The 128,432-nt window shown below is 52.1% G+C and overlaps 1 protein-coding gene across 1 annotated transcript; it reads right to left on the bottom strand.

Annotated features, from left to right (window-relative positions):
- Positions 1-6,750: 6,750 nt before the first annotated feature.
- Positions 6,751-65,670, bottom strand: LOC147090596 (actin-like protein 6B). The gene is made up of 12 exons (XM_085977078.1): positions 65,574-65,670; positions 65,378-65,454; positions 53,887-54,052; positions 50,163-50,263; positions 43,902-43,999; positions 41,996-42,090; positions 38,739-38,845; positions 37,020-37,109; positions 33,847-33,908; positions 15,065-15,179; positions 11,848-11,928; positions 6,751-6,981 (listed from the first exon to the last, which is right to left on the bottom strand). Exons 1-12 carry the CDS (start codon positions 65,668-65,670, stop codon positions 6,751-6,753), a joined length of 1,320 nt encoding a protein of 439 aa, XP_085833204.1.
- Positions 65,671-128,432: the final 62,762 nt, after the last annotated feature.

The raw sequence follows: 128,432 nt of genomic DNA, 5'->3' as shown, positions 1-128,432 counted from the left end.
GCGTAAGCTTTCTTTGGAGGTAACGCGCGCGTAGGTACGCCCTGTAACTTTCGAGTGCATACCCACAATGCACACGCGATGACAGACAGACAGACAGATAGACAGAATGACAGAAGTACCGATTTATATATATAGATAGAAGAAGATAGATAGAAGATAGATAGATAGATACTTGCTGCTATTGTGCCCTGCTATTCAGTCCTCCCACCACTGGTGTCGCTGTGGAGTGGGTGCATCCAGGAGATCATAGTGCCCTGCTATTCAGTCATAGAATCATAGAATGGTTCCAGCAGGGAAGGAGGCCATTCGGCCCATCGAGCCCATGCTGGCTCTCTGCAAGAGCACTTCAGCTAGTCCCACTCCCTCTTTCCTCGTAGCCCTGAAAATGTTTTCCTCTCAGGTACTTACCCAGCGCCCGTTTGAAAGCCGCGATTGAGTCTGCCTCCACCACCCTTTCAGGCAGTGCATTCCAGATCCTAACCACTCGCTGAGTAAAAAAGTATTTTCTTACGTTGCCTTTGGTTCTTTTGCCAATCACCTTAAGTCTGTGTCCTCTGGTTCTCGGCCCTTCTGCCAATGGGAACAGTTTCTCTCTATCTACTCTGTCCAGACCCCTCATGATTTTGAACACCTCTATCAAATCTCCTCTCAACCTTCTCTGCTCCAAGGAGAACAACCCCAGCTTCTCCAGTCTATCCACGTAACTGAAGTCCCTCATTCCTGGAACCATTCTTGTAAATCTTTTCTGCACCCTCTCTAAGGCCTTCACAGCCTTCCTAAAGTGCGGTGCCCAGAATTGGGGCCGAACCAGTGTTTTCTACAGGTTCATCATAATTTCCACACTTTTGTACTCTATACCTCTATTTATGAAGCCCAAGATCCCGTAAGCCTTTTTAACCGCTTTCTCAACCTGCCCTGCCACCTTCAATGATTTGTGCACATATACCCCCAGGTCTCTTTGTTCGTGCACCCCCTTCAGGATTGTACCCTTTAGTTTCAATGTCCTCTCATTCTTTCTACCAAAATGTATCACTTCGCACTTTTCTGCATTAAATTTCATCTGCCACGTGTCCGCCCATTCCACCAGCCTGTCTATGTCCTCCTGAAGTCTATCACTGTCCTCCTCACTGTTCACTATACTTCCAAGTTTTGTGTCATCTGCAAATTTTGAAATTGTGCCCTGTACACCCACATCCAAGTCATTAATATATATATCAAGAAAAGCAGTGGTCCTAGTACCGACCCCTGGGGAACACCACTGTATAACTTCCTCCAGTCCGAAATACAACCGTTCACCACTACTCTCTGCTTCCTGTCACTTCGTCAACTCCCTATCCATGCTGCCACTGTCCCGTTTATTCCATGGGCTTCAACTTTGCTGGCAAGCCTATTATGTGGCACTTTGTCGAACGCCTTTTGGAAATCCATGTACACTACGTCAAATTCATTACCCTCATCAACCCTCTCTGTTACCTCATCAAAGAATTCAATCAAGTTAGTTAAACATGATTTGCCTTTAACAAATCTGTGCTGGCTTTCCTTAATTAATCCAAGGGACTGTTAATTTTTTCCCTGATTACTGTTTCTAAAAGCTTCCCCACTACCGAGGTCAAACTGACTGGCCTGTAGTTGCTGGGTTTATCTTTACACCCTTTTTTGAACAATGGTGTAACATCTGTAATTCTCCAGTCCTCTGGCACCACCCCCGTATCTAAGGAGGATTGGAAAATTATGGCCAGTACCTCCACAATTTCCTCCCTCAATATCCTAGGATGCATCCCATCTGCTCCTGGTGATTTATCTACTTTACCAGCCTTTCTAATACCTCCTCTTTATCAATTTTTATCCTATCATGTATCCCCACTACCTCCTCCTTCACTATGTCTATGGCAGCATCCTCTTCCTTGGTGAAGACAGATACAAAGTACTCATTTAGTACCCCAGCCATACCCTCTGCCTCCATGCATAGGTCTCTTTTTGGGTCCCTAATCGACCCCACACCTCCTCTTACTACCCTTTTACTATTTATATGCCTATAGAAGACTTTTGGATTACCTTTTATGTTGGCTGCCATTCTGTTCTCATACCCTCTCTTTGCCCCTCTTATTTTCTTTTTCACTTCTCCTCTGACCTTTCTATATATAGTCTGATTCTCAGATGTATTTGCAACCTGACATCTGTCTTTTTCTGCTTCATCATATTCTCTATCTCTTTTGTCATCCAGGGAGCCCTGACTGTAGTTGCCCTGCCTTTCCCCCTAGTGCGAATGTACCTGAACTATTTCCTCTTTAAAGGCAGCCCATTGTTCCACTACAGTTTTGTCTGCCAATCTTTGATTCCAGTTTACCCGGGCCAGACCTGTTCTCATCCCACTGAAATTGGCCTTCCTCCAGTTAAACATTTTTACTCTAGATTGCTCCCTGTCCTTTTCCATAGCTAGTCTAAACCTTATGATACTATGATCACTGTTCCCTAAATATTCCCCTACTGACGCTTGCTCCACTTGACCCACCTCATTCCCCAGAACCAGATCCAGCAATGCCTCCTCCCTCGTCAGGCCAGAAACATACTGATCAAAAAAGTTCTCCTGAACACATTTCAGAAATTCTTCCCCCTCTCTGCCCTGTACACTATTACAATCCCAGTCTATATTAGGACAGTTGAAGTCCCCCATTATCACTACTCTATAGTTCTTGCACCTCTCTGTAATTTCTCAGCAACTTTGCTCCTCCATATCTTTCCCACTATTTGCTGGTCTATAGAATACACCTAGTACTGTAATGGCACCTCTATTATTTCTTAACTCTAACCATATAAATTCTGTCCTTGACCCCTCCAGGACATCCTCCCTCTCCAGCACTGTAACATTCTCCTTAACCAAAACTGCCAAACCACCTCCTATCTTTCCTTCCCTATCTTTCCTGAACACTTTATAACCAGGAATATTTAATACCCAATCCTGCCCTTTTTTGAGCCCAGTCTCAGTTATTGCCACATCATATTCCCATGTGGCTATCTGTGCCTGTAGCTCACTTACCTTGTTTACTACGCTTTGTGCGTTCACATACATACACAGTAAACCCATCTTAGACCATCCTGTATTCTCTCTTAGTTTGACCCCACCTAATACCTTACCATTTCTTACTTGAGTGCTCTCTGCCTCTCCCAATCCTTTGAGCACTTCATTTCCCCTTTCTAATGTTACATCCTGGTGCCCAACCCCCTGCCAAATTAGTTTAAACCCTCCCCAACAGCACCAGCAAACCTCGCCGCGAGGACATTGGTCGCAGCTCTGATGAGGTGCAACCCGCCTGGCCTGTACAGGTCCCACCTCCCCCAGAACCGGTCTCAATGTCCCAGGAACCTAAAGCCCTCCCTCCTGCACCATCTCTCCAGCCACGCATTCATCTGGTCTATCCTCCTATTTCTGTACTTACTAGCTCATGGCAACGGGAGTTTGAGGTCCTGCTTTTTAACCTCTTTCCTAGCTCCCTGAAATCTGCCTGCAGGGCCTCGTCCCTCTTTCTACCTATGTCGTTGGTACCGATATGGACCACGACCTCTGGCTGTTCACCCTCTCCCCCCAGAATGTTCTGTAGCCGCTCAGTTACATTCTTGACCCTGGCACCGGGGAGGCAACATACCATCCTGGAGTCACGTCTGCGGCCGCAGAAACACCTGTCTGCTCCCCTAACTATCGAATCGCCTACCACTATTGCTCTTCCACTCTTCTTCATCCCCCCTGTACAGCTGAGCCACCCGTGGTGCCGCGGACTTGGCTCTGGCTGCACTCCCCAGAGGAACCATCGCCCTCACCAGTACTGAGAACAGAATACTGGTTGGAGAGTGAGATGCACTCAGGGGACTCCTGTACTACCTGCCTGATCCTCCCCTTCTGTCTGGCGGTCACTCATTCCCTCTCTGCCTGCGCATTCCTTAGCTGCGGAGTTACCACCTCCTGAAACGTGCTGTCCTCGAAGCTCTCTGCCTCACGGATGCACCGCAGTGACGCCAGCTGCTGCTCAAGCACTGAAATCTGGAGCTCGAGCTCCTCCAGCTGACGACACCTCCTGCACACGTGGTTATCCAGGACACGGGAAGCATCCTGGAGTCCCCACACGGCACAGGATGTGCATTCCACGAGACTGAGCTGCCCTGCCATGTCTCTAGTTAAGACTATTAACTAGAAACACTTACCAGCTACTCACCAATCAGCTCCTTCCCTGGTTGTGACATCACTTTCACTGTTTTGCAGTTGTTGCTTTTTGTTGTTGTTTTCGCTGCAGGTCCTCCGCCTCCTCGCTGCAGTCGCTGCTCCGGTCTGCGCTCTCTCTGGGCCTCCCGCTCGGTTTATCCTCCGCTTCCTCGCTGCCGTCACTGCTCCGGTCTGTGCTTTCTCTGGGCCTCCCACTCGGTTTATCCTCCGCCTCCTCGCTGCCGTCGCTGCTCCGGTCTGCGCTCTCTCTGGGCCTCCCGCTCGGTTTATACTCCGCCTCCTCGCTGCAGTCGCTGCTCCGGTCTGCGCTCTCTCTGGGCCTCCCGCTCGGTTTATCCTCCGCTTCCTCGCTGCCGTCACTGCTCCGGTCTGTGCTTTCTCTGGGCCTCCCACTCGGTTTATCCTCCGCCTCCTCGCTGCCGTCGCTGCTCCGGTCTGCGCTCTCTCTGGGCCTCCCGCTCGATTTATCCTCCTCGCTGCCGTCACTGCTCCGGTCTGTGCTTTCTCTGGGCCTCCCACTCGGTTTATCCTCCGCCTCCTCGCTGCCGTCGCTGCTCCGGTCTGCGCTCTCTCTGGGCCTCCCGCTCGATTTATCCTCCGCCTCCTCGCTGCCGTCGCTGCTCCGGTCTGCGCTCTCTCTGGGCCTCCCGCTCGATTTATCCTCCTCGCTGCCGTCACTGCTCCGGTCTGTGCTTTCTCTGGGCCTCCCACTCGGTTTATCCTCCGCCTCCTCGCTGCAGTCGCTGCTCCGGTCTGCGCTCTCTCTGGGCCTCCCGCTCGGTTTATACTCCGCCTCCTCGCTGCCGTCGCTGCTCCGGTCTGCGCTCTCTCTGGGCCTCCCGCTCGGTTTATACTCCGCCTCCTCGCTGCCGTCACTGCTCCGGTCTGCGCTCTCTCTGGGCCTCCCGCTCGATTTATCCTCCTCGCTGCCGTCGCTGCTCCGGTCTGTGCTTTCTCTGGGCCTCCCACTCAGTTTATCCTCCGCCTCCTCGCTGCAGTTGCTGCTCCGGTCTGCGCTCTCTCTGGGCCTCCCGCTCGGTTTATCCTCCTCGCTGCCGTCGCTGCCCCGGTCTGTGCTTTCTCTGGGCCTCCCACTCAGTGTATCCTCCGCCTCCTCGCTGCCGTCGCTGCCCCGGTCTGCGCTCTCTCTGGGCCTCCCGCTCGATTTATCCTCCTCGCTGCCGTCGCTGCTCCGGTCTGCGCTCTCTCTGGGCCTCCCGCTCGATTTATCCTCCTCGCTGCCGTCGCTGCTCCGGTCTGCGCTCTCTCTGGGCCTCCCGCTCGATTTATCCTCCTCGCTGCCGTCGCTGCTCCGGTCTGTGCTTTCTCTGGGCCTCCCACTCAGTTTATCCTCCGCCTCCTCGCTGCAGTTGCTGCTCCGGTCTGCGCTCTCTCTGGGCCTCCCGCTCGGTTTATCCTCCTCGCTGCCGTCGCTGCCCCGGTCTGTGCTTTCTCTGGGCCTCCCACTCAGTTTATCCTCCGCCTCCTCGCTGCCGTCGCTGCTCCGGTCTGCGCTCTCTCTGGGCCTCCCGCTCGGTTTATCCTCCGCCTCCTCGCTGCAGCCGCTGCTCCAGTCTGCGCTCTCTCTGGGCCTCCTGCTCGGTTTATCCTCCGCCTCCTGCTGTCCTGTGACGTCACTCCTTGTTTTTCTGAGATTTTTTTAAGCCGCCACCTCCGCCCCCGCTCAGGTTCACTGGGGCCGCTGTGGTGCGGGGTTTGCCCAGGAGATGATAGTGCCTTGCTATTCAGTCCTCCCACCACTGGGGTCGCTGTGGTGCGGCGTACTCCTGGGAGACGATAGTGCCCTGCTATTCAGTCCTCCCACCACTGGGGTCGCTGTGGTGCGGCGTACTCCCGGGAGACGATAGTGTCCTGCTATTCGGTCCTCCCACCACTGGGGTCGCTGTGGTGCGGGGTACACCCAGGAGATGATAGTGCCCTACTATTCAGTCCTCCCACCACTGGGGTCGCTGTGGTGCGGGGTACGCCCGGGAGATGATAGTGCCCTGCTATTCAATCCTCCCACCACTGGGGTCGCTGTGGTGCTGGGTTTGCCCGGGAGACGATAGTGCCCTGCTATTCAATCCTCCCACCACTGGGGTCGCTGTGGTTTGCCCGCTATTTTGGCCTGACGATGAGCAAGGCCACGGCAGGTTGACGCAGCGATGCAAAACCTTTGAGTCGGCCGCACTTCAAAACGTCGAAAATACTTCGACAGAAAATTAGGAAGGAGGCCAATCACCGGCTGCTGGGCCCATTTACAGCAAACAGGCCTTGTGACCTGAAAACCTTAAACGCGGCCCACCTCCCGACTGCGCGAAGCTCCTTTATGAAATGCAGCGTCGCCGCACTAACCGTGAACAATGCCAGCGGGAGATGTGCGACGAAAAGAGGCTGACTTCGGTGAAATCGGGTGGAATCGCCCCACCCTTTAAACATTGTCAGAAGAAACCGAAAAATTTCCGGACAGATTAAACGGCGCCGATTCGCGACGAGTGGCTGCCATTTTACGTCGGCGAATGCAGCTTGGGGGGTCACGTGTTCTTTTTAAACCCCACCCACTCCCCACTGATTGGCCGCTTTCCACCATTCGACGAGATCTGGCCTCCGGCACACGGTGAAGCCGCGGGTCCTGTAAAAGGCTTAATTCCACCCGCCAGCGTACTCACGGGAGGGGTTTTCTGCGAGAGTTCTCGGTTGAGCCGGTCCGTGAAGCCTTGAAGCAAGGTGTTCCCCCCGGTGACAATCACACTGCCGTACAGGCCCTGCCGGAAGACAACAGCGACAGGTTACCCAGGCAACCACTCCATCTCTCACAAACCCCTTTCTCGGTTTGACAAGAGGGGCTAAATAGCTTGGCAACACTCAAAGTTGCCCGGTCCGGATGGGATGCATCCTAGGTTGCTGAGGGAAGCTTGGGGTGGAAATAGCAGAAGCTCTGGCTACAATCTTTCAATCCTCCTTGGATACGGGAGCGATGCCAGAGGACTAGAGGATTGGAAATGTTACACCCCTGTTCAAAAAAGGGGGAGAGGGATAAACCTGGTAACTACAGGCCAGTGAGTCTAACGTCAGTGGTGGGAAACCTACTGGAGACCATTGTCAAACACAAAATTAATTCTCACTTGGAGAAGCATGGGTTAATACGGGACAGCCGGCATGGATTTGTTAAAGGCAAATTGTGTCTGACTAACCTGACTTAAGTTCTTTGATGAAGTAACAGAGAGTTGATGAAGGTAGTGCAGTAGATGTTGTGTATATGGACTCCAAAATACATTTGATAAAGTACCTCATGACAGACTTATTCGGAAAATAGAAGCACAAGGTATTAAAGGATCGGAGGTAACTTGGGTGCGATATTGGCTAAGGGACAGGAGGCAGAGAGTTGTGGTGACGGATGTTTTTCTGACTGGAGGGAAGTATGCAGTGGAGTCCCCCAAGGGTTAGTATTAGGACCACTGCTTTTCTTGTTATATATAAATTACCTGGACCTGGGTATAGGCAGTACAATTTCAAAGTTTGCAGATGATACAAAACTTGGCACTGCAGTAAATAGTGAGCATGATAGTAGCTCCCTCTACACTTTCCCATCAAACACTCCCAGGGCAGGAAGAGCACAGGTAAGATACAGTGTAAAGCTCCCTCTACACTGTCCCATCAAACACTCCTAGGGCAGGTACAGTACAAGTTAGATACAGAGTAAAGCTCCCTCTACACTGTCCCATCAAACACTCCCAGGGCAGGTACAGCACGGGTTAGATACAGAGTAAAGCTCCCTCTACACTGTCCCATCAAACACTCCCAGGGCAGGTACAGCATGGGTTAGATACAGAGTAAAGCTCCCTCTACACTGTCCCATCAAACACTCCCAGGGCAGGTACAGCACGGGTTAGATACAGAGTAAAGCTCCCTCTACACTGTCCCATCAAACACTCCCAGGGCAGGTACAGCACGGGTTAGATACAGAGTAAAGCTCCCTCTACACTGTCCCATCAAACACTCCCGGGGCAGGTGCAGCACGGGTTAGATACAGAGTAAAGCTCCCTCTACAATGTCCCATCAAACACTCCCAGGGCAGGTACAGCACGAGTTAGATACAGAGTAAAGCTCCCTCTACACTGTCCCATCAAACACTCCTGGGGCAGGTACAGCACGGGTTAGATACAGAGTAAAGCTCCCTCTGCACTGTCCCATCAAACACTCCCACAGCAGGTACAGCACGGGTTAGATACAGAGTAAAGCTCCCTCTACACTGTCCCATCAAACACTCCCAGGGCAGGTACAGCACGGGTTAGATACAGAGTAAAGCTCGCTCCACACTGTCCCATCAAACACTTCCAGGGCAGGTACAGCACGGGTTAGATACAGAGTAAAGCTCCCTCTACACTGTCCCATCAAACACTCCCACAGCAGGTACAGCACGGGTTAGATACAGAGTAAAGCTCCCTCTACACTGTCCCATCAAACACTCCCAGGGCAGGTACAGCACGGGTTAGATACAGAGTAAAGCTCCCTCTGCACTGTCCCATCAAACACTCCCAGGGCAGGTACAGCACGGGTTAGATACAGAGTAAAGCTCCCTCTGCACTGTCCCATCATACACTCCCAGGGCAGGTACAGCACGGGTTAGATACAGAGTAAAGCTCCCTCTGCACTGTCCCATCAAACACTCCCAGGGCAGGTACAGCACGGGTTAGATACAGAGTAAAGCTCCCTCTGCACTGTCCCATCAAACACTCCCAGGGCAGGTACAGCACGGGTTAGATACAGAGTAAAGCGCCCTCTGCACTGTCCCATAAAAAAGTCCCAGGGCAGGTACAGCACGGGTTAGATACAGAGTAAAGCTCCCTCTACAATGTCCCATCAAACACTCCCAGGGCAGGTACAGCACGGGTTAGATACAGAGTAAAGCTCCCTCTGCACTGTCCCATAAAAAAGTCCCAGGGCAGGTGTCCTTGTTTCTGACTCTGTAGGTTAAGCACAGGCCAGGCTGAATCCTGGGCTTTCCTGCCCAGTATTTATTTCCCTGAGGAGTGGTGAGGAACCAAATGGTGGGGACTGCCTAAGACAGAATGATCGTAGACAGAGCATGGTTGAGGAGTCGATTGGCCTCCAGATTTTCTTATTTAGCCTTGCATTTACTTGGTGTTCATCACATCCCTTAGGACATCACAAAGCAAGTCACATTCAGTGAATTATGATGAAGTGAAGACACTGTTCGCATTCAGGTAAACTCAGTAGCCATTTTGCACACAGCAGGATGCCATGAAATCTAGTCTATCAGTTTATTGACGGTGCTGTTCGAGGGAGGTTAGCCCAGGACACCGGGGAGAACTCTCCTGCTCGTCTTCCAATAGGGCCATGGCATCGTCAAGATCCTCCTGCATCACCGGGCCTCGGATTAAGGTCTCGGCCGAAAGACGGTACCTCCGGCGGTGCAGCACTCCCTCGGTACTGGCACTGGGAGCGTCAGCCTGGGTGACGTGCTCCCGTGGGGGGCTTCAACCCGTGCCCTGCTGACTCAGAGGCCAGGGTGTGCTGCTAACTGAGCCAACCGTGGGGCTTTCTGAACTATAAGTGGGGCTGATCTAAATTACGGCCCACTCTCAAATATAAGACGGGGAGAGATGTGTATCTTGCTGGGCAGCGCCCATTACAGCGCTGAGCCAAAGGCAGACTATAGAAACATAGCAACGTAGAAACATAGAAGATAGGAGCAGCAGTAGGCCATTCGGCCCCTCGAGCCTGCTCCGCCATTCAATGAGATCATGGCTGATCATCCAAACTCAGTACCCGGTCCCTGCTTTCTCCCCACACCCCTTGATCCCTTTAGCCTTAAGAAATATATCCAACTCCTTCTTGAATATATTTAATGAACTGGCCTCTACTGCCTTCTGTGGTAGAGAATTCCACAGGTTCACCACTCTCTGGGTGAAGAAATTCCTCCTAATTTCTGTCCTAAATGGCTTACCCCTTATCCTTAGACTGTGACCCCTGGTTCTGGACTCCCCAACCATCCGGAACATCCTTCCTGCATCTAGTCTGTCCAGTCCTGCCAGAATTTTATAAGTTTCAATGAGATCTCCCCTCATTCTTCTAAACTCCAGCGAGTATAAGCACAATCGACCCAATCTCTCCTCATACGTCATTCCTGCCATCCCAGGTATCAGCCTGGTGAATCTTCGCTGCACTCCCTCCATGGCAAGAACATCCTTCCTCAGATAAGGCGACCAAAACTGCACACAATACTCAAGATGTGGTCTCACCAAGGCCCTGTACAGCTGTAGCAAGACATCCTTGTTCCTGTACTCGAATCCTCTCGCTACGAAGGCCAACATACCATTTGCCTTCTTAACCGCCTGCTGCACCTGCATGCTTACCTTCAGCGACTGGTGCACAAGGACACCCAGGACCAGATCAGACAATTTACTCTCTGCCCTGTAGACCTCTGGCTGCGGCTCACTGGCACAGCGAACAGGATACCACCTTTTTATTAAAATTTATTCACGGGATGTGGGCGTCGCTGGCAAGGCCAGCATTTATCACCCATCGCTACACAACCAAGTGGCTTGCTAGGCCATTTCAGAGGGGCAGTTAAGGGTCAATCACGTTGCTGTGGGTCTGGAGTCGCATATAGGCCAGACCGGGTAAGGGCAGTAGATTTCCTTCCCTGAAGGACATCAGTGAACTGGATGGGGTTTTTTAACGACAATCCGGTAGTTTCATGGTCAACATTATTTAATTAACTGCATTTAAACTGCAGAGCATTATTTAAATGGTGATAGATTGGGAAATGTTGATGTACAAAGGGACCTGGGTGTCCTCGTACACCAGTCACTGAAAGCAAACATGCAGGTGCAGCAGGCAGTTAGGAAGGCAAATGGTATGTTGGCCTTCATTGCAAGAGGATTTGAGTACAGGAGCAAGGATGTCTTACTACAGTTATACAGGGCCTTGGTGAGACCACACCTGGAGTACTGTGTGCAGTTTTGGTCTGCTTACCGAAGGAAGGATATACTTGCCATAGAGGGAGTGCAGCGAAGGTTCACCAGGCTGATTCCTGGGATGGCAGGACTGTCGTATAAGGAGAGATTGGGTTGACTAGGCCTGTATTCACTTGGGTTTAGAAGAATGAGAGGGGATCTCATTGAAACGTATAAAATTCTGACAGGGCTAGACAGACTGGATGCAGGGAGGATGTTTCCTCTGGCTGGGGGGTCTAAAACGAGGGGTCACAGTCTCAGGATATGGGGTAGGACATTTAGGACTGAGATGAGGAGAACTTTCTTCACTCAGAGGGTGGTGAACCTGTGGAATTCTCTACCACAGAAGGCTGTGGAGGCCAAGTCACTGAATATATTTAAGAAGGAGATCGATAGATTTCTAGACACAAAAGGCATCAAGGGGTATGGGGAGAGAGCGGGAATGTGGTATTGAGATAAGAGGATCAGCCATGATCATATTGAATGGCGGAGCAGGCTCGAAGGGCCGAATGGCCTACTCCTGCTCCTATTTTTCTATGTTTCTAAATTCCCCATTAGTCCAGGTTCTCATGGATTACTAGTCCAGCAATATGACTGCTACGCTACCAAAGCCCCCACGTCAGGGGAATGGCCAGCCAACGCACTCACCGGCCGGATGTCGATGTCACACATGCCGATGCTGGTGGTGACGACGTGACTGACTCCCAGCATCGTGTTCCCCGACAGGCCCTGGAAGCAAAGACACAGCCAGTTAAAATATGGAAGGAAATGCAGTCAACTGTCGCGGTGTGGGTGGGGGGGGCGGCGAGGGGAGAGATGGGGGTGGTATTGCTCTCCGAGTTCGTCCGCCGGGCGGTTTTTGTAGCCTCCTGTCCCGAGATCACTGCCTTGGTTCGGGGCACGGTCTCCACGGGCACGGGAGGCGGGGGGGCGCCACCTCTTGGTACCTCGCCTGCAGGGTCACGAACCTCACGGCCTCCCGCCGAGCTCCAGCGCGATGCACCGGGCAGTGATCAGGAGCCAGCACCCTTGGCTGAACCCTGGCACCCCCCCTCACCCCCTAATACCTAGGTACTGAGGTCACCTGTAGCAGGTACAGCAAGCAATTAGAGCAAATGGTACGCTAGCCTGTACTGCAAGGGGGTTGGAGTATAAGAGTGAGGAAGTCTTGCTGCAATTACATAGGGCTTTGGTGAGACCACACCTGGAGTATTGTGCACAGTTCTGGTCTCGTTACCTAAGGAAGGATATACTTGCCTTGGAGGGAGTGCAATGAAGGTTCACCAGATTGATTCCTGGGATGAGAGGGTTGTCCTATGAGGAGAGATTGAGTAGAATGGGCCTGTACTCTCTGGAGTCAGAATGCTGTTCATAGACTACAGCTCAGCATTCAACACTATCGTCCCCAACAAGCTGGCCACCAAACTCCAAACTCTTGGCCTGAACACTTCCCTCTGCAACTGGACCCTGGACTTCCTAACAAACAGACCCCAGTCTGTCAAATTAGGTAACCACACCTCCCCCCCCCCTGACCCTGAACACGGGGGCCCCCACAAGGATGTGTGCTGAGCCCCCTCCTCTACTCCCTCTTCACCCACGACTGTGTGGCTGTTCATGGTTCCAACACCATCATCAAGTTTGCGGATGACACCACGGTAGTAGGCCAGATCACCAACAACGATGAGTCAGCCTACAGGGAGGAGGTCCAGCATCTCGTGAAGTGGTGCGCCGATAACAACCTGGCCCTTAACACCAAGAAAACAAAAGAAATCATTGTGGACTTCAGGAAGTCCAAAGGCAGAAGTCACACCCCCATCCACATCAATGGGGCTGTGGTGGAAAGGGTGGTCAGCTTTAAGTTCCTCGGAGTCCACATCACGGAAGACCTCTCCTGGTCCCTCAACACCTCCTCTCTGGTGAAGAAGGCCCAGCAGCGCCTATATTTCTTAAGGAGGCTGAAGGGATGTAACCTGTCGCCCCTGATCCTCTCTAACTTTTACCGCTGCACTATAGTGAGCATCCTGACGAACTGTATCACAGTATGGTATGGCAGCTGTAGCTACTATGACCGGAAAGCCCTGCAGCGGGTAGTCAAAACTGCCCAACGCATTACCGGCATCCGGCTACCGACCATAGAGCACATATACCAGAAACGCTGTTTACAGAGGTCACGGTCCATCATCAAAGGCCCTACCCACCCCAGCCACAGTCTGTTCGCCCTCCTGCCATCTGGGAGACGCTACAGATGCATTCGCACCCGTACGACCAGATTTAGGAACAGCTTCTTTCCCAGGGCTGTCATCCTACTGAACTCCACAAATAAACTCTAAAGCCTGCACATCTGCCAATGCACTTTATTATGGTTATGTTTATGTTAATGTATTACAAGCCAAATGTATGTTGAATGTTTAAATGGCTTAATCCAAATGTACACTCTCGGGAGCCGCAAGCCTACATTTCGTTGTACGGCACTGTGCACTAACAATGACAATAAAAGTTGATTTGATTTGATTTGATTTGATTTGATTTGATTTGGAGTTTAGAAGAATGAGAGGTGATCTCATTGAAACATATAGGATTCTTAGAGGGCTTGACACGCTGACAGGTTGTTTCCCCTGGCTGGAGAGTCTAGAACCAGGGGTCTCAGGATAAGGGGTCGGCCATTTAGGACCGAGATGAGGAGCAATTTCTTCACTCAGAGGGTGGTGAATCTTTGGAATTCTCTACCCCAGAGGGCTGTGGAGGCTCAGTCGTTGAGTATATTCAGGACAGAGATCGATAGATTTTTGAATATTAAGGGAATCAAGCAATATGGGGATTGGGCGGGAAAGTGGAGTTGAGGTCGAAGATCAGCCATGATCTTATTGAATGGTGGAGCAGGCTCGAGGGGCCGAATGGCCTACTCCCGCTCCTAATTCTTGTGTTCTTATCCCAACTCCCACCCTGGCTGGGACCAGCACGGAGCAGGGCATGAACCCCACGACCTTCCTGAACCGAGACAGGTGCTTCTGTACTCCAGGATCATTCATCCACTCTTGTTTGAGAGTTCAATGTGCACAGAGAACGGACACCAGATGCTGGGTTTCTATACCATAATTACTAGACCACCATAATGTGGGCCAGGGGTTGGGGGGGGGGGCGGGGGGCAGGGGGCAGGATTACACTCCTGAACCCTGATTTCAGCCAGGCTGGATTTGTGGAGGTCAGATGAGGGCTGAATGTGATGCCTCCATAGTTGAATAGCCCGTTGTTTCGGGTTGCGTAGGGCTTTGGACTGAGTTACGATGGTGGGTGGGCCATCTGGAGAGGGGAAGCGAAAGAACTTGAGGAAATGTATTTGTTCACGTAAGGGTCTTGCATCTGGCGCCTTCAACACACTTGAAATTGTCATGCGTATATGTCACACTTGGCTCAAATGTCATATTCATAAAACAGCAACACACTGCCACTGAACAGCTGGGTGACCAACCAATGAACAAGTAGCATCTTAAAATAAATCCCCCAAAAAATCAGAAAGCAATTAGCCTCTAAATTACCTCAGAATGTGCCATACAGCAATTGGTCTCTAGGTGACCTCCGAGTGGGCCTTACAACAAATAGAATTTGTGGCCTTAAATGGACAAGCCAGGCACACACAGATGCACCTTAGCAGCAGAATAAGACGTTGAGTGTTACACGGTATAATGCTCCCCCATCCTTTTGAAACACTGTATCCTCTGGATATACCATGAGCAATGCCAGGGGAGATGTGCTGAAATAATTCTAAGCTTGTTGGGTTCCCGCCTCCTGCTCAGAGCCGTCGCCACGGCGTTGGGTCCTAGTATTTCAGTTAGCAATGTGGCACAGCTCAATCCTGTACCCATACCTTGACATTGGAGGGGTCGAACAGGCCCTCGGGGATCCGTAACCTCTCAGCACCATAATCGCAGTTGTAGCCATTGGGCATCTCGTAGTGGATGGTAGGCATTTGGGCAGCAACCCTGGGATGAAGGAAGGGAAGCAGAGACCAGGTTTAAGAGGCAGGAGATTGGCCAATTCACAGAGAAATGTTAACATCAACCCAGAGGAGAGGAACTTATCTCTCGAGCCCGATTCCCAGGCCTGTCTCCCAGGCCCGTCTCCCAGGCCCGACTCCCAGGCCCGACTCCCAGGCCCGTCTCCCAGGCCCGTCTCCCAGGCCCGTCTCCCAGGCCCGACTCCCAGGCCCGTCTCCCAGGCCCGACTCCCAGGCCCGTCTCCCAGGCCCGACTCCCAGGCCCGTCTCCCAGGCCCGACTCCCAGGCCCGTCTCCCAGGCTCGACTCTTAGGCCAGTCTCATAAGCCCATATCTCAAGCCACTGATAGGCCCGAAAGTTCCCAATTGTCAAACTGTCGCCTCCTATTTAACGCAGTACATTGGTTAAGGCAAAGCAAGCAAAAGCAATATTCCAATTGTCACTAATTCAACAAATTCATGGTACTCTAATTCGTAGCTCTGGCTCATCTCACTCAGGTCTGTCTCACAGGCCGGTCCTCCACGCCTATTTCCTAGGCCTCTCACAAGCCGGTTTCCCATACCCATCTCCCAGGCACATCACCCTGGCCTGTCTCATGCCCATATCCGAGGAACTTCCTCCAAGCCTGTCTCCCAGCTGCGTCACTGAGGCCTATCTCACAACTGCTTCCCATGGTCGTCTACCAGGCCGATCCCCATCTCCTGTTGTATTGCTCTGTCCCTCAGTACGGCCCCGTCCCTCAGTACGGCCCCGTCCCTCAGTACTGCCCCGTCCCTCAGTACGGCCCCGTCCCTCAGTACTGCCCCGTCCCTCAGTACGGCCCCATCCCTCAGTACTGCCCCGTCCCTCAGTACGGCCCCGTCCCTCAGTACTGCCTCGTCCCTCAGTACGGCCCCGTCCCTCAGTACGGCCCCGTCCCTCAGTACTGCCTCGTCCCTCAGTACGGCCCCGTCCCTCAGTATTGCCACGTCCCTCAGTACGGCCCCGTCCCTCAGTACTGCCCCGTCCTTCAGTACGGCCCCGTCCCTCAGTACGGCCCCGTCCCTCAGTACTGCCCCGTCCCTCAGTATGGCCCCGTCCCTCAGTACTGCCCCGTCCCTCAGTACGGCCCCGTCCTTCAGTACTGCCCCGTCCCTCAGTACGGCCCCGTCCCTCAATACGGCCCCGTCCCTCAGTACGGCCCTGTCATTCAGTACTGCCCCGTCCCTCAGTACGGCCCCGTCCCTCAGTACGGCCCCGTCCCTCAGTACGGCCCAGTCACTCAGTAGGGCCCAGTCACTCAGTAGGGCCCAGTCACTCAGTACTCAGTATGGCCCCGCCCCTCAGTATTGCCCCGTCCCTCAGTATTGCCCCGCCCCTCAGTATTGCCCCGCCCCTCAGTATTGCCCCGCCCCTCAGTATTGCCCTGCCCATCAGTGCGGCCCTGTCCATCAGAACGGCCCAGTGTTCAATAATGTCCACTCCCTCAGTACTGCCCCGTCCCTCAGTACTGCCCCGTCCCTCAGTACTGCCCCGTCCCTCAGTGCTGCCCCGTCCCTCAGTGCTGCCCCGTCCCTCAGTACGGCCCTGTCCCTCATAGAAACATAGAAGATAGGAGCAGGAGAAGGCCATTCGGCCCCTCGAGCCTGCTCCGCCATTCAATGAGATCATGGCTGATCATCCAAATTCAGTACCCTGTCCCTGCTTTCTCCCCATATCCCTTGATCCCTTTAGCCTTAAGAAATATATCTAATTCCTTCTTGAATATATTTAATGAATTGGCCTCAACTGCATTGTGCGGTAGAGAATTCCACAGGTTCACCACTCTCTGGGTGAAGAAATTCCTCCTCATCTCAGTCCTAAATGGTCTACCCCTTATCCTTAGACTGTGACCCCTGGTTCTGGACTCCCCGACCATCGGGAACATCCTTCCTGCATCTAGTCTGTCTAGTCCTGTTAGAATGTTCCGCAGGGGTCAGTGCTGGGTCCCCAACTCTTTACAATCTATATTAACGATTTGGAGGAGGGGACCGAGTGTAACATATCAAAGTTTGCAGATGATACTAAGATGGGAGGGAAAGTAGTGAGTGAGGAGGACATAAAAAACCTGCAAGGAGACATAGACAGGCTAAGTAAGTGGGCAGAGATTTGGCAGATGGAATACAATACTGCAAAGTGTGAGGTTATGCACTTTGGCAGGAAAAATCGTAGAGCAAGTTATTATCTTAATGGCAAGAAACTGGAAAGTACTGAAGTACAAAGGGATCTGGGGGTCCTGGTGCACGAAACTCAAAAGGTTAGTATGCAGGTGCAGCAAGTGATTAAGAAGGCCAATTGCTTTCATTGCTAGGGGGATAGAATATAAAAATAGGGAGGTATTGCTTCAGTTGTACAAGGTATTGGTGAGACCGCACCTGGAATACTGCATACAGTTTTGGTGTCCATACTTAAGAAAGGACATACTTGCTCTCGAGTCAGTACAAAGAAGGTTCACTCGGTTAATCCCGGGGATGAGGGAATGGACATATGAGGAGAGGTTGAGTAGATTGGGACTCTACTCATTGGAGTTCAGAAGAATGAGAGGCGATCTTATTGAAACATATAAGATTGTGAAGGGGTTGGATCGGGTGGATGCGGGGAGGATGTTCCCGATGATGGGTGAAACTAGAACTAGGGGGCATAGTCTTAGAATAAGGGGCTGCTATTTCAAAACTGAGATGAGGAGGAACTACTTCACTCAGAGGGTGGTAGGTCCATGGAATATGCTGCCCCAAAAAGCTGTAGAAGCTACATCATTACATAAATTTAAAACAGAAATAGACAGTTTCCTAGAAGTAAAGGGAATTAAGGGTTACGGGGAGCGGGCAGGAATTTGGACATGAGTCTAGGTCCGGATCGGTCATGGCCCTGTGGGTAGCGGAGCGGGCCCAGGGGCCGTGTAGCCTGATCCTGCTCCTATTTCGTGTGTCTAATTCTGTTAGATTCAGGAGATGGTTCTGTGATAGGGATTGGCGGTTAGGATCAGATCAGCCATGATCTTATTGAATGGCGGAGCAGGCTCGAGGGGCCGATTGGCCTACTCCTGCTCCTATTTCTTATGTTCTTATGTTCTAATTTTATAAGTTTCAATGAGATCCCCTCTCATTCTTCTAAACTCCAGCGAATATAAGCCTAATCGACCCAATCTCTCCTCATACGTCATTCCTGCCATCCCAGGTACTTTACCCCCAATCCCATGTGCCTTAACTTTACACGCTGATCTCTTATGCGGGACCTTATCGTAAGCCTTCCGAAAGTCCAAATACACCACATCCACCGGTTCTCCCTTATCTATTCTACCAGTTACATCCTCAAAAATTTCCAGTAGATTAGTCAAGCATGATTTATCTTTTGTAAATCCATGTTGACTTTGTCCGATCCTGTCACTGTTTTGCCCTGTACTGCCCTGTCCCTCAGTACTGCCCTGTCCCTCAGTACTGCCCTGTCCCTCAGTACCGCCCTCTCCCTCAGTACGGCCCCGTCCCTCAGTACGGCCCCGTCCCTCAGTACTGCCCTGTCCCTCAGTACGGCCCTGTCCCTCAGTACGACCCTCTCACTCAGTACGGCCCCTGTCACTCAGTACGGCCCTGTCCCTCAGTACCGCCCTCTCCCTAAGTACGACCCTCTCCCTCAGTACGGCCCCTGTCACTCAGTACTGCCCTGTCCCTCAGTACGACCCCTGTCCCTCAGTACGGCCCCTGTCCCTCAGTACGGCCCCTGTCCCTCAGTACGGCCCCGTCCCTCAGTACGGCCCCGTCCCTCAGTACGGCCCCGTCCCTCAGTACGGCCCCTGTCCCTCAGTACGGCCCCTGTCACTCAGTACGGCCCCTGTCCCTCAGTACGGCCCCTGTCCCTCAGTACGGCCCCTGTCACTCAGTACGGCCCCTGTCCCTCGGTACGGCCCCTGTCCCTCAGTACGGCCCCTGTCCCTCGGTACGGCCCCTGTCCCTCGGTACGGCCCCTGTCCCTCGGTACGGCCCCTGTCCCTCAGTACGGCCCCTGTCCCTCGGTACGGCCCTGTCCCTCGGTACGGCCCCTGTCCCTCGGTACGGCCCCTGTCCCTCGGTACGGCCCCTGTCCCTCGGTACGGCCCCTGTCCCTCGGTACGGCCCCGTCCCTCGGTACAGCCCTGTCTCTCGGTACGGCCCCGTCTCTCGGTACGGCCCCGTCCCTCAGTACTGCCCCGTCCCTCGGTATGGCCCTGTCCCTCAGTACGGCCCTGTCCATCAATAATGCCCTTTCCCGCAATACGGCCCTGTCCCTCAGTGCGGCGCAGTCTATAAATAATGTCCACTCCCCCAGTACGGCCCCTGTCCCTCAGTACGGCCCTGTCCCTCAGTACGGCCCCGTCCCTCGGTACAGCCCTGTCTCTCGGTACGGCCCTGTCCCTCAGTACGGCCCTGTCCCTCAGTACCGCCCTCTCCCTCAGTACGACCCTCGCCCTCAGTACGGCCCCTGTCACTCAGTACTGCCCTGTCCCTCAGTACGGCCCTGTCCCTCAGTACCGCCCTCTCCCTCAGTACGACCCTCGCCCTCAGTACGGCCCCTGTCACTCAGTACTGCCCTGTCCCTCAGTACGACCCCTGTCCCTCAGTACGGCCCCTGTCCCTCAGTACGGCCCTGTCCCTCAGTACGGCCCCGTCCCTCAGTACGACCCTCTCACTCAGTACGACCCTCTCACTCAGTACGGCCCCTGTCACTCAGTACTGCCCTGTCCCTCAGTACGGCCCTGTCCCTCAGTACCGCCCTCTCCCTCAGTACGACCCTCGCCCTCAGTACGGCCCCTGTCACTCAGTACTGCCCTGTCCCTCAGTACGACCCCTGTCCCTCAGTACGGCCCCTGTCCCTCAGTATGGCCCCGTCCCTCAGTACGGCCCCGTCCCTCAGTACGGCCCCGTCCCTCGGTACGGCCCCTGTCCCTCGGTACGGCCCCTGTCCCTCGGTACGGCCCCTGTCCCTCGGTACAGCCCTGTCTCTCGGTACGGCCCCGTCTCTCGGTACGGCCCCGTCCCTCAGTACTGCCCCGTCCCTCGGTATGGCCCTGTCCCTCAGTACGGCCCTGTCCATCAATAATGCCCTTTCCCGCAATACGGCCCTGTCCCTCAGTGCGGCGCAGTCTATAAATAATGTCCACTCCCCCAGTACGGCCCCTGTCCCTCAGTACGACCCTCTCACTCAGTACGGCCCCTGTCACTCAGTACTGCCCTGTCCCTCAGTACGGCCCTGTCCCTCAGTACCGCCCTCTCCCTCAGTACGACCCTCGCCCTCAGTACGGCCCCTGTCACTCAGTACTGCCCTGTCCCTCAGTACGGCCCTGTCCCTCAGTACCGCCCTCTCCCTCAGTACGACCCTCGCCCTCAGTACGGCCCCTGTCACTCAGTACTGCCCTGTCCCTCAGTACGGCCCTGTCCCTCAGTACGGCCCCGTCCCTCAGTACGACCCTCTCACTCAGTACGACCCTCTCACTCAGTACGGCCCCTGTCACTCAGTACTGCCCTGTCCCTCAGTACGGCCCTGTCCCTCAGTACCGCCCTCTCCCTCAGTACGACCCTCGCCCTCAGTACGGCCCCTGTCCCTCAGTACCGCCCTCTCCCTCAGTACGACCCTCTCCCTCAGTACGGCCCCTGTCACTCAGTACTGCCCTGTCCCTCAGTACGACCCCTGTCCCTCAGTACGGCCCCTGTCCCTCAGTACAGCCCCTGTCCCTCAGTACAGCCCCGTCCCTCAGTACGGCCCCGTCCCTCAGTACGGCCCCTGTCCCTCAGTACGGCCCCTGTCCCTCAGTACGGCCCCTGTCCCGCAGTACGGCCCCTGTCCCTCAGTACGGCCCCTGTCACTCAGTACGGCCCCTGTCCCTCGGTACGGCCCCTGTCCCTCGGTACGGCCGCTGTCCCTCGGTACGGCCCCTGTCACTCGGTACGGCCCCTGTCCCTCGGTACGGCCCCGTCCCTCGGTACGGCCCCTGTCCCTCGGTATGGCCCCTGTCCCTCGGTACGGCCCTGTCCCTCGGTACGGCCCTGTCCCTCGGTACGGCCCCTGTCCCTCGGTACGGCCCCTGTCCCTCGGTACGGCCCCGTCCCTCGGTACAGCCCTGTCTCTCGGTACGGCCCCCTCTCTCGGTACGGCCCCATCTCTCGGTACGGCCCCGTCCCTCAGTACTGCCCCGTCCCTCGGTATGGCCCTGTCCCTCAGTACGGCCCTGTCCATCAATAATGCCCTTTCCCGCAATACGGCCCTGTCCCTCAGTGCGGCGCAGTCTATAAATAATGTCCACTCCCCCAGTACGGCCCCTGTCCCTCGGTACGGCCCCGTCTCTCGGTACGGCCCCTGTCCCTCAGCACGACCCTCTCACTCAGTACGGCCCCGTCCCTCAGTACGGCCCCTCTCCCTCAGTACGGCCCCTGTCCCTCAGTACGGCCCCGTCCCTCAGTACGGCCCCGTCCCTCAGTACGGCCCCGTCCCTCAGTACGGCCCCGTCCCTCAGTACGGCCCCTGTCCCTCAGTACGGCCCCGTCCCTCAGTACGGCCCCGTCCCTCAGTACGGCCCCGTCCCTCAGTACGGCCCCGTCCCTCAGTACGGCCCCGTCCCTCAGTACGGCCCCTGTCCCTCAGTACGGCCCTGTCCCTCAGTACGGCCCCTGTCCCTCAGTACGGCCCCGTCCCTCAGTACGGCCCCGTCCCTCAGTACGGCCCCTGTCCCTCAGTACGGCCCCGTCCCTCAGTACGGCCCCGTCCCTCAGTACGGCCCCGTCCCTCAGTACGGCCCCTGTCCCTCAGTACGGCCCCGTCCCTCAGTACGGCCCCTGTCCCTCAGTACGGCCCTGTCCCTCAGTACGGCGCAGTCTCTAAATAATGTCCACTCCCTCAGTACCGCCCTGTCCCTCAGTACTGCCCCGGCCCTCAACAATGTCCACTCTCTCAGTACGGCCCCATCCCTCAGTGCGGCCCCGTCCCTCGGTGCGGCCCCATCCCTCAGTGTCGCCCTGTCCCTCAGTACTGCCCCGTCCCACATTACTGCCTCGTCCCTCAGTACGGCGCCGACCCTCAGTACGGCCCCGTCCCTCAGTACGGCCCCGACCCTCAGTACGGCGCCGACCGTCAGTACGGCCCCGTCCCTCAGTACGGCCCTGACCCTCAGTACGGCCCCGACCCTCAGTACGGCGCTGACCCTCAGTACGGCCCTGTCATTCAGTACGGCCACGTCCTTCAGTACTGCCCCGTCCCTCAGTACGGCCCAGTCACTCAGTGCGGCCCCTGTCCCTCAGTACGGCCCTGTCCCTCAGTACGGCCCCTGTCCCTCAGTACGGCCCCGTCCCTCAGTACGGCCCCTGTCCCTCAGTACGGCCCCTTCCCTCAGTACGGCCCCGTCCCTCAGTACGGCCCCGTCCCTCAGTACGGCCCCGTCCCTCAGTACGGCCCCGTCCCTCAGTACGGCCCCTGTCCCTCAGTACGGCCCCGTCCCGCAGTACGGCCCTGTCCCTCAGTACGGCCCCGTCCCTCAGTACGGCCCCTGTCCCTCAGTACGGCCCCTGTCCCTCAGTACGGCCCCGTCCCTAAGTACGGCCCCGTCCCTCAGTACGGCCCCGTCCCTCAGTACGGCCCCTGTCCCTCAGTACGGCCCCGTCCCTCAGTACGGCCCCTGTCCCTCAGTACGGCCCTGTCCCTCAGTACGGCCCTGTCCCTCAGTACGGCGCAGTCTCTAAATAATGTCCACTCCCTCAGTACCGCCCTGTCACTCAGTGCTGCCCTGTCCCTCAGTACTGCCCCGGCCCTCAACAATGTCCACTCTCTCAGTACGGCCCCATCCATCAGTGCGGCCCCGTCCCTCGGTGCAGCCCCATCCCTCAGTGTCGCCCTGTCCCTCAGTACTGCCCCGTCCCACAGTACTGCCTCGTCCCTCAGTACGGCGCCGACCCTCAGTACGGCCCCGACCCTCAGTACGGCCCCGACCCTCAGTACGGCGCTGACCCTCAGTACGGCCCTGTCATTCAGTACGGCCCCGTCCTTCAGTACTGCCCCGTCCCTCAGTACGGCCCAGTCACTCAGTGCGGCCCCTGTCACTCAGTACGGCCCTGTCCCTCAGTACGGCCCCTGTCCCTCAGTACGGCCCCGTCCCTCAGTACGGCCCCGTCCCTCAGTACGGCCCCGTCCCTCAGTACGGCCCCTGTCCCTCAGTACGGCCCCGTCCCTCAGTACGGCCCCGTCACTCAGTACGGCCCCTGTCCCTCAGTACGGCCCCGTCCCTCAGTACGGCCCCGTCCCTCAGTACGGCCCCTGTCCCTCAGTACGGCCCCTGTCCCTCAGTACGGCCCCGTCCCTCAGTACGGCCCCTGTCCCTCAGTACGGCCCCTGTCACTCAGTACGGCCCCGTCCCTCGGTACGGCCCCTGTCCCTCGGTACGGCCCCTGTCCCTCGGTACGGCCCTTTCTCTCGGTACGGCCCCTGTCCCTCGGTACGGCCCCTGTCCCTCGGTACGGCCCCTGTCCCTCGGTACGGCCCCTGTCCCTCGGTACGGCCCCTGTCCCTCGGTACGGCCCCGTCCCTCGGTACGGCCCTGTCTCTCGGTACGGCCCCGTCTCCCGGTACGGCCCCGTCCCTCAGTACTGCCCCGTCCCTCGGTATGGCCCTGTCCCTCAGTACGGCCCCGTCCATCAATAATGCCCTTTCCCGCAATACGGCCCTGTCCCTCAGTGCGGCGCAGTCTATAAATAATGTCCACTCCCCCAGTACGGCCCCTGTCCCTCGGTACGGCCCCGTCTCTCGGTACGGCCCCTGTCCCTCAGTACGGCCCCGTCCCTCAGTACGGCCCCTGTACCTCAGTACGGCCCCTGTCCCTCAGTACGGCCCCGTCCCTCAGTACGGCCCCTGTCCCTCAGTACGGCCCCGTCCCTCAGTAAGGCCCCGTCCCTCAGTACGGCCCCGTCCCTCAGTACAGCCCCGTCCCTCAGAACGGCCCCTGTCCCTCAGTACGGCCCCTGTCCCTCAGTACGGCCCCGTCCCTCAGTACGGCCCCGTCCCTCAGTACGGCGCCGTCCCTGAGTACGGCCCCGTCCCTCAGTACGGCCCCGTCCCTCAGTACGGCCCCGTCCCTCAGTACGGCCCCTGTCCCTCAATACGGCCCCGTCCCTCAGTACGGCGCCGTCCCTCAGTACGGCCCCTGTCCCTCAGTACGGCCCCTGTCCCTCAGTACGGCCCTGTCCCTCAGTACGGCCCTGTCCCTCAGTACGGCCCTGTCCCTCAGTACGGCCCTGTCCCTCAGTACGGCCCTGTCCCTCAGTACGGCCCTGTCCCTCAGTACGGCGCAGTCTCTAAATAATGTCCACTCCCTCAGTACCGCCCTGTCACTCAGTGCTGCCCTGTCCCTCAGTACTGCCCCGGCCCTCAACAATGTCCACTCTCTCAGTACGGCCCCGTCCCTCAGTGCGGCCCCGTCCCTCGGTGCGGCCCCGTCCCTCAGTGTCGCCCTGTCCCTCAGTACTGCCCCGTCCCACAGTACTGCCTCGTCCCTCAGTACGGCGCCGACCCTCAGTACGGCCCCGACCCTCAGTACGGCGCCGACCCTCAGTACGGCCCCGACCCTCAGTACGGCCCCGACCCTCAGTACGGCGCTGACCCTCAGTACGGCCCTGTCATTCAGTACGGCCCCGTCCTTCAGTATTGCCCCGCCCTTCAGTATTGCCTCGCCCTTCAGTATTGCCCCGCCCCTCAGTATTGCCCCGCCCCTCGGTATTGCCCCGCAACTTCGGTATTGCCCCGCCCTTCGGTATTGCCCCGCCCTTCAGTATTGCCCCGCCCCTCAGTATTGCCCTGCCCATCAGTGCGGCCCTGTCCATCAGAACGGCCCAGTGTTCAATAATGTCCACTCCCTCAGTACTGCCCCGTCCCTCAGTACTGCCCCGTCCCTCAGTGCTGCCCCGTCCCTCAGTACGGCCCTGTCCCTCAGTACTGCCCCGTCCCTCAGTGCTGCCCCGTCCCTCAGTACGGCCCTGTCCCTCAGTACGGCCCTGTCCCTCATAGAAACATAGAAGATAGGAGCAGGAGTCGGCCATTCGGCCCCTCGAGCCTGCTCCACCATTCAATGAGATCATGGCTGATCATCCAAATTCAGTACCCTGTCCCTGCTTTCTCCCCATATCCCTTGATCCCTTTAGCCTTAAAAAATATATCTAACTCCTTCTTGAATATATTTAATGAATTGGCCTCAACTGCCTTCTGTGGTAGAGAATTCCACAGGTTCACCACTCTCTGGGTGAAGAAATTCCTCCTCATCTCAGTCCTAAATGGCCTACCCCTTATCCTTAGACTGTGACCCCTGGTTCTGGACTCCCCCGCCATCGGGAACATCCTTCCTGCATCTAGTCTGTCTAGTCCTGTTAGAATTTTATAAGTTTCAATGAGATCCCCTCTCATTCTTCTAAACTCCAGCGAATATAAGCCCAATCGACCCAATCTCTCCTCATATGTCATTCCTGCCATCCCAGGTACCTTACCCCCAATCCCATGTGCCTTAACTTTACACGCTAATCTCTTATGCGGGACCTTATCGAAAGCCTTCTGAAAGTCCAAATACACCACATCCACCGGTTCTCCCTTGTCTATTCTACCAGTTACATCCTCAAAAATTTCCAGTAGATTAGTCAAGCATGATTTATCTTTTGTAAATCCATGTTGACTTTGTTCGATCCTGTCACTGTTTTGCCCTGTACTGCCCTGTCCCTCAGTACCGCCCTGTCCCTCAGTACCGCCCTCTCCCTCAGTACGGCCCCGTCCCTCAGTACTGCCCTGTCCTTCAGTACTGCCCTGTCCCTCAGTACTGCCCTGTCCCTCAGTACTGCCCTGTCCCTCAGTACTGCCCTGTCCCTCAGTACTGCCCTGTCCCTCAGTACGGCCCTGTCCCTCAGTACTGCCCTGTCCCTCAGTACCGCCCTCTCCCTCAGTACGGCCCCGTCCCTCAGTACTGCCCTGTCCCTCAGTACTGCCCTGTCCCTCAGTACTGCCCTGTCCCTGAGTACCGCCCTCTCCCTCAGTACGACCCACTCCCTCAATACTGCCCAGTCCCTCAATACTGCCCTGTCCCTCAGTACGGCCCCGTCCTTCAGTACGACCCTCTCCCTCAGTACTGCCCTGTCCCTCAGTACAGCCCCGTCCCTCAGTACGGCCCCGTCCCTCAGTACTGCCCCTGTCCCTTAGTACGGCCCTGTCCCTCAGTACTGCCCTGTCCCTCAGTACGGCCCTGTCCCTCAGTACTGCCCTGTCCCTCAGTACGGCCCTGTCCCTCAGTACTGCCCTGTCCCTCAGTACGACCCTCTCCCTCAGTACGTCTCAGTCCCGCAGTAACGACATGTCACTCAGTTTTGCACTGTCCCGCAGTAGGGCCCTTTCCCTCAGTACGACCCCTGTCACTCAGTACGGCCCCTGTCACTCAGTACGGCCCCTGTCACTCAGTACGGCCCCTGTCCCTCAGTACGGCCCCTGTCACTCAGTACGGCCCCTGTCACTCAGTACGGCCCCGTCCCTCAGTACGGCCCCGTCCCTCAGTACGGCCCCTGTCCCTCAGTACGGCCCCTGTCCCTCAGTACGGCCCCTGTCACTCAACTCAGTACGGCCCCTGTCCCTCAGTACGGCCCCGTCCCTCAGTACGGCCCAGTCCCTCAATAATGTCCACTCCCTCGGTACTGCCCTGTCCCTCGTTACTGCCCCGTCCCTCGGTACGGCCCCGTCCCTCGGTACGGCCCCGTCCCTCGGTGCGGCCCCGTCCCTCGGTACGGCCCCGTCCCTCGGTACGGCCCCGTCCCTCTGTGCTGCCCCGTCCCTCTGTGCTGCCCCGTCCCTCTGTGCTGCCCCGTCCCTCTGTGCTGCCCCGTCCCTCGGTGCTGCCCCGTCCCTCGGTGCTGCCCCGTCCCTCGGTGCTGCCCCGTCCCTCGGTGCTGCCCCGTCCCTCTGTACTGCCCCGTCCCTCAGTACGGCCCCGTCCCTCAGTACGGCCCCGTCCCTCAGTACGGCCCCGTCCCTCTGTACGGCCCCGTCCCTCTGTACGGCCCCGTCCCTCTGTACGGCCCCGTCCCTCTGTGCTGCCCCGTCCCTCTGTACGGCCCCGTCCCTCTGTACGGCCCCGTCCCTCTGTGCTGCCCCGTCCCTCGGTACTGCCCCGTCCCTCGTTACTGCCCCGTCCCTCGGTACGGCCCCGTCCCTCGGTACGGCCCCGTCCCTCAGTACGGCCCTGTCCCTCAGTACTGCCCTGTCCCTCAGTACGGCCCTGTCCCTCAGTACTGCCCTGTCCCTCAGTACGACCCTCTCCCTCAGTACGTCTCAGTCCCGCAGTAACGACATGTCACTCAGTTTTGCACTGTCCCGCAGTAGGGCCCTTTCCCTCAGTACGACCCTCTCCCTCAGTACTGCCCTGTCCCTCAGTATGGCTCAGTCCCTCAATAATGTCCACTCCCTCAATACTGCCCAGTCCCTCAGTACGGCCCCTGTCACTCAGTACGGCCCCGTCCCTCAGAACGGCCCCTGTCCCTCAGTACGGCCCCTGTCCCTCAGTACGGCCCCTGTCCCTCAGTACGGCCCCGTCCCTCAGTACGGCCCCTGTCCCTCAGTACGGCCCCTGTCCCTCAGTACGGCCCCTGTCCCTCAGTACGGCCCCTGTCCCTCAGTACGGCCCCGTCCCTCAGTACGGCCCCGTCCCTCAGTACGGCCCCCGTCCCTCAGTACGGCCCCTGTCCCTCAGTACGGCCCCTGTCCCTCAGTACGGCCCCTGTCCCTCAGTACGGCCCCGTCCCTCAGTACGGCCCCCGTCCCTCAGTACGGCCCCCGTCCCTCAGTACGGCCCCTGTCCCTCAGTACGGCCCCTGTCCCTCAGTACGGCCCCGTCCCTCAGTACGGCCCCGTCCCTCAGTACGGCCCCATCCCTCAGTACGGCCCCTGTCCCTCAGTACGGCCCCTGTCCCTCAGTACGGCCCCTGTCCCTCAGTGCGGCCCCTGTCCTTCAGTGCGGCCCCTGTCACTCAGTACGGCCCTGTCCCTCAGTACGGCCCCTGTCCCTCAGTACGGCCCCGTCCCTCAGTACGGCCCCGTCCCTCAGTACGGCCCCTGTCCCTCAGTACGGCCCCTGTCCCTCAGTACGGCCCCGTCCCTCAGTACGGCCCCGTCCCTCAGTACGGCCCCGTCCCTCAGTACGGCCCCTGTCCCTCAGTATGGCCCCGTCCCTCAGTACGGCCCCTGTCCCTCAGTACGGCCCCTGTCCCTCAGTACGGCCCGTCACTCAGTACGGCCCCTGTCCCTCAGTACGGCCCCTGTCCCTCAGTACGGCCCCGTCCCTCAGTACGGCCCCGTCCCTCAGTACGGCCCCTGTCACTCAGTACGGCCCCGTCCCTCAGTACGGCCCCGTCCCTCAGTACGGCCCCTGTCACTCAGTACGCCCCCTGTCACTCAGTACGGCCCCTGTCCCTCAGTACGGCCCCTGTCCCTCAGTACGGCCCCGTCCCTCAGTACGGCCCCGTCCCTCAGTACGGCCCCTGTCCCTCAGTACGGCCCCGTCCCTCAGTACGGCCCCTGTCCCTCAGTACGGCCCCTGTCCCTCAGTACGGCCCCTGTCCCTCAGTACGGCCCCTGTCACTCAACTTATTACGGCCCCTGTCACTCAGTACGGCCCCTGTCCCTCAGTACGGCCCCGTCCCTCAGTACGGCCCAGTCCCTCAATAATGTCCACTCCCTCGGTACTGCCCTGTCCCTCAGTACGGCCCCTGTCCCTCAGTACGGCCCCGTCCCTCAGTACGGCCCCTGTCCCTCGGTATGGCCCCTGTCCCTCGGTACGGCCCCTGTCCCTCGGTACGGCCCCTGTCCCTCGGTACGGCCCCTGTCCCTCGGTACGGCCCCGTCCCTCGGTACGGTCCCGTCCCTCGGTACAGCCCTGTCTCTCGGTACGGCCCCTGTCCCTCGGTACGGCCCCTGTCCCTCGGTACGGCCCCTGTCCCTCGGTACGGCCCCGTCCCTCGGTACGGCCCCGTCCCTCGGTACAGCCCTGTCCCTCGGTACGGCCCCTGTCCCTCGGTACGGCCCCGTCCCTTGGTACGGCCCCTGTCCCTCGGTACGGCCCCGTCCCTCGGTACGGCCCCGTCCCTCGGTACAGCCCTGTCTCTCGGTACGGCCCCGTCTCTCGGTACGGCCCCGTCCCTCAGTACTGCCCCGTCCCTCGGTATGGCCCTGTCCCTCAGTACGGCCCTGTCCATCAATAATGCCCTTTCCCGCAATACGGCCCTGTCCCTCAGTGCGGCGCAGTCTATAAATAATGTCCACTCCCCCAGTACGGCCCCTGTCCCTCGGTACGGCCCCGTCTCTCGGTACGGCCCCTGTCCCTCAGTACGGCCCCTGTCCCTCAGTACGGCCCTGTCCCTCAGTACGGCCCCTGTCCCTCAGTACGGCCCCTGTCCCTCAGTACGGCCCCGTCCCTCAGTACGGCCCCGTCCCTCAGTACGGCCCCGTCCCTCAGTACGGCGCCGTCCCTCAGTACGGCCCCGTCCCTCAGTATGGCCCCGTCCCTCAGTACGGGCCCTGTCCCTCAGTACGGCCCCGTCCCTCAGTACGGCCCCGTCCCTCAGTACGGCCCTGTCCCTCAGTACGGCCCTGTCCCTCAGTACGGCCCTGTCCCTCAGTACGGCGCAGTCTCTAAATAATGTCCACTCCCTCAGTACCGCCCTGTCACTCAGTGCTGCCCTGTCCCTCAGTACTGCCCCGGCCCTCAACAATGTCCACTCTCTCAGTACGGCCCCGTCCCTCAGTGCGGCCCCGTCCCTCGGTGCGGCCCCGTCCCTCAGTGTCGCCCTGTCCCTCAGTACTGCCCCGACCCTCAGTACGGCCCCGTCCCTCAGTACGGCCCCGACCCTCAGTACGGCGCCGGCCCTCAGTACGGCCCCGACCCTCAGTACGGCCCCGACCCTCAGTACGGCGCTGACCCTCAGTACGGCCCTGTCATTCAGTACGGCCCCGTCCTTCAGTACTGCCCCGTCCCTCAGTACGGCCCAGTCACTCAGTAGGGCCCAGTCACTCAGTACGGCCCCGCCCCTCAGTATTGCCCCGCCCTTCAGTATTGCCCCGCCCTTCAGTATTGCCCCGCCCCTCAGTATTGCCCCGCCCTTCGGTATTGCCCCGCCCTTCGGTATTGCCCCACCCTTCAGTATTGCCCCGCCCCTCAGTATTGCCCTGCCCATCAGTGCGGCCCTGTCCATCAGAACGGCCCAGTGTTCAATAATGTCCACTCCCTCAGTACTGCCCCGTCCCTCAGTGCTGCCCCGTCCCTCAGTGCTGCCCCGTCCCTCAGTACGGCCCTGTCCCTCAGTACTGCCCCGTCCCTCAGTGCTGCCCCGTCCCTCAGTACGGCCCTGTCCCTCAGTACGGCCCTGTCCCTCATAGAAACATAGAAGATAGGAGCAGGAGTAGGCCATTCGGCCCCTCGAGCCTGCTCCACCATTCAATGAGATCATGGCTGATCATCCAAATTCAGTACCCGGTCCCTGCTTTCTCCCCATATCCCTTGATCCCTTTAGCCTTAAAAAATATATCTAACTCCTTCTTGAATATATTTAATGAATTGGCCTCAACTGCCTTCTGTGGTAGAGAATTCCACAGGTTCACCACTCTCTGGGTGAAGAAATTCCTCCTCATCTCAGTCCTAAATGGCTTACCCCTTATCCTTAGACTGTGACCCCTGGTTCTGGACTCCCCGACCATCGGGAACATCCTTCCTGCATCTAGTCTGTCTAGTCCTGTTAGAATTTTATAAGTTTCAATGAGATCCCCTCTCATTCTTCTAAACTCCAGCGAATATAAGCCCAATCGACCCAATCTCTCCTCATATGTCATTCCTGCCATCCCAGGTACCTTACCCCCAATCCCATGTGCCTTAACTTTACACGCTAATCTCTTATGCGGGACCTTATCGAAAGCCTTCTGAAAGTCCAAATACACCACATCCACCGGTTCTCCCTTATCTATTCTACCAGTTACATCCTCAAAAATTTCCAGTAGATTAGTCAAGCATGATTTATATTTTGTAAATCCATGTTGACTTTGTTCGATCCTGTCACTGTTTTGCCCTGTACTGCCCTGTCCCTCAGTACCGCCCTGTCCCTCAGTACCCGCCCTCTCCCTCAGTACGGCCCCGTCCCTCAGTACTGCCCTGTCCTTCAGTACGGCCCTGTCCCTCAGTACGGCCCTGTCCCTGAGTACCGCCCTCTCCCTCAGTACGACCCACTCCCTCAATACTGCCCAGTCCCTCAGTACTGCCCTGTCCCTCAGTACGGCCCCGTCCCTCAGTACGACCCTCTCCCTCAGTACTGCCCTGTCCCTCAGTACGGCCCCGTCCCTCAGTACGGCCCCGTCCCTCAGTACTGCCCCTGTCCCTTAGTACGGCCCTGTCCCTCAGTACTGCCCTGTCCCTCAGTACGGCCCTGTCCCTCAGTACTGCCCTGTCCCTCAGTACGACCCTCTCCCTCAGTATGGCACTGTCCCTCAGTACGTCTCAGTCCCGCAGTAACGACATGTCCCTCAGTTTTGCACTGTCCCGCAGTAGGGCCCTTTCCCTCAGTACGACCCTCTCCCTCAGTACTGCCCTGTCCCTCAGTATGGCCCAGTCCCTCAATAATGTCCACTCCCTCAATACTGTCCAGTCCCTCAGTACGGCCCCTGTCACTCAGTACGGCCCCGTCCCTCAGTACGGCCCCTGTCCCTCAGTACGGCCCCTGTCCCTCAGTACGGCCCCGTCCCTCAGTACGGCCCCGTCCCTCAGTACGGCCCCTGTCCCTCAGTGCGGCCCCTGTCCCTCAGTGCGGCCCCTGTCCCTCAGTGCGGCCCCTGTCCCTCAGTGCGGCCCCTGTCACTCAGTACGGCCCTGTCCCTCAGTACGGCCCCTGTCCCTCAGTACGGCCCCGTCCCTCAGTACGGCCCCGTCCCTCAGTACGGCCCCGTCCCTCAGTACGGCCCCGTCCCTCAGTACGGCCCCCGTCCCTCAGTACGGCCCCGTCCCTCAGTACGGCCCCTGTCCCTCAGTACGGCCCCGTCCCTCAGTACGGCCCCGTCCCTCAGTACGGCCCCTGTCCCTCAGTACGGCCCCGTCCCTCAGTACGGCCCCTGTCCCTCAGTACGGCCCCTGTCCCTCAGTACGGCCCCGTCCCTCAGTACAGCCCCTGTCACTCAGTACGGCCCCGTCCCTCAGTACGGCCCCTGTCACTCAGTACGGCCCCTGTCACTCAGTACGGCCCCTGTCACTCAGTACGGCCCCTGTCACTCAGTACGGCCCCTGTCCCTCAGTACGGCCCCTGTCACTCAGTACGGCCCCTGTCACTCAGTACGGCCCCGTCCCTCAGTACGGCCCCGTCCCTCAGTACGGCCCCTGTCCCTCAGTACGGCCCCTGTCCCTCAGTACGGCCCCTGTCACTCAACTCAGTACGGCCCCTGTCCCTCAGTACGGCCCCGTCCCTCAGTACGGCCCAGTCCCTCAATAATGTCCACTCCCTCGGTACTGCCCTGTCCCTCGTTACTGCCCCGTCCCTCGGTACGGCCCCGTCCCTCGGTACGGCCCCGTCCCTCGGTGCGGCCCCGTCCCTCGGTACGGCCCCGTCCCTCGGTACGGCCCCGTCCCTCTGTGCTGCCCCGTCCCTCTGTGCTGCCCCGTCCCTCTGTGCTGCCCCGTCCCTCTGTGCTGCCCCGTCCCTCTGTGCTGCCCCGTCCCTCGGTGCTGCCCCGTCCCTCGGTGCTGCCCCGTCCCTCGGTGCTGCCCCGTCCCTCGGTGCTGCCCCGTCCCTCGGTGCTGCCCCGTCCCTCTGTACTGCCCCGTCCCTCAGTACGGCCCCGTCCCTCAGTACGGCCCCGTCCCTCTGTACGGCCCCGTCCCTCTGTACGGCCCCGTCCCTCTGTACGGCCCCGTCCCTCTGTGCTGCCCCGTCCCTCTGTACGGCCCCGTCCCTCTGTACGGCCCCGTCCCTCTGTGCTGCCCCGTCCCTCGGTACTGCCCCGTCCCTCGTTACTGCCCCGTCCCTCGGTACGGCCCCGTCCCTCGGTACGGCCCCGTCCCTCTGTGCTGCCCCGTCCCTCGGTACGGCCCCGTCCCTCTGTGCGGCCCCGTCCCTCTGTGCTGCCCCGTCCCTCTGTGCTGCCCCGTCCCTCTGTACGGCCCCGTCCCTCGGTACGGCCCCGTCCCTCTGTACGGCCCCGTCCCTCTGTACGGCCCCGTCCCTCTGTACGGCCCCGTCCCTCTGTACGGCCCCGTCCCGCTGTACGGCCCCGTCCCGCTGTACGGCCCCGTCCCTCTGTACGGCCCCGTCCCTCTGTACGGCCCTGTCCCTCAGTTCCTCTGTACCACTCTGGACTATCAGCCTGGTGTGTGGGACTGAAATCTCAAACCTGACTCAAGTGGCAGGAGTCCAACCAACAGAGCCACACTGGAAAGCAAAGAACAAGCGGAAATAATTTGTGATGAAATTGTTTTCTTTGACATGAAAGGAACATTCGGAACTGGAGGGAGCCATTCAGTCCCTCGAGCCTGTTCCTCCATTCAGTTAGATCATGGCTGATCTGTATCTTAACTCCATTTACCCGCCTTGGTTCCGTAACCCTTGTCTAACAAAAAAGTTCTACTCACTGTTCATCGTACGACGAGTCAGAGACTTGGAGAACAGAGGCTTGGAAATCTTGGATTACCTCCTGCCCGCCCAAAAGAAAGAAGATCGTTGTTAATCGTCTCACTCCCATCCGGCTGCACACGATTCAGAATTTCCCCTCCCGCTACTTCGGCTAGTTTTTGATCCCGCCAAAAATCCCTCGCGGAAATTTGCACCATATTATCGCAGTCCCTCCAGAACGCTCTGCATTACATTGTGGTCACACACACTTCCCCAGACTCTCACAGGGGTGAGGAGGCGGCTGGGTGCGTCTCACGGTAATGGAGGCCCTCCCTACCCACAATGCAGAGCAGCGGAGACAGTGCCCTATTCACAACACAGATAAATGTGAGGTCTTACATTTTAGTAGGAAGAATAGGGAGGTCACTTATCACTTGGAGGGTGCGAGTCTGGGTGGGGTAGAGGAACAAAGGGATCTCGGAGTACAAATACACAAATCACTAAAGGTTGCGACACAGGTTAGCAAGGCCATAAAAAAAGCAAACCAAACACTAGGGTTTATTTCTAGAGGGATAGAATTGAAATGTAGGGAAGTTATTCTAAACCTGTATCGAACCTTGGTTAGACCACACTTGGAGTACTGCGGACAGTTCTGGTCGCCATATTATAAAAAGGATATAGAGGCACTGGAGAGGGTGCAGAGAAGATTTACAAGGATGATACCGGAAACTCTTTGGTATCCGGCACCGACGGGACCGGTGTGTTGCCGGTTGATCAAAAATTCCGGATGACGGAGAGGGTTATCTACCGAGGCTATTTTTAACAAAGAAAAATAAAAAAATCAAGAAATGTGCAGTATACAGTAATTGGGTACTCACCTACAGAATGTGGTGTTAAATGGATGGTGGAAGATGCTTGATTAAGTACAGTACTGCCAGCTGAGGGTAATGCAATGCAATGACTACCGGCAACGTGGGAGACACACAGTACCCCTGTAAAATGGAGGATCAGAAGAGACTACCGGCAGCGCGGGAGAGTCAGACTCCTGTTACAGGGGTATTGAGGTGTTCCGACTCCCGACAGCGCCAAGAAGCCGAGTAGTGACAGTTTGGAGAACTACCCCCACTGACTAACTCGGCCACCGCGGGAGACTCGGACTCGGCAACATTGCCGGTTATTGAGGTGTTGTTTTCGGAGTGAGAATTTTGCCGGTTAATAGAGAATTCCGGATATTTAGGTGCCGTTTAAACAAGAGGTTCCTGTGCCAGAAATGCGAGGTATACATATCAGGAAAGGATGAACAGGCTGGGTCTCTTTTTTCTTGAAAAAAGAAGGCTGAGGGGTGACCTAGTCTTTAAAATTATGAAAGGTTTTGATAGAGTGGATACAGAATGTTTCCACTTGTGGGGAAGAGCAAAACTAGAGGCATCAATATAAGATAGTCACCAAGAAATCCAATAGGGAATTCAGGAGAAACTTCTTTACCCAGAGAGTGGTGAGAATGTGGAACTCGCTACCACCGGGAGTGGTTGAAATGAACAGTATAGATGCATTTAAGGGGAAGCTAGACAAGCATATGAGGGAGAAGGGAATAGAGGGTTACGCTGATAGATTTAAATGAGGAAAGACAGGAGGAGGCTCGAGTGGAGCCTAAACGCCGGTATGGACTGGTTGGGCCGAACGGCCTGTTTCTGTGACGTATATCCTGTGTAATCCTACATAACATACAGCGGCAGAGACTTGAGGAAATCTTTCTGCAGTCGGACACGCTTCCTCTTCCTCCGGCTCAGTGGCTGAAGCAATGGAGTCGGGAGGGCTATCCCAGCGTGCAAAGAGCCCGTGAACGCCCTCTATCCAATGTACAGGATCCGTAGCTTCCTCTCCTTCCCGTCTCCCGAGTCATGGCGAGCTACACGCCGCAGGTGGATGTGGGCCAGTGGACATGTTTTGGATGGGAGCCTAGACACGGGAGCGTCCGTGGGCTATTCAACCACCGGCTGAAGGTGCCACAGCCAGGTCGGGTTGCCAACCTTCCAGGATTGGGCCTCGAGTCACCAGGGATTGAAGATGTTTGAAATAACAACAGAAAATGCTGGAAAAACTCAGCAGGCCAGGCAACATCTGTGGAGAGAAAATAGAGTCAACGTTTCGGGTCAAAACCCTTTATCAAGACTAAAGAGGCACACAAATGAAATAGATTAAGAGGCAGGGCTGGGAGAGAACAAAAGAGAAGAGACATTAAGAGGTATTCAAAACCAGACGAGATGGTGATAGGACTAGTGGAGACAAAAGACGGCTCTAGATTAGGTGTGAAATGTGCTGGCAGAATGGGAGACAGCTGCCATGTGGGAGAGAGAAAAAGAAAGGAAAGGGAGGTGGGGGGAAACTAAAACAAAGGTGTGGATAAAAAATATAAGTAAAAATGTAATAGGGGCCGAGGTTATGATCTGAAATTGTTGAACTCGATATTGAGTCCGGAAGGCTGTAAAGTGCCTAATCAAAAGATGAGGTGCTGTTCCTTATTTTTACTTATATTTACTTATATTTTTTATCCACACCTTTGCTTTGGTTTCCCCCCCACCCCTTTCCTTTTTTTTCTCTCCCCCACATGGCAGCTGTCTCCCATTCTGCCAGAACATTTCACACCTAATCTAGAGCCGTCTTTTGTCTCCACTAGTCCGATCACCATCTCGTCTGGTTTTGAATACCTCTTAATGTCTCTTCTCTTTTCTTTTGTTCTCTCCCAGCCTGGCCTCTCAATCTATTTCATTCCCTGTGCCTCTTTAGTCTTGATAAAGGGTTTGACCCGAAACGTTGACTCTAATTTCTCTCCACGGATGTTGCCTGGCCTGCTGAGTTTTTCCAGCATTTTCTGTTGTTATTTCGGATTTCCAGCATCTGCAGTATTTTGCTATCGTTGAAGATGTTTGACTGGGGGGTCGAGAATCAGCCAATCACGGAACGAGGAGTCTGGCCATATCCCAATTGGCTGCGGGCAAGGCGGGTCAACGCGAGGTCGGACGTGTCGGGCGGCCAATGGCGGGGGAGATGGGCGGGGCAGTCGGAGGCCGGAGGTCATGTGTTGAAACCGCCAGGAAGACGCTTGACCGGAGTTGGCGCCACTACACCCTTCCCCCACCACCCCGACCCCCCCCCGACCCTTGACCCTTCCCGAGGGGCTGGTCCGACCTACATTGCACATGTAGTTGTGCCAGGACTTGGTGACGTGTGATATCTTCTCCTTTTTCTTCCAGTTCGGCGAGGCACCTTCCCGCACAGGCTCCTGCAGCAATAATAAAAAAAGAGACAGGGTCAGCCCCCTCCGCGACCCCTCGACCTCTGATCCTTCAGAACCGCCCCAACCCCTGCACTCAGGTCAACACTTCTTCAAGATATACCATTGCAATTTTTCAGTGCCAATCAGGATCGAGTGCATTCCGCAAGGCTCTAGCCTGTAAGTCAACAGGAGGAGGCCATTCGGCCCGTCAAGCCTGTTCCGCCGTCCAATCAGATCATGGCTGATCTGTGCCTCAACTCCATTTACCCACCTTTGCTCCGTATCCCTTACCCAAGAAAAAAAAGTCCATCGATCTCAGTCGTGAAAGCTCCAATTGACCCCCAGAATCCACGTCTTTTTCAGGGAGAGAGTTCCAGATTTTTGCCACCCGTTGTGTGAGTAACTCACTCCCGGGTATCTGTTATTCTATATATAAACCCCCCGAACCCTTCGATTAGATTCCAGCCTGTAACTCACTCCCGGGTATCTGTTATTCTATATATAAACCCCCCCGAACCCCTCGATTAGATTCCAGCCTGTAACTCACTCCCGGGTATCTGTTATTCTATATATAAACCCCCCGAACCCTTCGATTAGATTCCAGCCTGTAACTCACTCCCGGGTATCTGTTATTCTATATATAAACCCCCCGAACCCTTCGATTAGATTCCAGCCTGTAACTCACTCCCGGGTATCTGTTATTCTATATATAAACCCCCCCGAACCCCTCGATTAGATTCCAGCCTGTAACTCACTCCCGGGTATCTGTTATTCTATATATAAACCCCCCGAACCCTTCGATTAGATTCCAGCCTGTAACTCACTCCCGGGTATCTGTTATTCTATATATAAACCCCCCCGAACCCCTCGATTAGATTCCAGCCTGTAACTCACTCCCGGGTATCTGTTATTCTATATATAAACCTCCCCAAATCCCTCGATTAGATTCCAGCCTGTAACTCACTCCCGGGTATCTGTTATTCTATATATAAACCCCCCGAACCCTTCGATTAGATTCCAGCCTGTAACTCACTCCCGGGTATCTGTTATTCTATATATAAACCCCCCCGAACCCCTCGATTAGATTCCAGCCTGTAACTCACTCCCGGGTATCTGTTATTCTATATATAAACCCCCCGAACCCTTCGATTAGATTCCAGCCTGTAACTCACTCCCGGGTATCTGTTATTCTATATATAAACCCCCCCGAACCCCTCGATTAGATTCCAGCCTGTAACTCACTCCCGGGTATCTGTTATTCTATATATAAACCCCCCGAACTCCTCGATTAGATTCCAGCCTGTAACTCACTCCCGGGTATCAGTTATTCTATATATATAAACCCCCCGAATCCCTCGATTAGATTCCAGCCTGTAACTCACTCCCGGGTATCTGTTATTCTATATATAAACCCCCCGAACTCCTCGATTAGATTCCAGCCTGTAACTCACTCCCGGGTATCTGTTATTCTATATATAAACCCCCCAAACCCCTCGATTAGATTCCAGCCTGTAACTCACTCCCGGGTATCTGTTATTCTATATATAAACCCCTCGATTAGATTCCAGCCTGTAACTCACTCCCGGGTGCTGGTTATTCTCTATTCTGCACCTGGCACTCTTGTGCATTACGTACCTTCGAGGCGATGGTGTAAGGGGGAGTGATTTCCACGTTCAGCTCCTGAAACAGTTCCCGGCACTGCATGGAGATAAAGTCCCCGGCCAGGGGTGACTTCACGATGCCTGTTATATAAAATAAAGTGACAGGGGATAAGAAGCGCCTGGGTGACCAGGACCGAACCTTCGACAGGGAACGGCGATCCGTCAGCAACAAGAAACAGCCTTGGTTCTGTCCCCGGCACGTGTGGAGTTAACCGCCAGTGTGTCTGCGTGCGTGGCGGTAGGCCTGGTGCCACTGGCTTCAGCTAACCTCGACTAGGGTTGGGGTTTTTTTTTTTTCAAATCAGCCAGGATTCACGTTGACGATCAGCATCTGGAAGCCCGCAGCCAGCAATACAACCAACCAGAGTTGGCGACCCTACACTGTGCCTACCCTCTGACCCCTGACCCCCCCCAGCCCTGCCTGGGCCGCACATGTTGTTAGGAGCACCAACTTTGAGTTTCAGCACATTACCAACCCACCCTGCCGGAGCCACGTTGCAGCGCCGCTGATTGTTTCGGGAACCGGAAAAACGTGAACGGACCGTGAAATTTGTGTCAAGTTTATTCCTGTGGTGGCAGCATAGTAACTACAACAACAACAACTTGCATTTATACAGCGCCTTTAACACAGTAAAACGCCCCAAGGCGCTTCACAGGAGCGATTATCAGACAAAATTTGACACCGAGCCACATAAGGAGATATTAGGGCAGGTGACCAAAAGCTTGGTCAAAGAGGTAGGTTTTAAGGAGCCTCTTAAAGGAGGAGAGAGAGGTAGAGAGAGTCAGAGAGGTTTAGGGAGGGAATTCCAGAGCTTGGGGCCCAGGCAGCTGAAGGCACGGCCACCAATGGTGGAGCGATTAAAATCGGGGATGCTCAAGAAGCCAGAATTGGAGCAGCGTAGATATAATAGAAGAACATAAGAAATAGGAGCAGGCGTTGGCCATTTGGCCTCTCGAGCCTGCTCCGCCATTCAATAAGATCATGGCTGATCTGATCTTGGCCTCAACTGAGGGTTGTGGGGCTGGAGGAGATTACAGAGATAGGGAGGGGCTGAGGCCATGGAGGGATTTGAAAACAAGGATGAGAATTTTAAAATCAGAAAGGAGGTGTAAATTATTTATCCTGGGTTCGGCCCCAACTGGAGTATTGTGTCCAATTCTGGGCACCGCACTTTAGGAAGGACGTGAAGGCTTTGGAGAGGATGCAGAAGAGATTTACTAGAATGGTTCCAGGGATGAGGGGTTATAGTTACGTGGATAGACTGGAGAAGCTGGGGTTGTTCTCCTCGGAGCAGAGAAGGCTAAGAGGAGATTTGATAGAGGTTTTTAAAATCATGAAGGGTTTAGATAGAGTAAATAAAGAGAAGCTGTTTCCAATGGCTGAAGGGTTGATTACCAGAGGGCACAGATTTAAGGTGATTGGCAAAAGAACCGGAGGCGACAGGAGGAAAAGCTTTTTTACACAACGAGTGAACATAAGAACTTGGAGCAGGAGTAGCCCATACGGCCCCTCGAGCCTGCTCCGCCATTCAATGAGATCATGGCTGATCATCGACGTCAACTCGACTTTCCCGCCCGATCCCCATATCCCTCGATTCCCTAGAATCCAAAAATCTATCGATCTCTGTCTTGAATATACTCAACGACTGAGCCTCCACAGCCCTCTGGGGTAGAGAATTCCAAAGATTCACCGCCCTCCGAGTGAAGAAATTCCTCCTCATCTCAGTCTTAAATGGCCGACCCCTTATCCTGAGACTCTGCCCCCTGGTTCTAGACTCTCCAGCCAGGGGGAAACAACCTCTCCGCATCTACCCAGTCAATCCCCCTCAGAATCTTATATGTTTCAATGAGATCGCCTCTCATTCTTCTAAACTCCAGAGAATATCGGCCCAATCTACTCAATATTGGGCCAGAACTTCGGGTCCCCACGGGTGAGTACGCGCTGGGTATTCACGCGTAGACCCAACGGAAGTGCCGGATTCGTGCATGCACTGCGCGTGCGCGAGAAACCGGAACTTCCGTTCCCTTAAAGGAAGGGGTTCACAGGTCGAACGCGTGCGCCAGAGAGGCAGCGCGTTCGCCTGGAACTTCCGTTTTTTTCCAGGTTTTTCCGGGAGGGTAAGTCTCCAGCAACTACGCTTCTAAAAAGCGGTCGCAAGGCCTGTTTTTAACAAGGTAAGTGGTGAATTAAGTCAAATTAAAACATTTTTTCCACAGGTATATTATTTTTAAATACTTTAAAGAAAGGTAAGTTTATTTTTAGCCCCGTTAGAAACTAATTAATTTTTTTCAAAAATTTAAATTATTGTTTAAAATAGTTATTTTATGTAATTTATAGTTATTTTTAAAATGTGATGATTTTTTGAAAATTTATTTGAAGTTTTAGTTAGGTTTTGGGGCTGAATTGTATTCATAGATTTGACAGGTCTTCCTGTCAAATCTATGAATACAGATTCCCTGCTACCATTGGCTCTCCATGGCCCACGTGATCCCAGGGGACGCTTTGAACTAACTGCGCCCCTGGGACACACAAGCACTGCGCGCCGGCAGTTGGAGCAGGCCCAGGATCGGAATCCCACGCGGGCCCACAGCACAACAGCCGGCGCGCTAGGTAAGTGCAGGTCGGGGGCTTGCACCCGCGGGAAGCCCCCGACCCGAATTTCTGGGCCAATCTCTTCTCATAGGACAGCCCTCTCATCCCAGGAATCAATCTAGTGAACCTTCGTTGCACCGCCTCCAAGGCAATTATATCCTTCCTTAGATAAGGAGACCAGAACTGTGCACAGTACTCAGTCTACACTGTGCTCCCTGGGCCTGACATTGTGGCGAGCCGCTCTCCGCCGGGCCTGGTTAGGATTTGGAACGCACTGCCTGATAGGGTGGTGGATACAGATTCAATAGCAGCCTTCAAAAGGGAATTGGATAAATACTCGAAGGAGAAAAAATTGCAGGGCTATGGGGAAAGAGCGGGGGAGTGGGAACTAACTGGATTGCTTTTCCAAAGAGCCGGCACAGACTCGATGGGCTGAATGGCCGCCCTCTGTGCTGTACTATTCTATGATTTCGGGAGACTCCTGGGCAATCCGGGAGGGCTAGCAATCCTAACGCCCGAGGGCACAGCCAACGAGAGGCGACTCCTGTAAGCGAGGCAAGGACGGGAGGGGAGGGGAGAGACTGGGAGGGGAAAAAACGGACAGCAAAATGGTCGACGCCCAAAACTAAAGCTCTCACCTTGCTGAAGGACGTACCCATCATGCACTGGGATGGCGGTGGTGTGCGTCGCGCCACTGTCGAGGACGAGGCCCGTGGACCGTCCGTTAGCGAAGCTGCCGCGGGGGAGGGGAAGGGGTGCGGTCAAGGACGGATTCAGGAACGTATGCAGAAACAAGGGTCAGCGGGGCGGGCTCCACAAGTTCGCCAAGAGGCAGCCGAACCCCGCCACAGGAAAGAAAGAAGAAGCCTGCCTTTATACAGCGCCTTTCAGGACCTCGGGACGTCCCGACGCGCTTTGCAGATCAGGCCAATATTTATCTCTCAATCAACATCACGAAAACAGATTATCTGTCGTTTATCTCGCTGCTGCTTGTGGGTGCTTGCTGTGTGCAAGTTGGCTGCCATGTTTCCTACATTACAACAGTGACCACACTTCAAAAAGTATTTCATTGGCTGTAAAGCACTTTAAGTAAAAGAAAAAAAAGCACTTGCATTTCTAGAGCTATAACGTGGCTGCCAATTTGTGCACAGCAAGCTCCCACAAACAACAATGACCAGATAATCTGTTTTAGGGGTGTTGGTTGAAGGATAAATATTGGCTAGGACAGCAGGGAGAACGCCCCTGCTCTTCTTCGAGTACTTTACTGCCTCACCAACTGAGGGGGCAGAAGGGGCCTCAGTTTAACGTCTTCATCCAAAAGACGGCACCTCTGACGGTGCAGCACTCCCTCAGTAATGTCAGCCTGGATTTTTGTGCTCAAGTCTCTGGAGTGAGACTTGAACCCACGACCATTCTGACTCAGAGACGAGGGTGCTAACCACTGAGCCCCAGCTGACACCTACTAGAGGCGGGAAGAGACAAGGAGAAGCACCAAAGGGACTCGGCTATCCGCGGTGGTAATCAGCCAGCGAGACCCCCACCACCTAGAAGGACAAGGGCAGCAGGGGCATGGGGACACCACCACCTCCAAGTTCTCCTCCGAGTCACACACCATCCTGACTTGGAAATATATCGGCCGTTCCTTCATCGTCGCTGAGTCAAAATCCTGGAACTCCCTCCCTAACAGCACTGTGGGAGCGCCTTCACCACACGGACTGCAGCGGTTCAAGGCGGCTCACCACCACCTTCCCAAGGGCAACTAGGAATGGGCAATAAATGCTGGCCTTGCCAGCGACACCCACATCCCCAGAACGAACATTAACAAAACAAGCCCCCTGGTTTGAACCTCAGTTCGTTGGGCTCAAAGCCGGAGAGGGAAATTACTCTGTCCTACCCGGAGCCGGAAAAATTAACCCGTTTATTTTCAAGGAATAAACACCCCCGATTAAAACTAAAATATGGGGAGCTCCACACGAGCAGAGCCAGGCGCGCGCAGTTGGTCTCGCGTTCCAGTCAGGAGCGCGCGGTTGGTCTCGTGTTCCGGGTGGGAGCGCGCGGTCGGTCTCGCGTTCCGGGCGGGAGCGCGAGGTCGGTCTCGGGTTCCGGTCGGGAGCGCGCGGTCGGTCAGGTGTTCTGGTCGTGAGCACGCGGTCGGCCTTGCGTTCCGGCTGGGAGCGCGCGGTCGGCCTCGCGTTCCGGCCGGGAGTGCGCGGTCGGCCTCGCGTTCCGGCCGGGAGCGCGCGGTCGGCCTCGCATTCCGGCCGGGAGTGCGCGGTCGGCCTCGCCTTCCGGCCGGGAGTGCGCGGTCGGCCTCGCGTTCCGGCCGGGAGCGCGCGGTCGGCCTCGCGTTCCGGTCGGGAGCGCGCGGTTGGCTTCGCGTTCCTGTTGGGAGCTCGCGGTCGGTCTCGCATTCCAGTCAGGAGCTCGCAGTCGGTCTCGCGTTCCAGTCAGGAGCGCGCGGTCGGGCGCGCTGCCGGACTCGGGCCATGGGGGCCGCCATTCCGCCTGAGGGCGCGGCTCTCGTTTCTGTGGCTTGAAGGATACGCGGTGAGGACGGCGGTCTTGCAGAGGAAGAAGGCGGGAATGTTGTAGTGCTCGAACATCAGCTCCGTCAGCTTCTCGCGCTTGGCTCTCGTGTTCCACTGAAACAGGCAAGGAGAACCACTCGTGAGGCAAAGAAAAGGTCCCAACAAAACCAGCAACTGACAACAACAACGACTTGCATTGATATAGCGCCTTTGGCCTAGTAAAACATCCCAAGGCGCTTCACAGGAGCGATTATCAAACAAAATTTGACCCTGTCATAAATCGCAATTTCTACAAGAAGTAACTCAGGAAGTACTACTGAATGGCCAGCTGAGGGCACCGCCCGAGGAGTATAAATACTCGGGCGTGGGCCCAACTTGGCCAGAGACAATCTGGAAACAGGAAGCTAGTGACTACTAACTAGACCTCCATGTTTTGTTACAAGTCGATTAAAGTCTTGTTTTATGTACAACCAAGTGCGTAGTGAGTCTTTATTACATCAGACCCCGAGTCACATAACAAGATATTAGGGCAGGTGACCAAAAGCTTGGTCGAAGAGGCATGTTTTAAGGAGCATCTTAAAGGAGGAGAGAGAGGTAGAGAGGCGGAGAGGTTTAGGCAGGGAATTCCAGAGCCTAGGGCCCAGGCAGCAGAAGACACGACCACCAATGGTGGAGCGATTAAAATCGGAGATGCTGAAAAGGCCAGAATTGACGGAGCGCAGAGATCTCTGAGGGTTGTAGGGCGGGAGGAGGTTACAGAGATAGGGAGAGGGCGAGGCCATGGATGGATTTGAAAACAAGGATGAGAGTTTGAAAATCCAGGAGTTGCCGGACTGGGAGCCAATGTGGGTCAGCGAGCCTCGGGGGTGATGGGTGAACGGGCCTTGGTGCGAGTTAGAATCTGGGCAGCAGAGTTTTACATAGGATGTACGGCACAGAAACAGGCCATTCGGCCCAACCAGTCCCTGCCGGCGTTTATGCTCCACACGAGCTTCCTCCCGTCTTTCCTCATCTAAATCTATCAGCATAACCCTCTATTCCCTTCTCCCTCAGATGCTTGTCCAGCCTCCCCTTAAATACATCGACACTATTCGCTTCAACCACTCCCTGTGGCAGCGAGTTCCACATTCTCGCCACTCTCTGGGTAAAGAAGTTTCTTCTGAATTCCCTATTGGATTTCTTGGTGACTATCTTATATTGATGGCCTCTAGTTATGCTCTTCCCCACAAGTGGAAACACTCTCTCTGTATCCACTCTATCAAAACCTTTCATAATTTTAAAGACCTCTATTAGGTCACCCCTCAGCCCTCTCTTTTCAAGAGAAAAGGGACCCAGCCTGTTCATCCTTTCCTGATAGGTATACCCTCGCATTTCTGGTATCATCCTTGTAAATCTTCTCTGCACCCTCTCCAGTGCCTCGATATCCTTTTTATAATATGGCGACCAGAACTGTCCGTAGTACTCCAAGTGTGGTCTAACCAAGGTTCGATACAGGTTTAGCATAACTTCCCTACTTTTCAATTCTATCCCTCTAGAAATAAACCCTAGTGCTTGGTTTGCTATTTTTTATGGCCTTGCTAACCTGCGTCGCAACTTTTAGTGATTTAAGAACATACATAAGAACATAAGAAATAGGAGCAGGAGTAGGCCAATCGGCCCCTCGAGCCTGCTCCGCCATTCAATAAGATCATGGCTGATCTGATCCTAACCGCCAATCCACTATCACAGAACCATCTCCTGAATCTAACAGAATTAGACACACGAAAACAGGAGCAGGATCAGGCTACACGGCCCCTGGGCCCGCTCCGCTACCCACAGGGCCATGACCGATCCGAACCTAGACTCATGTCCAAATTCCTGCCCGCTCCCCGTAACCCTTAATTCCCTTTTCTACTAGGAAACTGTCTATTTCTGTTTTAAATTTATGTAATGATGTAGCTTCTACAGCTTTTTGGGGCAGTATATTCCATGGACCTACCACCCTCTGAGTGAAGTAGTTCCTCCTCATCTCAGTTTTGAAAGAGCAGCCCCTTATTCTAAGACTATGCCCCCTAGTTCTAGTTTCACCCATCATCGGGAACATCCTCCCTGCATCCACCCGATCCAACCCCTTCATAATCTTATATGTTTCAATATGTGTATTTGTACTCCGAGATCCCTTTGTTCCTCTACCCCACCTAGACTCGCACCCTCCAAGTGATAAGTGACCTCCCTATTCTTCCTACCAAAATGTAATACCTCACATTTATCTGTGTTGAACTTCATTTGCCAATTATATGCCCATTCTGCAAGTTTATTAATGTCCTCCTGTAATTTGTTGCAGTCCTCCTCAGTATTGGTTAATCCCCCCAATTTGATGTCATCCCCAAATTTAGCAATTGTGTTTTTGATTCCAAAGTCTAAATCGTTAATGTAAATTGTGAACAACGGTGGTCCCAGCACTGATCCTTGTGGAACACCACTACCCACCTTCTGCCACTGTGAATAGCTGCCCTTTACCCCTACTCTCTGCTTTCTGTCCTGAAGCCAGCCAGCAATCCATTCTGCTACTTGTCCCCTGACTCCGCATTCTCTGACCCTGTTCATCAGTCTATTATGGGGTACCTTATCGAAGGCCTTTTGAAAATCCTGATAAATGACATCTACTGCATTACCATTGTCTACTCTCTGTTACCTCTTCAAAAAATTCAATGAGGTTGGTCATGCAAGACTTTCCCTTTTGAAATCCATGCTGACTATTCATTGCTGTGTTTTTGGTTTCTAGATGTTCTTCTATTTTCTCCTTTAGTAGGGATTCCATTATTTTACCTACCACTGATGTTAAGCTGACTGGCCTATAGTTACCAGGGGACATATTCTATCCCCCTTCTTGAATTTTGGTTTCCATATTTAAGAAAAGATATACTTGCTCTCAAGGCAGTTCAGAGAAGGTTCACTCGGTTGATTCCGGAGATGAGGGGGTTGACGTATGAGGAAAGGTTGAGTAGGTTGGGACTCTACTCATTGGAGTTCAGAAGAATGAGAGGCGATCTTATCGAAACATATAGGCCTAGAAATTGGGTTCTGGTCTTGCCAGGGCTGTAGCGCCAGAAAGTTTGCGCCAGCGGTAATGCGGCAGCGCCCGACGAAAATTCGGGTGCGCCGGGCCCAGACGGCGGCGGGCGCTAAAACCCTCCTTTAGCGCCTCAAAACGGGCGTGAACTTGGGTTTCCCGGTGCTAATCCCCCGCTGCGGCACCCGATGCGGTGCGGCAGGCGGGGGAACTGCAGGCCTCCTCCTCCTGTTAAGGAGGAGCTGCCTGCAGCCGACAACTGTCCGGCGGATTGACCCGACATCTGAGCCTGGCACCTCGGGGAAGTGCCGGGCTCGCATGAGACACTGATCAGGGCCGCGGGGGGGGAATGCAGGAGTCCGGGAAGGGAGGTGCGGGCAGGCGACCGCCGGGAACGCGGCCGGCCGCCGCTCCACCTTTATGCGCCGGCGCACACTGGGGGAAGACTCTGTTGCCAGAGTCTTAGTTGCGCCTGCCACGGGCGAGGCGGGCGCAACTGAATTTCGGCTTGGGGCCGGGTTACCACGGCAACCGGGACGCTGCGCACACCGATGACGTCATCGGTGCCGGCGCAGCGCTACCGGTCTACCGCCACGGAAGGGCCCCAGGCAATTTAGGAACCGGCGCCAATTGCAGCGCTAGGCCCTCTAGCGCCGCAAAATCGGTGCGAAGGGCACTGAATTTCTAGGCCATAAGATTGTGAGGGGGCTTGATCGGGTGGATGCGGGGAGGATGTTTCCACTGATGGGTGAGACTAGAACTAGGGGGCATAATCTTAGAATAAGGGGCTGCCCTTTCAAAACTGAGATGAGGAGAAACTTCTTCACTCAGAGGGTAGTACATCTATGGAATTTGCTACCTCAGAGAGCTGTGGAAGCTGCGACATTAAATAAATTTAAAATGGAGATAGACATTTTCCTAGCAGATAAGGGAATTAGGGGTTACCGGGAGAGGGCAGGGAAGTGGACGTGAGTCTAGGTTCGGATCAGCCATGATCCTACTGAATGGCGGAGCAGGCCCGAGGGGCCGTATGGCCTACTCCTGCTCCTACTTCTTATGTTCTTGTGTTCTTATGTTGAATATAGGTTGTGGATGAGTGGAAGTTTACAGAGGGTGGAAGGCTGGCCAGGAGAGTGTGGGAATACTCGAGTCTAAACATCACCAGCGGACCCTGGGCTGACCCCCGGGGTGAAAAGCTAGAAACAATGGAGGTCCAAAGAGACTTAGAGGTCCAGGTACATCGATCATTAAAATATCATGAACACGTTCAGAAAATAGGACAGTGGAATGCTGGCCTTTATATCTAGAGGACGAGAATACAAGAGAGCAGAAGTTATGCTGCAGCTACACAAAACCCGGTTAGACCACAACCTGGAGCACTGTGAGCAGTTCTGGGCACCACACCTTAGGAAGGATATATTGGCCTTGGAGGGAGTGCAGCGTAGGTTTACCAGAATGATACCCGGACATCAAGGGTTAAGTTACGAGGAGAAGGTTAAGGAGTGATTTGATCAAAGTTTTTAAGATATTAAGGGGAACAGATAGGGTAGAGAGAGAGAAACTATTTCCGCTGGTTGGGGATTCTAGGACTAGGGGACGTAGTCTATAAATTAGAGCCAGACCTTTCAGGAGTGAAATTTGGAAACACTTCTACACACAAAGGGTGGTAGAAGTTTGGAACTCTCTTCCGCAAACGGCAATAGATACAGAGTAAAGCTCCCTCTACACTGTCCCATCAAACACTCCCAGGGCGGGTACAGCACGGGTTAGATACAGAGTAAAGCTCCCTCTACACTGCCCCATCAAACACTCCCAGGGCAGGTACAGCACGGGTTAGATACAGAGTAAAGCTCCCTCTACACTGTCCCATCAAACACTCCCAGGGCAGGTCCAGCACGGGTTAGATACAGAGTAAAGCTCCCTCTGCACTGTCCCATCAAACACTCCCAGGGCAGGAACAGCACGGGGTAGATACAGAGTAAAGCTCCCTCTACACTGTCCCATCAAACACTCCCAGGGCAGGAACAGCACGGGTTAGATACAGAGTAAAGCTCCCTCTACACTGTCCCATCAAACACTCCCAGGGCAGGTACAGCACGGGTTAGATACAGAGTAAAGCTCCCTCTACACTGCCCCATCAAACACTCCCAGGGCAGGTACAGCACGGGTTAGATACAGAGTAAAGCTCCCTCTACACTGTCCCATCAAACACTCCCAGGGCAGGTACAGCACGGGTTAGATACAGAGTAAAGCCCCCTCTATACTGTCCCATCAAACACTCCTGGGGCAAGTACAGCACGGGTTAGATACAGAGTAAAGCTCCCTCTACACTGTCCCATCAAACACTCCCAGGGCAGGTACAGCACGGGTTAGATACAGAGTAAAGCTCCCTCTACACTGTCCCATCAAACACTCCCAGGGCAGGTACAGCACGGGTTAGATACAGAGTAAAGCTCCCTCTACACTGTCCCATCAAACACTCCTAAGGCAGGTACAGCAGGGGTTAGATCCAGAGTAAAGCTCCCTCTACACTGTCCCATCAAACACTCCCAGGGCAGGTACAGCACGGGTTAGATACAGAGTAAAGCTCCCTCTACACTGTCCCATCAAACACTCCCAGGGCAGGTACAGCACGGGTTAGATACAGAGTAAAGCTCCCTCTACACTGTCCCATCAAACACTCCCAGGGCAGGTACAGCAGGGGTTAGATACAGAGTAAAGCTCCCTCTACACTGTCCCATCAAACACTCCCAGGGCAGGTACAGCAGGGGTTAGATACAGAGTAAAGCTCCCTCGACACTGTCCCATCAAACACTCCCAGGGCAGGTACAGCACGGGTTAGATACAGAGTAAAGCTCCCTCGACACTGTCCCATCAAACACTCCCAGGGCAGGTACAGCACGGGTTAGATACAGAGTAAAGCTCCCTCTACACTGTCCCATCAAACACTCCCAGGGCAGGCACAGCATGGGTTAGATACAGAGCAAAGCTCCCTCGACACTGTCCCATCAAACACTCCCAGGGCAGGTACAGCACGGGTTAGATACAGAGTAAAGCTGCCTCTACACTGTTCCATCATTGTGTCTCAGGCCACAATCTTGGAAGAGCGGCCACTAGTGCACCAACGTGATATTTTTCATGTTCTACACGAGCCGTCCTGTGGCCCGTGGGGTTGCCAATCGGTGCAATTCTCATTCCCCGAGTTTCAGCATGCGCACTGCTCACCGGTGCCTCCGACATGAGAGCGGGATGCAGGTTTGGCTCAGACTTGATGTGCTTGGTGTAGGTGTGATCCAGAATCGCCTGGAAGCAATCCCAGTCCTCAACTGTATGGGAATAACAGAGGAAAAAGGACAGCGTAAGCCCAGCAATGAGGACTGGAAAGAGAGAGAGAGAGAGAGAGAGAGAAGGAACGAGAGACAGAGAAAGAACGAGAGAAAGAAAGTGAGAGAGAAAAAAGAGAGAAAGAGAGAGCAAGGGAGAGAAAGAGGGAAAGAGAGAATGAATGAAAGAGTGAGAAAGAAATAGGAGAGAGAGAGAAAGAAAGAAAGCGAGAGCAAGAATGAAAGAGTGAGACAGAAAGAGAGGAGAAAGAGAGTGAAAGGGAGAAAGTGAAGGAAAGGGAGAAAGAGAAAGAGCAAAAAAGAGAAAGAGAATGAGATGGAGAGAGAGAAAGAAAGAAAGGGAGATAAAGAAAGGGAGAGGGAGAAAGAGAGCTAAAGAAACAAGGAAAGAAAGATCAAAGTAAGACATGAAGAAAGGAGAGAGAACAGAGAAATAGAGGAGAAAACCCCCCTGAAAAACACAGAAAGTGAGAGTAAGAACAGAGTTAGCAGAGACAGATAGAGTACCGAATGAGAAAGAAGGTTTGCAGAAAGCAAGCACACAGAAAGGCAATTAAACTCTGACTGGCCTCTGCCAGTATTTACTTAACAGCAATTAGCCATTGTGACCTTAAAGGGGCACAAGTCTGTCTTAGCAGCAGAATAATACATTGAGCATTACGTGCTGCACGGTTCCTGTCCTTGAAACCGCGAACACGCTGCCTGAAAGGGCGGTGGAAGCAGATTCAATAGCAACGTGCAGAAAGGGAATCGGATAAATACTTGGAAAGGAAAATAATTTGCAGGGCTACGGGGAGAGAGCAGGGAGGGAGTGGGGCTAATTGGAGAGCTCTTTCAAAGAGCCGGAACAGGCACGATGGGCCGAATGGCCTCCTTCTGTGCTGCTTGATTCTGTGTATCATCCAACTTACTATGAATAACACCAAGGGAAATCCGCTGGTGTCCTGTTATTAGGTGTACAGGAAACTTTGGTTTATCCGGAGGTTAACTGTCCGGAATGCTCGAGCCACCGGCAAAAATCAGGAGCCGTTTCGTTAGTTTTTTTTTCTTTTCGTTGCTTTTTTTTCCACCAGTCAGGCTCTGCAAGGTCTCGCTGAAGCTGTTGCTAAGCTACAGAGATGCTTGCAAGGTATAGCCGACTGTTTAGAAGCTGTTGCTAAGCAAAAATCTCCGTATGTTTCAACATTAGCGCTGGTTTGCCCGGCAGTTTTGATGGGACGGCAACAGCTCGGTCCCGTCGGTGCCGGATATCACAAAGTTTCCTGTACATTGGATGTGTACGTTGTCCATATTATGTATACGTTAAATGTCCGCAAACGAGTGCCGGGCCTGTTCCCAGCTGGGACGGAGATCACCGCGGATAAAAGGTAGGTGCAGCATCGAATGATATGGGCCAAAGTGATTTTTTGGACCAGTTTCGATCAGGTAGATAAGGTTGTTAAAAAGGCATATGGGATACTTGCCTTCATTAGCCGAGGCATAGAATATAAGAGCAGGGAGGTTATGATGGAGCTGTACAAAACGCTAGTTAGGCCACAGCTGGAATACTGTGTGCAGTTCTGGTCGCCACACTATAGGAAGGATGTGATTGCATTGGAGAGGGCGCAGAGGAGATTCATCAGGATGTTACCTGGGCTGGAGCGTTTCAGCTATGAAGAGAGACTGGACAGGCTGGGGTTGTTTTCCTCGGAGCAGAGAAGGCTGAGGGGGGACCTGATTGAGGTGTGCAAAATTATGAGGGGCATAGATAGGGTAGATAGAAAGGAACTTTTCCCCTTAGTAGAGGGGTCAATAACCAGGGGGCATTGTTTCTAGGTAAGGGGCAGGAGGTTTAGAAGGGATTTGAGGAAAAACTTTTTCACCCAGAGGGTGGTTGGAATCTGGAACTCACTGCCTGAAAGGGGGTAGAGGCAGGAACCCTCACAACATTCAAGAAGCATTTAGATGAGCACTTGAAACGCCATAGCATACAAGGCTACGGACCAAGTGCTGGAAAATGGGATTAGAATAGACGGGGCTTGATGGCCGGCGCGGACACGATGGGCCTCTTTCTGTGCTGTATAAATCTATGACTGCATGACCTCAGGGGGTCGGAGAAGGAGTTTCCCAAATATTTTCTTCCCCCAAATTGGCCTGGGGGTCTTTAATCTGGTTCTTGGCCTCTCCCAGGAGTTCACATGGCTGTCCGAGGCGGGTGGGGGAAGCAATGGTCCCTTTACATTACGCACCTCACAAGCTTTTCCATTTGAAATATGGGCAGAAAAGTGAAGGGACCGCGCATTGAAATAATAAAGACAATTCAGGGAGAACATTAGTGGGGTGTGTCTATACCATGAGGCGCAAGGCAGCACAGTTGTGTAGGACAAGCTGACTGGATCAGAAGGTCTTTTCCCGTCTGCCAGTGTTCGTTCATTAGGTAACACAGCAGCTATGGTATACCTAACGGTATTTTAATTGCTGGCACCTCACTGAGCTCAGAGTTAGCGAACCGCGTGCGGGCACTGGGCGGGGTTAGGGTCAAGCGGCGATGGCCCCCCAGAGGTGAGTAGCCGGCTGACACTCATCGTCTGGGCTCACCCCGCGGTGAATGACCTCTTGGGCCAGGCACTGGAGGCGGGGCCAGTGCCCAAGCAGCCCGTAGCCTATCAGGGACAGATTCAGGAGAGCAACTGCAAGATGGGTGGTGGAGGTGCCTACAGTGCAGTTAATAAAGCAGATCAGATCCTGGACTTTATAAATAGAAGCAGAGAGTACAAAAGCCAGGATGTTATGCTAAACCTATATTAAGCACTGGTTTTGACCCAGTCCAATTCTGGGCACCACACTTTAGAAAGGACGTGAAGGCTTTGGAGAGGGGACAGAAGAGATTGACTACAATGGTTCCAGGGATGAGGGATGAGAGAAGCTGTGTAACACTGGCGGCACACTATGTTACAGCTTGCCATGAACAGAGGGACAACCAGTAAACTAAGACAAGAGTATATATAAACAAGGCGAAAATATATTTATAAACTCAGGGATATACCTGTTTATACACTGTATGAATGGAACCGCGTTTATGTGTTCAACCATAAATGTATTTTGATGCTTTGGCAACATAAGATGTACCTTATCATGCCAATAAAGCGATTTGTATTGTATTGTATTGTATTGATTACAGTTATGTGGAAAGACTGGAGAAGCTGGGGTTGTGTCCTTGGAGCAGAGAAGGTCAAGAGGAGATTTGATAGAGGTGTTCAAAATCATGAAGGGTTTAGATAGAGTAAATAAAGAGAAACTGGCTCAAGGGTCGATAACCAGAGGGCACAGATTTAAGGTGACTGGCAAAAGGACTAGAGGAAAAACATTTTAACGCAATGAGTGGTTAGGATTCGGAATGCGCTGCCCGATGGGGTGGTGGATACAGATTCAATAGTAGCCTTCAAAAGGGGAATTGGATAAATACTTAAAGGAGAAAAAATTGCAGGGCTATGGGGAAAGAGCGAGGGAGTGGGACTAACTGGGTTGCTCTTCGAAAGAGCCGGCGCAGACTCGATGGGCCGAATGGCCTCCTTCAGTGCTGTACTATTCTATGGTTCTATGGCCCCCCTCAGTCAGTCACTCACTCATGGCATTCTTCAGGGGAGAGATGACCTCGACGCCCTCTCTGGGGACGTGGAGCGAGTTGGTGTCAATGTAATAGGTCTTCCCCGACTTCGCGTCCTTCTCCCCGTCGATCTCCATTGCCGCCTCGTCGAGGTTGAGGAGCCCCACCGAGGTCGGGAAATCTGCCTGAAGAACCGAAGATCGAAAGGGTGAGAGAACTCAACAAACGGTTTCTTTGAGGCTCACCTCTCAAGAGTGAAATCAGGAAGAAAAAGGAACAATGTATGTGTAGGCCCCCTTTAATGTAAAGAACATCCCATGACACATCAGTCAGCAAGGGAAGGATTGGGAAGGGGTGAGGGGTGAACAAAAGGCTTGATCGAACAGCTGGGTTTTTTCAAAAAAGGAGAGAAGGTGGAGAGCGTTAGAGAGGAAATTCCAGAGAGATACTCAGGCAGATACAGAGTAAAGCTCCCTCTACACTGCCCCATCAAACACTCCCAGGGCAGGTACAGCACAGGTTAGATACAGAGTAAAGCTCCCTCTACACTGTCCCATCAAACACTCCCATGGCAGGTACAGCATGGGTTAGATACAGAGTAAAGCTCCCTCTACACTGTCCCATCAAACACTCCCAGGGCAGGTACAGCACAGGTTAGATACAGAGTAAAGCTCCCTCTACACTGTCCCATCAAACACTCCCAGGGCAGGTACAGCACGGGTTAGATACAGAGTAAAGCTCCCTCTACACTGTCCCATCAAACACTCCCAGGGCAGGTACAGCACGGGTTAGATACAGAGTAAAGCTCCCTCTACACTGTCCCATCAAACACTCCCAGGGCAGGTACAGCACGGGGTAGATACAGAGTAAAGCTCCCTCTACACTGTCCCATCAAACACTCCCGGGGCAGGTACAGCAGGGGTTAGATACAGAGTAAAGCTCCCTCTACACTGTCCCATCAAACACTCCCAGGGCAGGTACAGCACGGGTTAGATACAGAGTAAAGCTCCCTCTACACTGTCCCATCAAACACCCCCAGGGCAGGTACAGCATGGGTTAGATACAGAGTAAAGCTCCCTCTACACTGTCCCATCAAACACTCCCAGGGCAGGTACAGCAGGGGTTAGATACAGAGTAAAGCTCCCTCTACACTGTCCCATCAAACACTCCCAGGGCAGGTACAGCACGGGTTAGATACAGAGTAAAGCTCCCTCTACACTGTCCCATCAAACACTCCCAGGGCAGGTACAGCATGGGTTAGATACAGAGTAAAGCTCCCTCTACACTGTCCCATCAAACACTCCCGGGGCAGGTACAGCACGGGTTAGATACAGAGTAAAGCTCCCTCTACACTGCCCCATCAAACACTCCCATGGCAGGTACAGCATGGGTTAGATACAGAGTAATGCTCCCTCTATACTGTCCCATCAAACACTCCAGGGCAGGTACAGCACGGGTTAGATACAGAGTAAAGCTCCCTCTACACTGTCCCATCAAACTCTCCCAGGACAGGTACAGCACGGGGTTAGATACAGAGGAAAGCTCCCTCTACACTGTCCCATCAAACGCTCCCAGGGCAGGTACAGCGCAGGTTAGATACAGAGTAAAGCTCCCTCTGTGAAGAGAAAAAGATTGGTGAAGTCAAGCGTCACAATCAGGGGAATTTATAATGGGGAACAAAGAAATGGCAAACCAATTATACACATACTTTGTTTCTGTCTTCACAAAGGAGGACACAAATAACCTCCCAGAGATGTCGGGTAACATAAGGTCAAATGAGTGGGAGGAATTCAATGAAATCAGTATTTGTAGGGAAATGGTGTTAGGGAAATTGACGGGATTGAAGGCTGATAAATCCCCAGAGCCTGATAATCTACATCCTAGGGTACTTAAGGAAGTGGCCCTAGAAATAGTAGATGTATTGTTGGTCATCTTCAAAAATTCGATAGACTCTGGAACTGTACCCATGGATTGGAGGGGAGCTAATGTTACCCCACTATTCAAAAAAGGTGGTAGAGAGAAAATGGGGAATTATAGACCGGTAAGCCTGACATCGGTAGTGGGGAAAATGCTAGAGTCCATTATAAAAGATGTAATAGCAGAGCACTTGGAAAACAGTGACAGGATCGGACAAAGTCAACATGGATTTACAAAAGGTAAATCATGCTTGACTAATCTACTGGAATTTTTTGAGGATGTAACTGGTAGAATAGATAAGGGAGAACCAGTGGATGTGGGGTATTTGGACTTTCAGAAGGCTTTCGATAAGGTCCTGCATGAGAGATTAGCATGCAAAGTTAAAGCACACAGGATTGGGGGTAAGGTACTGTCTTGGATAGAGAACTGGTTGGCAGACAAGAAGCAAAGAGTTGGAATAAACGGGTCTTTTTCCGAGTGGCAGGCAGTGACTAGTGGGGTACCGCAGGGATTGGTGCTAGGACCCCAGCTATTCACAATATATATAAATTATCTAGACGAGGGGACTAGATGTAATATCTCCAAGTTTGCAGACGACACAAAGCTGGGTGGGCATGTGTGCTGTGAGGAGGATGCAGAGAAACTCCAGTATGATTTGGACAGGTTGGGTGATTGGCAGATGCATGGCAAATGCACTATAATATGGATAAATGTGAGGTTATCCACTTCAGTGGCAAAAACAGGAAGACAGATTATTATCTGAACGGCAATAGATTGGGAAAAGGGGAAGTGCAAAGAGACCTGGGTGTCCTTGTGCACCAGTCGCTGAAGGTAAGCATGCAGGTGCAACAGGCGGTTAAGAAGGCAAATGGTATGTTGGCCTTCATAGCGAGAGGATTCGAGTACAGGTACAAGGATGTCTTGCTGCAGTTGTACAGGGCCTTGGTGAGACCACACCTTGAGTATTGTGTGCAGTTTTGGTCGCCTTATCTGAGGAAGGACGTTCTTGCCATGGAAGGAGTGCAGCGAAGATTCACCAGGCTGATACCTGGGATGGCAGGAATGACGTATGAGGAGAGATTGGGTCGATTAGGCTTATATTCGCTAGAGTTTAGAAGAATGAGAGGGGATCTCATTGAAACTTATAAAATTCTAACAGGACTAGACAGACTAGATGCAGGAAGGATGTTCCCAATGGTCGGGGAGTCCAGAACCAGGGGTCACAGTCTAAGAATAAGGGGTAAGCCATTTAGGACTGAGATGAGGAGGAATTTCTTCACCCAGAGAGTGGTGAACCTGTGGAATTCTCTACCACAGAAGGCAGTAGAGGCCAATTCATTAAATATATTCAAGAAGGAGTTAGATACAGTATATTTCTTTAGGCTAAAGGGATCAAGGGATATGGGGAGAAAGCAGGGACAGGGTACTGAATTTGGATGATCAGCCATGATCTCATTAAATGGCGGAACAGGCTCGAGCAGCCGAATGGCCTACTCCTGCTCCTATCTTCTATGTTTCTACACTGTCCCATCAAACACTCCCAGGGCAGGTATAGCACGGGTTAGATACAGAGTAAAGCTCCCTCTACACTGTCCCATCAAACACTCCCAGGGCAGGTATAGCACGGGTTAGATACAGGGTAAAGCTCCCTCTACACTGTCCCATCAAACACTCCCAGGGCAGGTACAGCGGGGGTTAGATACAGAGTAAAGCTCCCTCTACACTGTCCCATCAAACACTCCCAGGGCAGGTACAGCACGGGTTAGATACAGAGTAAAGCCCCCTCTACACTGTCCCATCAAACACTCCCAGGGCAGGTACAGCACGGGTTAGATACAGAGTAAAGCTCCCTCTACAATGTCCCATCAAACACTCCCAGGGCGGGTACAGCACGGGTTAGATACAGAGTAAAGCTCCCTCTACACTGTCCCATCAAACACTCCCAGGGCAGGTACAGCACGGGTTAGATACAGAGTAAAGCTCCCTCTACACTGTCCCATCAAACACTCCCAGGGCAGGTACAGCACGGGTTAGATACAGAGTAAAGCTCCCTCTACACTGCCCCATCAAACACTCCCAGGGCAGGTACAGCACGGGTTAGATACAGAGTAAAGCCCCCTCTACACTGCCCCATCAAACTCTCCCAGGGTAGGTACAGCACGGGTTAGATACAGAGTAAAGCTCCCTCTACACTGCCCCATCAAACACTCCCAGGGCAGGTACAGCACGGGTTAGATACAGAGTAAAGCTCCCTCCACACTGCCCCATCAAACACTCCCAGGGCAGGTACAGCACGGGTTAGATACAGAGTAAAGCTCCCTCTACACTGTCCCATCAAACACTCCCAGGGCAGGTACAGCGGGGGTTAGATACAGAGTAAAGCTCCCTCTACACTGTCCCATCAAACACTCCCAGGGCAGGTACAGCACGGGTTAGATACAGAGTAAAGCCCGCTCTACACTGTCCCATCAAACACTCCCAGGGCAGGTACAGCACGGGTTAGATACAGAGTAAAGCTCCCTCTACAATGTCCCATCAAACACTCCCAGGGCGGGTACAGCACGGGTTAGATACAGAGTAAAGCACCCTCTACACTGCCCCATCAAACACTCCCAGGGCAGGTACAGCACGGGTTAGATACAGAGTAAAGCTCCCTCTACACTGTCCCATCAAACACTCCCAGGGCAGGTACAGCACGGGTTAGATACAAAGTAAAGCTCCCTCTACACTGTCCCATCAAACATTCCCAGGGCGGGTACAGCACGGGTTAGATACAGAGTAAAGCTCCCTCTACACTGTCCCATCAAACTCTCCCAGGGCAGGTACAGCACGGGTTAGATACAAAGTAAAGCTCCCTCTACACTGTCCCATCAAACACTCCCAGGGCGGGTACAGCACGGGTTAGATACAGAGTAAAGCTCCCTCTACATTGTCCCATCAAACTCTCCCAGGGCAGGTACAGCACAGGTTAGTTGTGGATGTAAGGTCTCTCTGTCTGTCCTCACACTCCCAATCTCCGGGGCCTTCCCTCTCCTGCACCAATCTGAGCTTCCCTAATTCCTCACAGCAGTCGTCCCTTGTGCTGACCTAAGACCGAATCTGGCCAGTTCTGTGACACTGAACCCCTTCAACCAAGAGCGAGTTCCTTATCTCAGCCACGTGGACTGTCTACCCTGAACCGCCAATGGCTACTGGCTGACTTTCGGCGAGCATCACCTGCCTCCTTGTAGTAGGCCGCAACCTAAAACTCCCAGCCAAGGGAAAAGCCCGGCTGAGGGGTCCCGGACCCGGCGTGTAGGACACCCAGGTTGGAAAGAGTAGCAGAGAGCATGAGGGAAATCAGGAAATAATGGCCAGGGGACATTTATTATTTCAATGGGGAGAGATTACAAAATGCTGCGGTACAGAGGGATCTGGGGTCCTTGTATATGAATCACAAAAAGTGAGCATGCAGGTACAGGAAGTAATCAAAAAGGCAAATGAAATGTTGGCCTTTATTGCAAAGGGAATGGAGTATAAAAGTAGGGAAGTCTTGCTACAACTGAACAGGGCGTCGGTGAGACCACACCTGGAGTACTGTGTACAGTTTTGGTCTCCTTATTTAAGGAAGGATATACTTGCATTGGAGGCAGTTCAGAGAAGGTTCACGAGGTTGATTCCGGAGATGAGGGGGTTGAGTTATGAAGAAAGGTTGAGCAGGCTGGGCCTATACTCATTGGAGTTTAGAAGAATGAGAGGGGATCTTATTTAAACATATAAGATTTTGAAGGGGCTTGACAGGGTAGATGCAGAGAGGATGTTTCCCCTCGTGGGGGAATCTAGAACTAGGGGGCATAGTTTCAGAATAAGGGGGCACCCATTTAAAACGGAAATGAGGAGGAATTTCTTCTCTCAGAGGGTCGTGAATCTTTGGAATTCTCTTCCCCAGAGAGCTGTGGAGGCGGAGTCAGTAAATATATTTAAGGTGGAGAGAGACAGAATTTTGAATGGTGAGGGAGTCGAGGGTTACGGGGGGCGGGCAGGGAAGTAGAGTTGAGGCCAAGATCAGATCAGCCAGGATCTTATTGAATGGCGGAGCAGGCTCGAGGGGCCCAATGACCGACTCCTGCTCCTACGTCTTATGTTCTTATCAAGCTTGGGGTTTAGAGGCCTGTAGGTTATAGGAGGAGGAGACTGTTAGATCCGTGTATCTTAATGTTGTGTCCTTCAATAATCAGACAAAAGACTGCAGGGAACGATCAACAGGTGTTTACTGAATGAGGGTTACTCTAGAACTAACTATACAGATCACTACTCAGCGTTTATATATAGGTGTGGTCACTGCCGGTACTACAGTATACATGAGCTGTAAAAGATAGTTCCCCCCTTAAAAGGTATATACATTACAATTCCTCCCCTTTTAGATTAACAGTACCATAACACTCATTTAACAATTAAATATCAAACTAATTACAATTAACACTTTTAACATGCAACATGAGCTGAAAATAGTCTATTTATAAATTCAGTCTTTGGGGAGGCTTCCTGATCCTTTCTGGATAGCGCCTTTCCCGAGTGTCTTGCTCTTGGTGCGGAGGCGATTCTGGCCCCCTGTCGTCGGTTGGTTCATCAGCTTCCGATGCTACTGTTTCTGAGGTAGATGCGACCTGTACGTCGGGTTCCTCACCAGGTACGTATGGCCGAGACATGGGGTTGACTCGTTCCTGTGACTCGAGGATCTGGTCAGCATGGCGTCTCACAATGTTCTCCCCAACATCCACTGTGTACATTAGTGGCCCCTGCCGTGTGCATATCGTTCCTGGTTGCCATTTCTCTGTTCGGTAGTCGCGGGCCAAAACTGGTTGCCCTACATTGAAGCTCCTTGTCGGCTTCTCATTGATGTGCTGGAATTGCTTACTCTCAACATCTCTTCGTACATTTGGTCTGAGCAAATCCAGACGAGATCTCAACCTTCAGTTAAAGAACATCATGGCCGGGGCCTGGTTGGTGACTGCATGTGTCGCATTTCTGTAGGCTAACAGGAAATTGTCCACCTTATGCTGCAGTGGAATGTCGTCATCGCACATGGCCGTTACTGCTTTTTTAAAGGTTTGTACGAACCTCTCAGCCAATCCATTTGTGGCTGGATGATGCGGGGCGGATGTGTAATGCCTTACCCCATTCCTTTTCATAAATCTTCGAAACTCTTCGGACACAAACTGTGGTCCGTTATCAGAGCAAATCTGCTCTGGCAAGCCGTTCCTGGCAAAAATGGTCCGTAGGACTGCAATAGTTTTCTCCGTGGTGGTGGAGGACATTTTGATCACCTCAGGCCATTTCGAGTGCGCATCCACGGCTATTAAAAACATTGAGTCCATGAATGGACCAGCAAAATCAATATGCACCCGTTGCCATGGAGATGAGGGCCACTCCCATGGGTGTAGAGGGGCATGTGGTGGTGCATTTTGGACCTTCTGGCATCCTGAGCAGCTCTTTGTCAGGTCCTCGATTTGCTGATCGATCCCCGGCCACCACACATAAGCCCTAGCAAGGCTTTTCATTTTCACCCCTCCCAGATGACCTTCGTGAAGCTCATTGAGCACTCTCTCCCTTAACTTGGGTGGAATTACCACTCGGGATCCACACATCAAGGTCCCCTGGCATACTGACAGCTGTTCTCTTCTGGATGAGAATGCTGGCAACAGTGAGTCGCCATGTGCTGGCCATCCCTTCACCGTCAAATCATATACCCGAGACAGCGTCGGGTCATTTCGGGTCTCCTTCTCTATACCAGCGTTAGTTACTGGCAAGCATTCAATTATAGTCGAATGAAATATTTTGACAGGATCCACTGCTGGTGCTTCCTCCGCAGTAGGCAGTGGCAGGCGTGATAGCCCATCAGCGTTTCCATGCTGTTTCGTGCCCTTATACTCGATTTCATATTGGTGCGCCCCTAGAAAAAGGGACCATCTTTGTAGCCGTTGCGCAGTCATCACCGGAATGCCCTTCTTTGGATTAAAGATGGAGACAAGTGTTTGGTGGTCAGTCAGCAAGGTGAACTTCTGCTCGTGCAGATAGTGATTGAACTTTTTCACTCCCCACACTAGGCTGAGGGCCTCCATGTCAATCTGGGCGTAGTTACGCTCGGCTGAGGTTAGTGACCGAGACGCAAAGGCTACTGGCCTCTCCGAGCCGTCCGGGAATTTGTGCGACAGCACTGCTCCAATGTCATAGGGTGATGCATCACACGCCAACCGAATTGGTAGTGCTGGGCTGAAATGAGCCAACACCTCTTTTGATGTGATCAATGCTTTGCTCTTCTGGAAAGCTCGTTTACATTCATCACTCCACTTCCATGGTACCCTCGTTTGCAGTAGGGTGTTCAGTGGGTGTAGTACGGTAGACAAATTCGGCAAGAACTTATGGTGGTAATTCACCAGCCCGAGGAACGACCTCAGTTGTGACACATTTTCCGGTGCTGGAGCCTTGACTACTGCCTCAATCTTTTCAGGGGACTTATGTAACCCCTCTTTATCAATAACGTGGCCACAATACGAGATCTGCTTCTGGACAAACTCGCATTTGTGGCGATTAGCTCGGAGCCCATATTCCTTCAATCTAGTGAGCACCTGCTCCAGGTTGGCAAGGTGATCACTGTCACTTTCGCCCGTGACCAGGATGTTGTCCAAATAAGACTGGGTCCCTGGAATCCCTTGCAGGACTTGTTCCATTGCCCTTTGCCAAATAGCCGGAGCTGATGCTACCCCGAACACCAGCCGGTTGTATTGGTAGAGACCTTTATGAGTGTTGATCGTGAGGTACTGTTTCGAGGCTTCTTCTACCTCCATTTGCAGGTACGCCTGGGCCAGATCAATCTTAGTGAAGCGTTTTCCTCCAGATAGCGAGGCAAAAATATCTTCAATCCGCGGAAGCGGATATTGTACAGTGTGAAGGACTGGGTTCACTGTCACCTTAAAGTCCCCACAGATGCGAACCTTCTTTGGTTCCCCAGGCGTATTACTCAACGACCTCTTCATTACAGGAATGATGGGTGTAGCCCACTCGCTCCAGTCCACTTTGGACAGTACTCCTGAACGTTCCAAACCTTCCAGCTCTGCTTCGACGGCTGGGCGGATCGCATAAGGTACCAGTCTGGCCTTAAAAAACTTTGGGCTTGCATTTTCCTCTATTTTGATCGTCGCTGTTATGCCTTTTAGTGTTCCGAGTCCCTGCTGGAACACTTCTTGTGCGTCAGTTAGCATTTTTGACAGTCGTCCAGGTGTGACGTCATCATCCTTTTTGGCATCTACAGTCAGTGCTTGTATGGAATGCCAATCTAGCTGTATCTTCCGGATCCATTCACGTCCTAGTAGTGGTGGTCCTCCATCTGGCAATACATATAGGTCCATTTTTGGTGTTTCCTTGCCGTTATATATAACGTTCACCCTTATTTTTCCTTTGGGGTAGACTTTTTGCCCCGTGTACGTCTTCAAGACAATCTTTGTATCTCTCAAGGGTATATGTGAGAATAGCCGCTTGTAGTCCCTTCGGTTTATGACTGTTAGGGCTGATCCTGTGTCCAATTCCATTTTCACTTGGACTCCTGCTATCTTGAGCGTGACCCAGATAGTTTGGTGATCCTCCATTTTGATCACATTATGTAGTTTCAGACAACCCAGCTCCTTGCTTCCGGAGTCTGTATCACTTTTCTGTTCGTCTGAACTACTCTCCGTCACCTTATGTACCTTCTTGTACTTCTCCTGTGGAGATTTCTTGCTGCTGGTTTTCTTTCCCGACCTGCAGACTCTTGCTATGTGTCCTACTTTTCCACACTGTCTGCACACTTTGTCCTTGAACCAGCAATCATTATGGTTGTGTGTTGTTCTGCCGCAGCGATAGCACTTCACTGTTCCGTATGACATTTCATTTGTGCCATATTCTTGCGGTCTCCGTTGTATCTCTGCAGCGCCCCGTGCAGCTGCTTCATGTGATACTGCAATGTTGAAAGCCTTGTCCAACGTAAGATCCTTTTCTGATAGAAGCCGTTTCTGGGTTCCTTCACTTTGAAGCCCACACACAAACTTGTCCCTTAAAGTATCTGCTAGTCCCATTCCAAACTGGCAGTGTTTCGATAGCTTGCGCAGTTCCGTTAAATACTCAGCATTACTTTCATCTTTATGCTGGTTCCTTTTGTGAAACTTAAATCTTTCTGCTATCAGCAGCGGTGTGGGGTTTAAGTGGTCCTGTAGGATTGACACTATGTTTTCAAAATCCTTTTCTACTGGCTTCTCTGGGGTTACTAGGTTTCGTAGTAAGCCATACGTTTTTGCACCCATTAAATTCAACAATACCAGCGCTTTCTTGTCATCTGGCACTTCATTCGCCTTGCAGTATACTTCTATACGTTCGACATATGTCGTCCAATCTTCGACTTCATTGTCGAATGCTGTGATACTGCCACTCTTCGGCATTTTTGGGTGTGGTTAGACTGGCTTAAAATGGTGTCTCCCGCGCTTTCCTTTCTTCCCCGCTGCGGCTTAAAATGGCGTCTCCCGCGCTGCTGCCAACGCCGCTCTCGGCGGTCCTCGTGGCAAATGGCGACGCCCTGTGGGTTTCGTGCGCTGCTCCTGCGCTGCTGCCAATGCCGCTCTCTGCGGTCCTCATGGCAATGGCAGCGCCTCGCGTTTTCCTGCGAGCCTCTCTCCCCCGTTGACGCTGCTCGGCCCTTGAACACCGGCTGCGCTCTGCTCTCTCTCGTCTCTCTCCCCGTTGACACCGCTCGGTCCTGAACACCGGCTGCGCCCTATGCGCTCTGCCCTCTCTCTCTCCCCCGTCGACGCTGCTCGGCCTTTTTCTGTGCCGCTCGGTCGGCTCTAGCCGCCGCTGTCTGGGAAGGGTCTGCGCAGTACCTGTTGCCAGCCCATTTCGCTGGACCACCGTGACTGGAAAGACAAGCCTGGCTCTCGACAGCCTCCCCTGCGATGCTCAAATCTCCGCTGGATGACTGGGCGGTTGCCCGTGGTCGACGCCCGTGCTTCTGGACTCGACCTCCTTCCACTGTTCTCCAGGAGCGAATCCCTGGGAGGTGATGCAGAGTTGCAGGTAGGTTCGAATCTGCGTCGTCGCCAATGTTAGATCCGTGTATCTTAATGTTGTGTCCTTCAATAATCAGACAAAAGACCGCAGGGAACGATCAACAGGTGTTTACTGAATGAGGGTTCAAACTACAACTGACTGTACAGATCACTACTCAGGGTTTATATACAGGTGTGGTCACTGCCGGTACTACAGTATACAGGAGCTGTAAAAAGTAGTTCTCCCCTTAAAGGTACATACATTACAAAGACCGAGGGAGGTAAGGAGTTCTGTCGAACGATGAGGTAAGAGTAGGAGCAATGAGTGAAGATGGAGGGAGGATGAAGAGTGTGTCGGAATCTCAGAAGCAGCAAAGCTTGGGGCAGCACTGACCATAACATAGAGCGAGACCTGAAAGGTTGTGATGGAGAGAGAGACAGGTTGGTGGCTGGGTGTGAGTGGGAGAGGAGGGATGAGGGATGTACGAAGGCGCAGGAAGGATACAGAGAAGAATGCTGGCGCCATCGCCAATACTGTACCTTGGGGCAGTCCTCTCCGGCGTAACCAGCTCTCACGGTGTAGGAACCGATGTCAAAGACGAGAGCCCCCACCTCATCTGGTGGAGAGAGAAGGCAGCACGGTTAGCAGGACCACGCGGAGGCGCTAACGGAACGCACGGCAAACGAACGCACGGCAAACAGAACGCGCGGCAACGGAACGCACGTCAAACGGAACGTGCGGCAATGAAACGCATGGCAACGGAACGCACGTCAAACGGAACGCACAGCAAACGGAACGCACGGCAAACGGAACGTGCGGCAATGAAACGCATGGCAACGGAACGCACGTCAAACGGAACGTGCGGCAATGAAACGCATGGCAACGGAACGCACATCAAACGGAACGTGCGGCAATGAAACGCACGGCAAACGGAACGCACAGCAAACGGAATGCACAGCAAACGGAACACGCGGCAACAAAACGCACGACAATGGAACGTGCAACAATGGAACGCGCAACAATGGAACGCGCGGCAATGGAACGCATGGCAACGGAACGCACGGCAACGGAACGCACAGCAACGGAAGGCACGGCAACGGAACGCACGGCAACGGAACGCACGGCAAACGGAACGCATGTCAAATGGAACGCGCGGCAACGAAACGCACGACAATGGAACGCGCAACAATGGAACGCGCGGCAATGGAACGCGCGGCAACGGAACGCATGGCAACGGAACGCACGGCAAACGGAACGCACAGCAACGGAAGGCACGGCAACGGAACGCACGGCAACGGAACGCACGGCAATGGAACGCACAGCAAACGGAACGCATGGTAACGGAACGCATGGCACCAGTTAACAGCAGATACTACATCAATTGCGAGCTGCGCACCTGTGACTACCCGCGGCTCCGTCCTCTTCGAGCGACGATCCCCACTGGGACCAGCGGATTTATTTGTTTATTTGTTCTATTCCTTAAGGCCTACCCCTTTGGCAGAACGGACTCGAGGGGCTGAATGGCCTACTCCTGTTCCTGTGTTCCAACACTCTCCTGGCCGGCCTCCCTTCCTCTAATCTCCATAAACTTCAGCTCATCCAAATCTCTGCTGCCCCGTGTCCTAACTCGCACCAAGTCCCGTTCACCCATCACCCCCTGAGCTCACTGACCTACTTGGGCTCCCGGTTAAGCAACACCTCGATTTTAAAATTCTCGTCCTCATGTTCAAATTCCTCCGTGGCCTCGCCCCCTCCCTATCTCTGTAATCTCCTCCAGCCCTACAACCCTCCTCCAGTTCTGGCCTCTTGTGCATCCCCCACATCCTTCCTCCCACCATTGGCGGCCGTGCCTTCAGCCGCCTGGGCCCTAAGCTCTGGAATTCCCTCCCTAAACCTCTCCACCTCTCTGTCCTCCTTTAAGACACTCCTTAGAACCTATCTCTTTGACTGAGCTTTTGGTCACCTGCCCTAATCATAGGATCATAGAATGGTTCCAGCAGGGAAGGAGGCCATTCGACCCGTCGAGCCCGTGCCTGCTCTCTGCAAGAGCACCTCAGCTAGTCCCACTCCCCCGCCCTTTCCCCGTAGCCCTGCAAATTTTTTTTCCTTCAGGTATGACGTAATAAAACTCACTACGCACTTGGTTTGAACATAAAGCAAGGCTTTAATCAACTTGTTTCAGAACATGGAGGTCTAGTTGTACTTCACTAGTTCCTGTCTTACAAAATGTCCCTCGCAAGCTGGGCCCACGCCCGAGTATTTATACTCCTTGGACGGCGCCACCAGCTGGTCATCCAGCGTTCTTTATAATGATGAGATTTATAACAAGGTACTTATCCAATTCCCTTTTGAAAGCCACGATTGAGTCTGCCTCCACCACCCTTTCAGGCAGTGCATTCCAGATCCTAACCACTCGCTGCGTAAAAAGTTTTTTCTTACGTCGCCTTTGGTTCTTCAGCCAATCACCTTAAATCTGTGTCCTCTGGTTCTCGACCCTTCCGCCAATGGGAACAGTTTCTCCTGATCTACTCTGTCCAGACACCTCGTGATTTTATATCCTCTTATGTGGCTCGTGTCAAATTTTGTTTTATAACGCCCCTGTGAAGCGTCTTGGGTCGTTTTACTACGTTAAAGGCACCGTATAAATGCCAGTGCAGCCTTCGGTCGCCTGAGGAAGAGAGTGTTTGAAGACCAGGACCTCAAACCCAGCACTAAGTTCATGGTCTACAGGGCAGTAGTGATACCCGCCCTCCTGTATGCCTCAGAGACATGGACCATGCACAGCAGGCACCTCAAAGCACTGGAGAGGTACCACCAACGCTGCCTCCACAAGATCCAGCAAATCCATTGGCAAGATAGGCACACCAACGTCAGTGTTGTTGCTCAGGCCAACATCCCCAGCATCGAAGCTCTGACCACGCTCGATCAGCTCCGATGGATGGGCCACATCGTCCGCATGCCCGATACGAGACTCCCAAAACAAGCGCTCTACTCGGAGCTCCGACACGGCAAGAGAGCCCCAGGTGGGCAGAGGAAACGCTTCAAGGACACCCTCAAAGTCTCCTTGAAAAAGTGCAACATCCCCACTGACACCTGGGAATCCCTGGCCCAAGACCGCACAAAGTGGAGGAGAAGCATCCGGGAAGGCGCCGAACACCTCGAGTCTCTTTGCCGGGAGCAAGCGGAAGCCAAGCGCATGCAGCGCAAGGAGCGCACGTCAACCCAAGCACCCCACCCACCCGCCCCTTCAACCGCCGTCTGCCCCACCTATGACAGAGACTGTAGGTCCCACATTGGACTCATCAGTCACCTGCGAACTCATTTTTAATGTGGAAGCAAGTCACCCTCGGTTCCGAGGGACTGCCTAAGAAGAAGAAGAATGTTGTTGCTGTGCTAACCGGCTGTAACGGGGTCCGGTTTACCAGCACAGAGCACTGCTCTCGTCCAGCCAGGACTCTCCTACCCAATGGGGCGTCTGCTCGCAGGATTCCCGGGAACCCAGTCAGAAGGACCCAGCAGGGAAGGGAACCGTCGGCCACGGTCCCGGCTATCTATTGACTCCTGCTGCAGTGTGGGACACCGTCCATGGGCAGGATCGGGCGCAGCCGCGATGCCCCCCGCGGTTGAGAAGCCGACACTGCCCACCAGGGCTTCCACGTGAAGAATAGCCACCCGTACGAGCTACCAGCGGACGGGTGACTTACTGTAGGAAGGGTGCCAAGGCCATGGAGAGGGTGCGGAAGATAATCCCCGGGGATGATCCCAAGGGATGAGGAGCTGTACTCCCCGGAATTTAGAAGGTTAAGGGGTGATCTGATCAAAGTTTTCAAGATATTAAGGGGAACAGATAGGGTAGCGAGAGAGAGAAACTATTTCCGCTGGTTGGGGAGTCCAGGACTAGGGGGCAGAGTCTAAAGATTAGAGCCAGACCTTTCAGGAGTGAAGTTAGGAAACACTTCTACACACAAAGGGTGGGAGAAGTTTGGAACTTTCTTCCGCAAACAGCAGTTGATGCGGGATCAATTGTTAATTTTAAATCGGAGATTGATAGCTTTTTGTTAACCAAAGGTATTAAGGGATATGGGGCAAAGGCGGGTATGTCGAGTTAGGTCACAGATCAGCCATGATCTCATTGAATGGCGGAGCAGGCTCGAGGGGTTAAATGACCTCCTCCTGTTCCTATGTTCTTATAGAAACATAGAAGGTAGGAGCAGGAGTAGGCCATTCGGCCCCTCGAGCCTGCTCCGCCATTCAATGCGATCATGGCTGATCATCCAAATTCAGTACCCGGTCCCTGCTTTCTCCCCATACCCCTTGATCCCTTTAGCTCTAAGAAATATATCCAACTCCTTCTTGAATATATTTAATGAACTGGCCTCGACTGCCTTCTGTGATAGAGAATTCCACAGGCTCACCACTCTCTGGGTGAAGAAATTCCTCCTCATTTCTGTCCTAAATGGCCTACCCCTTATCCTTAGACTGTGACCCCTGGTTCTGGACTCCCCGACCATCGGGAACATCCTTCCTGCATCTAGTCTGTCCAGTCCTGTCAGAATTTTATAAGTTTCAATGAGATCCCCTCTCATTCTTCTAAACTCCAGCGAGTACAAGCCCAATCGACCCAATCTCTCCTCATACGTCATTCCTGCCATCCCAGGTATCAGCCTGGTGAATCTTCGCTGAACTCCCTCCATGGCAATAACATCCTTCCTCAGATAAGGTGACCAAAACTGCACACAATACTCAAGGTGTGGTCTCACCAAGGCCCTGTACAACTGCAGCAAGACATCCTTGTTCCTGTACTCGAATCCTCTCGCTGCGAAGGCCAACATACCATTTGCCTTCTTAACCGCCTGCTGCACCTGCATGCTTACCTTCAGCGACTGGTGCACAAGGACACCCAGGTCTCGTTGCACTTCCCCTTCTCCCAATCTATTGCCGTTCAGATAATAATCTGCCTTCCTGTTTTTGACACCAACGTTTAATTGTGCGGAGAGAGACTAGCGAAACTGGGGTCCCTCGTCACGGTAACCAGAGGGCACAGTTTGACGGTGATTGGCGAAAGAACCAGAGGCGACACGAGGAATCTTTTTATTTTACGCGGCGAGTTGTTGTGATCCGGAACGCGCTGCCTGAAAGGGCGGTGGAAGCAGATTCAATAGTAACTTTCAAAAAGGGAGTATAAAGACCTGAACGGTAAAAAAAATATCGGGCTATGGGGAACGAGCAGGGGGGGAGTGGGTCTACCAGAGAGCTGGCACAGGCATGATGGGCCGAATAGCCTCCTTCTGTGCTGTGTCATTCAATGATTCTATTCCATGATTACAGCGGAGATGGTTACGAGGAGATCTGATGGAGGGGTTCAAAACGATGAGGGGTTTCGATTGAGTGAATCAGGGAAAACTATAAGCACTGGTCGGCGAGTCGGCTGGGACTAGGGACAGGGTCACTGGCAAGGCTTGGAAGCTAAGCGTAGAGCTAAGCCTGGTTAGTACCTGGAGGGGTGGCCATCAGGGAAGACCAGGTGCAGAAGGTCACGGAAGGAGCCCCGAGGAGGGGCGGTTGGTGAGAAGGTCACGGAAGGAGCCCCGAGGAGGGGCGTTTGGTGAGAAGGTCACGGAAGGAGCCCCGGGAGGGGCGGCTGGTGAGCAGGCCCAGGCGTTGGGCTGAAGATTGTCGGACAGGAGGAATGGTGGAAATGGAATGGCGGCGCGCACAGACGCAGCGGCTTTGCTTCTCCCAGGACGGTGCTATTTACGTTTAATGTTAATGTTATTTGTACTGGACTCATGGGAGCTTGCAAGATCACATTTGGTTGTTCATGTACTTGTGCATTGTACAATGACAATAAAGTTGAATTATTATTAACTTGAGGGTATCAATTTAAGATCCTCACCAAAAAAGAAATCATTTTTACACAGAGGGCTGTTAGAACGTGGAAATGTCCGACCAGAAACAGCGCGGGAAATGGAATCTAGAATAGTTTTTAAAAGTGATGTGGAGAAATATTTGAAATATATGGTGGCACGGAACACACGGCATGCAGGTACAGCAAGCAATTAGGAAGGCAAATGGCCTGTTGGCCTTTGCTGCAAGGGGGTTGGAGTATAAGAGTGAGGAAGTCTTGCTACAATTGTACAGGGCCTTGGTGAGACCACACCTGGAGTACTGTGCACAGTTCTGGTCTCCTTATCTGAGAAAGGACATACTTGCCATAGAGACGGTGCAACGAAGGTTGATTCCTGGGATGAGAGGGTTGTCCTATGAGGAGAGATTGAGTAGATTGGGCCTATACTCTCTGGAGTTTAGAAGAATGAGAGGTGATCTCATTGAAACACACAAGATTCTGAGGGGGATTGACAGGGTAGATGCTGAGAGGTTGCTTCCCCCTGGCTGGAGTGTCTAGAACTCGGGGTCACAGTCTCAGGATAAGGGGTCGGCCATTTAGGACTGAGATGAGGAGAAATTTCTTCACTCAGAGGGTGGTGAATCTTTGGAATTCTCTACCCCAGAGGGCTCTGGATGATCAGTCGTTGAGTATATTCAAAGCTGAGATCGATAGATTTTTGGATTTGAGGGAATCAAGGGATAGGGGGATCGGGCAGGAAGGTGGAGTCGAGGTCAAAGATCAGCCATGATCGTATTGAATGGCGGAGCAGGCTTGAAGGGCCGTATGGCCTACTCCTGCTCCTAATGCTTATGTTCTTATGTTTAATGGGACTCAGGAAAAGGACAGGGGAATGGGACTCAGGGTAGAGCTCCTTCAGAGAGAGAGAGGGAATGGGGGGGGGGATAGGATGGGCGAGGAGCCAATGACAGGGGGATTTGGAGGAGGGGACCGAGTGTAACATATCAAAGTTTGCAGATGATACTAAGATGGGAGGGAAAGTAGTGAGTGAGGAGGACATAAAAAACCTGCAAGGGGACATAGACAGGCTAAGTAAGTGGGCAGAGATTTGGCAGATGGAATACAATACTGGGAAGTGTGAGGTTATGCACTTTGGCAGGAAAAATCGTAGAGCAAGTTATTATCTTAATGGCAAGAAACTGGAAAGTACTGAAGTACAAAGGGATCTGGGGGTCCTGGTGCACGAAACTCAAAAGGTTAGTATGCAGGTGCAGCAAGTGATTAAGAAGGCCAATGGAATGTTGGCTTTCATTGCTAGGGGGATAGAATATAAAAATAGGGAGGTATTGCTTCAGTTGTACAAGGTATTGGTGAGGCCGCACCTGGAATACTACGTACAGTTTTGGTGTCCGTACTTAAGAGAGGACATACTTGCTCTCGAGTCAGTACAACGAAGGTTCACTCGGTTAATCCCGGGGATGAGGGGATGGACATATGAGGAGAGGTTGAGTAGATTGGGACTCTACTCATTGGAGTTCAGAAGAATGAGAGGCGATCTTATTGAAACATATAAGATTGTGAAGGGGTTGGATCGGGTGGATGCGGGGAGGATGTTCCCGATGATGGGTGAAACTAGAACTAGGGGGCATAGTCTTAGAATAAGGGGCTGCTCTTTCAAAACTGAGATGAGGAGAAACTACTTCACTCAGAGGGTGGTAGGTCCATGGAGTATGCTGCCCCAAAAAGCTGTAGAAGCTACATCATTACATAAATTTAAAACAGAAATAGACAGTTTCCTAGAAGTAAAGGGAATTAAGGGTTACGGGGAGCGGGCAGGAATTTGGACATGAGTCTAGGTTCGGATCGGACATGGCCCTGTGGGTAGCGGAGCGGGCCCAGGGGCCGTGTAGCCTGATCCTGCTCCTATTTCGTGTGTCTAATTCTGTTAGATTCAGGAGATGGTTCTGTGATAGTAGATTGGCGGTTAGGATCAGATCAGCCATGATCTTATTGAATGGCGGAGCAGGCTCGAGGGGCCGATTGGCCTACTCCTGCTCCTATTTCTTATGTTCTTATGTTCTTATAATGGGACTCGGGGGAGAGCTCCTTCAGAGAGAGAGAGAGAGGGAATGGGGAGGGAGATAGGACAGATGAAGGGCCAAGGGCAGGAGGAATGGGGCCCTCTTTCAGAGAGCTAGCACAGGCACGATGGGCTGAATGGCCTCCTTCTGTGCTGTCCCATTGATGAGTCTGGGTGGAAGCCTCAAATTTGTGGCAGCAGCCCTGATAAGACAACCTCCTCCCCTCCCAATACCCGTGACACGGGCAAACACAGTCCAGCTCGCTCACAATACATGATTAGAACAGGCAAGAGCGCAGCCCAGGTCGCCCTGGCAATTTTAACTGCACAACCTTAAATAAGTCTTAAAGCGAGCTCGCAACGGCCTTTCAACCCGTTTCTTTCTTCCAAATTCTTCTCCTAAATGTCAATGCAAGCCGACATTTGCACAAATTGCAACCGAATGCACAATATATTTTTTAAAAACACCATGTCCTCGACGCCTCTTACCTCCTCCATACACCCCGCCGCTCATCGCTGCCCCACCGGTCTGAAGATTCCAGTCCCGCAATAATAATAAAAAAAATCCTGGATGCTTCAATCTCGATTTGTCTTGGCTCGATTTGCAATAAAAGGTGCAGCACCGATATATATATATAAAAAAATAGTTAAGCCTCTTCCTCCCTCTCACCCCAGCCTCTGCTCCTCCCCCGTCTGCATCAAGCAATCTGCAGAATGCAGGCAAATGTTTAAAGGTGCGGATGTCAAAAATCTGCTCTTTAATATTTCCCACAAATGTCTGTCCAATTTAAAGGAGCGCAGGGGGTGGGGAGGGGGGGGGAGTGAATGCAATCACAGCAGCTACAGATGACTGAATCTCACACCCTCCTGCCAATTCAAACAACAACTTGTGTTTACAGAGCGCTTTTCACAAGAAAGAATGACTTGCATTTATATAGCGCCTTTCACGACCACCGGACCTCTCAGAGAGTCATGGAGTCATAGAGTTATACAGCACAGAAAGAGGCCCTTCGGCCCGTCGTGTCCGCGCCGGCCATCAAGCCCTGTCTATTCTAATCCCATTTTCCAGCACTTGGTCCGTAGCCTTGTATGCTATGGCGTTTCAAGTGCTCATCTAAATGCTTCTTGAATGTTGTGAGGGTTCCTGCCTCTACCACCCTTTCAGGCAGTGAGTTCCAGATTCCAACCACCCTCTGGGTGAAAAAGTTTTTCCTTAAATCCCCTCTAAACCTCCTGCCCCTTACCTTGAAACTATGCCCCCTGGTTATTGACCCCTCTACTAAGGGGAAAAGTTCCTTTCTATCTACCCTATCTATGCCCCTCGTAATTTTGTACACCTCAATCAGGTCCCCCCTCAGCTTTCTCTGCTCTAAGGAAAACAACCCCAGCCTGTCCAGTCCCTCTTCATAGCTGAAACGCTCCAGCCCAGGTAACATCCTGGTGAATCTCCTCTGCACCCTCTACAATGCAATCACATCCTTCCTATAGTGTGGCGACCAGAACTGCACACAGTATTCCAGCTGTGGCCTATCTAGCGTTTTGTACAGCTCCATCATAACCTCCCTGCTCGTATATTCCATGCCTCGGCTAATGAAGGCAAGTATCCCATATGCTTTCTTAACCACCTTATCTGCCTGTCCTGCTGCCTTCAGGGATCTATGTACATGCACACCAAGGTCCCTCTGATCCTCTGTCCTTCCTAGGGTCCTACCATTCATTGTGTATTCCCTTGCCTTGTAAGTCCTCCCAAAATGCATCACCTCACACTTTTCAGGGTTAATTTCCATTTGCCACTGTTCTGCCCATCTGACCAACCCATCTATATCGTCCTGTAGCCTGAGGTTTCCCTCCTCGCTATTTACCACTCCACCAATTTTCGTGTCATCTGTGAACTTACTGATCATACCTCCTACATTCATATCTAAATCATTAATGAACACTACAAACAGCAAAGGACCCAGCACCGATCCCTGCGGCACACCACTGGCCATAGGCTTCCAGTCACAAAAACAACCTTCGACCATCACCCACTGCCTCCTGCCACTAAGCCAATTTTGGATCCAATGTGCCAAATTGCCCTGGATCCCATGGGCTCTTACCTTCTTGACCAGTCTCCCATGTGGGACTTTGTCAACAGCCTTACTGAAGTCCATGTAGACTACATCAACTGCACTACCCTCATCCACACACCTAGTCACCCCCTCGAAAAATTCAATCAAATTGGTTAGACATGGTCTCCCCCCTGACAAAGCCATGCTGACTATCCTTGATTAATCCTTGCCTCTCCAAGTGGAGACTAATTCTGTCCCTCAGAATTTTTTCCAATACTTTCCCTACCACTGATGTTAGGCTCACTGGCCTGTAATTCCCTGGTTTATCCCTACTTCTTGAATAATGGTACTACGTTAGCTGTTCTCCAGTCCTCTGGCACCTCCCCTGTGGCCAGAGAGGATCTGAAAATTTGTGTCAGAGCCCCTGCAATCTCCTCCCTTGCCTCACACAGCAGCCTGGGATACATCTCGTCTGGGCCTGGGGATTTATCCACTTTTAAGCCCGCTAAAACCGCTAGAACCTCCTCCCTCTCAATACTAATTTGTTCAAATATATCACAATCCCCCTGCCTGATTTCTATGCCTACATCGTCCTTCTCCATAGTGAACACAGATGCAAAATATTCATTTAAAACCTCACCTACATCTTCCGGCTCTACACACAGATTGTCATTTTGGTCCCTAATGGGCCCTACTCTTTCCCTGGTTATCCTCTTGCCCTTAATATACTTATAAAACACCTTGGGATTTTCCTTTATTTTGCCCGCCAGTGTTTTTTCATGCCCCCTCTTCACTCTCCTAATTTCTTTTTTAAGTACTCCCCTGCACTTTCTATACTCCTCTAGGGCTTCCACTGTTTTTAGTCCTTTGTATCTGCCAAAAGCCTCCCTTTTTTTCCTAATCCATTCTTGTATATCCCTTGACATCCAGGGTTCCCTGGGCTTGTTGGTCCCACCCTTGACCTTTACGGGAACATGTTGGCATTGTACTCTCTCTATTTCCTTTCTGAAAGACTCCCACTGCTCTGATGTGGATTTTCCTACAAGTAGCTGATCCCAGTCCACTTTGGCCAGATCCTGCCTTATCATATTAAAATCGGCCTTCCCCCAATTTAGAACCTTTATTTCCAGTCCATCTTTGTCCTTTTCCATGATTACCTTAAATCTCACCGAATTATGGTCACTGTCACCAAAATGTTCTCCTACTGACACGTCTACCACTTGCCTGGCGACATTCCCTAGAATTAGGTCCAGTACCGCCCCCTCTCTTGTAGGACTTTCTACCTGCTGAATCAAAAAGCTCTCCTGGATGCACTTTAAGACTTCCGCACCCTCTAAGCCTTTCACACTCTGACTATCCCAGTTAATATTGGGGAAGTTGAAATCCCCTACTATTATTACCCTATTATTTCTACACTTCTCTGAGATTTGCCTACATATCTGTTCCTCTATCTACCCCGGACTGTTTGGGGGCCTATAGTACACTCCCTTGCCCCCTTTTTGTTTTTAAGTTCTACCCATTTGGCCTCACTAGAGGAACCTGCTAAGATATCATCCCTCCTTACAGCAGTAATTGACTCCTTGATTAATATTGCGACGCCCCCTCCTCTTTTACACCCCCCTCTGCCTCGCCTGAAGATTCTATACCCTGGAATATTGAGCTGCCAGTCCTGCCCCTCCCTCAACCATGTCTCTGTGATAGCAACAGTATCATACTCCCATGTGTTCATCAACACCTTCAATTCATCTGCCTTACTCGCAAGACTCCTTGCATTAAAATAAATGCCATCCAGCCCTGCCACACTCCCTTGTGCCGTTACATATTTGCTCTCCCTTCCAGGCTGACTTGTTTTTTCCTCTATATTTGGCTGTGCATCCCCACGATATCCCATCCCCCTGCCAAGTTAGTTTAAACCCCCCCCCACCAAACAGCACTAGCAAACCTCCCCGCAAGGATGTTGGTCCCGTTCCGGTTCAGGTGCAACCCGTCCGACTAGTACAGGTCCCACCTTCTCCAGAAGCAGACCCAGTGATCCAGGAAACTAAAGCCCTCCCTCCTGCACCAACTCTTTAGCCACGCATTCATCTGCTCTATCCTCCTACTCCTATACTCACTAGCACGTGGCACCGGGAGTAATCCAGAGATTACAACCTTTGAGGTCCTGCTTTTTAATCTGCTACCCAGCTCCCTAAATTCTCGTTGCAGGACCTCATCCCTCTTTCTACCTATGTCGTTGGTACCAATGTGAACCACGACCTCTGACTGACTTTCAAAGCGCATTACAGCCAATGAAGTACTATTTGAAGTGGAGTCACTGTTGGAAACGCAGCAGCCAATTTGCACACAGCAAACTCCCACAATCAGCAATGTGATAACAACCAGGTAATCTGTTTTTGTTATGTTGGTTGAGGGATAAATATTGGCCCCAGGACACCGGGGATAACAAAATAGTGCCATGGGATCTTTTACATCCACCCGAGAGAGCAGACGGGGCCTCGGTTTAAAGTCTCATCCGAAAGACGGCACCTCCGACAGTGCAGGGCTCCCTCAGCACTGGCACTGGGAGTGTCAGCCTAGATTTTTGCGCTCAGATCTCTGGAGTGGGACTCGAACCCACAACCTGCTGCCTCAGAGGCGAGGGTGCGACCCATTGAGTCATGGCTGACACTGTGACATAGAGGACATAGAATCATGTGTTTTATTTTTGTTTTAGGCAGTCCCTGCGCCCGATTCAGCCCACGGACGGTGTCCCACACTGCAGCAGGAGTCAACAGATAGCCGGGACCGTGGCCGACGGTTCCCTTCCCTGCTGGGTCCTTCTGACTGGGTTCCCGGGAATCCTGCGAGCAGACGCCCCATTGGGTAGGAGAGTCCTGGCTGGATGAGAGCAGTGCTCTGTGCTGGTAAACCGCACCCCGTTACAGCCGGTTAGCACAGCAACAACATTCTTCTTCTTAGGCAGTCCCTCGGAACCGAGGATGACTTGCTTCCACATTAAAAATGAGTTCGCAGGTGACTGATGAGTCCAATGTGGGACCTACAGCCTCTGTCACAGGTGGGGCAGACGGTGGTTGAAGGGGGCGGGTGGGTGGGGTGCTTGGGTTGACGTGCGCTCCTTGCGCTGCCTGCGCTTGGCTTCTGCTTGCTCCCGGCGAAGAGACTCGAGGTGTTCGGCGCCTTCCCGGATGCTTCTCCTCCACTTTGTGCAGTCTTGGGCCAGGGATTCCCAGGTGTCGGTGGGGATGTTACACTTTTTCAAGGAGGCTTTGAGGGTGTCCTTGAAGCGTTTCCTCTGCCCACCTGGGGCTCTCTTGCCGTGCCGGAGCTCCGGGTAGAGTGCTTGTTTTGGGAGTCTCGTATCGGGCATGCGGACAATGTGACCCATCCATCGGAGCTGATTGAGCGTGGTCAGAGCTTCGATGCTGGGGATGTTGGCCTGAGCAAGAACACTGATGTTGGTGCACCTATCCTGCGAATGGATTTGCAGGATCTTGCGGAGGCAGTGTTGGTGGTACCTCTCCAGTGCTTTGAGGTGCCTGCTGTACATGTCGCCTTTGGTTCTTCTGCCAATCACCTCAAATCTGCGTCCTCTGGGATCGCGACAGCGGCTCAGTGGGTAGCACGCTCGTCTCTGAGTCAGAAGGTTGTGGGTTCAAGTCTCCAACTCCAGTGACTCGAGCCCATAATCCACACTAACGCTCCCAGTGCAGTGCTGAGGGAGTGCTGCACTGTCGGAGGTGCCATCTTTCGGGCGAGACGTTAAATCGAGACCCCGTCTGCTCTCTCAGGTGGACGTAAAAGATCCCATGGCCACTATTTCGAAGAGGAGCAGGGGAGTTATCCTGGGTGTCCTGGGGCCAATATTTATCCCTCAATCAACATAACAAAAACAGGTTATCTGGTCACTATGACATTTTTAAAATATTCATTCCTGGGACGTGAGCGTCACTGGCAAGGCCGGCATTTATTGCCCATCCCTAATTGCCCTCGAGAAGGTGGTGATGAGCCACCTTCTTGAACCGCTGCAGTCCGTGTGGTGAAGGTGCTCCCACAGTGCTGTTAGGGAGGGAGTTCCAGGATTTTGACCCAGCGACAATGAAGGATCGGTGATATATTTCCAAGTCAGGATGGTGTGTGGCTTGGAGGATTACTTGGAGGTGGTGGTGTTCCCATGCGCCTGCTGCCCTTGTCCTTCTAGGTGGAAGAGGTCGCGGGTTTGGGAGGTGCTGCCGAAGAAGCCTTGGCAAGTTGCTGCAGTGCATCTTGTAGATGGTACACGCTGCAGCCACAGTACACCTGTTTGTGGGATTTGCTGTGCGCAAATTGGCTGCCACGTTTCCTACATTACAACAGTGACTTCATTGGCTGTAAATGGCTTTGGGACATCCGGTGATCGTAAAAGGCACTATAGAAATGCTAGTCTTTCTTTCTTTCCTTCTGTCGATGGGAACAGTTCCTCTCTATCTACTCTGTCTAGACCCCTCGTGCTTTGGAACTCCGCTATCAAATCTCCTCTCAACTTTCTCTGCTCTAAGGAGAACAACCCCAGCTTCTCCAGTCTATCCCTGTAAATGAAGCAATTAACATAGTAAAACGTCCCAAGCGCTTCACGGGAGCGATTATCAAACAAAATTTGACATTGAGACACATAAGGGCCCAGAAATTCCAGAACGGGGCTTGCAGCGCGTGCAAGCCCCGTATTTACACTTACCCCGCGCTACTGCCGATCAGCTCCAGGGACGCCTGGAATTGGTGTTTCCAGAAGAAGAATCCCGGGCAGCGTATGACGTCACGCCGCCCAGGAGTGCAGCCAGCGCGAAGCCAGGAGCGTGCAGTGCAAGTGAGACACGCCCCTTGAGGTCTCAGTTTCACTGGACACGCCCCCAATGTTTCTGTCAAGCTGCTAACCATTTTTACATGCAAAGCAGCAGTTTAAATAGGTTTTTGGAAGTTTTTTGAAGATTTTGGTAACTTTTATAAACTTTTTAAAATGTTTACATTATTTTGAGTAATCTGAAGTAGTTTTAAACAGAATTAAAGCAATTTAAAGACTTTTAAAAGCCCTAAAAGAATTTTTTTAATTCCATTTATTTATTTAGCAATGTCGTCGTCATACGTGTCTTCACACTGTTCCCTTTGGGGAACTGTATGAAGTGGTGGAAGGATTTATGGCCATGATTAACGCTCATTCCGTGACCGTAACCATCTTTGAACCAGGCATTAGGGCGGTTAGTCCTATGGCGGGAGGGTTTTACGGGCTCCCACAAGCTATACAAGGAGGGGGGGCCACCCACACCCACGGACGCAAATATCCCACTGGATGTCAACCCAGAATTTAGAGCCGGAGCTCCGACTCCACTTGCCGGGACTGTCTGGAGCGGGGTTCGAAACCCTACCCTGATCTGGCCCAGCGGCGGGGATCCTACCGCTATGACAAAGGCCCAATCCGATTAGCAACGTGAAATGGCAGCATAGGGCTCCAGTCACGGGGAGGGAAAAGGCGCAGGAAACGTATGGGTGTCACCTTTTGTGCGGAGTGGGCCTTTTGCGTAGCAGTAAGCATCCCCGCCGCTGGGCCAGAAGGAGTAGGGTTTTGAACCCCACTCCAGACAGTCCCGGCAAGTGGAGTCGGAGCTCCAACTTTAAATTCTGGGTGGACATCCAGCGGGATACTTGCGTCCGTGGGTGTTGGTGGCCCCCCCCCCCCACCCCTCAGATGGGTTGTGGGAGCCCGTAAAACCCTCCCGCCATAGGACTAACCACCCTAATGGCTGGTTCAAAGATGGTTACGGTCACGGAATGAGCGTTAATCACGGCCATAAATCCTTCCACCACTTCATACAGTTCCCCAAAGGGAACAGTGTGAGGATACGTACGATTATGACCTCTTGTGCAATGCACCTCCTTGGACCCTCAGTCGCAGATGCGAGGGGGCAAGTCGTGCAATTGTTAAATTTTTCATTTTATTGACATGTAAAATGTTGGCCCAGTAATTCCCTTCCAAATGCGCGAGTACGGTTGGGGTACTTACGCATCTGGCTGGATGAAATGCCGGTTTTCAGCATGCACAGTGCATGTGGGGAAAACCGGCATTTCCTGTCCTCTGAACGAAGGGGTTCAGAGGCAGAACGCGTGCGACTGCACAGGCAGCGCGTGCGCAGTATAATTCGCCGCTTTCATTAATGCTTTCAGTGAGGTCAAGTCATTACAACTTACACATGAAAAAAGCATGGGTACAGTTGCTCCAGAGGCTGCGGAGGAAGATATTTATTATCGTGGAGCTTCTGAAAGTATGTATGTCTGTATATATTCCTTTGCGTGTTATGTATATATTCCTTTACTTATGTGTATGAATGTATTATTTAATTATGACTTTCAGAGAAAGTAACTTATTGGAAAATCATAATTAAAAACATACATTCATACACATTAGTAAAGGAATATAAAACATACATACATATACGTAAAGGAATATATGTGGACATACATACATAACTCATTCTCACATTCCATTCACACAGCCACAATTGCTCCTTCTACCTACCGTTCTGAAAACCCTTTAAAAAAAAAAAAAATGTTAACTTTAAAACTTACTTAAAATTTCTTAAAATAACTTCCCTTCCTTTCCCAAACAAAAATATTGCATTTCAGAAGCTCCACGATAAAATGTTTCTTCCTCCGCAGCCAATGAACCACTTTACACTTGCTTTTTTCAAGTGTATATTCTGAGGACTTACCCTCACGGATTTCATGAATGAAATCTACGAAGTTCACTGCGCAAGCGCTGCCTGTGCAGTCGCACGCGCTCGAGGTCTGGAAATGCCGGCGTTCCCCGCATGCGCTGTTCATGCTGAACGCCGGCATTTCCAACGGCCAGATGCGTGAGTACCCCGAGCGCACTCACGCCTTTGGCCGCGAATTTCTGGCCCAAGGAGATATTAGGACAGGTGACCAAAAGCCTTTTTTTTAATTCATTGATGGGATGTGGGCGTCGCTGGCTAGGCCTGCATTTAGTGCCCATCCCTAATTGCCCTTGAGAAGATGGTGGTGAGCCGCCTTCTTGAACCGCTGCAGTCCATATGGTGTAGGTACACCCACAATGCTGTTAGGAAGGGAGTTCCAGGATTTTGGCCCAGCGACAGTGAAGGAACGGCGATACAGGTCCAAGTCAGGATGGTGTGTGGCTTGGAGGGGAACTTGTAGGCGGTGATGTTCATGCGTCTGCTGCCCTTGTCCTTCTAAGTGGTAGAGGTCGCGGGTTTGGAAGGTGCTGTTGAAGGAGCTTTGGCGAGTTGCTGCAGTGCATCTTGTAGATGGTACACACTGCAGCCACAGTGCGCCGGTGGTGGAGGGAGTGAATGTTGAAGGTGGTGGATGGAGTGCCAATCAAGCGGGCTGCTTTATCCTGAATGGTGTCGAGCTTCTTGAGTGTTGTTGGAGCTGCACTCATCCAGGCAAGTGGAGAGTATCCCATCACACTCCTGACTTGTGCCTTGTAGATGGTGGAAAGGCTTTGGGGAGTCAGGAGGTGAGACACTCGCCGCAGAATTCCCAGCTTCTGGCCTGCTCTTGTAGCCACAGTATTTATATGGCTGGTCCAGTTCAGTTTCTGATCAATGGTAACCCCCAGGATGTTGATAGTGGGGGATTCAGCGATGGTAATGCCATTGAATGTCAAGGGGAGATGGTTAGAGTCTCGCTTGTTGGAAATGGTCATTGCCTGGCACTTGTGTGGTGCGAATGTTACTTGCCACTTGTCAGCCCAAGTCTGAATGTTGTCCAGGTCTTGCATATGGACACGGACTGCGTCAGTATCTGACGAGTCTCGAATGGTGCTGAACAGTGTGCAATCATCAGCGAACATCCCCACTTCTGACCTTATGATGGAGGGAAGGTCATTGATGAAACAGCTGAAGATGGTTGGGCCTAGGACACTGCCCTGAGGAACTCCTGCAGTGATGTCATGTGATTGAGATGAATGACCTCCAACAACCACAGCCAACTTCCTTTGTGCTAGGTATGATTCCAACCAATGGAGAGTTTTCCCCTTGATTCCCATTGACTTCAGTTTTGCTAGGGCTCCTTGATGCCACACTCGATCAAATGCTGCCTTGATGTCAAAGGCAGTCACTCTCACCTCACCTCTTGAGTTCAGCTCTTTTGTCCATGGTCCTGGTCAAAGATGTAGGTTTTAAGGAGCATCTTAAAAGAGGAGAGAGAGGTAGAGAGGCGGAGAGGTTCAGGCAGGGAATTCCAGAGCTGGGGCCCAGGCAACAGAAGGCACGGCCACCAGTGGTGGAGCGATTAAAATCGGGGATGCTCAAGAGGGCAGAATTGGAGGAGTGCAGCTATCTCGGGGTGGGGGGTGGTTGTGGGGCTGAAGGAGATTACAGAGATAGGGAGGGGGGCGAGAGCATGGAGGGATTTGAAAACAAGGATGAGAATTTTGAAATCGAGGCGTTGCTTAACCGGGAGCCAGTGTAGGTCAGCGAGCACAGGGGTGATGGGTGAACGGGACGTGGTGCGAGTTAGGACATGGGGCAGCCGAGGATTGGATGACCTCAAGTTTACGTTGGGTGGAATGTGGGAGGCCAGCCAGGAGTGCATTGGAATAGTCAAATCTAGAGGTAACAAAGGCATGGATGAGGGTTTCAGCAGCGGATGAGCTGAAGCAAGGGCGGAGACAGGCGATGTCGCGGAGGTGGAAATAGGCGGTCTTTGTTATGCCACGGATATGTAATTCTTCAAAATATAAATAATTTACATTAATCAATAAAGCAGAGGGTGCAGAGTGGTACCAGGAATGAGGGTCTTCAGTTAGGTGGAGAGACTGGAGAAGCTGGGGTTGTTCTCCTTAGAGCACAGCAGGTTAAGGGGAGATTTAATGGAGGTACAGGTAGACTATCCTTTATCCGAAAACCTCGGGACCAGCCGTGTTTCGGTTTTCGGAAAATTTCGGATTTCGGAAGGTATTTTATAAGACTGGGAAATTTGTCGGGGGTGGGTCGGCGGGGGTCGGCGGGGGGGTCGGCGGGAGTCGGGGTCCGCGGGGGGTCCGCGGGGGGGTCGGCGGGGGGGTCGGCGGGAGTCGGGGTCAGCGGGGGGTCCGCGGGGGGGTCGGCGGGGGGGTCGGCGGGGGGGTCGGCGGGGGTCGGGGTTGGCGGGGGGGTCGGCCGGGGTCTGCGGGGGGGTCCGCGGGGGGTCGTCGGCGGGGGTCGGGGTCGTGCGCCACTCTGGTCATGTCGTGCGCACGACTTATGCTGAACGAAAAAACCTTCGGTTTTTAGAGGGTTTCGGTTTTCGGAAGTTCGGATAAAAGGTAGTCTACCTGTATTCAAAATCATGAGGGGTTTTGACAGAGTAAATAAGTAGAAACTGTTTCCACTGGCAGGAGGGTCGGAGACCTGAGGGCACAGATTTAAGGTAAATGGTAAAAGAACCAGAGGGGAGATGAGGAGAAATTTTTCCACGCAGCGAGTTGTTGTGATCTGGAACGCGCTGCCTGAAAGGGCGGTGGAAGCAGATTCAAGAGTAACTTTCAAAAGGTAATCGCATGGGAGAAATTTGCAGAGCTTTGGGGAAAGAGCAGGGGAATGGGACTAATTGGATAAGGCTGGCAGAGCGCCGGCACACACATGATGGGCTGAATGGCCTCCTTCTGCTCTGTAGGATTCTATGATTCTCTGATAATATAATGGGCCAGAAATTAGGATCGGGTGCTTGCGGCGCGTGCAAGCCCCCGACGTGCACTCACCCTGCGCGCTGACATCTGAAGCTCGGGCCTGCTTGCATTTCCTGTCACTGGCCCGGTTCAGATGTCGGCGCGATGTGCTTACCTGATCCAGCGGCGTAGTTAGTGCGATGTGCCGGCTGGAATCAGGTGAGCACTGTGCAGCCAATCAGGGGAGGGGAAACTCATTCATGAGTTTGATAGTAAAGACTGTCAAACTCATGAAAAGTACAGGTGCCCAAAAGACTAGTTTAACTTTAATTAAAATTTTAAAAAACATACCAATAATTAAATAAACTATAGATAACTTAAAAAAACTATTTAAAACAATTAATAAAATTTTTGAGAAATTTTTTTTTACGAATTCGGGTCTAAAAATAAACTTACCTTACTGTTGTTGAGTCTGTGTTTTCAAATGTAGTTATGCTGAATAACAGGACACAGACTACAGAAATAATTAAACAGGTCTTTAGTGATTGAGGGTCCTCTTTTTGTTTGAACCCAAAAAACCCAATTGGACTGTAAATAAACAAAAGTTCAACTAAATCTTAACAAATCAAATTAAAATTTGGTTTTCCGAGTTGATGATGCACTCCAGTCCCCACGGCGCCCACCGGTTGCGGAAATACTCAAGCGCACCGGTGGACACCACGTGCTCCATCTCCAGGGCCACCCGGGCGCGAACATGGCCGCGGAAGAGAGGCAGGCAATCCGGCTGGACGACCCCCTCGACCGCCCGCTGCCTGGACCAATTGATTGCTCTTTTAGCCAGGCCCAGGAGCAGGCCCACAAGGAGGTCCTCCAGCCTACCCGCTCCCCTCCGCACCGGGTGACCGTAGATCAAGAGCGTGGGACTGAAGTGCAACCAAAAATCGAGGAGCAGCCCCTTCAAGTAGTGAAAGAGGGGCTGCAACCTCTCACACTCCATATAAACGTGAAACACGGACTCCTCCAGGCCGCAAAAAATGCAGGCGGCCTGGGAGTCCGTGAACCTACTTAAAACCTTATTGCACGGGACCGCTCCGTGCAACACCCTCCAGGCCAAGTCCCCGATGGAACAAGGGAGGACTCCCGCGTAGAGAGCCCTCCATTGGGGACCTCCGCCACCGCCAGTCGGCAAGACGCCACGCCAAGGCGTGTCCGGATGGTAGACGAAGATGGCAAAGTGGAGAGTGTGCAGGAGCAGCCCGTACAGGAAACCCCTCCACGCGGAATGAAAAGGCACGGAGGGTATTTCCTCGAGACGGCTCAGGTTGTGAGGCGCCGGCTCCCGAGGGGAGTTTCGGGGCCGGGCGCCGATGAGGAATTCCGTCCGGACGGGGGTAAGCTCGGACGGGATCGCCCCACGTGCTTGAGCCGCCTCGATACACCTAGTGGAGTCGGGGCCCAGTGCCGCTTTCACCGATTCGATGGCTTCGGCCGCGAGCCGGACGTTGGCCCAGGACAGGCGCCACGCCAGCTCCTCCGGCGCCATCCAGCCCGCTCCTCCGACATCGAGCAGGTCCCCGACTCTGGTCACCTTGCCAGGCACAGCCCTGCCCTCCGCCAGCCGCCCGAACCCGCGTTCGTGGAGGTGCGGATTCCTGAGCAGCGGCTCCCGAAGGAGAGCCGCCGCTCCTGACGGGGGAGAGCTCCACCTGGAAGCGACGTAGTTCCAAACCCATAGTAGTTCCTGGTAGAAGACAGGCAGCTCCCGCAGGTCGGCACGCCTACCGGCCACTTTCACAAACAAGAGCTGCGTGTCGTAATTGAAGCCGTGCAGCTGGCGGAAGAAAAACGTCGCCAGCGCACACCATCTCGGAGGATTCTCGACGTACAGGTATCTCTGCAGCGTCTGAAGACGGAAAGTCGCAGCCTGGGTGCGAAGGCACACCAGCGCCTGACCGCCCTCCCTAAGCGGGAGACACAGAACCGCGGCAGAGACCCAGTGCTTCCTTTTGTCCCAGAAGAAGTCAATGAGCTTCTCCTGCATCTTGGCGACAAACGCAGGGGGAGGGATCAAAGTGACCAACCGGTACCACAACATGGCGGCCACCAGCTGGTTTATGACCCGCGCTCGACCCCTGTAGGACAACACCCGGAGCAGTCCCGTCCAGCGTCCTAGGCGAGCGGTGACTTTGGCCTCCAGCTCTTGCCAGTTCGCCGGCCAGGCGTCCTCGGCAGGGCTAAGGTAGACTCCCAAATAGAGGAGGTGCGTGGTGCTCCAGGCGAAAGGCCTGAACTCCTCCGGCAGGGAGTCCACCCGCCACTGACCCACCAGGAGTCCGGAACATTTCTCCCAGTTGATCTTGGCGGAGGATGCGTCCGAGTAAATCTGCTGGCATTCCCGCATCCTCTGCAAGTCAGCGGGATCCGTGACCGTGAGGAACACGTCATCGGCGTAAGCCGAGAGGACCACCTCCACGCCCGGTCCTTGCAGAGCCAGTCCCGTCAACCTCTTCCGCAAGAGGCGCAGGAATGGCTCCACGCAAATGGCGTATAACTGACCGGGCACGGGGCATCCCTGATGCACCCCCTCCCGAAGTGAAGGGGCGCCGTCAAGGACCCGTTAACTTTAATCAGACACTCTGTGGCGGCGTACAGAAGTCGGATCCGGGCGACGAAATGCGTCCCGAACCCGAATGCGCGCAGAGTCCCGAAGAGGTACTCGTGATCCACCCTGTCGAACGCCTTCTCCTGATCCAGGGAGAGGAAGGCGACCGACAGACCAGCCCTCTGGGAGTGGTGGACCAGGTCCTGGACCAGATGGATGTTACCGTGGATGGTCCGGCCCGGGACCGTGTAGGACTGGTCGGGGTGGATCATGTGGGCCAGCACGGCGCCAAGGCGAGCAGACATGGCCCTGGCAAAGATTTTATAGTCCGTGCTGAGGAGGGAGACCGGGCGCCAGTTCTTAAGGAGGCGGAGATCGCCCTTCTTAGGCAGCAGGACAATGACCGCCTTGCGCCAAGAGAGGGGCATCTCCCCGGTCGCCAAACTTTCCCCCAGGACCCGTGCGTAGTCGCCCCCCAAGACGTCCCAGAACATCCTGTGGAACTCCACGGTCAGCCCGTCCAGCCCCGGGGACTTTCCCCTAGAGAGCTGGCGGAGGGCGCTGGTCAGCTCCGCCAGGCTTAGCGGAGCGTCCAATTTTTCGGCGCCCTCCGGACTGACCTTCGGCAGGTCCTCCCACAAAACTCTGCGCGCATCCTCGCTGGACGGATCCGGAGAGAACAGAGCCCCGTAGTAGGTGCGGGTCTCCGCGCTGATTCCCTCCGGATCCGAGACCAGAGATCCGTCGTCGGCCAGCAGCCCCAAGAGCTGCTTACGGACCCCCCGTCTTTTTTCCAGCAAGTAGAAGAAGGGGGAACCGCGGTCCAGGTCCCGCAGGAGCTGGATCCGCGACCTCACGTACGCGCCTCGGGACCCGACGAGCTGCAGGTCCTTCAGCGCGCCCTTCTTCTCTTTGTACACCAACCGCAGGGCCGGGTCCTCGACGACTTGACCGAGACGGGACTCCAGGTCGAGCACCTCCTTCTCCAACCGCCCGACCCGGGCCTCTCGCCTCTTGCTCGACCCCTTCGCGTACTCCTGACAGAAGAGACGGACGTGAGCCTTGCCCACGTCCCACCATAGCCTCAAGGAGGGGAAGCCCCCCTGCTTCCTACTCCAGCCGGCCCAGAACCGACGAAACGAATCCCGGAACCGCGCGTCCTCCAGCAGCAGGTTATTAAAGTGCCAGTATGCGGACCTCCCCCGCGCGCGCAGCGGAACGAGCTCTGCCCACACCAGGTGGTGGTCCGTGCACGGCACCGGCCGCATGGAAGCTGCCGGAACGCAGGAGACGTACGCCCGGGAAATGTAGAGGCGGTCGATTCTGGACCCTCCTCCTCCAGACCTCACGCTAGTGAAGGCGCTGGAGTCGGGATGAAGATTTTGCCAGACGTCCACCAAGTCGAAGGACCCGACCAGGTTCCTCAACTTTTCCATCGCCGCCGGGCATCGCGGGGGACCCGGACGGTCCCTCGCCTCGAGGGTGCAGTTAAAATCCCCCCCGAGGATGATGCACTTGCCCACGTCGATGGAGCCCAGAAGAGCGGACACTCTTCAAAGGAGCGCACTTGCTGCGCACCGGCCTGAGGGGCGTACACGTTCACTAGATGGAGCGGCACGCCCCCCAGGCGAACAGTGACCTGGAGCAAGCGGCCCGGCACGTGCTCCTTGACCCCCAAGATCTCCGGCTGAAAATGCGGGGCCAGCAAGATAGCCACCCCGCTGGAATTGTTGGAGAGGTGACTCATGCTGACCCCTCCTTGCCACTCCAGGAGCCACGTGGCTTTGTCTCCCGGAACGGTGTGGGTTTCTTGCAGGAAGCACACCGCATACTTCCCGTCCCGAAGGACCGAGAAGTTATTGAATCTGCGGCGCGCCTCCCTGCTGCCGTTGATGTTGAGGCTGGCTATGGTTATCTTCATGTCAGAAGCATAGTGCAACCTCTACCTACACCTAACGGGGGCAGGAAGCGCAGCCGCTGGTCAGCCGCCACTTCCTCTGCAGCCCAGTGAGAAACGTTCTGAGCCGACGCAGCTCGAGCGGGTTCACACCCTCGTCCGCGCCCATGATCTTAACGGCGGCGCGGACGGATACGATGAGCAGCGCCAGCTCCGACCACCTGTCGAGGGCCAGCCGGACCTTATTGTGCCGACCCAGGCACGTGGCCATAAAATCCCGGAGTTCCCTTATGGGAATGAGGGGAGACTCGGCAATGGGCACGAGGTCATCCATCTCCTCGTCGGCACTGGAGTCCGAATCGTCCTCCGTGCCCATCACCGAGTCCCCATCCTCCTCCAGGGGGTCGTCACCAGCGGCCAACCCGTCCACCGCGCAGTGCGCAGCGAACGGCTCGGCCGCACCAGCCAGCCCCGCCTCCGCCCGGATCCCACCCCCAGGATCGGCGGCAGAGGATTCCTCCCTGGGCTCCTCTAGGGGTGCTGGGCCAGAAGACAGCAGCGGTTCAGAGCTCCCCTCCGCCCCAGACGCTGGAACGACCGGAGAAACCGGGGAGAGAACAATTCCCAGCTCCTCCAGTACGTCCGGCACCAGAGACGCAGCCAGGGGGCCATCCTCCTCCCCGCCACCAACCTCCGACCCAGCGGATGGGGTATTTTGAATAAAAACCTCTACCAGGTCGAGCAGCCCCTGGGAGATGTCCGGGTCGCATTGGGCGAGCTCATTATCCCCGAGCTCGCCCGACCCAGACCCCAGGCCGCCCGACCCGGCGAGGGGTAACGGCACCGATAGAATGTCAATTTCATTTTCCGCCGCGGGTTGTTCCACGACCCCCCCCACGGGCAGGGTCTCGTATCCATCCCCGGGAGGCACGCGCCGGACAGACACATCTGCCTCAGCCTCCCGAGGGACAGGCGACCCCTGCCGATCGCTGGTGATGACGACAGCGGGGGGGGGGGGGTGCGCAGTACCCGCGGCAGGCGACGACTCCCCCTGCTCGGAGGGACCTTCCTCCTCCCGGTCCTCCTCCTCTTCCAGGGGGTCGCGCCTTCTTTTTAGCACAGAGGGTGCGAGGGAGACCTCCATGTCTGCAAAGGCCTCCTCCTCAGCTCCCTCCGGCGGAGCAGGTTTGTTGGGTTCCTCGGGCCCGAGCCCGGCCGCAGGTATCGGCGTTACCGCTGCGGCGGTTGCGGCCACAGGCTCGGGCACGAGGCCCCTCCCGCTCGCGTCTGCCCCGATTAACTCCGCGAGGAGCGCGGGTGTAAGGGGCTCAAGGGGCAAGGGCTGGCCATCCACGGGGGGACCTGCCCTTAGGTGTTTATTTTTTCCCCGCGCCTTCTTTCCGGCCGGACACGCTCCCTCCCCCCTGCCGGAGGCCTTGGTGGCATCGGCCCCTGACGTCAACCGCGCATCAGACGTTCTCGACGCGCGGGCAGATCCAGGGGGAGGAGCGGCGGTGCCGCCAGCCTCGGCCGCACGAGATGATCCGGCGGCCTTGGAGGCGGGGCAGTTTTTCCTAATGTGCCCCACCTCCTTGCAGGCATGGCACCGCACACCGTTCGACGTCCAAATGACGCGATAGGCGGTCCCCTCGTGGAGGACGACGAACGCCCCGTCGGTGTCCTCCTCCTGCGCCAGCTGGATAAACAGCTGGCGATGGAAGGAGAAGACGTGGCGAAGGCTGGCCTCCCGGAAGCCGAGCGGGATGGGTGTGATCCCCGACCTCACCTCCCCAAGTTGACGTAAATGGGGAAGGAGGAGCCCACCAGGAACATAGGGCGGGACGTTGGAAACGACGATCCTCTGTGTGGTGGCCTCGAGAGGATCCACCGGCAGGAAGGTCCCGCCCACAGTGAGCCCCTTGGCGACGGCCAGGGACACCGCCCGCTCCGACCCCAGGAAGAACACAACCTTCCCATACATTTTTGAGGCCGCGACGATGGCTGAGGGGCTGACAACCCCAGCCATGGCTTTAACGCAGGCCTCAATGGTCATAGTGGGGTGAGTGTAGCTCTTCACCCCAAGCTTTTTTGTTATTAATCTGAATGGTGACGGGGCAGCAGAAGCAGCGGGAGCAGCTGTGGCTGCCACTCCCGCATAAGTCCTGGCTTGCTCCACCACCGGCGAAGATGCAGTCGCCATTCTGGGGTGCTTTTATAAGGGCCACACTCACCCCAAGTCTCAGACCTGAAGGTTTTAATGGCCTCAGGTATTTTTTTGGTCCTCTATTGAGCAGAGGGAGCTGATTAAAATGAAGACACACCTCTCCCCCTTATTGATTGAAATTGGGAGAAGGGCCTTCTCCCCTCTGCTCAATAGGCAATTCATAAAAAGAGATGAAAATGAGGTGCCTCAGAGAACTAGGCAGAGAGAGACAAAGAGAGAGAGAGAGGGGGGTGGGAAGGAGGGAGGCCGCAAGGGCAGTGTTGCCACTCAGGATGGTGGGTGGGTGTTGGCAGGGGTGCACTCTCCGATGGGATTTAAAAGTCTTTGGTGGTGGTGGTCCTCTGGCAGGGGGAGAAGATGTCTTCACCTGGGAAAGCTGGAGATGCCCAGGCTCAGTCCTGCAGCAAGTCTTAACGATGCAATTAATGGAATTAAAGACTTCACCTAGGCAGCTCCAGCTCTCCCAGGCCAGGCAATAGAAGGGGTGCTTATTAGTAGTGTGCGTGGCCTAGCTTTTAACAAGAGCCACACACACACACACACAGACACCCCTTGATGATCCGGCCTTGTTTCTTCTTTTCTCCCCCCACCTAAAATATAAAGTCTTTGGGAGAGTGCCCCAAAAAGCACCCACCTGTAGATGTTCAGAAGAGATGATTTTGTTCTTCCCTCCTTCCAAACAGTTGGTGGTTGTTGGTTGTTTCTCTCCCCTCTCTCCCTCTCCTGAAGTGGAGGCCAATTTGGGGAGGCAGTAATGGAAAGGCCTCTCCCCTGGTTGGTGTTGTTGCTGGCCTCCTTTCTCCTTCTCCTCCTCTGTCCTATCTCTCCAGGCACCTCAGTTGCTGTGATGATGGTGGAGGAGGTGGAGGTGGTGGTCTATCATTCTCCTCCTCTTCCTGGTCAGGAGACCACCACTTTCCACTCTCCACTCTCTTGGTTTGGCTGCTCCTTCTCCTCCTGCTGACTGAGACAGCCAGAAATGCACTGAAGACTCTTAGTGATTGAGGCTCAGGGCTGAACTGGGATACACTTTGCTCTGCAGGGTTTATTTACCGGTGTGGTCACCACCGGTACTACAATGTACAGGAGCCATCAAAAAGTAGTCCATCACCTTAAGGTATCCTCTTAAGGTGGCACAGGTTACATACACTACAATTCCTCCCCTTTTAGCTTAACAGTGTACACCCCAAATTAAACATTACATGGATAACATATATACAATTTACACACAACTGTTCAAAGATTCAGTCTCTGAGGAGGCCTCCTGATCCGGCCCGGATAACGCCTTTCAGGGGTCTCTGGTTCTCGTTGCTGGGGTGACTCATCCACTTGATCTCCTATGGATTGAACATCATCAGGTACGTTCGAGTCTGAGGTAGATGCTACAGGCTCAATAAGTTCTTCAACTGGTGTCTCTGCCGTAGACATGGGGTCGACCCTTGTTCTCGATTCCACAAGTTGGTCAGCATGACGTCGTATTACGTTCTCTCCAACGTCTACCGTGTACATCAAGGGTCCTTGTCGTGCACGAATTGTTCCAGGTTGCCATTTATCATCCCTATAGTCCCTGGCCAACACTGGTTGTCCTATTTCGAAACTACGAGTGGCCTTGTTATTTACATGCTGGAATTGCTTGTTTTCGACTTCCCTTCGCACATTGGGTTTTAACAAATCCAACCGGGACCGCAACCTTCTGTTATAGAACATTATGGCAGGGCTTTGATTTGTCACTGAATGCGTGGCGTTTCGATACGCCATTAGGAAATTGTCCACCTTGTGTTGTAGTGGAATATGGTCTTCACTCATGACCTTTATCGCCTTTTTGAACGTTTCAACAAATCGCTCGGCCAACCCATTTGTAGCCGGATGATATGGGGCAGATGTATAGTGTTTCACCCCATTCTTTTTCATGAATTTCTGGAATTCTTCTGACACGAACTGTGGTCCATTGTCTGAACATATTTGCTCCGGCAACCCATTCCTTGCAAATATGGTTCTTAGAACTGCGATCGTCTTCTCAGAGGTAGTGGTCGACATCTTAATCACTTCTGGCCATTTAGAATGTGCGTCTACTGCTATCAAAAACATGGAATCCATGAATGGACCTGCAAAGTCAATATGCACACGTTGCCATGGGGCTGAAGGCCATTCCCACGGATGCAGCGGTGCAATTGGAGGTGCATTTTGAACTTTTTGGCACCCTGAGCAGCTTTTAGTCAGATCCTCTATTTGTTTGTCGATACCTTTGAATTCAATATCATATTGATGTGCCCCTAGGAAAAGGGACCATCTCTGAAGCCTCTGCGCCGTCATTACCGGAACACCCTTCTTAGGGTTGAAAATGGAAACCAACGGCTGGTGATCTGTCAGCAGCGTAAACTTTTGGCCTTGCAGGTAATGGTTAAAGTTCTTAACTCCCCACACGAGGCTGAGAGCCTCCCTATCTATCTGAGCATAGTTGCGCTCAGCAGAGGTCAATGATCTGGATGCAAAAGCGACTGGCCTTTCCGAGCCATCTGGAAACTTATGTGAGAGCACTGCCCCGATACCATATGGAGAAGCATCACAAGCTAAGCGAATAGGCAGCATTGGGTTAAAGTGAGCCAACACTTCCTTAGAGGTGATCAGTGCTTTGCTCTTTTGAAACGCCCGCTTACAATCATCGCTCCACTTCCATGGTATTCCCCTTTGCAAAAGAGTGTTCAGCGGGTGTAACACCGTGGATAAATTTGGAAGAAACTTATGGTAATAGTTAACCAACCCGAGGAACGACCTCAACTGGGATACATTCTCCGGTGCAGGAGCTTTTACAGCTTCGATCTTGTCAGGTGACTTATGGAGTCCCTCCCGGTCAATGACGGGCCGCAGTATGAGATTCGCTTTTGAAAGAACTCGCATTTCTGGCGATTAACTCTGAGCCCATATTCTTTCAATCTGATGAGCACCTGCTCCAAATTGGCGAGGTGATCGTTATCGTTATCTCCTGTAATCAGGATGTCATCCAGGTAGCATTGTGTGCCTGGAATTCCCTGCAATACCTGCTCCATGGCCCTTTGCCAAATCGCTGGAGCCGATGCCACTCCAAAAACCAGTCTATTATACCGATATAAGCCCTTATGCGTGTTGATCGTGAGATACTGACGTGACGCTTCATCAACTTCCATCTGTAGGTACGCCTGCGCCAGGTCTATCTTAGTGAAGTGTTTCCCGCCAGACAGCGAAGCGAAGATATCTTCAATCCGCGGAAGCGGATATTGCACCGTGTGAAGAACCGGATTAACAGTGATCTTGAAATCGCCACAGATGCGAACCTTCCCAGGTTCCCCCGGCTTGTTGCTCAACGAACGCTTCATGACAGGAACAATGGGTGTAGCCCATTCGCTCCAGTCCACCTTGGACGGTACCCCTGAACGTTCTAGCCCTTCCAGCTCTGCTTCCACAGCAGGTCGTATCGCATAAGGCACCGGTCTGGCTTTGAAAAATTTTGGGTTTGCATGTTCTTCAACCTTGATGGTTGCCGTAATTCCTTTCAGTGTTCCAAGTCCTTGTTGGAACACCTCCTTAGCATCGTCTAAGATTTTGGACAGTCGTTTAGGTTTGACGTCGTCCTCCTTACAGGCATCTACAGTCAGTGCTTGTATGGAATGCCAGTCCACATTTATTCTCCGGATCCATTCCCGTCCCAGTAGTGGCGGACCTCCATCAGGTAACACATACAAGTCCATTTTCTGAAATTCTTTACCATTGTAGACCACGTTTACTTTTATCTTTCCTTTGGAGTATACTATTTGCCCCGTGTATGTTTTCAATACAATCTCCGTATCCCTCAGGGGAATGTGCGAGAATAACCTTTTGTAATCTTGCTTATTCATGACTGTTAATGCCGACCCTGTGTCCAATTCCATCTTCACTTGGACTCCTGCTATCCGAAGCATGACCCAGATAGTTTGGTGGTCTGCTGTGTTACCCACATTATGTATTTTCAGACAACCCAGTTGCTTACTGCTGGAGTCTGAATCCGTCTCCTGTTCATCCGAACTGTTCTCTGTCACCTTGTGTACCTTTTTGTACTTCTCCTGCAGTGACTTTTTGCTGCTGGTCTTCTTTCCTGACCGGCATACTCTCGCTATGTGACCAAGTTTGCCACATTGCCTGCATTCTTTATCTTTGAACCAGCACTGGTTCTGGTCATGCGTTGTCCTTCCACAACGATAGCACTTTACTGTGCCCAATGCCATTTCATTGGTGCTGAATTCCAATGGCCTTTGCTGTATCTCTGCAGCGCCTCGTGCTGCTGCCTCGTGCGATGCTGCAATGCTGAAAGCTTTGTCCAGCGTAAGGTCCTTTTCCTCCAGCAGTTGCTTCTGGGTTCCTTCCCTTAGGAGCCCACACACAAACTTATCTCTCAGTGCGTCTGCTAGTCCTGTACCGAACTGACAGTACTTTGATAACTTGCGCAGTTCGGTTAGGAATTCAGCGTTGCTTTCTTCTTTAAGTTGAATTCTTTTGTAGAATTTAAATCGTTCCGCTATCAGCAGTGGCGTGTGGTTTAAATGCTCTTGCAGGATAGTAACAATATCCGCGAAACTCTTCCCTACCAGTTTATCTGGTGTTACAAGGTTCCTTAATAACCCGTACGTCTTCGCACCCATCGAGTTTAATAGGGTTAGTGCTTTCTTATCCTCCGGTACCTCATTCGTTGTACAGTAAACTTCGATGCGTTCCACATAAGTGGCCCAATCTTCCACATCGTTATCAAAAGCAGTGATGTTACCCATTTTTGGCATCCTTGTTGAGTTTCCTTTCCTTCGGATATGATTATTCTTTTATTTATTTATTTATTTATTTATTTATTCAAAATGGCAGCTTCCCGTGCTTGGCGGCTTTTCCCGCGCTTGTCTTCTTCCCCCGCCGACTCAAAATGGCGATTCCCGCGCTGTTGCTGTTCACGCCTCCCAGCGGTCCTTTATTTTCCCCTACGCTGCTGCTCTTGTTCCCCGCCGCTCCCGCGGTCCTTGTGGTCATAAACGCTTTTCTGGCTGCTGCGCGTCTCTGCCCCGATTGCAGTCCGGCCCCTGACACCGGCTGCGGTCATGTTCTCCGCCCTTTTCATCGTTTCCCTCCCCTTCTCTTACTGACAACTCGGCCGACTTCCCCCCCGTGCCGCTCGATCGGGCTTACCCGCCGCTGTCGTCGATGGGATGTTCACTGATGTTTGACTTTGTGGCCAGAAACCAACCCGGGTTCCCGATGGCCTCCCGTGCGATGCAGTGCCCAGCAGGATGTTGAGGGTGGATGTCCTTGTTCGACGCCCGTTTCAGAGTACGAAGCTTCCTTTGATGCAACTGCCGCTAGGTAAGATCAGACTCGTCGCCACTGTTGAGTCTGTGTTTTCAAATGTAGTTATGCTGAATAACAGGACACAGACGACAGAAATAATTAAACAGGTCTTTAGTGATTGAGGGTCAGGGCTGAACTGGGATACACTTTGCTCTGCAGGGTTTATATACCGGTGTGGTCACCACCGGTACTACAATGCACAGGAGCCATCAAAAAGTAGTCCATCACCTTAAGGTATCCTCTTAAGGTGGTACAGGTTACAAACACTACAACCGTAAAGTCCTTAAAAACAATGAAGCTGTGGAAAAAATGTAATAATTTTAAATAATAGACCACTTACCTTGAAGAATCCACTCCTTACGCCTCCTTTTTTCATTTCCAAAAAGTTCAGGCCCTTGCACACGCGCAAACCTGTCAAAACGAAGGAAGTTCAACGCGTGCACGCAGAGTCCTGCTCGCATGCGTTGGACCTCTTAACCCCTTAGTTCGATGGAGAGGAAATGCCGGTTTTCCGCGCATGCGCTGCGCATGCTGGAATCCGGCACTTCCAACGGGCCCACGCGTGAGTACACCGTCCGTACTCCCGCGTTGGGACCGGAATTACTGGCCCAATAATTGAGCATGTCACCACACACCTCACTTTAACACTCTGATATACCCCACACCCCTCACTGTAACACACTGATATACCCCACACCCCTCACTGTAACACTCCCTCATAAACCCCACACCCCTCACTGTAACACACTGATATACCCCACACCCCTCACTGTAACACACTGATATACCCCACACCCCTCACTGTAACACACTCTGATATAAACCACATCCCTCACTGTAACACTCCCTGATATACCCCACACCCTTCACTGTAACACACTCTGATATAAACCACATCCCTCACTGTAACACTCTCTGATATACCCCACACCCCTCACTGTAACACACTCTGATATACCCCACACCCCTCACTGTAACACTCTCTGATATACCCCACACCCCTCACTGTAACACACTCTGATATACCCCACACCCCTCACTGTAACACACTCTGATATACCGCACACCCCTCACTGTAATACTCTCTGATATACCCCACACCCCTCACTGTAACACACTCTGATATACCCCACACGCCTCAATGTAACACTCTCTGATATACCCCACACACCTCACTGTAACACTCTGATATACCCCACACCCCTCACTGTAACACTCTCTGACATACCCCACACCCCTCACTGTAACACACTCTGATATACCCCACACCCCTCACTGTAACACACTGATATACCCCACACCCCTCACTGTAACACTCTCTGACATACCCCACACCCCTCACTGTAACACACTCTGATATACCCCACATCCCTCACTGGAACAATCCCTGATAAACCCCACACCCCTCACTGTATCACTCTCTGACATATCCCACACCCCTCACTGTAACATAGAGTCATAGAGTCATAGAGTTATACAGCACGGATAGAGGCCCTTCGGCCCATCGTGTCCGCGCCGGCCATCAAGCCCTGTCTAATCTAATCCCATATTCCAGCATTTGGTCCGTAGCCTTGTATGTTATGGCATTTCAAGTGCTCATCCAAATGCTTCTTAAATGTTGTGAGGGTTCCTGCCTCCACAACCCTTTCAGGCAGTGAGTTCCAGACTCCAACCACCCTCTGGGTGAAAAAGTTCTTTCTCAAATCCCCTCTAAACCTCCCGCCCTTTACCTTGAATCTATGCCCCCTAGTTATTGACCCTTCTACTAAGGGAAAAAGCTCCTTAGTATCCATCCTATCTATGCCCCTCATAATTTTGTACACCTCAATCATGTCCCCCCTCAGCCTCCTCTGCTGCAAGGAAAACAAATTCAATCTGCCCAGTCTCTCTTCATAGCTGAAGCGCTCCAGCCCTGGTAACATCCTGGTGAATCTCCTCTGCACCCTCTCCAAAGCGATCACATCCTTCCTGTAGTGTGGCGACCAGAACTGCACACATTATTCCAGCTGCGGCCTAACCAGTGTTTTATACAACTCCATCATAACCTCCTTGCTCTTATATTCTATGCCTCGGCTAATGAAGGCAAGTATCCCATGTGCATTTTTTACCACCTTATCCACCTGTTCCGCCGCCTTCAGGGATCTGTGTACTTGCACACCCAGATCCCTCTGACCCTCCCTCTTGCCGAGGGTCTTTCCATTCATTGTGTATTCCCTTGCCTTGTTAGTCCCCCCAAAGTGCATCACCTCGCACTTTTCCGGGTTAAATTCCATTTGCCACTGTTCCGCCCATCTGACCAACCCATCTATATCGTCCTGCAGACTGAGACTACCCTCCTCGCTATTTACCACCCTACCAATTTTTGTATCATCCACGAACTTACTGATCATAACTTTTACATTCATATCCAAGTCATTAATGTACATAGCATACTCTGATATAACCCACATCCTCACTGTAACACTCTCTGATACACCCCACACCCTCAATGTAACACATTCTGATATACCCCACACCCCTCACTGTAACACACTCTGATATACCGCACAACCCTCAATGTAACACTCTCTGATATACCCCACACTCCTCACTGTAACACTGTCTGATATACCCCACACCCCTCACCTTAACACTCTGGTATACCACACACCCCTCACTGTAACACTCTCTGATATACCCCAAACCCCTCAGTGTAACACTCTGATATACCCCACACACCTCAATGTAACACTCTCTGATATACCCCACACCCCTCACTGTAACACTCTCTGATATACCCCAGACCCGTCACTATAACACTCTCTGATACAACCCACACCCCTCACTGTAACACTGTCTGATACACCCCACACCCCTCACTGTAACACTCTCTGAAATATCCTACACCCCTCACTGTAACACTGCCTGATATGCACCAAACCCCTCACTGTAACACTCTCTGATATAACCCACACCCTCACTGTAACACTCTGATATACACCACACCCCTCATTGTAACACTCTGATATATCCTACACCCCTCACTGTAACACTCTCCGATATACCCCACACGCCTCACTGTAACACTGTCTGATATACCCCACACCCCTCACTGTAACACTCTCTGATATACCCACACCCCTCACTGTAACACTCTCTGATATACCCACACCCCTCACTGTAACATTCTCTGATATACCCACACCCCTCACTGTAACACTCTCTGATATACCCACACCCCTCACTGTAACACTCTCTGATATACCCCACACGCCTCACTGTAACACTGTCTGATATACCCCACACCCCTCATTGTAACACTCTCTGATATATCCTACACCCCTCACTGTAACACTCTCTGATATACCCCACACCCCTCACTGTAACACTGTCTGATATGCCCCACACCCCTCACTGTAACACTGTCTGATATACCCCACACACCTCAATGTAATACTCTCTGATATACACAACCCCCTCACTGTAATACACTGATATGCCCCACACCTCTCAATGTAACACGCTGATATACCCCACACCCCTCACTGTAAGAAGCTCTGATATACACCACACACCTCGCCAACACTCTCTGATATAACCCACACCCCTCACTGTAACACTCTCTGATATACCCCACATCCCTCACTGTAACACGCTCTGATATACACCACACCCCTCACTATAACACTCTCTGATATACCCCACATCCCTCACTGTAACACGCTCTGATATACACCACACCCCTCACTATAACACACCCTGAGATACACCACACCCCTCACTGTAACACTCTCTGATATACCCCACACCCCTCACTGTAACACTCTCTGATATACCCCACATCCCTCACTGTAACACTCTCTGATATACCCCACACCCCTCACTGTAACACTCTCTGATATACCCCACATCCCTCACTGTAACACGCTCTGATATACACCACACCCCTCACTATAACACACCCTGAGATACACCACACCCCTCACTGTAACACTCTCTGATATACCCCACACCCCTCACTGTAACACATTGATATACCCCACACCCCTCACTGTAACACTCCCTGATATACCCCACACACCTCACAGTAACACGGTCTGATATAGACCACACACCTCGCTAACACTCCCTGAGAAACCCCACATCCCTCACTGTAACACACTGATATTCCCCACACCCCTCACTGTAACACACTGATATACCCCACACCCCTCACTGTAACACTCTGTGATATACCCCACACCACTCACTGTAACACTCTCTGATATAACCAACACCCCTCACTGTAACACACTCTGATATACCCCACACCCCTCACTGTAACACACTCTGATATACCACACACCCCTCACTGTAACACTCTCTGATATACCCCACACCCCTCACTGTAACACTCTCTGATATACCCCACGCCCCTCACTGTAACACTCTCTGATATGCCCCACACCCCTCACTGTAACACTGTCTGATATACCCCACACCCCTCACTGTAACACTCTCTGATATACCCCACACCCGTCACTGTAACACATTGATATACCCCACACCCCTCACTGTAACGCTCTGATATACCCCACACCCATCACTGTAACACTCTGATACACCCCACACCCCTCACTGTAACGCTCTGAAATACCCCACACCCCTCAATGTAACACTGTCTGATATACCCCACACCCCTCACTGCAACACTCTGATATACCCCACACCCCTCACTGTAACACTGTCTGATATACCACACACCCCTCACTGTAACACACTCTGATATATCCTACACCCCTCACTGTAACACTGTCTGATATGCCCCACACCCCTCACTGTAACACTCTCTGATATACCCCACACCACTCACTGTAACTCTCTCTGATATACCCCACACCCTTCACTGTAACACTCTCTGATATACCCCACACCCCTCACTGTAATACTCCCTGATATAAACCACACCAGCACTGCAACACTCTGATATACACCACACCCCTCATTGTAACACTCTGATATATCCTACACCCCTCACTGTAACACTCTCTGATATACCCCACACCCCTCACTGTAACACTCTCTGATATACCCCACACCCCTCACTGTAACAGTCTGATATACCCCACACCCCTCACTGTAACAGTCTGATATACACCACACCCCTCATTGTAACACTCTGATATATCCTACACCCCTCACTGTAACATTCTCTGATATGCCCCACATCCCTCACTGTAACACTGTCTGATATGCCTCACACCCCTCACTGTAACACTGTCTGACATGCCCCACACCCCTCACTGTAACACCCTCTGATATAGCCCACACCCCTCACTGTAACACTTTGATATACCCCACACCCCTCACTGTAACACTCTCTGATATGCCCCACACCCCTCATTACAACACAGTGGTATACCAGACACCTCACTTTAACACTCTCTGATATACCCCAGACCCCTCACTGTGACACTCCCTGATATACCCCACACCCCTCACTGTAATACTCTCTGATATACCCCACACCCCTCACTGTAACACTGATATACCCCACACTCCTCACTGTAACACTCTCTGATATACCCCACACCCCTCACTGTAACACTGTCTCATATACCCCACACCCCTCACTGTAACACTCTCTGATATACACCACACCCCTCACTGTAACACACTGGTATACCACACACACCTCACTGTAACACTCTCTGATATACCCCACACCCCTCACTGTATCACACTCTGATATACCCCACACCCCTCACTGTAACACTCTCTGATATACCCCACAACCCTCACTGTAACACACTGATATATCCCACACCCCTCACTGTAACACTCTCTGATATACGCCACAACCCTCACTGTAACACTCTAATATACCCCACACCGCTCACTGTAACACTCTCTGATATACGCCACACCCCTCACTGTAACACTCTCTGATATACCACACACCCCTCACTGTAACACTCACTGATATACCCCACACCCCTCACTGTAACACTCTGATATACCCCACACCCCTCACTGTAACACGCTCTGATATACCCCACACACCTTACTGTAACACACTGATATACCCACACCCCTCACTGTAACACTCCCTGATACACCCCACACCCCTCACTGTAACACTCTCTGACATACCCCACACACCTCCTTGTAACACACTCTGATATACTCCACATCCCTCACTGTAACACTCTGTGATATATCCCACACCCCTCACTGTAACACTCTCTGATATACCCCACACCCCTCACTGCAACACTCTCTGATATAACCCACACCCCTCACTGTAACACTCTGATATACCCCACACCCCTCACTGTAACACATTGATATACACCACACCACTCAATGTAACACTCTCTGATATATACCACACCCCTCACTGTAACATTGTCTGATATGCCCCACACGCCTCACTGTAAAACTCTGATATACCCCACACCCCTCACTGTAAAACTCTGATATACCCCACACCCCTCACTGTATCACTCTGACATACCCCACGCCCCTCAATGTAACACTTTCTGATATATCCTACACCCCTCACTGTAACACTGTATGATATGCCCCACACCCCTCACAGTAACACTCTCTGATCTACACCACACCCCTCACTGTAACACTCTCTGATATGCCCCACACCCTTCACTGTAACACTCTCTGATATACCCCACACCCCTCACTGTAATACTCTCTGATATACCCCACACCCCTCAATGTAACACTCTGATATACACCACACCCCTCATTGTAAAACTCTGATATATTCTACACCCCTCACTGTAACACTCTCTGATATGCCCCACACCCCTCACTGTAACACTGTCTGATATGCTCCACACCACTCACTGGAACACTCTGATATACCCCACACCGCTCACTGTAACACTCCCTGATATACCCCACACCCCTCACTGTAACACGCTCTGATATACACCACACACCTCGCTAACACTCTCTGATATACCCCACACCGCTTACTGTAACACTCTCTGATATACCCCAGACCCCTCACTGTAACACTCCCTGATATACTCCACACCCCTCACTGTAACACTCTCTGATATACCCCATACCCCTCATTGTAACACGCTCTGATATACACCAGAACCCTTACTGTAACACACCCTGAGATACACCACACCCCTCACTGTAACACACTGGTATACCACACACACCTCACTGTAACACTCTCAGATATACCCGACACCCCTCACTGTAAAATATTGATATACCCCACACCCCTCACTGAAACACGCTCTGATATACACCACACACCTCGCTAACACTCTCTGACATACCCCACACCCCTCACTGTAACACTCCCTGATATACTCCACACCCCTCACTGTAACACACTCTGATATACCCGACATCCCTCACTGTAACACTCTCTGATATACCCCACACCCCTCACTGTAACACTCTCTGATATACCCCACACCCCTCACTGTAACACACTCTGATATAGCCCACACCCCTCACTGTAACACTCTGATATACACCACACCCCTCACTGTAACACTCTGACATACCCCACACCCCTCAATGTAACACTGTCTGATATACCCCACACCCCTCACTGTAACTCTGATATACCCCACACCGCTCACTGTAACACTGTCTGATATACCACACACCCCTCACTTTAACACTGTCTGATATATCCCACACCACTCAATGTAACACTCTGATATACACCACACCCCTCATTGTAACACTGTCTGATATACCACACACTCCTCACTGTAACACTGTCTGATATACCCCACACCCGTCACTGTAACACTCTGTGATATATCCAACACCCCTCAATGTAACACTGTCTGATATACCCCACACCCTTCACTGTAACACTCCCTGATATACCCGACACCCCTCACTGTAACACCCTCTGATATACCACACACCCCTCACTGCAACACTCTGATATGCCCCACACCTCTCAATGTAACACACTGATATACACCACACCCCTCAATGTAACACTCTGATATACCCCACACCCCTCACTGTAACACACCATGATATAGCCCACCCCCTCACTGTAACACTCTCTGATATACCCTCACTCCTCACTGTAACACTCTCTGATATACCCCAGACCCCTCACTGTAACACTCCCTGATATACCCTACACCCCTCACTGTAACAATCTCTGATATACCCCACACCCCTCACTGTAACACACTCTGATATACCCCACACCCCTCACTGTAACACTCTCTGATATACCCCACACCCCTCACTGTAACACTCTGATATACACCACACCCCTCATTGTAACACTCTGATATATCCTACACCTCTCACTGTAACACTCTCTGATATGCCCCACACCCCTCACTTTAAAACTGTCTGATATGCCCCTCACCCCTCACTGTAACACTATCTGATATACCCCACACCCCTCACTATAACCCTCTGATATGCCCCACACCCCTCACTGTAACAGTCTGATATACACCACACCCCTCATTGTAACTAATTGATATATCCTACACCCCTCACTGTAACACTCTCTGATATGCCCCACACCCCTCACTGTAACAGTCTGATGTACACCACACCCGTCATTGTAACGAACTGATATATCCTACACCCCTCATTGTAACACTCTCTGATATACCCCACACGCCTCACTGTAAAACTCTGATATACCACGAACCCCTCACCGTAAAACTCTGATACACCCCACACCCCTCACTGTAACACTCTGATATACCCCACACCCCTCACTGTAACACTGTCTCATATACCCCAACCCCTCACTGTAACACTGCCTGATATACCCCACACCCCTCACTGTAACACTGTCTCATATACCCCACACCCCTCACTGTAACACTCTCTGATATACACCACACCCCGCACTGTAACACGCTGATATACCCCACACCCCTCACTGTAACACATTGATATACCCCACACCGCTCACTGTAACACTCTCTGATATACCCCACACCGCTTACTGTAACACTCTCTGATATACCCCAGACCTCTCACTGTAACACTCCCTGATATACCCCCCACACCTCACTGTAACACGCTCTGATATACCCCACACCCCTCACTGTAACACTCCCTGATATGCCCCCCACCACTCACTGTATCACTCTCTGACATATCCCACACCCCTCACTGTAACACACTCTGATATACCCGACATACCTCACTGTAACACTCTCTGATATACCCCACACCCCTCACTGTAACACACTCTGATATACCGTACACCCCTCAGTGTAACACTCTGATATACACCACACCCCTCAATGTAACACTCTCTGATATACCCCACGCCCCTCACTGTAACACTGTCTGATATACCCCACACCTCTCACTGTGACACTCTGATATACCCCACACCCCTCACTGACACACTCTGACATACCCCACACCCCTCAATTTAACACTGTCTGATATACCCCACACCCCTCACTGTAACTCTGATATACCCCACACCCCTCACTGTAACACTGTCTGATATACCACACACCCCTCACTGTAACACAGTCTGATATATCCCACACCCCTCAATGTAACACTCTGATATACCCCACACCCCTCATTGTAACACTGTCTGATATACCACACACCCCTCACTGTAACACTGTCTGATATACCCCACACCCCTCACTGTAACACTCTGTGATGTATCCTATACCCCTCAATGTAACACTGTCTGATATACCCCACACCCTTCACTGTAACACTCTCTGATATACCCCACACCCCTCACTGTATCACTCCCTGATATAACCCACACCCTCACTGTAACACTCCGATGTACACCACACCCCTCATTGTAACACTCTGATATATCCTACACCCCTTACTGTAACACTCTCTGATATACCCAACACCCCTCACTGTAACATTCTGATATACACCACACCCCTCATTGTAACACTCTGATATATCCTACACCCCTCACTGTAACACTCTCTGATATGCCCCACACCCCTCACTGTAACACTCTGATATACAACACACCCCTCACTGTAACACTCTGATATAGCCTACACCCCTCAGTGTAACATTCTCTGATATGCCCCACACCCCACACTGTAACACTGTCTGATATGCCCCACACCCCTCATTGTAACACTCTGATATATCCTACACCTCTCACTGTAACACTCTCTGATATGCCCCACACCCCTCACTTTAACACTCTCTGATATGCCCCACACCCCTCATTATAACACAGTGGTATACCAGACACCTCACTTTAACACTCTCTGATATACCTCAGACCCCTCACTGTGACACTCCCTGATATACCCCACACCCCTCACTGTAATACTCTCTGATATACCCCACACCCCTCACTGTAACACTGATATACCCCACACTCCTCACTGTAACACTCTCTGATATACCCCACACCCCTCACTGTAACACTCTCTGATATACCCCACACCCCTCACTGTAACACACCCTGATATAGACCACACCCCTCACTGTAACACACTGGTATAACACACACACCTCACTGTAACACTCTCTGATACACCCCACAACCCTCACTGTAACACACTGATATATCCCACACCCCTCACTGTAACACTCCCTGATATACGCCACACCTCTCACGGTAACACGCTCTGATAAACACCACACAACTTGCTAACACTCTCTGATATACCCCACACCCCTCACTGTAACATTTTCTGATATACCCCAGAACCCTCACTGTAACACTCCCTGATATACACCACACCCCTCACTGTAACACTCTCTGATATACCCCACACCCCTCACTGTAACACGCTCTGATATACCCCACACCCCTCACTGTAACACTCTCTGATATACGCCACAACCCTCACTGTAACACTCTAATATACCCCACACCCCTCACTGTAATACTCTCTGATATACCCCACACCCCTCAATGTAACACTCTGATATACACCACACCCCTCATTGTAAAACTCTGATATATTCTACACCCCTCACTGTAACACTCTCTGATATGCCCCACACCCCTCACTGTAACACTGTCTGATATGCTCCACACCCCTCACTGTAACACTGGCTGATATGCCCCACACCCCTCACTGTAACACTCTCTGATATACACCACACCCCTCACTGTAACACGCTGATATACCCCACACCGCTCACTGTAACACTCCCTGATATACCCCACACCCCTCACTGTAACACGCTCTGATATACACCACACACCTCGCTAACACACTCTGATATACCCCACACCGCTTACTGTAACACTCTCTGATATACCCCAGACCCCTCACTGTAACACTCCCTGATATACTCCACACCCCTCACTGTAACACTCTCTGATATACCCCATACCCCTCATTGTAACACGCTCTGATATACACCAGAACCCTAACTGTAACACACCCTGAGATACACCACACCCCTCACTGTAACACACTGGTATACCACACACACCTCACTGTAACACTCTCAGATATACCCGACACCCCTCACTGTAAAACATTGATATACCCCACACCCCTCACTGTAACACGCTCTGATATACACCACACACCTCGCTAACACTCTCTGACATACCCCACACCCCTCAATGTAACACTCCCTGATATACCCCACACCCCTCACTGTAACACACTCTGATATACCCGACATCCCTCACTGTAACACTCTCTGATATACCCCACACCCCTCACTGTAACACTCTCTGATATACCCCACACCCCTCACTGTAACACACTCTGATATAGCCCACACCCCTCACTGTAACACTCTCATATACGCCACACCCCTCAATGTAACACTCCCTGATATACACCACACCTCTCAATGTAACACTCTCTGATATACCCCAAAACCCTCACTGTAACACTGTCTGATATACCCCACACCCCTCACTGTAACACTCTGATATACCCCACACCCCTCACTGTAACACTCTGACATACCCCACACCCCTCAATGTAACACTGTCTGATATACCCCACACCCCTCACTGTAACTCTGATATACCCCACACCCCTCACTGTAACACTGTCTGATATACCACACACCCCTCACTTTAACACTGTCTGATATATCCCACACCACTCAATGTAACACTCTGATATACACCACACCCCTCATTGTAACACTGTCTGATATACCACACGCTCCTCACTGTAACACTGTCTGATATACCCCACACCCGTCATTGTAACACTCTGTGATATATCCTACACCCCTCAATGTAACACTGTCTGATATACCCCACACCCTTCACTGTAACACTCCCTGATATACCCGACACCCCTCACTGTAACACCCTCTGATATACCACACACCCCTCACTGCAACACTCTGATATGCCCCACACCTCTCAATGTAACACTCTGATATACACCACACCCCTCAATGTAACACTCTGATATACCCCACACCCCTCACTGTAACACACCATGATATAGCCCACCCCCTCACTGTAACACTCTCTGATATACCCCAGACCCCTCACTGTAACACTCCCTGATATACCCTACACCCCTCACTGTAACAATCTCTGATATACCCCACACCCCTCACTGTAACACGCTCTGATATACCCCACACCCCTCACTGTAACACTCTCTGATATACCCCACACCCCTCACTGTAACACTCTGATATACACCACACCCCTCATTGTAACTAATTGATATATCCTACACCCTTCACTGTAACACTCTCTGATATGCCCCACACCCCTCACTGTAACAGTCTGATATACACCACACCCCTCATTGTAACAAACTGATATATCCTACACCCCTCATTGTAACACTCTCTGATATGCCCCACACGCCTCACTGTAAAACTCTGATATACCCCACACCCCTCACTGTAACACTCTGATATACCCCAACCCCTCACTGTAACACTGCCTGATATACCCCACACCCCTCACTGTAACACTGTCTCATATACCCCACACCCCTCACTGTAACACTCTCTGATATACACCACACCCCTCACTGTAACACGCTGATATACCCCACACACTTCACTGTAACACATTGATATACCCCACACCGCTCACTGTAACACTCTCTGATATACCCCACACCGCTTACTGTAACACTCTCTGATATACCCCAGACCCCTCACTGTAACACTCCCTGATATACCCCCCACACCTCACTGTAACACGCTCTGATATACCCCACACCCCTCACTGTAACACTCCCTGATATGCCCCCCACCACTCACTGTATCACTCTCTGACATATCCCACACCCCTCACTGTAACACACTATGATATACACGACATACCTCACTGTAACACTCTCTGATATACCCCACACCCCTCACTGTAACACACTCTGATATACCCCACACCCCTCACTGTAACACACTCTGATATACCGTACACCCCTCAGTGTAACACTCTGATATACACCACACCCCTCAATGTAACACTCTCTGATATACCCCACGCCCCTCACTGTAACACTGTCTGATATACCCCACACCTCTCACTGTGACACTCTGATATACCCCACACCCCTCACTGACACACTCTGACATACCCCACACCCCTCAATTTAACACTGTCTGATACACCCCACACCCCTCACCGTAACTCTGATATACCCCACACCCCTCACTGTAACACTGTCTGATATACCACACACCCCTCACTGTAACACAGTCTGATATATCCCACACCCCTCAATGTAACACTCTGATATACCCCACACCCGTCATTGTAACACTGTCTGATATACCACACACCCCTCACTGCAACACTGTCTGATATACCCCACACCCCTCACTGTAACACTCTGTGATATATCCTATACCCCTCAATGTAACACTGTCTGATATACCCCACACCCTTCACTGTAACGCTCTCTGATATACCCCACACCCCTCACTGTATCACTCCCTGATATAACCCACACCCTCACTGTAACACTCCGATGTACACCACACCCCTCATTGTAACACTCTGATATATCCTACACCCCTTACTGTAACACTCTCTGATATACCCAACACCCCTCACTGTAACATTCTGATATACACCACACCCCTCATTGTAACACTCTGATATATCCTACACCCCTCACTGTAACATTCTCTGATATGCCCCACACCCCTCACTGTAACACTCTGATATACAACACACCCCTCACTGTAACACTCTGATATAGCCTACACCCCTCAGTGTAACATTCTCTGATATGCCCCACACCCCTCACTGTAACACTGTCTGATATGCCCCACACCCCTCATTGTAACACTCTGATATATCCTACACCTCTCACTGTAACACTCTCTGATATGCCCCACACCCCTCACTTTAACACTCTCTGATATGCCCCACACCCCTCACTGTAATACTCTCTGATATACCCCACACCCCTCACTGTAACACTGATATAACCCACACTCCTCACTGTAACACTCTCTGATATACCCCACACCCCTCACTGTAACACTCTCTGATATACCCCACACCCCTCACTGTAATACTCTCTGATATACCCCACACCCCTCACTGTAACACTGATATAACCCACACTCCTCACTGTAACACTCTCTGATATACCCCACACCCCTCACTGTAACACTCTCTGATATACCCCACACCCCTCACTGTAACACACCCTGATATAGACCACACCCCTCACTGTAACACACTGGTATAACACACACACCTCACTGTAACACTCTCTGATACACCCCACAACCCTCACTGTAACACACTGATATATCCCACACCCCTCACTGTAACACTCCCTGATATACGCCACACCTCTCACGGTAACACGCTCTGATATACACCACACAACTTGCTAACACTCTCTGATATACCCCACACCCCTCACTGTAACATTTTCTGATATACCCCAGAACCCTCACTGTAACACTCCCTGATATACACCACACCCCTCACTGTAACACTCTCTGATATACCCCACACCCCTCACTGTAACACGCTCTGATATACCCCACACCCCTCGCTGTAACACTCTCTGATATACGCAACAACCCTCACTGTAACACTCTAATATACCCCACACTGCTCACTGTAACACTCTCTGATATACGCCACACCCCTCACTGTAACACTCTCTGATATACGCCACACCCCTCACTGTAACACTCTCTGATATACCACACACCCCTCACTGTAACACTCACTGATATACCCCACATCCCTCATTGTAACATTGTCTGATATGCCCCACACCCCTCCCTGTAACACTGTCTGATATGCCCCACACCCCTCACTGTAACACACTATGATATACCCCACACTCCTCACTGTAACACTCCCTGATAAACCCCACACCCCTCACTGTAACACACTGATATACCCACACCCCTCACTGTAACACTCCCTGATACACCCCACACCCCTCACTGTATCACTCTCTGATATACCCCACACACCTCCTTGTAACACACACTGATATACTCCACATCCCTCACTGTAACACTCTCTGATATATCCCACACACCTCACTGTAACACTCTGATATACCCCACACCCCTCACTGTAACACTCTCTGATATAACCCACACCCCTCACTGTAACACTCTGATATACCCCACACCTCTCACTGTAACACATTGATATACACCACACCACTCAAAGTAACACTCTCTGATATATACCACACCCCTCACTGTAACATTGTCTGATATACCCCACACGCCTCTCTGTAAAACTCTGATATACCCCACACCCCTCACTGTAAAACTCTGATATACCCCACACCCCTCACTGTAACACTCTGACATACCCCACACCCCTCAATGTAACACTGTCTGGTATACACCACACCCCTCACTGTAGCACTCTGATATACCCCAAACCCCTCACTGTAACACTGCCTGATATACCCCACACCCCTCACTGTAACACTGTCTGATATACACCACACCCCTCACTGTAACACTCTCTGATATACCCCACACCCCTCACTGTAACACTGTCTGATATGCCCCACACCCCTCACAGTAACACTCTCTGATCTACACCACACCCCTCACTGTAACACTCTCTGATATACCCCACACTCTTCACTGTAACACCCTCTGATATACCCCACACCCCTCACTGTAATACTCTCTGATACACCCCACACCCCTCAATGTAACACTCTGATATACACCACACCCCTCATTGTAAAACTCTGATATATTCTACACCCCTCACTGTAACACTCTCTGATATGCCCCACACCCCTCACTGTAACACTGTCTGATATGCTCCACACCCCTCACTGTAACACTGGCTGATATGCCCCACACCCCTCACTGTAACACGCTCTGATATACACCACACACCTCGCTAACACTCTCTGATATACCCCACACCGCTTACTGTAACACTCTCTGATATAACCCAGACCCCTCACTGTAACACTCTCTGATATACCCCACACCCCTCACTGTAACACGCTCTGATATACACCAGAACCCTTACTGTAACACACCCTGAGATACACCACACCCCTCACTGTAACACACTGGTATACCACACACACCTCACTGTAACACTCTCAGATATACCCGACACCCCTCACTGTAAAACATTGATATACCCCACACCCCTCACTGTAACACTCCCTGATATACCCCACACCCGTCACTGTAACACGCTCTGATAGACACCACACACCTCGCTAACACTCTCTGACATACCCCACACCCCTCACTGTAACACTCCCTGATATACCCCACACCCCTCACTGTAACACACTCTGATATACCCGACATCCCTCACTGTAACACTCTCTGATATACCCCACACCCCTCACTGTAACACACTCTGATATACCCCACACCCCTCACTGTAACACACTCTGATATACCCCACACCCCTCACTGTAACACTCTGATATACACCACACCTCTCAATGTAACACTCTCTGATATACCCCACACCCATCACTGTAACACTGTCTGATATACCCCACACCCCTCACTTTAACACTGTCTGATATATCCCACACCACTCAATGTAACACTCTGATATACCCCACACCCCTCATTGTAACACTGTCTGATATACCACACACCCCTCACTGTAACACTGTCTGATATACCCCACACCCGTCACTGTAACACTCTGTGATATATCCAACACCCCTCAATGTAACACTGTCTGATATACCCCACACTCCTCACTGTAACACTCTCTGATATACCCCAGACCCCTCACTGTAACACTCCCTGATATACCCTACACCCCTCAATGTAACACTGTCTGATATACCCCACACTCCTCACTGTAAGACTCTCTGATATACCCCAGACCCCTCACTGTAACACTCCCTGATATACCCTACACTCCTCACTGTAACACTCTCTGATATACGCCAGACCCCTCACTGTAACACACCATGATATAGCCCACCCCCTCACTGTAACACTCTCTGATATACCCCACACTCCTCACTGTAACACTCTCTGATATACCCCAGACCCCTCACTGTAACACTCCCTGATATACCCTACACCCCTCACTGTAACAATCTCTGATATACCCCACACCCCTCACTGTAAAACGCTCTGATATACCCCACACCCCTCACTGTAACACTCTCTGATATACCCCACACCCCTCACTGTGACACTCTGATATACACCACACCCCTCATTGTAACACTCTGATATATCCTACACCTCTCACTGTAACACTCTCTGATATGCCCCACACCCCTCACTTTAACACTGTCTGATATGCCCCTCACCCCTCACTGTAACACTATCTGATATACCCCACACCCCTCACTATAACCCTCTGATATGCCCCACACCCCTCACTGTAACAGTCTGATATACACCACACCCCTCATTGTAACTAATTGATATATCCTACACCCCTCACTGTAACACTCTCTGATATACCCCACACGCCTCACTGTAAAACTCTGATATACCCCGCACCCCTCGCCGTAAAACTCTGATATACCCCACACCCCCCACTGTAACACTCTGACATACCCCACACCCCTCAATGTAACACTGTCTGGTATACACCACACCCCTCACTGTAACACTCTGATATACCCCAGACCCCTCACTGTAACACTCCCTGATATACCCTACACCCCTCACTGTAACAATCTCTGATATACCCCACACCCCTCACTGTAACACGCTCTGATATACCCCACACCCCTCACTGTAACACTCTGATATACACCACACCCCTCATTGTAACTAATTGATATATCCTACACCCTTCACTGTAACACTCTCTGATATGCCCCACACCCCTCACTGTAACAGTCTGATATACACCACACCCCTCATTGTAACAAACTGATATATCCTACACCCCTCATTGTAACACTCTCTGATATGCCCCACACGCCTCACTGTAAAACTCTGATATACCCCACACCCCTCACTGTAACACTCTGATATACCCCAACCCCTCACTGTAACACTGCCTGATATACCCCACACCCCTCACTGTAACACTGTCTCATATACCCCACACCCCTCACTGTAACACTCTCTGATATACACCACACCCCTCACTGTAACACGCTGATATACCCCACACACTTCACTGTAACACATTGATATACCCCACACCGCTCACTGTAACACTCTCTGATATACCCCACACCGCTTACTGTAACACTCTCTGATATACCCCAGACCCCTCACTGTAACACTCCCTGATATACCCCCCACACCTCACTGTAACACGCTCTGATATACCCCACACCCCTCACTGTAACACTCCCTGATATGCCCCCCACCACTCACTGTATCACTCTCTGACATATCCCACACCCCTCACTGTAACACACTATGATATACACGACATACCTCACTGTAACACTCTCTGATATACCCCACACCCCTCACTGTAACACACTCTGATATACCCCACACCCCTCACTGTAACACACTCTGATATACCGTACACCCCTCAGTGTAACACTCTGATATACACCACACCCCTCAATGTAACACTCTCTGATATACCCCACGCCCCTCACTGTAACACTGTCTGATATACCCCACACCTCTCACTGTGACACTCTGATATACCCCACACCCCTCACTGACACACTCTGACATACCCCACACCCCTCAATTTAACACTGTCTGATACACCCCACACCCCTCACCGTAACTCTGATATACCCCACACCCCTCACTGTAACACTGTCTGATATACCACACACCCCTCACTGTAACACAGTCTGATATATCCCACACCCCTCAATGTAACACTCTGATATACCCCACACCCGTCATTGTAACACTGTCTGATATACCACACACCCCTCACTGCAACACTGTCTGATATACCCCACACCCCTCACTGTAACACTCTGTGATATATCCTATACCCCTCAATGTAACACTGTCTGATATACCCCACACCCTTCACTGTAACGCTCTCTGATATACCCCACACCCCTCACTGTATCACTCCCTGATATAACCCACACCCTCACTGTAACACTCCGATGTACACCACACCCCTCATTGTAACACTCTGATATATCCTACACCCCTTACTGTAACACTCTCTGATATACCCAACACCCCTCACTGTAACATTCTGATATACACCACACCCCTCATTGTAACACTCTGATATATCCTACACCCCTCACTGTAACACTCTCTGATATGCCCCACACCCCTCACTGTAACACTCTGATATACAACACACCCCTCACTGTAACACTCTGATATAGCCTACACCCCTCAGTGTAACATTCTCTGATATGCCCCACACCCCTCACTGTAACACTGTCTGATATGCCCCACACCCCTCATTGTAACACTCTGATATATCCTACACCTCTCACTGTAACACTCTCTGATATGCCCCACACCCCTCACTTTAACACTCTCTGATATGCCCCACACCCCTCACTGTAATACTCTCTGATATACCCCACACCCCTCACTGTAACACTGATATAACCCACACTCCTCACTGTAACACTCTCTGATATACCCCACACCCCTCACTGTAACACTCTCTGATATACCCCACACCCCTCACTGTAATACTCTCTGATATACCCCACACCCCTCACTGTAACACTGATATAACCCACACTCCTCACTGTAACACTCTCTGATATACCCCACACCCCTCACTGTAACACTCTCTGATATACCCCACACCCCTCACTGTAACACACCCTGATATAGACCACACCCCTCACTGTAACACACTGGTATAACACACACACCTCACTGTAACACTCTCTGATACACCCCACAACCCTCACTGTAACACACTGATATATCCCACACCCCTCACTGTAACACTCCCTGATATACGCCACACCTCTCACGGTAACACGCTCTGATATACACCACACAACTTGCTAACACTCTCTGATATACCCCACACCCCTCACTGTAACATTTTCTGATATACCCCAGAACCCTCACTGTAACACTCCCTGATATACACCACACCCCTCACTGTAACACTCTCTGATATACCCCACACCCCTCACTGTAACACGCTCTGATATACCCCACACCCCTCGCTGTAACACTCTCTGATATACGCAACAACCCTCACTGTAACACTCTAATATACCCCACACCGCTCACTGTAACACTCTCTGATATACGCCACACCCCTCACTGTAACACTCTCTGATATACGCCACACCCCTCACTGTAACACTCTCTGATATACCACACACCCCTCACTGTAACACTCACTGATATACCCCACATCCCTCATTGTAACATTGTCTGATATGCCCCACACCCCTCCCTGTAACACTGTCTGATATGCCCCACACCCCTCACTGTAACACACTATGATATACCCCACACTCCTCACTGTAACACTCCCTGATAAACCCCACACCCCTCACTGTAACACACTGATATACCCACACCCCTCACTGTAACACTCCCTGATACACCCCACACCCCTCACTGTATCACTCTCTGATATACCCCACACACCTCCTTGTAACACACACTGATATACTCCACATCCCTCACTGTAACACTCTCTGATATATCCCACACACCTCACTGTAACACTCTGATATACCCCACACCCCTCACTGTAACACTCTCTGATATAACCCACACCCCTCACTGTAACACTCTGATATACCCCACACCTCTCACTGTAACACATTGATATACACCACACCACTCAAAGTAACACTCTCTGATATATACCACACCCCTCACTGTAACATTGTCTGATATACCCCACACGCCTCTCTGTAAAACTCTGATATACCCCACACCCCTCACTGTAAAACTCTGATATACCCCACACCCCTCACTGTAACACTCTGACATACCCCACACCCCTCAATGTAACACTGTCTGGTATACACCACACCCCTCACTGTAGCACTCTGATATACCCCAAACCCCTCACTGTAACACTGCCTGATATACCCCACACCCCTCACTGTAACACTGTCTGATATACACCACACCCCTCACTGTAACACTCTCTGATATACCCCACGCCCCTCACTGTAACACTGTCTGATATGCCCCACACCCCTCACAGTAACACTCTCTGATCTACACCACACCCCTCACTGTAACACTCTCTGATATACCCCACACTCTTCACTGTAACACCCTCTGATATACCCCACACCCCTCACTGTAATACTCTCTGATACACCCCACACCCCTCAATGTAACACTCTGATATACACCACACCCCTCATTGTAAAACTCTGATATATTCTACACCCCTCACTGTAACACTCTCTGATATGCCCCACACCCCTCACTGTAACACTGTCTGATATGCTCCACACCCCTCACTGTAACACTGGCTGATATGCCCCACACCCCTCACTGTAACACGCTCTGATATACACCACACACCTCGCTAACACTCTCTGATATACCCCACACCGCTTACTGTAACACTCTCTGATATAACCCAGACCCCTCACTGTAACACTCTCTGATATACCCCACACCCCTCACTGTAACACGCTCTGATATACACCAGAACCCTTACTGTAACACACCCTGAGATACACCACACCCCTCACTGTAACACACTGGTATACCACACACACCTCACTGTAACACTCTCAGATATACCCGACACCCCTCACTGTAAAACATTGATATACCCCACACCCCTCACTGTAACACTCCCTGATATACCCCACACCCGTCACTGTAACATGCTCTGATAGACACCACACACCTCGCTAACACTCTCTGACATACCCCACACCCCTCACTGTAACACTCCCTGATATACCCCACACCCCTCACTGTAACACACTTTGATATACCCGACATCCCTCACTGTAACACTCTCTGATATACCCCACACCCCTCACTGTAACACACTCTGATATACCCCACACCCCTCACTGTAACACACTCTGATATACCCCACACCCCTCACTGTAACACTCTGATATACACCACACCTCTCAATGTAACACTCTCTGATATACCCCACACCCATCACTGTAACACTGTCTGATATACCCCACACCCCTCACTTTAACACTGTCTGATATATCCCACACCACTCAATGTAACACTCTGATATACCCCACACCCCTCATTGTAACACTGTCTGATATACCACACACCCCTCACTGTAACACTGTCTGATATACCCCACACCCGTCACTGTAACACTCTGTGATATATCCTACACCCCTCAATGTAACACTGTCTGATATACCCCACACTCCTCACTGTAACACTCTCTGATATACCCCAGACCCCTCACTGTAACACTCCCTGATATACCCTACTCTCCTCACTGTAACACTCTCTGATATACCCCAGACCCCTCACTGTAACACTCCCTGATATACCCTACACCCCTCAATGTAACACTGTCTGATATACCCCACACTCCTCACTGTAAGACTCTCTGATATACCCCAGACCCCTCACTGTAACACTCCCTGATATACCCTACACTCCTCACTGTAACACTCTCTGATATACGCCAGACCCCTCACTGTAACACACCATGATATAGCCCACCCCCTCACTGTAACACTCTCTGATATACCCCACACTCCTCACTGTAACACTCTCTGATATACCCCAGACCCCTCACTGTAACACTCCCTGATATACCCTACACCCCTCACTGTAACAATCTCTGATATACCCCACACCCCTCACTGTAAAACGCTCTGATATACCCCACACCCCTCACTGTAACACTCTCTGATATACCCCACACCCCTCACTGTGACACTCTGATATACACCACACCCCTCATTGTAACACTCTGATATATCCTACACCTCTCACTGTAACACTCTCTGATATGCCCCACACCCCTCACTTTAACACTGTCTGATATGCCCCTCACCCCTCACTGTAACACTATCTGATATACCCCACACCCCTCACTATAACCCTCTGATATGCCCCACACCCCTCACTGTAACAGTCTGATATACACCACACCCCTCATTGTAACTAATTGATATATCCTACACCCCTCACTGTAACACTCTCTGATATACCCCACACGCCTCACTGTAAAACTCTGATATACCCCGCACCCCTCGCCGTAAAACTCTGATATACCCCACACCCCTCACTGTAACACTCTGACATACCCCACACCCCTCAATGTAACACTGTCTGGTATACACCACACCCCTCACTGTAACACTCTGATATACCCCAACCCCTCACTGTAACACTGCCTGATATACCCCACACCCCTCACTGTAACACTCTCTGATATACACCACACCCCTCACTGTAATATGCTGATATACCCCACACCCCTCACTGTAACACATTGATATACCCCACACCGCTCACTGTAACACTCTCTGATATACCCCACACCGCTAACTGTAACACTCTCTGATATACCCCAGACACCTCAATGTAACACTCCCTGATATACCCCCCACACCTCACTGTAACACTCCCTGATATGCCCCCCACCCCTCACTGTATCACTCTCTGATATACCCCACACCCCTCACTATAACACTCTCTGATATACCCCACACCCCTCACTGTAACACTCCCTGATATGCCCCCCACCCCTCACTGTAACACTCTCTGATATACCCCACACCCCTCACTATAACACTCTCTGATATACCCCACACCCCTCACTGTAACACAACCTGATATAGACCACACCCCTCACTGTAACACACTGGTATAACACACACACCTCACTGTAACATTCTCTGATACACCCCACAACCCTCACTGTAACACACTGATATATCCCACACCCCTCACTGTAACACTCCCTGATATACGCCACACCTCTCACGGTAACACGCTCTGATATACACCACACAACTTGCTAACACTCTCTGATATACCCCACACCCCTCACTGTAACATTTTCTGATATACCCCAGAACCCTCACTGTAACACTCCCTGATATACACCACACCCCTCACTGTAACACTCTCTGATATACCCCACACCCCTCACTGTAACACGCTCTGATATACCCCACACCCCTCACTGTAACACTCTCTGATATACGCAACAACCCTCACTGTAACACTCTGATATACCCCACACCTCTCACTGTAACACATTGATATACTCCACACCACTCAAAGTAACACTCTCTGATATATACCACACCCCTCACTGTAACATTGTCTGATATACCCCACACGCCTCTCTGTAAAACTCTGATATACCCCACACCCCTCACTGTAAAACTCTGATATACCCCACACCCCTCACTGTAACACTCTGACATACCCCACACCCCTCAATGTAACACTGTCTGGTATACACCACACCCCTCACTGTAGCACTCTGATATACCCCAAACCCCTCACTGTAACACTGCCTGATATACCCCACACCCCTCACTGTAACACTGTCTGATATACCCCACACCCCTCACTGTAACACTCTCTGATATACCCCACACCCCTCACTGTAACACTGTCTGATATGCCCCACACCCCTCACAGTAACACTCTCTGATCTACACCACACCCCTCACTGTAACACTCTCTGATATACCCCACACTCTTCACTGTAACACCCTCTGATATACCCCACACCCCTCACTGTAATACTCTCTGATACACCCCACACCCCTCAATGTAACACTCTGATATACACCACACCCCTCATTGTAAAACTCTGATATATTCTACACCCCTCACTGTAACACTCTCTGATATGCCCCACACCCCTCACTGTAACACTGTCTGATATGCTCCACACCCCTCACTGTAACACTGGCTGATATGCCCCACACCCCTCACTGTAACACGCTCTGATATACACCACACACCTCGCTAACACTCTCTGATATACCCCACACCGCTTACTGTAACACTCTCTGATATAACCCAGACCCCTCACTGTAACACTCTCTGATATACCCCACACCCCTCACTGTAACACGCTCTGATATACACCAGAACCCTTACTGTAACACACCCTGAGATACACCACACCCCTCACTGTAACACACTGGTATACCACACACACCTCACTGTAACACTCTCAGATATACCCGACACCCCTCACTGTAAAACATTGATATACCCCACACCCCTCACTGTAACACTCCCTGATATACCCCACACCCGTCACTGTAACACGCTCTGATAGACACCACACACCTCGCTAACACTCTCTGACATACCCCACACCCCTCACTGTAACACTCCCTGATATACCCCACACCCCTCACTGTAACACACTCTGATATACCCGACATCCCTCACTGTAACACTCTCTGATATACCCCACACCCCTCACTGTAACACACTCTGATATACCCCACACCCCTCACTGTAACACACTCTGATATACCCCACACCCCTCACTGTAACACTCTGATATACACCACACCTCTCAATGTAACACTCTCTGATATACCCCACACCCATCACTGTAACACTGTCTGATATACCCCACACCCCTCACTTTAACACTGTCTGATATATCCCACACCACTCAATGTAACACTCTGATACACCCCACACCCCTCATTGTAACACTGTCTGATATACCACACACCCCTCACTGTAACACTGTCTGATATACCCCACACCCGTCACTGTAACACTCTGTGATATATCCTACACCCCTCAATGTAACACTGTCTGATATACCCCACACTCCTCACTGTAACACTCTCTGATATACCCCAGACCCCTCACTGTAACACTCCCTGATATACCCTACTCTCCTCACTGTAACACTCTCTGATATACCCCAGACCCCTCACTGTAACACTCCCTGATATACCCTACACCCCTCAATGTAACACTGTCTGATATACCCCACACTCCTCACTGTAAGACTCTCTGATATACCCCAGACCCCTCACTGTAACACTCCCTGATATACCCTACACTCCTCACTGTAACACTCTCTGATATACGCCAGACCCCTCACTGTAACACACCATGATATAGCCCACCCCCTCACTGTAACACTCTCTGATATACCCCACACTCCTCACTGTAACACTCTCTGATATACCCCAGACCCCTCACTGTAACACTCCCTGATATACCCTACACCCCTCACTGTAACAATCTCTGATATACCCCACACCCCTCACTGTAAAACGCTCTGATATACCCCACACCCCTCACTGTAACACTCTCTGATATACCCCACACCCCTCACTGTGACACTCTGATATACACCACACCCCTCATTGTAACACTCTGATATATCCTACACCTCTCACTGTAACACTCTCTGATATGCCCCACACCCCTCACTTTAACACTGTCTGATATGCCCCTCACCCCTCACTGTAACACTATCTGATATACCCCACACCCCTCACTATAACCCTCTGATATGCCCCACACCCCTCACTGTAACAGTCTGATATACACCACACCCCTCATTGTAACTAATTGATATATCCTACACCCCTCACTGTAACACTCTCTGATATACCACACACGCCTCACTGTAAAACTCTGATATACCCCGCACCCCTCGCCGTAAAACTCTGATATACCCCACACCCCTCACTGTAACACTCTGACATACCCCACACCCCTCAATGTAACACTGTCTGGTATACACCACACCCCTCACTGTAACACTCTGATATACCCCAACCCCTCACTGTAACACTGCCTGATATACCCCACACCCCTCACTGTAACACTCTTTGATATACACCACACCCCTCACTGTAACATGCTGATATACCCCACACCCCTCACTGTAACACATTGATATACCCCACACCGCTCACTGTAACACTCTCTGATATACCCCACACCGCTAACTGTAACACTCTCTGATATACCCCAGACACCTCAATGTAACACTCCCTGATATACCCCCCACACCTCACTGTAACACGCTCTGATATACCCCACACCCCTCACTGTAACACTCCCTGATATGCCCCCCACCCCTCACTGTAACACTCTCTGATATACCCCACACCCCTCACTGTAACACTCTCTGACATACCCCACACCCCTCACTGTAACACTCTCTGATATACCCCACACCCCTCACTATAACACTCTCTGATATACCCCACACCCCTCACTGTAACACACCCTGATATAGACCACACCCCTCACTGTAACACACTGGTATAACACACACACCTCACTGTAACATTCTCTGATACACCCCACAACCCTCACTGTAACACACTGATATATCCCACACCCCTCACTGTAACACTCCCTGATATACGCCACACCTCTCACGGTAACACGCTCTGATATACACCACACAACTTGCTAACACTCTCTGATATACCCCACACCCCTCACTGTAACATTTTCTGATATACCCCAGAACCCTCACTGTAACACTCCCTGATATACACCACACCCCTCACTGTAACACTCTCTGATATACCCCACACCCCTCACTGTAACACGCTCTGATATACCCCACACCCCTCACTGTAACACTCTCTGATATACGCAACAACCCTCACTGTAACACTCTAATATACCCCACACCGCTCACTGTAACACTCTCTGATATACGCCACACCCCTCACTGTAACACTCTCTGATATACGCCACACCCCTCACTGTAACACTCTCTGATATACCACACACCCCTCACTGTAACACTCACTGATATACCCCACATCCCTCATTGTAACATTGTCTGATATGCCCCACACCCCTCACTGTATCACTCTCTGATATACCCCACACACCTCCTTGTAACACACAGTGATATACTCCACATCCCTCACTGTAACACTCTCTGATATATCCCACACACCTCACTGTAACACTCTGATATACCCCACACCCCTCACTGTAACACTCTCTGATATAGCCCACACCCCTCACTGTAACAGTCTCTGATATACACCACACCCCTCACTGTAACATGCTGATATACCCCACACCCCTCACTGTAACACATTGATATACCCCACACCGCTCACTGTAACACTCTCTGATATACCCCACACCGCTAACTGTAACACTCTCTGATATACCCCAGACACCTCACTGTAACACTCCCTGATATACCCCCCACACCTCACTGTAACACGCTCTGATATACCCCACACCCCTCACTGTAACACTCCCTGATATGCCCCCCACCCCTCACTGTATCACTCTCTCACATACCCCACACCCCTCACTGTAACACACTCTGATATACCCGACATACCTCACTGTAACACTCTCTGATAAACCCCACACCCCTCACTGTAACACGCTCTGATATACCCCACACCCCTCACTGTAACACACTCTGATATACCGCACACCCCTCAGTGTAACACTCTGATATACACCACACCCCTCAATGTACCACTCTCTGATATACCCCACACCCCTCACTGTAACACTGTCTGATATACCCCACACCTCTCACTGTGACACTCTGATATACCCCACACCCCTCACTGACACACTCTGACATACCCCACAGCCCTCAATTTAACACTGTCTGATATACCCCACACCCCTCACTGTAACTCTGATATACCCCACACCCCTCACTGTAACACTGTCTGATATACCACACACCCCTCACTGTAACACAGTCTGATATATCCCACACCCCTCAATGTAACACTCTGATATACCCCACACCCCTCATTGTAACACTGTCTGATATACCACACACCCCTCACTGTAACACTCTGTGATATATCCTATACCCCTCAATGTAACACTGTCTGATATACCCCACACCCTTCACTGTAACACTCTCTGATATACCCCACACCCCTCACTGTATCACTCCCTGATATAACCCACACCCTCACTGTAACACTCCGATGTACACCACACCCCTCATTGTAACACTCTGATATATCCTACACCACTTACTGTAACACTCTCTGATATACCCAACACCCCTCACTGTAACATTCTGATATACACCACACCCCTCATTGTAACACTCTGATATATCCTACACCCCTCACTGTAACACTCCCTGATATGCCCCACACCCCTCACTGTAACACTCTGATATACAACACACCCCTCACTGTAACACTCTGATATATCCTACACCCCTCAGTGTAACATTCTCTGATATGCCCCACACCCCTCACTGTAACACTGTCTGATATGCCCCACACCCCTCACTGTAACACTGTCTGACATGCCCCACACCCCTCACTGTAACACCCTCTGATATACCCCACACCCCTCACTGCAACACTCTGATATGCCCCACACCTCTCAATGTAACACTTTGATATACACCACACCCCTCAATGTAACACTCTGATATACCCCACACCCCTCACTGTAACACACCATGATATACCCCACCCCCTCACTGTAACACTCTCTGATATACCCCACACTCCTCACTGTAACACTCACTGATATACCCCAGACCCCTCACTGTAACACTCCCTGATATATCCCACACCCCTCACTGTAACAATCTCTGATATACCCCACACCCCTCACTGTAACACGCTCTGATATACCCCACACCCCTCACTGTAACACTCTCTGATATACCCCACGTCCCTCACTGTAACACTCTCTGATATACCCCACACCCCTCACTGTAACACTCCCTGATCTACCCCACACCCCTCACTGTAAAACTCTGATGTACACCACACCCCTCATTGTAACACTCTGATATATCCTACACCTCTCACTGTATCACTCTCTGATATGCCCCACACCCCTCACTTTAACACCGTCTGATATGCCCCTCACCCCTCACTGTAACACTGTCTGATATACCCCACAACCCTCATTATAACAAACTGATATATCCTACACCCCTCACTTTAACTCTCTCTGATATGCCCCACACCCCTCACTGTAACACTGTCTGATATGCCCCACACCCCTCACTGTAACGCTCTCTGATATACCCCACACCCCTCACTGTAACACTCTCTGATATACCCAACACTCCTCACTGTAACACGCTGATATACACCACACCCCTCATTGTAACACTCTGATATGCCCCACACCTCTCAATGTAACTCTCTGATATACCCCACACACCTCACTGTAACACACCATGATATTCCCCACCCCCTCTCTGTAACACTCTCTGATATACCCCACTCTCCTCACTGCAACACGCTCTGATATACCCCACACCCCTCACTGTAACACTCTCTGATATACCCCACACCCCTCACTGTAACACTCTGATATACACCACACCCCTCATTGTAACACTCTGATATATCCTACACCTCTCACTGTATCACTCTCTGATATGCCCCACACCCCTCAATTTAACACTGTCTGATATGCCCCACACCCCTCACTGTAACACTGTCTGATATGCCCCTCACCCCTCACTGTAACACTATCTGATATACCCCACACCCCTCACTATAACCCTCTGATATGCCCCACACCCCTCACTGTAACAGTCTGATATACACCACACCCCTCATGGTAACAAATTGATATATCCTACAACCCTCACTGTAACACTCTCTGATATACCCCACACGCCTCACTGTCAAACTCTGATATACCCACACCCCTCACCGTAAAACTCTGATATACCCCACACCCCTCACTGTAACACTCTGACATACCCCACACCCCTCACTGTAACACTGTCTGGTATACACCACATCCCTCACTGTAACACTCTGATATACCCCAACCCCTCACAGTAACACTGCCTGATATATCCCACACCCCTTACTGTAACACTGTCTCATATACCTCACACCCCTCACTGTAACACTCTCTGATATATCCCACACCCGTCACTGTAACACATTGATATACCCCACACCCCTCACTGTAACGCTCTGATATACCCCACACCCATCACTGTAACACTCTGATACACCCCACACCCCTCACTGTAACACTCTGAAATACCCCACACCCCTCAATGTAACACTGTCTGATATACCCCACACCCCTCACTGTAACACTCTGATATACCCCACACCCCTCACTGTAACACTGTCTGATATACCACACACCCCTTACTGTAACACTGTCTGATATACCCCACACCCCTCACTGTAACACACTCTGATATATCCTACACCCCTCACTGTAACACTGTCTGATATGCCCCACACCCCTCACTGTAACACTCTCTGATATACCCCACACCCCTCACTGTAACACTCTCTGATATACCCCACACCCCTCACTGTAACACTCTCTGATATACCCCACATCCCTCACTGTAACACTCTCTGATATACCCCACACCCCTCACTGTAACACTCCCTGATATACCCCACACCCCTCACTGTAACACTCTGATATACACCACACCCCTCACTGTAACACACTCTGATATATCCTACACCTCTCACTGTAACACTCTCTGATATGCCCCACACCCCTCACTGTAACACTCTCTGATATACCCCACATCCCTCACTGTAACACACTCTGATATATCCTACACCTCTCACTGTAACACTCTCTGATATGCCCCACACCCCTCACTTTAACACTCTCTGATATGCCCCACACCCCTCACTTTAACACTGTCTGATATGCCCCACACCCCTCACTGTAA

This window comes from Somniosus microcephalus, unplaced genomic scaffold (genome assembly GCF_052327205.1).
Source record: "Somniosus microcephalus isolate GS21.2 unplaced genomic scaffold, FLI_Smic_1.0 unresolved_chr4, whole genome shotgun sequence".
NCBI classification, from domain to species: domain Eukaryota; kingdom Metazoa; phylum Chordata; class Chondrichthyes; order Squaliformes; family Somniosidae; genus Somniosus; species Somniosus microcephalus.
Note: the sequence above shows the minus strand (reverse complement) of the source record. Positions and strands in the feature narration are given on the sequence as shown.

Bases quoted from the DNA above. Each gene is read 5' to 3' on its own strand.
- LOC147090596 (XM_085977078.1), bottom strand. From the start codon at position 65,670: ATGCGTTTCATTGCCGCACGTTCCGTTTGCCGTGCGTTCCGTTTGCTG. The intron at 15,180-33,846 runs GTGAGTAGAACT...CCTTCATCCCAG, and splicing joins GACTCGTCGTACGATGAACA to GGTTGCTGCCCAAATGCCTA. The intron at 11,929-15,064 runs GTATGGGTACAG...CTTTGCTTCCAG, and splicing joins TCGACCCCTCCAATGTCAAG to GGCCTGTCGGGGAACACGAT.